Genomic DNA, 123360 nt, shown 5'->3' on the forward strand with positions numbered 1-123360 from the left:
CACGCTGTCTTCGGAGTCAGAGGAACTTGGTCGATTCGTAGAGGCCATCTTAAACGATCTCAGGAAAGATTTTTGGTATGAAGAGTTTAGTGGCATCAATTGATAGTTAGATGGTATTCTCAATGCATAATTTGCATAGATATATATAGTACCAGGATCCCTTAAATTAAGGAGAAATTTACGAGAGATATCAGGCAAGGTCTACAGTAACAGATACACTAAGATATGAATTGTCAGATACGCTAAGATATGAATTTTGTCTATACACTATTCATGCAGTCAATGCAGTAAAATGTGTCTAGACTAAGAATAATGAGTAGGTAATTTTCTAAGGATGATAAGCAGATGTTTTCCGAAAAATGATAAGCAAAACTTTTGACATGCAGACACGGTCGAAGTCCAGACTCACTAATGCATCCTAACGACTATCAGTTAGGCACGCTAATGCAAGACCTAGTTCGCTAAGACCACCGCTCTGATACCAACTGAAAGGACCCGTCCTAATCCATCCGAACGAAGTCCATATTGATTATAAACAATTCCCAACAGTTGATTACATCGCGAGGTACTTGACCTCTATATGATACATTTTACAAACATTGCATTCGTTTTTAAAAGACAAACTTTCATGTACATCGACAGTTGACAGACATGCATACCATTTCATAATATATCTAAATATAATTAACTTAATAGTAATCTTGATGAACTCGATGATTCGAATGCAACGTCTTTTGAAATATGCCATGAATGACCCCAAGTAATATCTATAAGATGAGCAAATGCACAGCAGAAGATTTCTTTCGTACCTGAGAATAAACATGCTTTCAAGTGTCAACCAAAAGGTTGGTGAGCTCATTAGTTTAACATAAATAATCATTTCATAATTTTAATAGACCACAAGATTTCATATTTCCATTTCTCATAAACATACGTCCCATGCATAGAGACAAAATATCATTCATATGGATTGAACACTTGGTAATCGACATTCACAATATGCATATAAGAATATCCCCATCATTCCGGGATCCTCCTTCGGACATGATATAAATTTCGAAGTACTAAGCATCCGGCACTTTGGATGGGGCTTGTTGGGCCCGATAGATCTATCTTTAGAGTTCGCGTCAATTAGGGTGTCTGTTCCCTAATTCTTAGATTACCAGACTTTATAGAAAGGGCATATTCGATTAGATAATCCAACCATAGAATGTAGTTTCGATTACTTGTGTCTATTTCGTAAAGCATTTATAAAAACAGCGCATGTATTCTCAGTCCCAAAAATATATATTGCGAAAGCATTTAAAAAGGGAGAAAATGAAAACTCACGCATATAAATATTGTAAAACAGTTAATAAAGCATTTTGCATGTATTCTCAGTCCCAAAAATGTAAAGAGCAAAAAAAAGGAATCAAATGAACTCACCATACTGTATTTTGTAGTAAAAATACATATGACGATTTTGAACAATACAGGGTTGGCCTCGGATTCACGAACCTATATTAATAATAGATATCAAATAATATAAAGAACTTATTTTAGTACAATCTATATTTTAATTGTTATGTATATATATACTTTCATATTCGTCTTAATATTTTAATAATTAAAAAGTTAATTAAATTTATTAGATACTTATTTCAAAATACGTTTTTATATATTTAAGGTTATATAAGTTAAATTAGTATTTAAAATAGAAATGGTTTTATATTTATTAATATTTACATAACTTATAAATATAATCTTTTAATAAGGATTACTTATAATTATATTCATGATATAGTTATCATATTTTCTATTTTTCTTATTATGTATTTAATAATATTAGTAGTAGTTGTAGTAGTAGTAGTAGTAATAATAATAATAATAATAATAATAATAATAATAATAATAATAATAATAATAATAATAATAATAATAATAATAATAATAATAATAATAATAATGATAATAATAAAAGTGTATACCCTTAGGATCTTTTTCTAAAAAGAAGTGCCCGAGATGAGGCTTGAACCCGCGACCTCTAGCTCACTAGCAAACACTCCTAAACCACTACTCCATTCTTGATTTTCTGATTAAACCATAACTTAATTCATTTAACACCGTTTCTGTTTCTTCTTTTTCTAAATCAACTCATCATCAATATCTTATTATCTCAATGGCAAATAAAATCGGACTCTCGGCCTAAAAACTCAACAGGGACACGGCCCAAGAATACCAAAAAGGAATATGGCCCAATAATCTATATTATCTAAACCCATTTGTGTGATATATTTTAAATGGCGCGATATAAAACAATACCAAACACAAACCCGTGACTTTAGTCTGATAGTTTTCTAACAGCATCACTTAATACATCATCATCATCTTTATCAAATATCATCATCGTTATCATTATACCGTACCTCAATATCATGCGTCCACCATCTCGAATCAACAGTATCATTCGTATAACATGCATTGTTCATTATCTCATCCATGGTGACACAGGAACAGAAACACTAGACCGGAAAACTAAACAGATGGGTTCGAATAGCAGCTCGTTGTGATGATTTTCATGGTTTTCTAGTGGGGTGACCTTGAACAGAAAAAGGAGAAAAAGAAAATAATAATAATAATAATAATAATAATAAATAAATAAATACAATTGCAGTCACGACCAACTAAGGTTATGGAAAGGTTTGAGTGGGTTTCGATTGGTTTTTCAGGTTGAACAATAATCTGGCCGGAACAGTAGAAGGTACAGCGGTTAGCGAGCATCATTATGGGCTGTTGGGGTGATGCTCGACAGAAAAGTGGAAACACACAGTAGCTTATGATGATGATGATGTTGGTGATGGATTTGAGTTCGTCAAGAAGAAAGAAACGAGAAAAGAAAACTTGGGTGGTGTTTTAGATGGGTTTTAGGGTGGTGGTGGCGAGTTGAGATGATTACCGGTTGTGTTGCTTGGTTGATGAATCACGAGGTGGTAGTGGTTTATTGGTGGTTAGGGGTGTCCCCGGTGGTACAAAGTGGCGGTGGAAGAGTGATGCTTGGTGGTTCACAAAGGGTGAAGGTAACCGGAATAAATAGGAAAGAAAATACAGTAGTGTTTGGCGATGGTTTATGGTGGTTCAAATGAAGAAGAATGAAGAACAGAAAATTTGCAAATGGGTGTTAGTTGTGTGGTAATTTAGTGCTAACTTTAATTGATCAACTTAAAATATGTATATCTATATGTAATATGTAAATATATAAATACCACTTGTATAAATAAAGAGGAAGAGTGCAGTACTATATTTGTGTTCATTCAAATAATATGATTCAATGGTTCCCTTTATGAAACAAGTGGGAAGTAGAAAACAACTCAGCATAGTAATAATTGTATTATAATAGAAAAATAATAACGTGTCATTTGAAATGAAATTAGCAAAGTCATCCTTAAACAGTAACATGATCGAATTATTTGGTTTATTCTACCGACAGTTTTCACGGGGTGTGTCCATTGCTAAACAGTTACGGATAAAAGTGTTCTTAAAAATTCCAAATTTTTAGATTAAACATATTTAATTATTTCACTCATTACCTGTTTGAAACCTGGTCAAAAAGGTTCGAAAATTATTTATTTTCTGTTCTGATTTATATGTACGGAGTACTAATATTTAAATTTAAAAAGGTAAAAATATTTTTAACAAATCTGAAATCTTTGTAATTGATTTACAGTTCAACTTTTATTTTAGATTTTCATAAATTCATGTTAAATCTATATGAATGCTAACGAAATGTCAACCGAGTGTTATAGACGTTTACTAATTAAGTTCAAAATCATTTATTTTTTAATATATTCTCTTTCTATATATAAACAGTTTTAAATAGCATGTTTAACTACAAAAATAAATATATTATATATTCTTAAGCAATTAGGTTTAATATAATTTATATATTTACAAGTAATATTTATACACATAATTATATATATATATATTTATATATTTATAATAATAGTTTTCATTACATTGCATATTATTTTACGTATTTATTTCCAACAATTTAATCATACAATAGTTCCAATAATATTTCAAATTATAATATATATTTATATATGTATCTATTTACAAATAGTTGTTCGTGAATCGTCGGGAACAGTCGAAAGTCAATTAAATATATGAAACTAGTTCACAACTTTTGTGACTTAACATAACAGACTTTGCTTATCGTGTCGAAATCATATAAGATTTAAGTTTAAATTTAGTCGAAAATTCCCGTGTCATCATACCATAATGCCCACCTGTCGGACCATGATGACATTGGACAAGAATGCGTTCGCATTCTTCTCTGGAAACACACCGGCGGATCATTCCATCGGAACACCGCCTAAAGAGATAAGAGTCCTCCCAAAAATAATACTTAAGGTCACTAAAGAATTTCTTACGTTTATGATGTGACCAACCTTTTTCTAAGAACCCACCAACCAAGTAATTCGCAAAATCAACGAACCAAGGGTCTTCACACTCCTCCACCTTCATGAGATATTCATCGGGAAAATCATCATGAATAGTAGTCTCATCGAGAACCTCACGGGAGGGGTTCTCAAGACGTGAAAGGTGATCTGCCGCTAAGTTCTCGGCACCCTTTTTATCCCGGATTTCAACATCGAATTCATGCAAAAGCAAGATCCATCTAAACAGTCTAGGTTTGGCATCCGGTTTGGCGAAAAGATACTTTAAAGCAGAATGGTCCGTAAAAACAATAGTCTTAGACAAGACTAAGTAGGACCGGAACTTATCAAACGAAAAGACCACCGCAAGGAGCTCTTTTTCAGTGGTAGTATAATTCAATTGCGCTCCTTGCAAGGTCTTGCTTGCATAATAAATGGGTCGAAAATGCTTCTCGACCCTTTGACCCATGATGTCGTGCGAGGTATATAGAAAATAGCTATTAATTTTTACAAGGAAATACTATTAAATACGATACATTTTTACACAAGATATTTATTTATTTAGAGAATGGATATACCTAAACCTTGCTACAACACTATAGGCAGTGTACCTTATCGTAGAGTAGTATAGTTTTTAGTAAGTCTGGTTCGTTCCACAGGGAGCGGGCTTATTGCACACTATATTTTTAAACAATTATATTTGTACAAAATGTATTATATTGATAATATATAAAAGGGGGTTTACCGTTTAATGACTGGTTTGTCGATTTTATATTTTAAGTTACAATTAAAACCTAATGCAAAATATAAATGACGATAATTAAAGTAGCGAAAAATAAATGACAATAAATAAATGACGTTAAATAAAATAGCGAGTAAATAAAAGTACGATGAAATATGAAATAAAATATATTATGCTTATTTAAACTTCCGTAACCATGATGGTTGACGTGTTGATTTTAATTTTATGCCCATGGGTTAATTGTCCTTTGTCCTGGATTATTTAATATGTCCGTCTGATTTTTGTCCATAACAGTCCATCGGTCATAAATTTAAAGTGCGAGTGTCCTCGTCAAATTATCCTTATACCCGAAGTCAAATATTCCAACTAATTGGGGACTTGAACTGTAACAAGGTTTTAATACTTTGTTTAATAATTACACCAGGATATCGACTGCGTGTAACCCAAGGTTTTAATACTTTGTTATCAATTATGCCAAGTGTCCTTGTACATAATTTCACCCCTGTTTTAATAATTCCATAGACTATTAATCCATTCCCGTGTCCGGTTAAATGAACGATTATTCGTACATATAAATATCCCGCCCATCGTGTCCGATCGAGTGTATATGGTTATTTATAGGGACGTCCAATTGTAAATCTTTATATTAAAATTAACAAACTATCCTTTAGTTAAACAAATATAAAGCCCATTAATAGCCCATAGTCTAATTCCCACAAGTGTCGTTCTTTTGTCCAAACCCCAATTAAGGTACAAAGCCCAATTACCCCTTCTTTAATATTTAGTCCAACATCATGATTACTTTGGCTCAAATAAGCATAGTAATAACTTAAGTACGAGACATTAATTTAAAAAGGAGAACATAGCTTACATTGATTATTTATCGTGTAGTGTTACACGGACAGAGCTCCGACTTTAAAACCCGTAAAATAACCTTTACATAACCCGAACTAATCTAATATAAAACTACCCTATACTATATATATATATATATATATATATATATATATATATATATATATATATATATATATATATTTATTTATTTATTTATTACAGAGTATTATTATTATTTTTTTATGGCCAAAACTCGTTGCCTTTTATAGATGTGGTCTGATCCTGAGGCCCATGCGATCGCATGGGTTCTCAGTGTTAATCTCATGCGATCGCATGGCCAGTCTGGCCATACCCAATTGCTTTGTTTTCTAGCTTGTCGACGTTATATTTAATTATATAATATAATATATATAATTTTATATAATTATATATATATTATATTATATTCTTGTGCATAGTAGACTCATAATTTTTGGTCCGTTGCGTCGGGCGTTGATAGTTGGCTCAGGTCCCGGTTTCGGATTTTTGAACGTCCTTTCGTATAATTTAATATCTTGTACTTTGCGTTCCGCAACTTGTACTTTTGTCATTTTTAGACGTTTCTCATCAATAAATTGAACCACTTGGATTGTATCTTGTACATTTGAGCTTTTTGGTCATTTGCGTCTTCAAATCGTCGTTTTCGCCTTTTGTCTTCGATCTTATTTAATATAAACGATTACAACTTAAAATAGGACAATTACAACTAAATAATTTACATATTGGGAGGATATTGCTACTAAATATATGTTCATTTGGAGCACTATCAAATATCCCCACACTTGAACGTTGCTTGTCCTCAAGCAATACAGAACTTGAAATTAAATCACACGAATCACTTCTTTATTCTTCACACTTTATACATTAGTGATTTTGATACGGCGGTATAAACAATGATAGTAACGATGTGGTTTACAGTCCCACATGACTATAAAAATTTAGATCCTTAAGGAAATTGGATCTTTATGAAAACATTTGATCTTTTGAAAATTCATTCTAGCTTTTACCCTAGATAAGTTTTCCGGAATACCCCTTCACCGATGTTTGCAAAATGTTTTTGTGGGTTTCAGATTTGAAAATTTTAGCTCAAAACTTATGGTTTTGTGTCACCTACTTGCTAACCTTGTATTGGGAAAGCAACACGTCCAGTATACTTGTCCCGTATATTACCTTTCGGCAAACTACCGTCTGGTTGTAAAGGAAAGCGATGAACAAGAAACTGTTAAGGCAATGTTTAATGACATGCATTTGTTCATGGTCTAAAACGTGTCGGATACAATTACTATCCTTTGTAGGAGCAATAGTAAAGATCACCCTATAATTTTTTTTCGGTCTGGCACAAGGTCCTTTCTTCGACCATGCTATGCAACCACCATTCTTACGGTTGACACCCGAATTGGTTCAGGTGACCTAATGAATTCTAGGTGAATTCCTAGGATTTCACGTTCAATGGTAATGAACGAATTAAAAATGGGTTTTTAGAAAACAAATCGGTTTTAATTTGATCAAAATATTTTCTCGTTCAAGCTCGAGTTTAGATATCATCGAATTCCATGAGTTTGTAATTCTCAATCTTTAAGGTCAATCTCTAGGATTGAGTAATATCAGTCTTAAAAGCTGATTTTTAATCTTTAAGGAGATTATCCTTTCTGGGGATCTGATTCATTAGTCTTATCAAGCTAATTTGCACGGCGCCCTCCCCATTTTACGAGACAGATCCTCTCATGGTTAGGATAAGTCTGACCACTTGGCGACCCTGTTTGATGCTGAGGTCCGTGGATTTCCTGCTGATTTTAGAGATGACTTTTCTAGATTTTTCGTCAACCTACAGCTGGTCTGGACGACAACTTCTTGACTAAATCAAGAAGCGCGTGTCTTTTTCGGAAGACTTTACTTCCATTTAATGATGGAATTGATTCATCGTGTAGATCCATCTTTTTTTTTATTATTATAATATTGCGGGTAAAACAGTCAATTTAGTCCAAAACAAAAGCACCTGCAATAACTTTACAGAAACATGTGATAGATAGTTTTTTTTAATTGAATAACTTGGTACATTCTCCCCACACTTAGTTTCTTTCTTTGCCTTTTTATTCTCCTTTATTCCATTTTAAATGAATTCAAGTGTTTTAGGTTGTTTCTCAATTTTATGTCCTTTCCGAGGTAACGATAATTTCGGTATTAACACCTAGTTTTCATCGTTCATAAATATGTATAAACATGATTTTGAATTCATTTAGTTGAAATTTTTTTCAAATTTTCACAAAATTTGGCCATTAAACCAAGTGTAAACCTGAGAGAATTTATAACCCTTCCCCACACTTGAGATCATGCAATGCCCTCATTTGCATGAAATCAGACTCTAATTATAAATTCATGAGGGTGATTAGTGCAGAAAAGTAGTTAAAGATACCCAGTTTTGTAATTACAAAGCTCGTCGAATGATAGATGGCGCGCCTCATCGTTCATCCCTTCTTGTTTTATCACACATGTTTTTTTTTTCTTCTTCAAAAACGGCTGATTTTCTGAGCTGTTTGTTAATATTTGAAAATGCGTCTTTTACCCTTACTTATTATGCATGTTTATTAACGAGTTATGCACTAACCCGAACCCCTAATTTAACGTTAAGTGGGGTTAGACTTCCCCACACTTAGCTGACGATATGTGAAGTCGGTAGAATAAGTTCCACGAATTAAAATAGTGAGCCAGTTATTTACATCTCGGGTGGTATAAAATATATCAATGGGTTTAAAGTTTAAACCCACCCGATCTTCACTACTTAATTCTTTTTTAAGTGTAGCTTTTAGTAAATGGATATGTCTCTTTTCTGGTTCTTGGTCAAATGGATCGATATACACCGACATACATACTATAGGGTGGAAAATTCCTAACATTTTCTTCCTTTTATTCTCGGGATCAAAGGTTTCACCTCTATTACCCAATTGGATGAAATCCAAGGTGTCATTATCTATTACAGCCCGTAGTTCATCTTCAGTAGATGACTCGTCTATTAAGAATATTGGGTTGGAAGGTTGTGGAATGGTGAATTCCGGGATCGAAGTAGATTCTTCTTCTTTAACGGTACTTATCGGTTCCACCACTTTGGTCTCGGGGGTAAAATTTTCAACGTTATCGTTTTCCCAAGAGTACAAATTTGTCACCCTTACTTCTTGTTCATTCATTGATTGATCGATGATTTCGTCGGTAGAGGCTAATGTGTCGATATGTTGTGAAATTGGTAAAGCTGAATAAAAAGTATCATCGGGATAGTTGGTGATTTCGGAGCTCTCGAATTCAACAAAATTCGATGATATGAGATTTTCTTGTACATGACTCCTCAGATCAACAGGTGTGTAGTCTAATAGAGTTTCAGCTTGCCTATTTACAAACTTTCTCATTTGTTCATTTTGAGCATCAAGTTCTTCGAGTTTGATTTTCATATAATCTAAAGAATTTTCAGACACATAATTTTCCTCGTCTTCTGGTTGTTGAGTTTGGAAATATTCTTGGGAATAATCCCAATTTGAATTGTATTCCTCATAATCATTCCATTCAGGTTCCATGGGTGCGTAATTTTCCATAGGAACATAATAATAACATTCCCATGTTGAATGATAATCTCCACAGATTTCACAACCAGTTATTGTTTCGTCATTCGTGATCCAAGATTGACCGAACGAATTGTCATCAACACCCGTTTGAGAGTATTGATTAAATTGATTTCGGATGTCATAAAGAGTTTCCAAAATATTCTCGAGATTTTCCATAATGCGCTTTTTTTACCAAATTTTAGCTACAATGTGGTGCATTTACTTAATTATCCTATTAGTTATAAAAATAAAAATTATATAAGTTATCAAATTAATAGACTTTTCTGATTTTGCCCATGTTTCGAATAGCCAATAGATGCAGCAGGGAGCTAGAACCCTTTAAATCGGAAGCTCACAACTCAGCCACTAACAAATCCAACTATTACTACGAACCAGAAAATTTGGATGTCTATCAATTTAACCGCTTAAAATAATTTTTTCGTTTTTGAAATTTTAGAGAAGAAATAGAAAATTCTATGTCCTAAAAACTAGATCGTCGAGAAATAAGAAAGAAAAAGAAGCGCGTCGAAAAACGTCGAAAAATAAAAATAAGAAAGAAAAACGTCGAAACTTAAAATGTACTAAAATTTATAAACAGCGTCGCAAAATTCTAAAGCACCTAAATCTTAATCTAAAGAAAAGGCACTTAAGTGATTTTACGGCAAAACCTAAAAATCTAGAAATATAAAATAAGCTACGGCAAAATACTAGTCTTAAAACTAATTACGAACGATAAAAATACAAATATTACGAATAAACGATAAAAATACAAATTGTAATTAAAATGATAAAAATATATATTTTATAAAAATATTATTTTTATATTATATATTTTATAAAAGTATTAATTTTTTTATAATTATAAAACTAATTAAAACTTAAATTACAAATTAAATTAAAACTAAAACTAAATATTATTATAAATAACCCTAAATAATAATAATAATAATACTAAATAATACCCCGTAATAAATGCTGAAATAGGGTTTCTGGCGTGTCAGATCAGGCCATGCGATCGCATGGCTTTACAACACCCGGCTCATGCGATCGCATGGGTCTGGGTTCTAGGTTTTTTTTTTTTTTAAATGATATATAAATATATGTATACAAATATATATTAAAAATATAGCGTTTCGCCGAGTCCCCGGCAGCGGCGCCAAAAACTTGATGTCGTGCGAGGTATATAGAAAATAGCTATTAATTTTTACAAGGAAATACTATTAAATACGATACATTTTTACACAAGATATTTATTTATTTAGAGAATGGATATACCTAAACCTTGCTACAACACTATAGGCAGTGTACCTAATCGTAGAGTAGTATAGTTTTTAGTAAGTCTGGTTCGTTCCACAGGGAGCGGGCTTATTGCACACTATATTTTTAAACAATTATATTTGTACAAAATGTATTATATTGATAATATATAAAAGGGGGTTTACCGTTTAATGACTGGTTTGTCGATTTTATATTTTAAGTTACAATTAAACCCTAATGCAAAATATAAATGACGATAATTAAAGTAGCGAAAAATAAATGACAATAAATAAATGACGTTAAATAAAATAGCGAGTAAATAAAAGTACGATGAAATATGAAATAAAATATATTATGCTTATTTAAACTTCCGTAACCATGATGGTTGACGTGTTGATTTTAATTTTATGCCCATGGGTTAATTGTCCTTTGTCCTGGATTATTTAATATGTCCGTCTGATTTTTGTCCATAACAGTCCATCAGTCATAAATTTAAAGTGCGAGTGTCCTCGTCAAATTATCCTTATACCCGAAGTCAAATATTCCAACTAATTGGGGACTTAAACTGTAACAAGGTTTTAATACTTTGTTTAATAATTACACCAGGATATCGACTGCGTGTAACCCAAGGTTTTAATACTTTGTTATCAATTATGCCAAGTGTCCTTGTACATAATTTCACCCCTGTTTTAATAATTCCATAGACTATTAATCCATTCCCGTGTCCGGTTAAATGAACGATTATTCGTACATATAAATATCCCGCCCATCGTGTCCGATCGAGTGTATATGGTTATTTATAGGGACGTCCAATTGTAAATCTTTATATTAAAATTAACAAACTATCATTTAGTTAAACAAATATAAAGCCCATTAATAGCCCATAGTCTAATTTCCACAAGTGTCGTTCTTTTATCCAAACCCCAATTAAGGTACAAAGCCCAATTACCCCTTCTTTAATATTTAGTCCAACATCATGATTACTTTGGCTCAAATAAGCATAATAATAACTTAAGTATGAGACATTAATTTAAAAAGGAGAACATAGCTTACATTGATTATTTATCGCGTAGTGTTACACAGACAGAGCTCCGACTTTAAAACCCGTAAAATAACCTTTACATAACCCGAACTAATCTAATATAAAACTACCCTATACTATATATATATATTATATATATATATATATATATATATATATATATATATATATATATATATATATATTTATTTATTTATTTATTACAGAGTATTATTATTATTTTTTTATGGCCAAAACTCGTTGCCCTTTATAGATGTGGTCTGATCCTGAGGCCCATGCGATCGCATGGGTTCTCAGTGTTAATCTCATGCGATCGCATGGCCAGTCTGGCCATACCCAATTGTTTTGTTTTCTAGCTTGTCGACGTTATATTTAATTATATAATATAATATATATAATTTTATATAATTATATATATATTATATTATATTCTTGTGCATAGTAGACTCATAATTTTTGGTCCGTTGCGTCGGGCGTTGATAGTTGGCTCAGGTCCCGGTTTCGGATTTTTGAACGTCCTTTCGTATAATTTAATATCTTGTACTTTGCGTTCCACAACTTGTACTTTTGTCATTTTTAGACGTTTCTCATCAATAAATTGAACCACTTGGATTGTATCTTGTACATTTGAGCTTTTTGGTCATTTGCGTCTTCAAATCGTCGTTTTCGCCTTTTGTCTTCGATCTTATTTAATATAAACGATTACAACTTAAAATAGGACAATTACAACTAAATAATTTACATATTGGGAGGATATTGCTACTAAATATATGTTCATTTGGAGCACTATCAACCCAAAACAGAGCCAACAGCGAAATCGGATGCATCGCACATAAGCTCAAACGGAAGGGACCAATTCGGAGCAATTATGATTGGTGCATTGATGAGTTTCTCCTTCAAATATTCGAATGCCTTTTGGCACTCTTCGGAGAAGTTCCATGGGGTGTCCTTTTCGAGGAGTTTATTCATCAAGTTGGCAATTTTTGAAAAATCTTTAATGAATCGCCGGTAAAAACCGGCGCGCCCGAGGAAACTCCTAACACCCTTAACATCGGTGGGAGGTGGAAGGTTCTTAATAGCGGTTACCTTTGCGGGATCCACCTCTATACCGTTCTTAGAAATCTTGTGCCCGAGAACTATGCCCCCTTGTACCATGAAATGGCACTTTTCCCAATTGAGCACAAGATTGGACTTCTCACACCTAACCAACATCCTTTCTAAGTTAAGAAGGCATGAATCAAAAGTGTCACCGAAGACCGAAAAGTCATCCATGAACACCTCCATGCAATCTTCTATCATATCGTGGAATATGGCCATCATGCACCTTTGAAAAGTGGCCGGAGCGTTACAAAGGCCAAAGGGCATGCGTCGGTATGAAAATGTGCCATACGGACACGTGAAAGTAGTTTTCTCCTGGTCCTCGGGCGAGATAGGAATTTGGAAATAGCCCGAGAAACCATCAAGAAAACAATAAAAGCTATTTCCCGCTAACCTCTCTAGCATTTGATCCATGAAAGGTAACGGGAAGTGGTCTTTGCGTGTGGCGTCGTTCAACTTTCGATAGTCAATACAAACACGCCACCCCGTGACAGTCCTAGTGGAAATTAACTCATTTTTATCATTGGTGGTAAGAGTCATACCACCTTTCTTAGGTACACAGTGTACCGGGATAATCCAAGGACTGTCATAGATCGGGTAAATCAGACCTGCATCGAGGAGCTTAATGATCTCTTTCTTCACGACATCTTGCATGTGCGGGTTCAACCTCCTTTGACGTTGCACCACAGGTTTGGAGTTATCCTCCATGAGGATTTTGTGGGTGCAGTAGGAGGGACTAATACCCTTAATGTCGTGAATCTTCCACACAATGGCCGGTTTATGGGCCTGCAGCATGGTTACAAGCTCAGTTTTCTGACCTGTAGTAAGAGAAGAAGAAATAATTACCGGGAGCTTAGATTCCTCCTGCAAATAAGCATATTCCAAATGATCTGGAAGTGGCTTCAATTCTAACTTGGGAGGTTCTTCAATTGAAGACTTGCTCCGGTAATCCGCATCACGCTCGAATTCTTTGAACTCCTCCTCAGTCAGCTCATAGCCGTTTTCCATCAAGGTGGTCAAAATATCCACCTCCTCAACCTGCAACTCTTCATCAATTTCAACCAATGAACATTCTCCTGAACCCTGTAACTCTGGGAATTCCTACAACAACTCAGAGTGGAAATTCACAGTGTTAAGAAAATAGCATACATCGTCGGTGTACACAGGGTATTTTAAAGTATGGTCGATTGAGAAAGTTGCATGCAAATTATCTATCCGAAGGGTCAACTGTTGGCTATAAACATCAATGATACACCTAGCAGTATTTAAAAATGGCCGACCCAAAATCAGTGGAATCCTATCATCCATTTCCATATCTAACACCACGAAATCGGCCGGGAAAACCAACGACCCGGTCTTAACTAGCATATTCTCGATAATTCCACGAGGGAATTTAATAGAGCGGTCTGCTAGCTGAATAGCCATTCGTGTGGGTTTCAACTCCCTGGGGTCTAGCTTCAAATAAATAGAGTAGGGCATTAAATTTATGCTAGCCCCCAAATCTGCCAACGCCCTCATACAATCCAAGTTACCCAATAAACAAGGAATGGTAAAACTCCCAGGATCCTCAAGCTTCTCAGGAAGCTTGTTTGCAACTACCGCTGAGCATGCGGCATTCAACCTGACTGAAGACACGTTCTCCAGCTTCTTCCTGTTAGTTAGCAAGTCCTTAAGAAACCTTGCATACTTGGGCATACCTGCAATCACATCAATAAAAGGCAAATTAATGTTAACTTTTTTAATCAAGTCCATAAACATGGACTTTTCTGCCTCCAGCTTCTCTAGTCTCTGCTTCCTCAGGAATGGGAGCGGTGGTTGATATTCTTTAACTACCGGTTTAGCAGCAACAATTTCCGGTACCCTCACAACCTTCTCAATCACCTGTTTCGGCTCCTTACCCCCCTCCGGTTCACTATCCTTAACCAACGGCACTCGTAAATCATCCTCATCGGGCTTACTCGGTGGAGCATATGCTAAACCACTGCGGGTAGTGATAGCATTAACGTGCAAATTCTTCGGGTTGTTATCGGTCTTACTCGGTAACTCCCCCGGTTTCCTCACATTATTCTGACTAGCAAGCTGACCAATTTGTTTCTCAAGATTCTGAATCGCTGCTTGTTGATTTCGAAACATTTGGTCATTCTTCTCATTGTTCTGAGTAACAGTAGTAACAAGCTGAGTTTGAGATATCACAAGCTTCTCGATCATAGCTTCAAGGTTGGACTTTTTCTCTTCGGCTTGGGGTTTCTGAAAATACCCGGGAGCTTGCTGTTGATATCCTCTACTAGAACCTGGCTGAAACCTCGAACCTTGATTACCTTGAGGATTATAGGAATTATTGAAATTCCTATTAAACTGTGCACGTCCCTGAAACTGATTGTTGTTCTGCTGACTAATATAAGCTATCTCTTCCTTCTGATTCATAGTCAAACCTGCATCACAATCTTTTGCCAGATGCAATCCCCCACAATACTCACAACCCACCTTCATACCATGAATATCCTTATTTTTCTTCTCCAAATTCCTACCAAAGGAATCCAACTTAGCACTTATAGACCCAAAATCGTCATATGCACCATGGGTTTCGGTCTTCTTAACTGAAGCTGAATGGAATGACTCATGATCTTGATGCCATTCGTGAGAGTAAGCAGCTTGCTTTTCAATTATCTCTAGCGCCTCTTCTTCGGTCTTATCCATTAACGTACCACCTGCTGCTTGATCAATAGTCTGACGAGTTGGGATATCACAACCCTTGTAGAAAATCTGAACCTTCTGTAAATCATTCAACCCGTGTTGCGGACATGAGCGTAACAAAGTAGCAAAACGATCCCAAGCATCAAATAATGTCTCACTGCTCTTTTGTCTAAATTGTGAAATTTCTGCTTGAAGTCTAGCAGCTCGAGACGCAGGAAAAAACTTCGATAAAAACTTATCCTCCAAAGTCTCCCAAGAGGTAATCATGCCCTCTGGTTGCTTATCTAACCATCTCTTGGCTTCTCCCTTAAGAGTCCAAGGAAAAAGCCTTGTCTTGACTGAAGTATCGGCAACCTCATGCAACTTAAACAAATTGCAAACATCATTAAAATTACAAAGATGCTCGTTAGCATCCTCAGTATCCTTGCCATAAAATCGGCAATCAGAAAAAATCAAATTCAGGATCGGCCCTGTAATTTGAAAAGGCTGAGTGATGTTCGGTTGAGTAATCGAATTGCCTTGGCCCCTCGTATGGCCTTCAACTTTTGTGCCATAGTCTGAGGACGAGGTGGTTGTTCTTGGTCAGCCATATCTTCAGTCACGAAAAGATCTAAGGAAATGTAAGATTCTTCTTCTTCTCTGATTTCAGGTGGTGTATCGGGCACCACAGTTTCAGAACTACTTCCCAAATTAATTATATTAGCACTTGAAGAAAAAGATGAATCCACTGTAGACTGTTGTTCGTGACTTAACGTTCTGAATAACTCTCTTTCAGGTTCTGCAAATGGCTGAAGAATCGGAGAATTAGAAGAACGCGTATGTGGCATGCACTACCTGTTACCTGCTAAATCACAACTAACAACTGATTAAACGCACCGATTCAACTGAGAATATACGAAAAGAAATAATAAACTATAACTAAACTAAGAATAATTAGATAACAATCTTAATTTTCGACACAACTTTCCCCGGCAGCGGCACCAAAAACTTGATGTGTGAAATCGCTTCTATAAATTAATTATGGGAAATACCGGTTAAAAGGATTACTACACACTAACGGGCAGTGTACCCGATCGTGCAATAGTATAAAGTTGGTAAATCCAAGCTCGTTCCAAGGACAGTTCAGACGTGAAAATTAAGATTGTAACTAATGGAATTAAACTAAGTTATTCTAGAAAATGGAAATTACGAGATATAGTTTTGTTGGCTATTTAACGATTAGCCAAAATCAAAGATAGATTTAATTAATAACAAGAAAGAACAATATTTTTGGTGTTTTCAGATTTAAGCTTTAAAGCAAACAAACAAGTAAAATAAGATAGTTGTAAACAATTAGGAAAACGAATGCTTGTCTAGACCTTTTCCACCTAGTATTGGATGCATTTAGATTAAGCCCCAGTTATTATCTAACTTATGTGAATTATCTAGTCGGTTCACCTGGAATTCCCCAGTGCAAACACTTCAATTAAGATTACACGACACGGAATTCCCCGTAGTCTAAGACCTCCTAATTGTGACTAAACAGTTCAACTGAGATGAAGACTCGAATCACAATCACACCAACTCTCGTTGCGTATAATTCACCCCTATTTCGTCTAGCCTTTTGAATTCAATTTACTCTCATCTCCGAGTAAGCAAACAATCAATTAAGACAAACCAATTGTAAATTTATGCACTAAATCAATGAACTCTCGTCCTATCAAACAAATACACAACCAATTGAATCGAAAAGTCTAGCTTTAATAAGAATCGTTCTTAAATTCAAACATTAAATCATCATAAATTAAACAATAAACTGATAAGTAGCATCCAATATAAAGGTTAATAGTCTAGACAAACATTAATGAACTTAGCCAATAATCATGGCAACAATAAAAATCAAACTGATAAATAAATAAGAAAACATTGTTTGGATAGTAAGAATCAACCTAACTCAATGAATCTTGATGAGTGTTTGGATTGATCCTTGATAACAGAATGATTAGAGCTTAAAAGTAACCTTGGAATTCCTCAAAAGTTGCAGAAAATCGCACCTAGTTGCTCCAAAAATCGGCTGACAAAAGTTATATAAAGTTTAGGGTTAATTTCCTTATTTATAGCTTGCAAAATCCGCCAGACAGGACCCGCACCGCGGCTTAACACTAGCAGCAACTCCAAATTTCTTCAATATGCTCGACCTTCAGATCTAGTTGTAACCCGCGCCGCGGGCTTCAAAGCCGCGCCGCGTATTAATGCTGGTACAGAATCTTCATCTTTTTACTACATAAAAGTGCCCAAAACCACCTCGCTTCATCATATTAAGGTACCGCTGATTGAGTAACATAAAACATACTTCAAAATGATCAAAAATTGCGTATCAAAGATCTTCTCGGCTCTCGAATCATAATCTTCCCAAATTATCACGATTAAAGACCAAAACCGTATCCAAATGGACTCAAAATGACGGATATTGCCATGATAATTATATGAGAAATGTGCAATATCATCTTCTCCCTCCATTCTGAATTTTTATTTTTTTTAGGTTTTACGAGATGAAGAATTCCTTTGATCTGAACCATGGTCTACTACTAAACGCTTTGATTACTAAACGTAATAATAACACTTTCCCGAGTGAACTGGTATCATTCATAAGAGGCAAAATGGACGAAGTAAGGAAAGAACTCAGGAAAGATCATCATAAGTTACATTTTGGTAAAGGAAAATCAAAATCTGCAACAAAAAGAAGAGCACGACACCTTGAAAGATGTCATAAATGCGGAAAATGGTCACACGAAGGTAAATGTTCGAACAATCAAACATATTCAAATACCGAATTTGTTACTCTATGCAGAGAAGGACCGTTCATATGTTTAGAAGAAAAGTTATTGAAGAATCGAGGTTACGCTTATGTAGCTATGGAAAACCAAATCACACGACTCTCCTATGAGTCAGCTAAAGCAGGTCTCTGAGAATTCTATCTCATAGGTAAGTATGTACAGTTTTATTTTTATTTTATTGCTTTTAACCTTTTGATAATAAACGCTGAATCGTTCGCTATAAAGTATTAAATTGATATTCAATAAAATTAGGTATTCGAAACCGAAATTATTGATATCATACAAAAAATTATTACATCACTGTGAAATTTACCGTTTATTCTTAAGGTATAAATATCTTTAATCAATCAATCCAAAATATTTCAGAAATTTGTTAGGAGTAAAACTAGGTAATATAGCCGAAATTACTTTACCCAAAAAGAGGGACGTATATTTTTGTTAATATTTGATTGATTAAAGTGGGATAAAAGACCAAAAAGATTTTTTTACCTTGTTTTTAAAATTAATATATAGATATTAAATTATTATTGTAAATTTTTAAAATCAATATATTTAAGTTTTTAAATATTTTTAAAAAAAATTAATATTTTTAATATAAGTTTGTAAAATTAATGTATAAAAATATTAATGATATTTATATGAATTTTTAATTTTATAAATTTTAAGTTTGGTGTGAATTTAAAAACAAAAATGTACTTTATTTCATTAAGTTAAAAATGTGATTTCTAAAAATTCATCGTGAGTTGAAGACTAGGTCGTTGAACCGAAATTGCTTTACCCAAGGGAGGGACGACAAATTTTGTTATCATTATTTTTAATTTTATTTGATTTAAAGTATGCCAAAAACATTTAAAAACCCAAAAATCTTTGCTTTTATAACAACGCTTTAAAGTGACAAATTTTAAAATTTTGTTGAGAGACGAACTAGGACAACGATCCGAAACGCCCTAATTCTTAAAAGAAACAAATTTTTAAAATTAATTTAATTATTTGTTTTATAAGTTAAAGATTTTTATAAAAAAAAATAAAAAAAATACCAGACCCCATGCGATCGCATGGGGTTTACACTGTAAAGCTATGCGATCGCATGGCCATTAAAAACTGGTCAGAATCAAAAGGCAGTCGAGCTGTTCTGCTTCTTCACGAACACACACACATACATACGAAAACTCTCCCAAACACCCTCAAATTTCACCAATTTTTCACCAAAATCAACCAAATTTCGTCCTACAATCCGCTATAAACATGTCTTTTCTCAGATGGAAAAGCAAGAAGGTAAAAATTTCACCCCTAAACTCATAAATTTCCTACTTTTTGTGATAATTTTAATTAATTGCAATAATTTGATTTTGTTAATTTCTAGTGTAATTAGAGTTAAATTGTTAGTATATTATGCATGTATAACCTAGATTGATGCTATTTAACATGATTTGAAGCCAAAAACTTCAAAATTTTTAGAAATCTAGGGTTTGTGTTCTTGAGCAATTTGGGGCTTTTTGATATAAACAGGTTATGGCCGATTTTTGTCATAAATTATTGCTAAATTAAGTAGTATAACATGTTTAGGTTGCTAAATGATCCAAACTTTGATCCTAAACATGATTTTTGAGAATTAAAGTGGACTTTTTAAGTCTAAAATTCATGAACTTGATTAATTTGATATAAATGCCATTTGAAACTTGTTTAATTACTAGTAATGATTATTTTGACATGTTATTTGAGATAAAAGCTTATGAACTTTGTAAACATTTTCATATATGCTTATTTGAAAATTTGTAGAATTGATAAAAATATGAAAATGAGTATAAGTTTAATATGGATTAAACATGTTATTGTAATTGTTTTAATTTGTTATTTTGCTAACACTAATGCATATTTGGATGCACAAATTTTGTGTTTAATGTGTTTTGCAGAGAAATACCGATACTGATGGTGCATCATCATCATCTAGGCAACCTGCTCCGGAACCACAGCGAGAGATGCAATATCACGAACCGGAGCAACAACAGGAACAACAACAACAACAACAACAACATTATGATCAACACGTACCATACTATGAACCAGACCCACAATTTTTTATTGCCTACGTTGTATTTCCTGTTCACCATATAATAGAACACCCAACAATTCATGAAGAACAGTTGCATCCCAATTTAAGGATTGATAGAAGTTGGAGAGATTACCCGACATACCAAAGTAACAAATTTAAGCTTTGGACCAAAAATGTAGAAGTACCAAGGGTTATAGATTGGGAGCCTTTGGAAAGGGTCCACCTAGCTAACCCAGTTAGGCAGCATCTAATCCAAAGGTATGGCAGCTCTTCTTTTACTGATTGGGAACGTTTATTTACCACTCGTAGGGCTGTATATAAAGAGTGGTGTGTTGAGTTAATGAGTACTATAGCTTTTAATAAAGACGTAGATAGATTAGACGATAAGAGTTTTCTTAGATTTTTACTTGGCCGTATGATGTACAGGATGTCCATGCTGGACATAGCCAGGACTTTACAAATTTACCCTCCCGCTGAATTACTATCACCTGATTGTACAAATTTGATTTATCATGGTAAGCGGGTAGATAGAAATTTTGACTCTAACGCCATCTGGAGGCGTATGTCAAATTTTAATGTGTTTACGCGGGGAGGAAGACACTCCTATTTAGATATTAATAAAGCCGAGCTTCGTATAATACATAGATTCTTAGCAAACTCGATTACACAAAGAGGTAACAATAAGGAGAAAATGACCTTACACAAGAAGCTTTGTTAATATCCCCTACTGTGTTGGTTTTTATCTGTCCAAAATGGTGGAAGGAATACAGGAAGGGGGAATAATAGGAGGAGGTATTTTTGTTACTCTCATTGGAGAGTATTTAGGTGTAGATAGGGATCAAGGGGGTCCAATGATGGTATGTAGGGAATATGACGAGACTTTAGGTGTGCAAGTCTATCAAGGTGCAAAGGTATTGGCTAGGAGACGCAATCAGGCAATACCATATCAGGGCCGCCATCCACAGGTAGAGAGGAGTTCAGATGAGGAGATGGAGGAAGCGGATGACATTAGAGATGTCATTAGGGATAGTGCTACTGACGTTTTCCAGCTTATAGATGAGGTAGAAATGACTAATGAGGATAGGCATCATCGGTATGAGCAGCGGCAAGCCGCGAATGAGTATGAGACTTCCAGGCGACGCCAACACGATAGCTGGCAAGTTCATCAGCACCAAATCATGAGCCAGCTATCATATCAGGTACCAAATAACTACATCCCGACTCGGCCTGCTTACTATCCACTGTATCAGCCCGACATGCGACCACCCTATGACCTGTACGACCCCAATCAAGCATACCAGAACACCTATCACCAACCATGGAACCCAAACGATGATATGAACTGGAACCCCTATCCAAATCAATAGTGTTCCATTGGTGATGTATTCTCTTTTATTATTTTTATTTATGCTAAACATTTAACATTTTGATACTTTAATGTAATGTTTAATATTTTTATTATTTTGTACTAATATTTCATTTTTGTAATTTGAAAGTGGGATATTTCAAATTACCATGCATGTTTATATTTGTATTGTATGTATTTTATCTCATGTACACAACAGGGTAAAACAGTGCATTTTCAAAGACTGGCATTAAGTTCAGCAAAAGCTATTAATTTTGACGACAAAACGAAAAACAAGTGTGATGTAACAACAGACGGAATGAACAAATGATGTGCACCATTTTTCATTCAACACAAACAACAATATGTTTGGAGACTTTGGTAAAATTTAATCATTTTTCTACGCTAATCACCCTCAATAATTTAAATTGTTACTGATTTCTTGCAAATGAGGGCATTGCAGGATCTTAAGTGTGGGAAGGGGTTAAATTCTTTCGGGTTTTTAATTTTTTTTTAAACACTTGGTTACCATTAAAAATACTAGTAACGCAGTAGTTGTATTAGAATCTAATGCTCTCTGATAATAAAGAACAGCCCTAGTCTTATATACCGACTACTCAATTCTAGTAAAATTTTTAAAAAAATTTCAATTAAATGAATTCAAAATCATGTTTATACATATTTATGAACGATAAAACTAGGTGTTAACACCGAAATTATTGTTACCTCGGAAAGGACAGAAATTGAGAAACAACCCAAAACACTTGAATTCGTTTAAAATAGAATAGAGGAGAACAAAAAGGCAAAGAAAGGAAAATAAAAGCCAAGTGTGGGAAAATTTTACCAAGTTATTTAGAACATATATCACATATTTTTATACAAATAATTGAAGATACTTTTGTTTTGAACGATATTAATCAGTTTTACCCAGTTTATTGTAATATAAATGGAATTTAAAAGGAAGTAAAGTCTTCCGAGAAAAAGACACGCGCTTCTTGATTTAGGTCAGGAAGTTGTTGTCCAGACCAGTTGTAGAGTCTACGAAAAACCTTGAAAAGTTTTCTCGAAAATCAGCTGGAAATCCACGAACCTCAGCATCAAACAGGGTCGCCAAGTGGTCAGACTTATCCTAACCATGAGAGGATTTGTCTGGTACAATGGGGGGCACCGTGCATATTAGCTTATAAGACTAATGAATCAGATCCCCAAAAAGGATAATCTCCTTAAAGATTAAAAATCAGCTTTTAAGCCTGATATCACTCAATCTTTGAGATTGACCTTAAAGATTGAGAATTACAAACTCATGGAATTCGATGATATCTAAATTCGATCTTGAACGAGAAAATATTTTGATCAAATTACAAACCGATTTGTTTTCTGAAAGCCCATTTTTAATGCATTCATTACCATTGAACATAAAATCCTAAGAATTCACCGGAATTCATTAGGTCACCTGAACCAAATCAGATGTCAACTGTAAGAACGGTGGTTGCATAGCATGGTCGAAGACAGGACCGTGTGCCAGACCAAAAAATTATAGGGTGATCTTTACTATTGCTCCTACAAAGGATAGTAATTGCATCTGACACGATATAGACCATAATCAAAAGAATGTCATTAGACATTGCCTTAACAATTGCTTGTTCAACGCTTTCCTTTACAACTGGACGGTAGTTTACCGAAAGGTAATATACGGAGCAAGTATACTGGACGTGTTGCTTTCCTAATACAAGGTTAGCAAGTGGGTGACACAAAACCATAAGTTTTGAGCTAAAATTTTCAAATCTGAAACCCACAAAACCGACAAAAACAATTTGCAAACACCGGTGAAGGGTTATTCCAGAAAACTTATCTAGGGTAAAAGCTAGATTGAATTTTCAAAAGATCAAATATTTTCATAAAGATCCAATTTCCTAAAGGATTTAATTATCATAGTCATGTGGGACTGTAAACCATAACGTTACTATCATTGTTCATACCGCCGTATTAAAATCACTAATGTACAAAGTGTGAAAAATAAAGAAAGTGATTCTAGTAAAGTTATATTCAAGTTCTATATTGCTTGAGGACAAGCAACGCTCAAGTGTGGGAATATTTGATAATGCTAAAAACGAACATATATTTCATAGCATTATCCTTCAAGAAAGACAAGCTTTTGGTTGCAATTATTCTATTTACAAGTGATATTCTTTTAAAAAATAAAAGGTGAAGACAAAAGACAGATTCGACGATTTGAAGACACAAACGACCAAAAAGCTAAAAAATACAAAGTACAATAAAAGTGGTTCAAATTATTGATGAGAAACGTCTAGAAATTACAAGAGTACAAGCCGCAAAATGCAAAGTACAAGATATTAAATTGTACGCAAGGACGTTCGAAAATCCAGAACCGGGACATGAACCAACTATCAACACGCGACGCAACGGAGCTAAAATTACAAGTCAACTATGCACATGAATATAATATAATATATAAATAATTCATAAAATTATATATATATTATATATATTAAATAAAAACCGTCGGTAAACAAGAAGACAAGTGAATGTGAGCTGTCCCAGGGGGCCATGCAATCGCATGGCCTGGAAGAGCAATTGCCAGGCGATCGCATGGCAGCTAAATGATGGTCAGGTCCTATAAATAGCCAACGAATTCGACGAGTAATAGACATCTTTTTCTCTCTATCTCTCTCTCAATTTATATTTATATTTATATTTTAATTATAATTTTAATTTTAAGTTAATAATAATAAGGTTATAGTGGCGAATGTTTTAAGTTTGTAAGTCGAAATTCTGTCCGTGTAACACTACGTGATTAATACTCATTGTAAGTTATGTTCAACCTTTTTAAATTAATGTCTCGTAGCTAAGTTATTGTTATGCTTATTTAAGCTGAAGTAATCATGATGTTGGGCTAAATTTTAAGATTGGGTAATTGGGTTTTGTACCATAATTGGGGTTTGGACAAAAGAGCGACACTTGTGGAAATTAGACTATGGGCTATTAATGAGTTTTATATTAACTAAACGATACCTTGTTAATTTAATATAAAGGTTACAATTTGACGTATCTATATATAACCACATACGCTTAATCGGGTACGGTGGGCGGGATATCTATAAATACAAATTATTGTTCATTTGACCGGACACGGGGATGGATTAATAGTCAATGGACTCATTAAAACAGGGGTGGATTACATACAAGGACACTTGGTGTAATTGTTAATAAAGTATTAAAACCTTGGATTGCACGCAGTCGATATCCTGGTGTAATTATTAAACAAAGTATTAAGACCTTGTTACAGTTTAAGTCCCCAATTAGTTGGAATATTTGACTTCGGGTATAAGGATAATTTGACGAGGACACTCGCACTTTATATTTATGACTGATGGACTGTTATGGACAAAACCGTATGGACATATTGAATAATCCAGGACAAAGGACAATTAACCCATGGTAATAAACTAAAATCAACACGTCGAACATCATGATTACTCCTTTATTTTATATATTATCGCATTTTTAATTATCGTACTTTTAATTATCGCAATTTTATTTATCGTCATTTTATTTATCGCAATTTTATTATTGTCATTTACTTCACGCTTTAAATTAAGTTATATTTATATTTAATATTTTACATTAGGTTTTAATTGCGACTTAAGACATAAAATCGACAAACCGGTCATTAAATGGTAAAACCCCCTTTTTAATATATATATATATATATATATATATATATATATATATATATATATATATATATATATATATATATATATATATATATATATATATATATATATATATATATATATATATATATACACACAAATATAGTTTTAAAAAATATAGCGTTAAACTTGGCTAGCTCCCTGTGGAACGAACCGGACTTACTAAAAACTACACTACTTTACGATTAGGTACACTGCCTATAGTGTTGTAGCAAGGTTTAGGTATATCCACTCTATAAATAAATAAATAACTTGTGTAAAATTGTATCGTTTTTAATAGTATTTCGTAGTAAAAATAATAACTATTTCGTATACACCTCGCATAACATCAACATATGTATCTAAATATTATAATTTGAAATATTATTTGAAATAATATATGATTTATTCGTTGGAAATAAATATGTAAAATAATATGCGATATAATAAAAAATATTATTATAAATATCTCGATATATATATATATATATATATATATATATATATATATATATATATATATATATATATATATATATCTGTGTGTGTGTGTGTGTATAAATATTACTTGTAAATATATAAATAATCTATTTGTTTAAGAATATATAATATATTTATTTTAAAAGTTAAACTTGCTATTTAAAACTATTTATATATAGAAAGAGAATATATTAAAATTAAACGATTTCGAGCTTAAATAGTAAACGATTGTAATACTCAGTTGGCATTTCACTAGTTATGAAAGATTAAGATAAAAGTTGGACTGTAAATTGATTACGAAGATTTTATATTTGTTAAAAATATTTTTACCTTTTTAAGTTTAAATATTAGTACTCCGTACATATAAATTGGAACATAAAATAACTAATTATCAAACCTTTTTGATTAGGTTTCAAACAGTTAATGAGTGAAATAAATATATATATTTAATCTAAAAATTTGGGATTTTTAGGAACACTTTTATACGTTAACTGTTTAGCAATGGACATGATATCATATCTATGATAAACTATCGGTACAATAGGACATAAGTAATGGCTGCTTTACTGTTTATTACTGTGTTAAATGATTGATTCATTTATGTATCCATTTACATATTTAAACATATGCACCACATACACACATACATAAGTATAATCACACACACTACATACACGACTCCTCTTCTCCATAACCACCATCACCACCTCTACACCACCGGCCACCATCGTACGAGCCACCATCACTAACGAACCCATTTCATCAAGATCATCGAAGTACTGCCGTATTATTTTTGTAACCGAGACCACCATTAAACACCCACTTCACAACACCATCTTCTTCACCAAACCACCACTTCACCACCACTCTACTGCCACTGTTCATGTTCTTTCTGTTTTTAAGCCGTCACTGCTGCTACAGTGTGTCAAAACAGCCGCCAACAAATGAGTTGTTACTGCTGCTCTTAGTTTCTGTCTTTCGCTAGATCACAAACTCAAATACCACCATAAACTCACCCCAAAAACCTGCTCGAACTGTTGCATACTCATGTGTTTCAATTTTGAAAACCATCAAGAACAACCACACAAAAATCGAAGACAGCTGCACTTCCTATTTCTATTTTTTGTTTCTATTTGAGTCAAGCTAAGAATCACCACAAACACAACCCGTTAACCTGTTTACTGTTTCCACAGCCAAAAACCCATATATAACAAAACCCATTTAGGAAGATGATGAACAGTAAATTATGCTGTTTTACTCGACTTTTTTTGCTGCTACTGCAATCTTTACGACACTGTTTCAATCGAAAATAAATGAATATGGAATGGTACATGAAATCATGATCTCGATATAATAATTGGAGATAATGATGTGATGATACAAACGATGATCACGATTCTAATGTTAGACAAAGATGATGATACAGTAGCGTGACTGCGTGAGATGATGAAGAAGAACGTATATGATGATGATGATGATATTGGTGATGATGAACGGAGAAGACGTCGAACAGAAAAGTTGCTTAACGATGATGAAGACTAACTCCTGCTTCTATATATTTTTTTTTACGTGATAATGATACATGATGATGTATGATATGATGATGATGATGATTACGATAAGATGATGATTATGATGATAATGATGATCTGATGATGATGATGATAATGAATGATGATGATGAGGACCTGCGTATTTTTTTATTTAATTATGTTTTCTGCCAATTGAATTTCGCATTACCAGATTCAATAAAAGCCACAAATTTTTATGTCGGGCCAAAGAATGATAATGTTTGCCGTTGGGCCGTAATAGTACTAGAGTTGATATTGGGCTTTTGCAAATTAGTTGGGCCGTGATATTTATTGGGTTATAAAAAAATTGGATTCAAGTTATAACATAAATGAATGGATGGAGGAATGGTTTAGAATGTTGCGGGTGAGCGAGAGCTCTCGGGTTCGAACCGAGGCAGTGGCGTTTTAGTTTTAAAGCTCCTTTCTTCAAAGGTTGTACTCTATTTTATTATTATTATTATTATTATTATTATTTGTATTATTATTATTATTATTATTATTATTATTATTATTATTATTATTATTATTATTATTATCATTATGATTAAAACCAATATTGTTATGATTATTATCATTATTATTATGGACATTATTATTTCTAAAACTATAATTATTAGCATTATTATGAAAAGTATCATTTTAGTAAAAGAATTATTTTAATTAAAAATTATTATTATCAATATTATTAAAAATAACACTTTTAGTATAATTATCATTTTTATTACTATTAGGATTATTATTATTATCATTATTATTAGTAGTATTATTTTTAGAGACATTATTATTATTTTTATCACTATTATTATTATTATTATTATTATTATTATTATTATTATTATTATTATTACTACTATAATTAATATTTTTAATAAGTATTATTATTATTAATGTTATCATTATAATTGAATACAACCTTTGTTACTATTATTAACATAAAAATATACTTATAGTAATATTACATATAAGTATGTACTAATCATATTAATATTTTTAACAAATTAGTTATTTTTAATATATATATATATATATATATATATATATATATATATATATATATATATATATATATATATATATATATATATATATATATATATATATATATATATATATATATTGATATAACTATATAAATATTAATCATTTTAAAAATATACACAAATTAAATATATATAGTACATAATTTAAGATATAATATATAAATCTGTTCGATTACGATTATATGTGTTAATATATATACAAATGATATAGGTTCGTGAATCCAAGGCCAACCCTGCATTGTTCAGTTCCGTCGTATGCATATTTTTACTACAAAATACCGTATAGTGAGTTTCATTACTCCCTTTTTAAATGCTTTTGCAATATATATTTTTGGGACTGAAAATACATGCGCTTTTATAAATGTTTTACGAAATAGACACAAGTAATCAAAACTACATTATATGGTTGAATGATCAAATCCGAATATGCCCCTTTTGCTTGGTAGCCTAAGAATTAGTAAACCGATCTACAAATTAACGCGAATCCTAAAAATAGATCTATTGGGCCTAACAAACCCCATCCAAAGTACCGGATGCTTTAGTACTTCGAATTCATTTTTATCATGTCCGAAGGATTTCCCAGAATGATAGGGGATATTCTTATATGCATCTTGTTAATGTCGGTTACCAAGTGTTCAATCCATATGAATGATTATTTTTGTCTCTATGCATGGGACGTATATTTATGAGAAATGAAAATGAAAATCTTGTAGTCTATTAAAATGATGAAAATGATTGATTATGATAAACTAATGAACTCACCAACCTTTTGATTGACACTTGAAAGCATGTTTATTCTCAGGTATGAAAGAAATCTTCCGCTGTGCATTTGCTCATTTTAGAGATATTACTTGGAGTCGTTCATGACATATTTCAAAAGACGTTCCATTCGAGTCATTGAGTTCATCAAGATTATTATTAAGTCAATTATAGTTGGATATATTATGAAATGGTATGCATGCCGTCAACTTTCGATGTAATGAAAGTTTGTCTTTTAAAAACGAATGCAATGTTTGTAAAATTGTATCATATAGAGGTCAAGTACCTCGCGATGTAACCAAATGTAATGTATTCATCCTGATGGATTAGGATGGGTTGTTAAATTTGGTATCAGAGTGGTGGTCTTAGCGAACCAGGTCTTGCAATAATGTGTCTAACTGATAGTTGTTTAGATGCATTAGTGGGTCTGGACTTCGACCGTGTCTGCATGTCAAAAGTTTTGCTTATCATTTAGTGTTGAAAATTATTTGCTTATCATCCTTAAAGTTTAGACACGTCTTACTGCCTCTATTGCATAGACAGTGTATAGATAAATTCATATCTTAGCGTATCTGTTATTGTTACCTTTGCCTGACAGCTTCTGTAGATTCCTCCGTAACTTATGGGATTTTAGTATTATATATGCATATGTAAATTATGTATTGAAAGGTACTAATCTACATCCTATAATCTATTTCTTATCAAAAATCCTTCATCTGATCTTCAACCAGTTCGAGTCCCTCAGATTTCGATAGCTATTCTAATAGTTATTCCGATAGCTATTCCGACATGGATATTGTAACAGACTGAAACCCGTGCTAGTTGTAAGTGGACTATTTTTGCCCTTAGGGTTTGTGCTTAGTCTTAAGTGATTTTTATTTTAATTATTTTATTAGTGTTTTATTAAAATTGTGTTGTGACCAGTTTGTGACAAGGGTCCCAGAACAGGTTTGTTTATTTTATTTGGACCTCGTTTGGGTTACCTAATCTTGTGCGAAAGATATCAGATAACTGGTAAATACCCGTGTGTTGCTCAGTGTGAGAATTAAACCCAACTAAGAGACTAGTGTACTGTATTTCCTTCCCATTTCTAGAAAATTCATTCTTCAATCCCGTACCTAACTTCCACCTCTTCAAACCCTAATTCCTAAATTGTGTTCTAGAGCTCAAATTGTTCATACCATCTTGTTTCTTACAGATTACTGAGTCTATCAAGGTAAGTAACATGTGTTTTTGTGTTCAATTCATTGTTAAATTCTTGGTTTTGTGTGAGTTTTGTAAAAAGCTTGAATTTGTGTCAAAACAAGTGATTTAAGTGTTGTTATGGTCAAATTATTGTGAGTTTTGAGTCTATAACAAGTAGTGAACAAGTTGTGGTCGATTTTGGTGTTTAAGACGAGCTCTAGATCGAGATTTGAGGATTTCATCGTGAAGTCCGTAGCCTTTGTTCAGTTTCTGAGGAAGATGAACACAGTCGGCCGACTGTCGGACGACAGTCGACCGACTGAGGGTGAACCGACCGACTGGCGAGTGAACCGACCGACTGAGATTTGCCTTCGGTCGATTGATGTATTACCCAATGAATCGACCGACTGGACAGGTCAGTCGACTGATTGTGTCGACAGTGTGTCTAATCTAAGCATGAAAATTTTAGCGGACGCATTTTTTTATGAATTTGCTATAATTCGCTGTCAGTGTGTCTAATCTTGATGGGAACACTATTCTAACTTGGTTTTTGCTGTTCTCTGGAGATAAGGACAAGGAAGAAGCTCAGAAATAATAACTGAGCAGTTGCTGGTAATTGGTGAGTGGGTCTATCTACGGATAGAGTTTAAGTAGCATATCATGCTACTGTGGTCGACTCTTTTACCATGCATAGTGTAGAAATTGCCATGTTAGAATAATAATATCGTTGCCTGATGTTGTATGTGAATTTGTGTACACTGTGTGAATGGCACCAGTCGGGCCTAGGGAGACTGGGGACTCGAGACCGTGCCTAGGAGATGTTAGAGTCCGTATGAGGTCAACCGTGCCTAGGGGAGGTTGGGTCCATAGGCTACTAATTGTGGAGTATAGTGTGAACGATGCACCCCCTGCATCTGGATAACTATACTGTGAATTGAGTAGCAGGGACTATCGGTAGACTCAGGCCCGATCAGCTGGGAGTCGTGTGCTCGTACAAGCCGCCTATCCTCGTATTGTCTTTTGTATGCTAGTTGGTAGTTAGCAGGTATTGTTGATGTATATAGCTTGTGTGTGGCTTAAGCTATATCTGTTAGATAGATTCCATTCACTTAGCGGTGCGCTAATCCCCCACATGTTTCCCCCTTTGCAGGTTTAGGTACTGCTAGTCGGAATGGGTATTGATGCAGAAGACATGTTTGACAACCCAACTCTGATGTGGACTTTTGTATAAATCATGTTTTGTAATAACGTAACACCGTTGTGTAAACTTAATTACTCAGTTTAATATAATGTCGTGACCTATAGTGTGTTTGTTAATAAGTCTTCTGCTGTGTTTTAAAAAAAAAAAAATGGCCGGTGTTACAGATATTCACCTAAGCTCCGAAAGCGGTGTCACCAGAATGAATCAATCAATCAACCATCCCCAATCCATCTGATGGGTTCGTAGTCGACTTAATCAATATAGACGCGAAGAAGGCAATCCCTTCCACCAACCGAATTCACCTCTTGACAATGAACCTGAAGCGTTTACCGGCGAACCTGTTCGAGACACCATTTTCTCTCTCATTTCCAGAGTATCTCGTCACGATCATATACTATCTCAGATTCTAAACCTCATTCATCCGCTCGTCCTAACCGACAATCATCCATTATAATAGAAGAAGTCAACGAGCTTCGCGCCCGAGTTGTAGCCTTGGAAAATATAGTGCAAAACGTACCAGCTTCAACAACATCACCGGCACCAACAGTATCACCAATATCAATACCAGTACCACCAACAACCCAAGCTTCAACATCACATGCCTCAACATCTCATTCTATACCTCGAGTATAATCATCGCTCTACATGACGTTCTACATCTTCGTTCTTCATGATGATTATGTAATCTCTAATGTTTTAGAGATTATGTATTCTAGATCTAACGATAAATCAAATGAGATTAATATCATATTGACTCATTAATTCCATGATTACATCTGAAGAAAATATATATGTATATATGTTTTCATAAAGATTGTAATTAAAAAATTCTTTTGTACAAACTGATTATGGTGAAAATATTTTAACGGGTAGGTAATACCCGAGGAATATTTAGATTTCACATTAATAAGTTACACTGTACGTTCTTCGAATCCGATTCAACAGTCATTTACTATCCTACCTACATCCACAAATATACGAATCCGTTCACCGCAGAATAACCATTTTCATTCAATTTCATATTTGGATTTTGACTTACCAAGATCCAACAAGTGGCATAATAAAGAAAACATTTGGCAAAATAAAATTTGTTAGAAACAAACAAATTAACCATGAGAAATTTTGTTAAGAATCCACGCTAACAAAATCCTAGCTAACCGTTCCTAGCTAACTGTTGATTCCTTATTACATTTATTTATCACAATTTAATTATCGCAATTTAAATTCTCGCAATTTTATTTATTGTCATTTAATTTCTGTTATTTATTTTACGCACTTTATTTATCGTCATTTAATTTCTGTATTTGTTTTACGCACTTTAAATATCGGGACACGTATACAAAGTTTGGACATATCATATCGACGCATCTATATATATTATTTGGAATAACCATAGACACTCTATATGCAGTAATGCTTGAGTTAGCTATACAGGGTTGAGGTTAATTCTACAATAATATGTATACTTTGAGTTGTGATCGAGTCTGATACATGTATATAACGGGTCACGACACATATTAATTAATTCGAATATTATAAACTATATATGAATTATTGATTTAGTAACTGTGGACTGCTAACTGTGGACTACCAACATTGGACAATTAAAATGAATTAAAATATTGATTATAACATATGAAACTAAACATTTCTTCAAGTTTGCCACTTGATTTCATCTTAAACCTCATTCGTATCTTAACGATTACAATCCGCGTTCAAACCTTTCATGATTCTTGAAAACACCTTAATCGAGAGGATGAACTAACCGTACTTCATCTACAGAAGAAAAGATTGATGCATATAGTTATGCACCTGAAAACACTCGGAACCTGAGTAAACGTTAACACGTATCTGTGCTAATTCCTTTAGTGTTATTATTACCCAAAATAACTTGGTAATTCCTTTTCAAGGTAGAAAATTTTGTCACAGCTCCAGCAAGCCAACTTCGACTTTTCATTCGAAACAACCTTATTATAACCTTGATATATATGCGTGCTCTTTTATTGTTACCGGAGAACCTTTTATATTCTGTGATATTACCAGCAGATGTACCAGCAACTCCATTGATCTCTAATTTTTTGAAAAATCATTATATTCATTAAAACCCTATCATATACTCATCCGCATCTTGTAACAATAATTGCCCTACCACTTACCGGGAATCATCAATCAGTACTTTGAAAACTCACAACATATCTACATCAACAGTTGTATGTATACATATATATATCTCTTAGAATAATGATCTTCCATTCTGAAATTCTAAAAAGCACCCAGCCTACGAATCAATACATTGAACTTTGAAAAAGCTGAAAGAAGCATCAGAAATTGTAAACAACCGTAAACGACCTTAATCATCGGAAGTTTGATAATAAAGAATGGTATGTTGGAAAAGCTCAGAAAAGTTGGAACTGGAAAACGGATTGAGCTAACCACGAAGGAGACCAAGGATAAATACAAGTACCATACCCTATATTCAAATAATCCAAGTAATTCTGGATCCGATGAAATCTTTAGAGAATATCCTGCTCCGAAGTCATGTTAAAATCTTGCGAAAAATTTTTCCTTATCAACTTTCGAACTTACAAGTTCCAAAATATCATCATAAATATCTTCGATATTTCTGAAGATATTTTCATAAATATTCTCGTCCGAAATTATATACCTCTTCGTGCTATCTGTAGTACATTATATTGGAAATTTCTGTAAAATCTAAGTATAAACTATGAATGAATTCTGAAGTAGTGTTGGAAATTGATGCATGAGTTAGTATAATATAATGACACTTGATCAACGTGATTATATTACATTAAGTCATGCTGAGTTTCTAAATGTAACATGACGATTCACAGACTATAACGTCATCATGTGTCATGTTACACGACTCGTTCAATCTGTTTAACCTCCGAACATATCAAGAAAGTATATTCTTGATAGTTCTATTCTCAGTGATTCTAGTAATTTGACAAATCAAATCGTGCTACTACGTTCCATCCTACTTAGAACATTATGGTCAATCTTAACTTCATACTTACGAATTCTGGACCATTACTTGTGTAAAGAAAACAAAAGCATGAAGCTCCGAAGTAGAAAGGGGTATAAATCGCAGCAAATAAGAGAGAACATTATCTGTGAATGACAATGATTATAGAAGATGGGATCAGGGACTCCGAAATATAAGGGAGGACATAAAGCCCGATAACAACACAAACCGTGGATATCAATGTTTATCGCAACATAAAGACACGGGAGAATTAAAAATACTATAACCACAAGGGAGAAGTAGAAGTAAACAGATTCCTCCGGTGGAAGTTGGAAATGGAGAATGATTGTGACGATAGCCAGGATAAGGACAAGGATCAGAACTGGATTAAACATATTCAAAATCTTTTGAATTTGGGAATTGAGTATAGAAATGGTGAAAATTAATGGAACGGAAAAGGTAAATTTATAATAGAAATATCAGACGTAGTAATCGGGACAGATCATCACATTTAATTAAAGAGATCCTAATTTCCTTAAATCTCGAAGAATCGGATCTTATAGATTTCTAAGATTTTCTTTTGAATCCCTTGAGTTCCGGAAATCAACCATATCTACGTCAAAAGATATGACGAAACATTATTTACTCATTTCACTCTTTTGTAATAGCTTCATTCGTACTCTTCGAATAATCAAATTGTTTTATCCATATTACTCAATGATGATAAAACTCTATTTATCAACTCATATGTGTCATGAAAACATTTTTTATTGTTAGCCATGACCACCTCACTCAAATTTCGGGACGAAATTTCTTTAACGGGTAGGTACTGTGACGACCCAGAAATTTCCGATCAAATTTAAACTTAATCTTTATATGATTTCGATACGATAAGCAAAGTATGTTGATGTTATGCGAGGTGTATATGAAATAGCTTTATTTTTACTAGGAAATACTATTAAATACGATACAATTTTACACAAGATATTTATTTATTTATAGAATGGATATACCTAAACCTTGCTACAACACTTATAGGCAGTGTACCTAATCGTACAGTAGTGTAGTTTTTAGTAAGTCCGGTTCGTTCCACAGGGAATCTTTTAAACAAAGCTTAACGCAATATTAGTTTTAATTTATAAAAATACAAATATATATAAGTAATATTATTATTATAAAAGGGGGTTTTTACCGTTTAATGACCGGTTTGTCGATTTTAAAACTTTAGTCGCAGTTAAAACCTAATGTAAAATATTAAATAAATAAAAGACTTAATTTAAAGCGTAAAGTAAATAACGATAATGAAATTGCAATAAATAAAAGTGCGATGAAATAAAATGCGATAATTAAAAGTGCAATTAAATACAATGACAATAAATAAAAGTGCGATAATTAGAAGTGCAATTAAATATGAAAATAAAGAAATTATGCTTATTTAAACTTCCGTAATCATGATGTTTGACGTGTTGATTTTAGTTTATTCCCATGGGTTAATTGTTCTTTGTCCTGGATTATTTAATATGTCCGTCTGGTTTTTGTCCATAACAGTCCATCAGTCATAAATATAAAGTGCGAGTGTCCTCGTCAAATTATCCTTATACCCGAAGTCAAATATTCCAACTAATTGGGGACTTAAACTGTAACAAGGTTTTAATACTTTGTTTAATAATTACACCAGGATATCGACTGCGTGTAACCCAAGGTTTTAATACTTTGTTATTAATTATGCCAAGTGTCCTTGTACATAATTTCACCCCTGTTTTAATAATTCCATAGACTATTAATCCATTCCGGTGTCCGGTTAAATGAACGATTATTCGTACATATAAATATCCCGCCCATCGTGTCTGATCGAGTGTATATGGTTATTTATAGGTACATCCAATTGTAAATCTTTATATTAAAATTAACAAACTATCATTTAGTTAAACAAATATAAAGCCCATTAATAGCCCATAGTCTAATTTCCACAAGTGTCGTTCTTTTGTTCAAACCCCAATTATGGTACAAAGCCCAATTACCCAATGTCCGGTTAAATGAACGATTATTCGTACATATAAATATCCCGCCCATCGTGTCTGATCGAGTGTATATGGTTATTTATAGGTACATCCAATTGTAAATCTTTATATTAAAATTAACAAACTATCATTTAGTTAAACAAATATAAAGCCCATTAATAGCCCATAGTCTAATTTCCACAAGTGTCGTTCTTTTGTTCAAACCCCAATTATGGTACAAAGCCCAATTACCCAATTTTAGTAATTAGCCCAACATCATGATTACTTCATTTTAAATAAGCATAATAATAACTTAGCTACGAGACATTAAATTAAAAAGGTTGAACATAACTTACAATGATTAAAAATAGCGTAGCGTTACACGGACAAAATTTTGACTTACACCCTTACAACATTCGCTAACAAACCCTTATTATTAGGATTAAAATTAAAATTAAAATTAAAATATAAATATATATATAAGTTTACGTATGAGTGAAGAGAAAATGATGTGTAAATTTCGGCCGAATGCTCGGCCTTTTATAGGCCCACGTTTACTGTTTGACCTCCGCGAGTGCGGTGGTTGTTGCCTTTATAAGCTCCGCGAGTGCGGAGCTGTGGATTCCAGCTCACACAAGCTTGGCTCCTAGCTTGCCGACGGTTTTATAATATAATATAATATATATATTAATTTTAAGAATTAATTATATATTATATTATTTTATGTGCATAGTTGACTTGTAATTTTTAGTCCGTTGCGTCGAGCATTGAGAGTTGACTCTGGTCCCGGTTCCGGATTTTCGAACGTCCTTGCGTATAATTTAATATCTTGTACTTTGCGTTTCGCGTCTTGTACTCTTGTAATTTTGAGACGTTTCTCATCAATAATTGGAACCACTTTGATTGTATTTTGTATTTTTGAGCTTTTTGGTCGTTTGCGTCTTCAATTCGTCGAATCTGTCTTTTGTCTTCACCTTTTATTATTTAAACGAATATCACTTGTAAATAGAACAATTGCAACTAAAAGCTTGTCTTTCTTGAGGGATAATGCTATGAAATATATGTTCGTTTTTAGCATTATCAAATATTCCCACACTTGAGTGTTGCTTGTCCTCAAGCAATATAGTCTTGAAATATACTAGAATCACTTCTTTATTCTTCACACTTTGTACATCAGTGATTTCTATACGGCGGTATGAACAATGGTAGTAACGATGTGGTTTACAGTCCCACATGACTATGAAAATTTAGTTCCTTTAAGGAAATTGGATCTTTATGAAAACATTTGAACTTTTGAAAATTAAATCTAGCTTTTACCCTGGATAAGTTTTCCGGAATAACCCTTCACCGATGTTTGCAAAATATTTTTGTGGGTTTGGTGGGTTTCAGATTTGAAAATTTTAGCTCAAAACTTGTGGTTTTGTGTCACCCACTTGCTACCTTGTATTAGGAAAGCAACACGTCCAGTATACTTGCTCCAAATATTACCTTTCGGTAAACTACCGTCCGGTTATAAAGGAAAGCGTTGAACAAGCAACTGTTAAGGCAATGTCCCCTGACATGCTTTTAATTATGGTTTATAACGTGTCGGACGCAATTACTATCCTTTGTAGGAGCAATAGTAAAGCTCACCCTTATAATTTTCTGGTCAGGCACAAGGTCCTGTCTTTGACCATGCTATGCAACCACCGTTCTTACGGTTGACACCCGATTTGGTTCAGGTGACCTAATGAATTCTAGGTGAATTCCTAGGATTTTACGTTCAATGGTAATGAATGCATTAAATATGGGTTTTCAGAAAACAAATCGGTTTGTAATTTTGATCAAAATATTTTCTCGTTCAAGCTCGAGTTTAGATATCATCGAATTCCATGAGTTTGTAATTCTCAATCTTTAAGGTCAATCTCTAGGATTGAGTAATATCAGGCTTAAAAGCTGATTTTTGATCTTTTAAGGAGATTATCCTTTCTGGGGGTCTGATTCATTAGTCTTATCAAGCTAATTTGCACGGCGTCCTCCCCATTTTACAAGACAGATCCTCTCATAGTTAGGATAAGTCTGACCACTTGGCGACTATGTTTGATGCTGAGGTCCGTGGATTTCCTGCTGATTTTAGTGATGTTTCGTCAACCTACAGCTGGTCTGGACGACAACTTAATGACCTAAATCAAGAAGCGCGTTTCTTTTTTGGAAGACTTTATTTCCTTTAAGTGATGGAATTGATTCATCGTGTAGATCCATCTTTCTTACAGTAAATTGGGTAAAACTGTTTAGTTTAGTCCAAAGCAAAAGTATCTTCAATTATTTGTTACAGAAATATGTGACATATGTTTAAGATAACTTGGTAAATTTTCTCACACTTGGCTTTTATTTTCTTTTATTTGCCTTTTTATTGTCCTCTATTCCATTTTAAATGAATTCTAACATTTTGGTTTGTTTCTCAATTTATGTCCTTTCCAAGGTAACAATAATTTCGGTGTTAACACCTAGTTTTATCGTTCATAAATATGTATAAACATGATTTTGAATTCATTTAATTGAAAATTTTGAAAAATTTTACTAGAAGTGGGTAGTCAGTATATAAGACTAGGGATGTTCTTTGTTATCAGAGAGTACTAGATTCTAATACAACTACTACGTTACTAGTATTTTTAATGGTAACCAAGTGTTTAAGCTAAAAATTTTAAAAATCCGAAAGAATTTAACCCCTTCCCACACTTAAGATCTTGCAATGCCCTCATTTGCAAGAAATCAGTAACAATTTAAATTATTGAGGGTGATTAGCGTAGAAAAATGATTAAATTTTACCAAAGTTTCCAAACATATTGGCGTTTGTTTGCTGAATGATAAATGGTGCACATCATTTGTTCATTCCGTCTGTTGGTACATCACATTTGTTTTTCGTTTTGTCGTCAAAATTAATAGCTTTTGCTGAACTTAATGCCAGTCTTTGAAAATGCGCTGTTTTACCCTGTTTTGTACATGAGATAAACTACAAACACATATATACATATTTTTGAAGTTGGGTTTTCACACCACATTCAAAAATTATTAAAATCTAATAAAGTTAGAAAATTATAAAAGCTATTATAATAATAAAATAAGAAATAAGAAATAAGAAAATTAAGAATTAGTAACATTACAATAAAATAAACAAAAATAGAAAATTACGGATGAGGAGGATGGTTCCAGTATGGGTCTCCATAGATGCTGTAAAATGCTTGGGTCGGGTCATATGTAGGATATGGTGGTCGGCTCTTTAAAGTCCAAGGAGCAAATTCGGTCTAGGACATCGATCTGAAACGCCCTCATCCTAAAAAATTTTAATTTTTATTTTTAAGCGTGGTTTTAAAAGCAAATATTGTTGGGTTTTTTAATGTTTTTGGCATACTTTAATTCAATAAGATTAAAAATAATGATAATAAAAGTTCTCGTCCCTCCCTCGGGTAAAGCAATTTCGGTTCAACGACCTAGTCTTCAACTTACGACGAATTTTAAAAATCATATTTTTAACTTAGCGAAATAAAGTAAATTTTTGTTTTTAAATTCACACCAAACTTATATTATATTTTTGTTTTTATACATACAAACTTATATTAAAAATATTAAAATTTTCAAATATTTACAAACTTAAATATATTGATTTTAAAAAAAAAATTCACAATATTAATTTAATATTTATATATTTATTTTAAAAACATGGTAAAAATAAAATTAAAAATCTTTTTGGCTTTTATCCCACTTTAATCAAGCAAATATTATCAAAAATATGCGCCCCTCTTTTCGATAAAGTAATTTCGGTTCCATGACCTAATTTAACTCATGACGAATTTTTGAAATATTTTTGGTTGATTGATTAAAGATATTTATACCTTAAGAATAAACGTTAAATTTCGCTTTGATGTAATAAATTTTTGTATGATATCAATAATTTCGGTCGCAAGACCTAATTTTATCGAATACCAATTTAATACTTTATAGCGAACAAATTAGCGTTTATTATCAAAAGGTTAAAAATAAAAATAAAAATAAAAACTGTACAAACTTACCTGTGAAATATATTTCTTAGTGATATGCTCTAGCTCATTCATAAGATAGTCGGACTAATTGATTTTCCATGGCTACATAGGCGTAACCTCGAGCATTTAACGTTTTTTCTTCTAAACATATGAACGGTCCGTCTCTGCATAAAGTAACAAATTCGGTGTTTGAATAGGTTTGATTATTTGAACATTTACCTTTGTGTGACCATTTTCCGCATTTGTGACATTTTTCAAGGTGTCGTGCTCTTCTTTTCGCTGCGGATTTTGATTTTCCTTTACTAAATTGTAACTTATTATCTTCGCATCTGGATTCTTTTCTTACTCCGTCCAATTTACCTCTGATTAATGATACTATTTCACTTGGAAGGGTGTCATTATTACGTTTAGTGATCAAAGCGTGTAGCATTAGACCATGGTTTAATTCACAGGAAGTCTTCATCTCGAAAAACCTAAAAAAAATAAAAATTCAGAATGCGGGGAGAAGACTAGTTCTTTAGGGTCTGCTACGGAAAGACCATTCAGGTTCCATTTTTGAGAACTACACGAAAACAGAAAATCTAACTCTAACAGAAATACATATTATCCTTTAAAGACTTGATTCTCCCCACACTTAGTTAGCTGTGGTGTCGAAATTGTGATTAACTTCGTTGTCGACTTTCATCGGACTATCTATGTAATGTTTAACTCTGTGACCATTAACCTTAAATTCAATTCCATTTGAATTTATTAATTCTATTGTTCCGTACGGGAAAACTCTTTTGACTATGAATGGTCCAGACCATCTTGATTTCAATTTTCCAGGAAATAGCTTGAATCGTGAATTGAAAAGAAGAACTCTGTCGCCTTCTTTAAATTCTTTTGAACTTCTGATTCTTTTATCATGCCATTTCTTCGTTCTTTCCTTATAGATTAACGAATTTTCGTATGCTTCATGTCTTAATTCTTCTAATTCATTTAGTTGACTTAACCGTAGACGTCCAGCTTCATGTAAATCAAGATTACATGTCTTCAAAGCCCAAAATGCTTTATGTTCAATTTCTACTGGAAGATGACATGCTTTTCCGTAAACGAGTCTAAAAGGTGTGGTTCCAATTGGAGTTTTGTAGGTTGTTCTAAAAGCCCAGAGTGCATCCTCCAATTTAATGGACCAGTCCTTCGGATTTGATCCTACTGTTTTTTATAGAATACGTTTTAAAGCTCGGTTGGTATTTTCAACTTGTCCACTTGTTTGTGGATGATAAGCAGTGGAGATTTTATGAGTTACTCCATATCTTTTGAGAACTTTCTCAAGTTGATTATTACAGAAATGAGTACCCCGATCACTTATTAAAGCTTTCGGTGTTCCAAACCTTGCAAAAAGACGTTTTAAAAAGTTGACTACAACTCGTGCATCGTTAGTTGGGAGAGCTTGTGCTTCCGCCCATTTAGATACATAATCAATGGCTACGAGAATGTAGAGATTATTATGAGATTTTGGAAATGGACCCATAAAGTCAATACCCCAAATGTCAAATACTTCACATACTTGAATGACATTTTGTGGCATTTCATCACGTTGACTTATTTTTCCTGCCCTTTGACAAGCATCACAGGATTTGCAAAGAAGGTGTGCGTCTTTGTAAATTGTAGGCCAATAGAATCCAGCATCGTAAACTTTTCTTGCTATTAGTGGAGGCCCATAATGCCCTTCGGTTGGTCCTGTGTGACAATGGTTTAAGATTTTACTAGCTTCATCTCCGAATACACATCGGCGTATTATTCCATCTGGACAACTTTTAAACAAATGTGAATCTTCCCAGAAATAGTATTTTATATCACTAAAGAATTTCTTTCATTTTTGGTACGATAATTCTTTTTCAAGGAATCCACATACTAAGTAGTTTGCCTAGTCTGCAAACCATGGAATTTCATTATAATCTATCTTCAATAGATATTCATCAGGAAAGTTGTCTTGTATGGCCGATTCATTTAGAACTTCTAATTCTGGATTTTCAAGACTAGAAAGATGATCAGCGGCGAGATTTTCTGCTCCTCTTTTATCTCGGATTTCAATATCAAACTCTTGTAAGAGTAAGATCCAACGGATTAATCTTGGTTTAGCATCTTGTTTTGAAAATAGGTATCTAAGAGCAGAATGGTCAGTATAGACCACCGTTTTAGCTAGAACGATATATGAATGAAATTTGTCAAAAGCAAAGACAATAGCAAGGAGTTCTTTTTCAGTAGTTGTGTAATTTGTTTGTGCTCCTTGTAACATCTTACTAGCATAATATATAGGTTGAAATTGTTTTTCAATCCTTTGTCCTAAAACGGCTCCCATTGCAAAATCACTTGCATCGCACATAAGTTCAAACGGTAAATTCCAATTTGGAGTTATCATGATCGGAGCATTAGTGAGTTTCTCTTTAAGAATATTAAAAGATTTGATGCATTCATCTGAAAAGATGAATGGAGCATCCTTTTCTAGGAGTTTATTCATAGGAGTGGCAATTTTAGAAAAATCTTTTATGAAACGTCGGTAAAAACCGGCATGCCCTTTGAAACTCCTAACTCCTCTAACATTGGTGGGATGTGGAAGTTTATCAATTACATCTACTTTAGCTCTATCCACTTCTATTCCTTCCTTTGAAATTTTATGACCAAGAACGATGCCTTCTTTAACCATAAAATGGCATTTCTCCCTATTAAGAACTAGATTTGATTGTTCACATCTAATAAGCATTCGTTCAAGATTAACTAGACATGATTCAAAAGTATCACCGAAGACTGAAAAGTCATCCATGAAAACTTCCATGCATTCTTCTATCATGTCGTGAAAAATCGCCATCATGCACCTTTGAAAGGTTGCAGGGGCGTTGCAAAGTCCAAATGGCATGCGTTTGTAAGCAAAAGTACCATAAGGGCACGTGAACGTGGTTTTTTCTTGGTCCTCGGGTGCTATTGGAATTTGAAAATATCCGGAAAAACCATCAAGAAAACAATAGTAACTGTTTCCGGCTAATCTTTCCAACATTTGATCAATGAAAGGTAAGGGAAAGTGATCTTTTCTAGTGGCGTCATTTAATTTTCTATAATCAATACAAACACGCCATCCTGTTACAATCCTAGTAGGAATAAGCTCATTTTTCTCATTTGTGATAACAGTCATGCCACCTTTCTTAGGCACGCATTGAACTGGGCTTACCCATGGACTATCAAAGATTGGATAAATTAAACCTGCATCTAGCAGTTTAATAATTTCTTTTTTAACAACATCTTGCATATTAGGATTTAGTCTTCGTTGGCGTTGCACATACGTTTTATGACCTTCTTCCATAAGGATTTTATGTGTGCAATACGAAGGACTTATTCCTTTAATATCATGAATTTTCCATGCAATAGCTGGTTTATGAGCTTTTAACACAGAAATGAGTTGAGATTTTTCATTTTTAGCAAGAGAAGACGATATTATTACAGGTAATTCAGATTCACCATGTAAATAAGCGTATTCCAAATGGATTGGAAGTGGCTTTAACTCTAATGTCGGTGGTTCTTCTATCGATGATTTATATCGATATCTGTCTTCTTCTTTTAGCATTTGAATTTCTTCTGTTGTAGCTAACATTTCAGTTTCATCAATCGGTTCAGTACCTTCTCCTAAAGAACATTCTCCTGTTCCTTGTAATTCTAGAAATTCTTCTAATAATTCTGCATGTGATTCTATAGTTTGAATATAATAACAAGTATCATCTGCAGATTGCGATTGTTGCATTGCTCTATCAACTGAAAAGGTAACACTCTCGTCCTCTATACTTAGGGTCAATTTCTTACCAAACACGTCTATCATTGCTTTAGTCGTATTTAAGAATGGTCTTCCTAATATGAGAGGAACTTGAGAATCTTCTTCCATGTCCAGAACAACAAAATCTACTGGAAATACTAAAGTACCAACTTTAACTAGCATATTCTCCATTATCCCTCTAGGATATTTTACTGATCTATCGGCTAGTTGTATGCTTATTCGTGTTGGTTTCAATTCTCCAAGGTCTAGTTTAGTGTATAGTGAATAGGGCATTAAATTTATACTAGCACCTAAGTCTGCCAATGCTTTTATTGAACTAAGACTACCCAGAAAATATGGAATTGTGAAACTTTCTGGATCTGATAATTTTTCTGGTATCTTATTCAACAGCACTGAAATCCTTAGTTATCTGATATATATATATATATATATATATATATATATATATATATATATATATATATATATATATATATATATATATATATATATATATATATTGATATAACTATATATATATATATATAATCATTTTAAATATATACACAAATTAAATTTATATAGTACATAATTTAAGATATAATATATAAATCTGTTCGATTACGATTATATGTGTTAATATATATACAAATGATATAGGTTCGTGAATCCAAGGCCAACCCTGCATTGTTCAGTTCCGTCGTATGCATATTTTTACTACAAAATATCGTATAGTGAGTTTCATTACTCCCTTTTTAAATGCTTTTGCAATATATATTTTTGGGACTGAGAATATATGCGCTTTTATAAATGTTTTACGAAATAGACACAAGTAATCGAAACTACATTATATGGTTGAATGATCGAAGCCGAATATGCCCCTTTTGCTTGGTAGCCTAAGAATTAGTAAACCGATCTACTAATTGACGCAAATCCTAAAGATAGATCTATTGGGCCTAACAAACCCCATCCAAAGTACCGGATGCTTTAGTACTTTGAGTTTGTTTTTATCATGTCCGAAGGATTTCCCGGAATGATAGGGGATATTCTTATATGCATCTTGTTAATGTCTGTTACCAGGTGTTCAATCCATATGAATGATTATTTTTGTCTCTATGCATGGGACGTATATTTATGAGAAATGAAAATGAAAATCTTGTGGTCTATTAAAATGATGAAAATGATTGATTATGATAAACTAATGAACTCACCAACCTTTTGGTTGACACTTGAAAGCATGTTTATTCTCAGGTATGAAAGAAATCTTCCACTGTGCATTTGCTCATTTTAGAGATATTACTTGGAGTCGTTCATGACATGATTCAAAAGACGTTGCATTCGAGTCATTGAGTTCATCAAGATTATTATTAAGTAAATTATAGTTGGATATATTATGAAATGGTATGCATGCCGTCAACTTTCGATGTAATGAAAGTTTGTCTTTTAAAAACGAATGCAATGTGTGATGCCCTGTACAAAACCATCGTGTACGAATCATCAACAACAAGATCATTACAAGGTCAAACACTATATGCTATTTCAAAATACGTTTGCATTCATGATAAAAGGTGATGTCTTAACCAACATCAATGTTTAACAACCAAAGTATGCTTCAATGAATAGAAGCAAGGATAATAGTATGTGACCCATAGGTCGTTACAAATCATAGTTTCAAAAGTAATAATGTTTATGAATGCAAGATAACGTTCATGCAGTGACATCTCTAAAGCAGCGGGTGTCTACCGCAAGACTAGTACACAGCGGAAGCAGCTAACCTTAAGCACCTGAGAAAAACATGCTTAAAAACATCAACACAAAGGTTGGTGAGCTATAGTTTAAGTATAACAGTATGTAAGGTAGGCCACGAGATTTCAGTGCTACAAAGAGCGTTTCAAAACAGTATGATAAAGTATAGTATGATAAAGTATATGTTTAACCGTGGGCACTTGGTAACTACCTTAACGTTTATACCCCCTGAAAGTACACTTGGAAAGTGCGTATGTATACGAAGTATTAAACACTCGTTAAATACTAGCGCGACTAGCCCGAGTGGGGATGTCAAACCCTATGGATCCATATCTAAGATTCGCGTTCACCGGTTTAAAAACCAATGACTAAACGTTACCGAGCTAAAGGGAATGTTTATGCCGTTGTATAACCCACACATATATAATTTTAAGTACTCGTGCCTAGTATGTAAAACATAAAATGCGCATGTATTCTCAGTTCCCAAAATAGTTAAAGTAAAAAGGGATGCTATAACTCACAGTGGTAAAGTAGTGGTAAAGTCGAGTCGGGAAATAAGCAAGTACGTAGGTCCGGAAAGTCCTCAACCTAAGTCAAATAGTACTAAATCAGTAAATCGTCCCAATAGGTTTAAATGTATGTAAATTAGGTCTTAAGGGTCATCATCAATCATCATTAAACAAAAGGTGTAAAGTAAGTTTCGTTCATGAAAGGAGTTTAAAATAAAGGCTGAGTTCGGTCAGTCACCACGGCCTCTACACCTACTGAAATAAGGTGAGACCAGTGGCCATGGCTCCGTATATGAGTCCTTTAGTTGTGGTAAAAATCCCAGAAGTAAACTCATCTTTGTTCGACCGTGGCGACGGTCTAAGTGCGAGTAGGTCAGAATTTTCAACACAACGTTAAAAGGACATAGGGACGATCGGAGGGCCATAAATCCTAAACCGTAACTCGTATTAAGACGAATCCTAAATGAAAAGTTATCTACTCGAACAGAAATATCTGAAAATCATAGTTACAGTAGCCCAGGTTGTACGGGTCAGACACAGAAACAGTAAAACAGTAGGTCCGGTGGGTTCTTGATGTTCGATGCTTATCACGGTTCTCATCCTTGATGCATATAGCTTCAAGTGTACAACTCGTTGATGTGTTTACATCATCTTAACCAAGGTTTCACCATCATAACACTTGTGTACGTCCAAGACATGTAGCACAACTCATTTAAGTGTTGCAAGTGTTTTGATGAACCAAAGTTACATCAAAGTCTTAGATTTAACACATACATGAACTATAAAAGTAATATTAACCAAGTTTTGACTATTATGGCACAAGTGTAAGTCTAAGACATGTAGCACAACTCACTTAAGAGTTGTATGATGTTTTATGAACCAAAGTTACATCAAGGTCTTAGATCTAACACATACATGAACTTTAAAACTAATAATAAGTTACAAACTTGAAAGTGAACTTATGAAATCAAGATCTTAAGTTGTAGAACATAGTTCCTAGTTAGATCTTGAAGATCCTAGACCCAAAAGTCTAGATCTAACATAAGTGTACAAAGTTATAGTTAAAGAAAGCTTACTTACATGTTCTTGAACTTTCAAAGTTAACTTTTAGTTCAAGAAAGTATGAGATCAAGACTAACTTGTAATACTTGACCATTTAAACTAACAATCATGAGATTAAAGTGCATAATACAAAGAAATAAACTAAATAAGCAAGTAATAAGTTCATGTGTTTCATACTTTTAAAGATTCAAACCAAAGTTTGATCTTTAAGAATGTAAATTTTAAGTTTACAAACATGAATTACAAGTATGATTTACAACACATGAACCTTAAATATTTTAAAACAATAAAGGTGGAATCATAAACTAGTAAGTTTATGTTCTTGTATGTCTTGTAAGAACAAGATGTTATGAAGAATCAAACTAATGAGTTTGATTCTTAGTAGCTAGTAAGTAACAACAACAAGTAAGTGATTAAACAACAAAGAACAAGTAAACAACAAACAAATGATGATGATATGAAGGGTTGTTGCTACGGTTTTTAGCAAGAGAAAGAAGAAGAGAAAAAGTTCAAGTCAAGAAAGAAAGAAATCCTTGAGAGAAAAATGAGAGAAAGTAATTGCAAGTAAGAATGTGTGTTTGAGAATGAGAGAAAACTAGAGATAAGTTAACAAAATTTGAAAGCCAAAAACACTCCCCAAGGAGCTAAAACCGTCAGCCATGAAAGGGATCAAGAGGGAGGAAATGGTCCACTAGTAACTAGTATGTAAGGCTTAAATGGTTGGTTAATAAGGGTGCATGCATGGGGATTATGGTGTAACTAGATTCTTCAAGTAATAAACTAACTAGTTACATCTTTAAGTAATACTTACACATGAAAGACATGGGCTAGTGAATCCATTTAAGATGTAGGGTGGACTTATAAGCCCATATTCATGAGTCCATTAACATTAACAAGGCCCAAGTTCAAGTATTTAACAAGTTAATCCAATTAAAGCCCAAGTAACTAACTAATAACCATAGTTAATTAAAATGATTAATAAAATCAATCATGAATGTAAATAATATTCTAAAAATATTATTCGTGAAAGTTTCGTGTGTCACAAAGACGTTTCGGGCATTTAAAGTCAAGTACGGGCAATCATGGTAACGAGTAAATGTAATAACATACATTCAATAAATCACAAGTATTAATAATACCAATTATTAATAAATAAATGTTGGAAAATCCAGGGTCGTTACACAATGTTTGTAAAATTGTATCATATAGAGGTCAAGTACCTCGCGATGTAACCAAATGTAATATATTCATCCTGATGGATTAGGACGGGTCGTTAGATACATGTACATTTATGAACCAAAAATTGACTAGAACACTTCCACCACCATCATCATAATCGTCCATCATCATCATCTTTACCATCATCTTCTCAAAATATCTCCAAAATATCTCCATGCAAGCTTAACCTACAAGTATCATTAGACAACCTAGCATGGACAATTAATGAAAAACATGAGTCATCTTCTTCTTTTGCTCCCCTAATGCCACGCCACTACCACCTTAGCCTATATAAACCCTTTCTTGATCATTCCTTGTCATTTGATCACTCTCTCACACACTTACACTTCCATTTCCAGATCTAAAACACTCTCTTTATCACCTTCATAAGCTTAAGAGAGCCCTTCTCATCAAGGTATAACAAACTACTTAATTCTATTCATCATTTCTAGTCATCTTCAAGAACATTCATGGTGTAATTACTTGATCTAGAGTGTATAATCACTCAATAATGACTATATATCTAACCATGATCTTGATGTTAGATCAGTAATCTTAAGTTCTCTACATGTCATATGTCTTAAAATGAAGCTAAACTAAGAACTAAAGTGATTAACTACACAAAACTGTTTTATCTTTGAAGCTGTCCAAAGTTTTACTTGAAGTTCATGACCTAAACACCAACTTATGGTTGATCTCAGGAACTCATAAATTAGTATGATGTTCATATATGTATTTGAGACTTCTAGTAAATATTTCATGATTTATCTCAAAGAAAAAGTCATTTTTAATTTTTATTTGGTAAGACAAGTCCAGATTTGAAGCAATCTGACCAAGTGTCCAGGAATCATGTATAAATCAAAATATAAGATAGATATTGAACTAAAGGCTTTTGATTTGAAAAATAGACTTAATAAGGAAACCATGGATAGTAAAAACACCAAAAACCATTAAGGAAACATTGAGATATAGACCCATCAAGTTGACATAAGATTTTGTTGTAGTCAGAATTTGGTCTCAAACCTTATCTCTAAAAACAAGGTTAATGAAGATTTGGAAGTGATTCCTTTTGAGAATAAGTACTTTATGTGTCCTAAGATCTCTGTAAAATTCTTGAGTCAAACAAATGTGTTTTACTATTTTTAAACTTGCCTAGGAACTTATAGTGTAAATCAGAACTATTTTACACACTTGTAAAAGAGTGAACTTTTGACCAACTTTTATTTTGAGTATAGAGGCTAACCTTACATGGTTGGAAACTCTACTCAAAGAGCTTTCCAGAGATGGTAATCTCACCTTAAATGGATGTCTAGATTAATAGAAACACCTAAACTAATATTATGGTAAAACTAGTCAAAACAGTCAACACTTAAAACTATGAACAATGTAACCTTTGAAACCGAGAATCAAAATGGACATGTAAGATCACTTGAGAACTGATCTTAGACCTAACCTAAATACTATATTAGATAGTATGACCTCTGACCTCATAATATTCATTAGGTCTCAAGCCGGATCACCGTAAACTATCTAAACCGCACTTTCCGAGCTTCGCACCGTGTTGCATCAATTGTGAGTCTCATAGCCCCACTTTTTACTCGTTTTTACAATTATTTTATACCTAGGGTGAGAATACATGCTCTTTTTACTAATTTACATTATGGAAACAAGTACTTAAACTTACTTATTTGCATGAGTTTCAACCACAAAGCCCTTAGCTCGATTGCTAGTAATTACTAGATTGTAAGCGCGAATCATATGGATAGATCTATCGGGTTTGACAACCCCACCCAAATAGATAACGGGTGCTTATTACTTCGTAACAATATACTTGGTTGAGTGTACACATTTATAGGGTACTGATATGTATATTTGTATACACAAGTGTTAAGCTTCGTATATCGGGTGCTCATGACTTATAAACTTTTCGTGAACTCTTTATACTTAAACTAAATCTTGTGGTCCACTTTACATTACTTTATCTTTTGTGATAAACCTATGAACTCACCAACCTTTGTGTTGACGCTTTAGCATGTTTATTCTCAGGTACTTATTGCTTTCGCTAGAACTTTGCTGTTGATTAGAGGTCAAGACCAAGCACTGGAACCAGAGTTAACATCCGCGTCAATGGCGATTTTGGCGGGGTGTTACATCTGCATAACACTCTGGCTCTCCCCCATTAGTGAGTAATACATACTCATCTGCAGAATATCTAACAGAAGGATGACGGTCTCGGGTAGACCGCCTAAGTGGGACAAATGGGGGAATATCTGGTACTGGAATCTCTACCTGCTCCGGAGCATCATTATCATCAGTACCATGTTCATTATCATGAACATCATCATCATCAACATGTGAGTCAACATGTTGTGGAATAACCAAATCCAAATCAGCAAGATCAGCATTATGTTGACGAACTGACTCTGTCTCTATCTTCTCAACATCTTTCAACATCTGATCTTCTGAAAACATAACATCTCGGCTTCGTATAAGTTTCTTCTGAACTGGATCATACAACCTGTACCCAAAATCATCTTCACCATAGTCGAGGAATACACATGGCTTAGTCTACATATCAAGCTTTGACCTCTCATCTTTAGGAACATGAACAAATGCCTTACATCCAAAACACGCAAATGATGGTAAGAAACATCTTTGCCACTCCAAACCCTATTAGGAACATCAAAACGCAAAGGAACACATAGGGTTATATCAATAATATGAACCGCCGTATTTAAAGCCTCACCCCAAAAGGAACCAGGCAACCCTGTATGTGAAAGCAAACATCTAACTCTTTCAACTAAAGTTCTGTTCATCCTCTCTGCTAAGCCATTCAACTGAGGTGTCTTTGGAGGAGTCTTCTGATGCCGGATACCATTCTCCTTACAATAAGCATCAAATCTTCCAATGTATTCGCCACCATTATAAGTACAAATACACTTAAGCTTCTTCCCCGTTTGCCTTTCAACTAGGGCATGAAATTCCTTAAACTTATCAAATACTTGATCCTTTGACTTTAAGGTGTAAACCCACACCTTCCTAGAATGATCATCAATGAATGTAACAAAGTAGGAACATCCACCAAGTGTCCTAATCTTCATAGACCCACAAACATCCGAATGCACTAGGTCAAGTACGCTCTCCATTCGAAAAGGAGAATGACTCTTAAACACAACGTCGGTCTGTTTCCTTGCCAAACAAGATAGACATCCCCTTTTCACTCATGTAGCCAAGTCTTTTATGCCACAAATCAGTAGAGTCAACATTGTCCACAACGTTAACAATGTTCTGGAGAATCTTCGGGCACGTAATGTATAATTTTGAGTCTTTCTTGCCTCTTCCAACTATCATAGAACCAAGAGTTAGTTTTCAAATACCATTATCAAAACTGCTATGATAACCATCATCATCAAGAATGCATGTTGAAATGACATTAAGTCTCATATTCGGAACATGTTTTACATTATGCAAAACCAACTCCATCCCCGTGTCAAATTTCAAACAAACATCTCCAATACCAACGATTTTTGATAACCCGACATTACCCATCCTAGCAAATCCATTGTCACCCGGAGTGTAAGATGAGTAGATGTCTCTACATGTTGCAACATGACATGTAGCACCACTATCAACAATCCAACTCGTGTCATCATGAGTAAGATTGATAATATCATAATCAATACAAACAAAGAATGTAACAACCCGTCCTAATCCACCGGAACGAAGTCATTAACATCTGGTCCCATTGCGAGATACTGACCTAAATATGCCATGAATGACTCCAAGTAATATCTTTAAAATGAGCAAATGCACAGCGGAAGGTTTCTTTCATACCTGAGAATAAACATGCTTAAAAGTGTCAACCAAAAGGTTGGTGAGTTCATAGATTTATCATAACAATCATTTCCATATCTTAATAGACCACAAGATTTCATATACACAAACGTTTTAATAAAAGTATTCTAAGTGGTTGAGCACTTGGTAACCATACTTAACATTTAATCAACGTCGCATATTCCCTTTATTATGAAATCTCACTACACTGTACCAAGTGTAGTCACAAAACGAAGTACTGTGCAACCGTTGAATACTGGTCGTCCAGTCCGGTTGGGGTTGTCAGGCTCGATAGATCTATCAACAGGATTCGCGTTTACAATACCACATGTAAATATTAGTTACCAAGCTACAGGGAAGTATGCCAGTGGTACAACTCAACGTAGAATATATTTTTAAGTACTTGTGTCTATTTCGTAAACATTTATAAAAGCAGCGCATGTATTCTCAGCCCAAAAATATATATTGCAAAAGCAATTAAAAAGGGAGCAAATGAAACTCACCATACTGTATTTTGTAGTAAAAATACATATGACGTCATTTATCAAGTGTAGGGTTGAGCTCGAATTCACGAACCTATATCATTTATATATATATTAACACCTATAATGGTAAACGAACAATTTAAATATTATTAGTGTATTAATTGTTACATAATTATGTTTTTTTATTAGTAATCTAATTAATTTCATTTATTAATATTTATTGTAAAAATATTAATATAGTTATGTGATATGTAGTAAATATGATTTCATATAGCTAATATTTATTTCATAAAATAATAAAAAAAATTTACTCATCCTATAATAATGATAATAATACAATTAATTAGATTTAATAATGATGTTAAAAATAATAATTTTGGTGATAATAATAGTAATAATAATAATAATAATAATAATAATAATAATAATAATAATAATAATAATAATAATAATAATAATAATAATAATCATAACAATAATAATAATAATAATGATAATAATAATAATAAATGATGATTTATACCTACACTTGAAGTCCACTAAATGCTCAAAATGTGCTAGTCCATTTCCAATCCTAATTAGTCACTAGCAGCCCAAATTTTTTTTTTTTCAAGTAATCAGCCCAACAACATTTACCATGGACCTAACTTAAATAATCTATTCCTACTGTAAAAAAAAATGCTTGCACGAGGTGGGAATCGAACTCAGGACCTCTTGTTCAAGATCAACACCCCTAACCATTACTCTACTTCATCTTTTCTGTAATAATATGGATTTAAATCCTTTTAACCCCTTTATACGCCTGTTCTCTTCCTCATTTTCTTATCATCTCCTATTATCATCATATATCATATCAACTATCATATTATCATCATCATTACTTTGATCATCTTCATTTTCATAATCCTCATCATCGTACGTAACCCATTATCAAAATCATCATCTAATCACCATCATAATCTTAATCATGCCATCGTCATCATCACTAAACTATTATCATCATCTTATGTTATCATTAATCTATACCATCATCATAACTATATCTAACATAAAATCATCATCGTGATCGTCCTTCATTTATCAACATCATCCTACTTGTTATTTGAATAGGAACAAAAATGGAAGTGTGCTGTAGCAGAACACTCCATGTAACCTTCAACATAATCATAATTAATTACCATGATCATTAGTCTAATTATCCAATTTCACGATCCATAAAAAAAAATAAAACAAGAATTGCAAACCCTACTATCACGGCTCAAAAGGAAAAGTTATGGTCCCATCTTGACTTCTTATACTCGATTGGTTTCCTATTTCGTAGAAAAAGAATATTAAAGGGAGTTAAAGGGGTCGGCGAAAAGAGTATATAACTGCCACGAGTTTACTTGTTTAAAACCTCCAATTGCATGATTTAATAAAAGCTCGGATATAGATTATTGGGTGGGGTTCCAATAATAAAAAAAATATGGAACGTGCAATTGTAGTGACAAGAAATGATGGAGAGATCTTTTTCATACTAATCTTCTCATTTTTTTTATCTTGTCACCATATAAGAAAATTCATTCATTAATATTTTGAACTCGAAACATGAAACAGCGAGATATATAGAGATAAGAGATGAGAGGGTGGTAGTTTAAACAAGATGATGTTCTAATGGGTTCACGATGGTGGTCCTTATGACGTTTAGACGGGTGGTGGTAGTCGAGTTGTGACCATTATAAAGAAAGGTGGTGAGATGATTTAGGGTGATTGAAGAAAAGTGACGAGATGGTGTACGGTTCTTGGTTCAAGCAACGAAACAAGAAGAGTGATGGTTGATTGAAGAAACAATGAAGGTTGTGGTGTTATGTAAATGGTTTAGGGTGGCGGTTCAAGGTTAGAGAGAGAGAGAGTATGGTGACAGATAGTGATGGTTGCAGTGGTGGTGATAACCGATGGGTTCGAGGTGGTTGTTGGGTTGGTGTTGATGGTCGAATGAAGAAGAACAAGGAGGGAGATAATCGAGTATGGAGGTGATGTTATGATGTTGTACATGGAGAAAGAGAAGTGAGATAGATCGATGATTAGGCAGAAACTAGTCGACTTTTATAAATATCCAAATATCGACCAACTTTTTCCCAATTTAACTTCTACCTAAACCAAGGTAATCAGGAACAGAAATCTTACAATCAAGAATAGGAAAACAAAAAGGCTGATTGGGATTTATAACAAATTGTATGATTGATTCGAATATAGTGTTGGCTTATTAAAATAGAAGAAATAAATGTGTCGTTGCATTCTATCACAATAATAAAAGTTAAAGAAACAAGTGGTAGTGCATAATGGGGTAGATGGTGTTTGTAGAAAATAAGATGGTGATCTTTAATTATGATAATGTATTATTGATACTAATATATATTAAACAATCAAAAGTATATAAAAAAAACGTGTAAACATAAAATAATAAAAATTAGATTAGCAGCCACACTCTTATTTTCTCTCGACAAGTTTATATTACGGATATTATAGTGTGGTCCGTTGATAATCAGGAGCGGATAAAAGTCTTCAGAATAATTCTAAATTTTTAAATTAAGTATGTTTATTTATTTTGGTCGTTATGATATGAAATTCGATCATTAATTTATTAAATAAAAATTACATCAACTATCCCTCTCATTTATGGGTAAAATATAAAAAGTGTTAAAGTTAAATAATTAGATCCTAAATATACTTTTAATAAGCCTATAACTTATATCACTCATTTTCGTATCACCTTTTATTTTAAAATTACATAAGTTCGAATTTAACTTGCTTAATATTAATCGGAACATCAAACGATTATTACAAGCATTTAATATAAATTTTTTTTATATATACTTTATTTATATATAGAGATATATTTTAAATAATTATTATTATAATATCTTATTTTTATTTTATTAATTCTTAATAACAACAACCTATAATACTTCAAATTATATTTTGAATTATTATTTATATATACATACACACATATCAATTTACAGTTAATTGTTCGTGAATCGTCGAGAGCAGTCGAAGGTCTAATGAATATATGAAAACAGTTCAAAAATTTAGAGATTCAATACTACATACTTTGCTTATCGTGTCAAAAATATTAAATCGTATCAAGAGTTTGGTTCAAAATTAGTCGAAATTTTCCGGGTCGTGACAAAGAACTCATCCGTGATAGCATTAACTTCAACCTTATCATCACCACCATCACTTTTCTTTGGTTTATTCTTATAATTTGCATTTTTCTTCTCGTGCTTCAACTTTGGACAATAATACTTTGTGTGCCCCTTTTCATGATAATTATAACACTCAACATTAGTAAATTTTACCTTTGCTTGAGCTGCTACGATGATTGTCTCTCTTACCCTGACCTCTACTTTGACTTCTCCCCCGCGTTTCTGTAACCAAGATATCTGACTGTGAAGAGGAACCTTGTGACTTTCTTCTCATCTCTTCATTCAACAAACTACCCTTAGCCAATTCCATGGTGATAGTACCATTAGGTGCAGAGTTGGACAATGATGTCCTAAAAGTCTCCCAAGAGTCCGGTAATGTACCAAGTAACCAAAGGCATTGAACCTCATCCTCAAACTTGATACTCATTCCTGCAAGCTGATTTATAATACCCTGAAATGCATTTAAGTGATCTATAATAGGAGTCTCATCGTGATACTTCAAAGCCATCATTTGCTTAATTAAGAACAACTTGTTATTCCCAGTCTTTCGTTCATATAACTGCTCAAGCTTTTTCCATAAGGCTTTAGCATCATTCTCCCCACTGATATGGTTCACAACATTATCATCAACCCACTGCCGAATATACCCACATACCTGTCTATGCAATATCTTTCATTCAGCATCAGACTTACTCTCAGGTTTATTCTCAGTAAAAACAGGCAAATAATAATCCTTCACATAAAGAAGATCCTCCACCTTGCCTTTCCAAACATGATAGTTTGAACCATTTAAACTAATCATCTTACTTGTATTAGCTTCCATCTTTCACACAAGTCAAATCAAATAACCTAGCTCTTGATACCAATTTGATGGGAAAATAAATCACAACGGGCAATCTACAAAGCGGAAACAAACATCCGTTTGACAAATACTTTTCCGACCCGTATGAAACCGTGAGGATGCTAACAAATAAATTATACCAAATGCAATTCAAATCAGCCCCAAATCAACAAACTAAAGGATAATTGAGCAAACACAAAGACACGAGCTTTTTACGTCGAAAAACCTCTCAAAATCGAGAGTAAAAAACCTCGGGAACCGTAGGCCACTTAAATTCCACTATCACCAACAAGAGAGCAATACAATAATCTTTCTCTAGATCAACTAGAGGCATACAACATCATCATACTCTTGAACAAGAATAATCAACAAGTATATGAAATAATTAAAGACAAAAAAGGAAGAACTTCACCCAAAGAAACTGCTGCTGTTCCAGCAGCTCTAAATCGAGCTACAGAGTTCCGTAGACAAATTCAACGGTTGAAAACCTTGAACCAGATGTCAGGAACACGCTGTCCAAAAATGGTGAATATTCAACGGTCGGATCTCCGGGGATCGTCGCTTTTTTGGGCTGCTGTAGGTGTAGACGGGAATTAGGGTTCTCACTCTTTTTCTTAAACTCACCACTCTCTTGATATGTTAAATGGCTGCATACTTGAGGTATATAAATGCCCTAATGATACAAGGTCAAGCTAACCTTGTATGGGCCTAATTGTTGAACTTTGGGCTATCCTCATAAGTGGAAACCCAAATAAAACCCTAACATGTGACTCTTTACTACTTTTTTTTGCATTCAATAAGCACTCGTTTAAAAAGTGACCACGATGAGCCGTGTTGGGCTCGAGATGAAGATAAGTATTTTGTTTGAAAATTCACATTTTATAAAACTGGATTTTTTTTTCTAACATCAACTTTTAAAATCGTCGTTAAAGTGAATAATAGTTTTATACAATTCAATAACTTTCATTATAAATTAATATATAACCATATTTACAAGACACTTAAATATTTTTATTTTGACTTATGTATTCTCGATATTTATTTAGGATGAAAATGAGAGGAGATTGATAGATTAAAAAACAACAGCGATTCTCGAGTTTTAAATTTTAGCAGAAATGAGAGGAGAGGAGATGATTAGAAAGGATGGTACCTTTAGATTTTGTCACCAAAACTCTCCGCCCTTTGACGGATTGAAAATGATACTAAAACACTCTCATCCCCCCTCTCTCTCTCTCTCTCTCTCTCTCTCTCTCTCTCTCTCTCTCTCTCTCTCTCTCTCTCTCTCTCTCTCTCTCTCTCTCTCTCTCTCTCTCTCTCTCTCTCTCTCTCTCTCTCTCTCTCTCTCAGTTAGGCTTTCTTTGTGGCTCTCATCTTCTTTACATATATATAGATTTTTAAAATCTCATGTAGTTCTGTTGAATGAATTTATAACAACTCGCTCATGGCCCTACAAGGGCAACCTAATCAAAACTTGTATTCAAGTTAATAATACTTGATTGATAGAATCATAATGCATAGAAGTCGATAGCTAACCATGAACTCGTATTAACATATTTAAATCGAAGTTTCCAAATAACAAATATATCATACCTGTTGAATTTGGTACTTATAATCCTGCTTCTTGACTTAGTTGCATCATCTTGAAGATGATGAAGAGGATATTTGTTGCAATCTTTTAAAGACTTCAGGGACCAATAGTATATTTTTGACTAATGAAGAGTTTGACAAAAGGTAAGACAGAGACTAATTTGGGATAATATTTGACATTTAAGTATGATTTATGCAGTTTTGTTAACACGGGACGATTTGGGCAAAAATCATAAACACATAAACGATTCGGTCAATTTTGTCTTTTTTTAAATATATATATATATATTCGACCATAACTCATACATAAAAGGACTATTCTGTAAAATTTACTTTTACTAAGAAAACCATTTTATCTTAACTTCCCAATAACTACCCAAACTCCAAATTCATCTCACTTTCCCTCCACCGACAATAAATTCCGACGATGGATTCCGGTTCTCCGGCCGACGTAGACAGCGGTAACGACAGCAGTAGATCCGGTGGCAAAGTCTCCAAACGGAGACGAATTGGCGCCAAAAAAACTCCGTATGACCGTCACATTCCGCCGAATGAACCGCAAAACCCTAATTGGATCAACGGACTTGTTTTTCCTGCTAAATTTGTTGTTTCTGGTGCAAGTAAACTTTTTTCCTCTTTTTGGAACCCTAATAGTTGGGCCTCTCGTTCTCCTTCTTCAGACACTGATTCTGATTCAGGTATATATATTTTAATTTATTTTATTATATTGTATCTCGCTATTGGCATTTATTAAAATTAAAATTGTGTTTAGTGATTTTTGTTGATATAATACAAAATATACTCCCTAGTACATGTGTTTTTGGTTGATAGAATGCAAGTATGACTGTTTGCTATATCTATTGAAAATTGATTAATTAGTTTGACTATGGAAATATTTAAGTAAAATGTTGAAATATTTTGTCACATAGATGTATTGATACAAACATATAAAATAATGTTGACTTTTTGTTCACTTGTTTATTGACTTGACTTGGTTACTCTGTATATACTGTAACATTTTGTTGTCTCTTGTTTTCTAGAAGATGATTATGAAGGTGATGAAAATGTGGCTCAGTTGAACAAGGTAAGTATGAAGTTTTTATTTTTTTAGTTATCAGTTATATTTTATGACCAAAAGCTAACATTTTTTTGAGCTAAATTGTTTGTAAGGAGGGATGATACTTTTTGTAATAATTGATTAATAGTTGTTAGATATATACATTGGTTCTTCAAATGAAATTCGTTAAATATGTTTGTGTACTTCAACAGGATAAAGGGTGTTCATCAGGGAAGAGTGAAATTCTGTATTTGGTTGAACAATTACTAATGCTCGAAAGCTATTCAAGGTAAAAAAAAAAAAAAAAAGTCTATATCTTGATCTCTTATTGGTATACAAGTAGTTTATAACCTGCCATATCGCGGTTTATGTCGTGGTTTAATACTAATAATTAATAATTAATAAGTAATTAGTATTTAATATATAGTCATATATAATATGGAGTAATTATTAATTAATTAGGAGACAAATAAATTAGTAGGGATATCTCACTAATTTGGAGACAAATAATGTTTGGTTGGAATCCTAATTAATGATTAATGATTGAAACTCTAATCAGTGGTTGAAATCCAAATCAATGGTTTAAAAGTAGTAGAGACAAATATGACATTATCATCCAAATCAATGGTGAGATTATAATTAAATATAATCATCTAACGATCGCAACTGAATACGTTTCCCCAATTACCACTTTCTTCTTATATATAGTTAGATTGGATTATATATTAAATTTATAGTTATACTAGATTAGATTAGATGATCTTTTTTTTTATTCTCGTCTATTTGTCCTTTTTACTTACTAATATATATTATATTATATTATATTGTAATATTGTAATTATTATTATTATCAGGGAAGAGTGTGATAGACTAATAGAGATTATCAATTCAAGAGCTGTTGATTATACCACGAGAATGGGAGTTGATGCTGGACCAAGTAAGATTCTGAATCTATCTAATACACGACTGCCCCCCGTTTTTTTTTTGGTTGAATATTTATAGATGATGTTGCATGTTTTTAAACACAAACAGAGGATCCAGATATTCACAACCAAGTCATTACGGAAGCAAGAAAACTGGTTACAAAACACATGGTTGGATCCAGTTCAAAGTCAGACTTGGAAAATAGCGTTCGTGGCTCCAAATCTCATATTACACCAAACGTAACCATCTTACCACTGACATCTATCTTATTTGAGATTGTGCTAATTTACTCATCATATATTTACATTCTTGTTTGTATTTGTATTTATACTCTATAGTATTCTCTGCTGAATCTTGTACCTCCTGTAAAGTATATTTCTAAAAGTTGCTAGTACATATCGATAGATTTTGCATTTTCCATATAATACTTTGTTGTTAGTGGTCTTATTCTAGTGTATTGTTTATACTGATGGTATGCTTTGATGTTACAGAGAGAATATGCTTTGCGTTCTAAGGCCATAGAGAAAAAGCCAAGCGAACCAATTCCTTTGTTAGAAGTACCAAAACCGGTTGACGAAACTGTCGACCTGGCTTCAGAAGGTTGGTTTCTGTATCTCATTCTCCTGATACGATTTGACTTTATCTATATCATTTTTACCAAAATAAATCCAGCTTTTGACTGCATACATAGTTTAGTGAGTTATCTGCTATTAGTCAATGCTTTCAAGAAAAAATGGTAATTATAAACCACCCTTGCAAAATTACACATCAATCAATTATCAAATATCAATAATTATTGTGTAATGATAAATTTCTGAAAAATATTACATATTTTTTCTAACTATCTATATTCTCACTTTTTCGTTCGGTATGTTTTCTTTTGGCATTCAGATGTGAAGACAACTATAGATGATGTACCAACTGAATCCTTGTTGTCCCTTCCAACTATCGAGGAGCAAAATCAGGTACCCATTGGAATAAAAATCGTCATTCCTAAAATATATTTAAAAGAAAAATGACAAATAGGCCGAACGGATCAAAATACAACCAAAATGTATTGCTAACTCATATCCTACTTAATCACATCATTAAACGACAATATATTATTATTGTTGTATTATAGGTTTGTTCATCATATTGTATACCATAAAAGTTTGAGAATCTTTCCGGGGCAACCCGATCTTACACGTTTGGACAGTTACAAAATATACTTGATTTGCTACCTCCTGTATCGATCATTAAACATAATAATGGCTGTCCCTGCCTAAAATTTGTGCATGAAGTTCTTGATAACTTGAACGTGCTTGTTGGATGGTCCCTTGCATTTTATGACTCATCATTAGGATGACTATTTGATCAAGTTGTGTGCATTTACTGCAAACTGCTAGCCTACACCATATGAACTGAAAACTCTTTATTATTAGTTAGTAACGGATGATTATTCACCCAAAAACCTTTCGTTGTATTTTTTGCAGATGGCAGAAGAAAAAGACGCTGAAGATGAATTTACAGAGGTGCCTGATGTCAATGCTTCTCAGGGCAGCTCCAACTTTAATGAGCCCATTACTGCTAAAAAGCCCGATAGCCCACCTGCAAAACGTGCAGTGATAAGAACCAGGAGGTACACCAAACGAGGAAGGGGCCGGGCCAAATGATTTGTGGGATTGGTTAGTAGTATTATAAGCATTGCTTGTAAGTTGTAACCATCTAATTAACGAAAAGTCTTTAATCTTTTTAGTGTTTATTCAGAGTCAGCCAGTGTAAACTTTAGGGTTTACTTTGTTGTATTGTTGGTTAAGTTTATTTCTTTTAGACTAGGGGTTATGTACTTGTATTTAACCTAATTTACCATCTGATGATATGTAATTTAGTAGCCTGTTGCAAAGAGTTGTAATATGTATTGTAACTGTAATAATTTGATTCAACTCTTGTGTTGTAGCTTCCTTAATATTTTATCATTTTGTGTTAACAACAAATGGCGTAGATGAATTTTATAAAAATTATTTAGATTTTTTTTATGTAATATTTACTTATTTTTTGTATTACTTTACCTGATTGTAATGGAACAAGGAATATCAACGTGTAAAAGCTAAATTTGTGATCATGCCCTTTGTCACTCTCAACGTATAAATTATTACGTGTCGTTGAGGTGAAATCAATACATTCAGTTTCAGTAAGAAAAGCGATTCGCAACATAATTAAAAGGTTTTAATTTTTTATTACAAAATTATAAACAAAAAAGTAAAGAGATTCTTATAAAAACAAAAATGGATGGTTATTAAAAGAATTTAACAGATTACATCTAATAATAATAGACTTCAAGTATAATTGTCACGATTTCAAAAGTTTGTCTCCAAATCTTAATTGATGGTACATGATGAAAATAAGGATTTTTCTAACGAAACTTGTACATAGCGGTTATGTTGTTTTAGATGATGGGCATTGAAAATTTACAAATAATTTAAGCATCTTAACTAGTGGCGGATCTAGCATTGGTGGTCACCGGTTAAAACCCCAAAAAGTTTTCTACTATATGGCTTTTTAATAATGTCACACAAAAAATTGTACACTATCCACAGGTATCACTAGTTAAAAATCCCAAAAAAAATTAACTACATCGTGTATTTCAGTGATGTCCCGTGCAACCACTGCATAAACATTACATCCGCCCCTGATCTTAACGACAGTCTTAGTGTCTTACTGGGTGTCGTTAGAAAAATCTTAAACATAATTGTTACTTGCATATAACCACGACTTAATGATTAACCATTCTTATATACTCACAAGATGTCTTAATTAGTTCAAACTTTACTAGAAATACATCTTGGGTGGGAGTTAGGGAAACGGTCAAAAACGCGGTAACTCGATTAGACTCCATATGTCAGTTACTCCAAGTAACCTAAATAGCCACCCGAACATATATATTTGGAGAGGAGATTATGTTCACACAAAAATCATGACTCATATAAAAGTAAAGAAATTATGGTTACTGAAGGTTTATGACTGATAGATTCATCCTATAAATACTTCAACAATTAATCCATTTTTCTCATCACTTAGTTTTTGATCTTTGGATCTCATTGAAATTTTGTTCTTAAAATTGTAATTACCAGCAATGGAGTTCCATCTTTTTCAAAGTGCAACACTTCTTTTTGTAAGTATAACATTTATCATACTGTTCTAGTACATCTAGCAAACTAACAAATCTACAAGTTACATATATGAACCATAGTTAATTTTACCTTATTTTCTTAACTAACTCTCCTATATTACTTTACACATGGTTTTAGCTCGGATTCATTATAAGCCACGCAGCGATAGACCCAGAAGTTTACTTCAAATCCATGTTACCAAACACTCCAATGCCGAAATCCATAAAGGATTCTCTTTCAAATGGTTAGTAACGAATAACGACACTAGTCATTCTTGATAAATTTATGCAACTTATAATTAATAAATGACATTGTAAGTTTAAATTTGGCAAAGCAGATGTAACCACTTCATTGGTCTTGGGGAAGCCAAAAACACCATTTACCGAATATGATTCTCCGGTCTCAAACGAACAAATTAGAGTTTTGCAAGCGTCATCGCGTTTCTTCTTGGAAAAGAACTTGAAAGAGGGTAAAACTGTCAAATTACATGTTAGTAAAGAGCTAAGCACAACACCTCCATTCGTACCTCGCCAAGTTGCAGATTCATGGCCCATTACATCAAACAACATACAAGATATCTACGAGGCATTCAAAGTCACCCCTGGTTCGATTGAAGCAGATTTAATCAAGAAAACAGTCAACGTTTGTGAAAAAGCTTCTAATCATGAAGAAGATCAATACTGCGCAACTTCTTTGGAGTCGATGGTGGATTTTGCTGCATCAAAGTTAGGGAAAAACGTTAAGGTGATATCGACACAAGTGAATGGTGTAGAGAACACACCATTACATGGCTACAAAGTTGAAGATGTAATGAAATTGAATGGAGATACTGGTGTTGTTTGCCACCAGGAATATTATGCATACGCTGTTAATTATTGCCATAAAGCGCCTAAGATTAATGCGTATATGGTTTCTTTGGTCGGAGAAGACAATGTAAGAACCGATGCATTATCAATTTGTCACCAAGATACGTCATCATGGAACCCAAAACATTTAGCTTTCCAAGTTCTTGATGTAAAACGAGGAACGGATGCTGTTTGTCATTTTCTTGTCGAAGATGAGGTTGTTTGGGTTCCTTACTAGGTTGTAGTTTGCATCGTTCTAGTAGCACTGGCTAAAATAAAAGCAATTATGTTTCAATAACATGACATCTGTTTCAACTATGTTTTACGTCTTGTTTGCGTCTGAGATCAACACTCGCTTTATGTTGGTAAATACCCACACGTAGTGCTTAGAGTAAACTATGTTTTGTTTGACAACGCATAATGATTAATTGTTGAAAGGTTCAAATGATTCAAATGTTCCGAAATGACAATAACCTGTTTAATAATTTCTAAATGGATACTATGAATAAAAGATGCACAAAGATACATAAGGATTCTGAATATAATTTAAAGAGAGCATTATTATAGAAAAACGAAGGTACTGAATAGTTAAAAGAATCTTTGAACTATGAATGATTCAACATACATATTTATATCATTCTAACATTATTTGTCATTCAGGTTACAAACAAACGTGTTGAATGTTTAATAGTTCAACATTAAGCTATAATCAAACATCATGTCCAGTGTATGAATTAACATTAATCTGTTCAATAAAAAGTACTGCATTCATAATATGCCAATGAGTATCATCCTTCGTGTTAGAAAGGCATAAAATCGAGGACAAACATAAGTTGATAGCTATTTGCATAAAGCTCGACCATTGTTATTACTGTGTTGTATACATAGCCTATAACATCAGATTCAAAAGATGTGTAAACTGGTATATTCTATATAGCCAGTGGAAGTCTCATATACACTAATTATCTTACATCAATTTACCGATGGCTTCTTTGTATACATCTGTAATAACATTTGTTTTGACCTGAGTAATCCGATGGCTTCATTGTATACATCTATAGGTACGTCTTTTGTTATCAACGCACGACGGGCCCTTCCTCGGGCAGCTGAAGGTAAGTCTGCATTTAGATCAAAATGTTCATTAAATCCGCAAACCATACAAAACGATATTACTTCAGTAAGAGAATAAACATTACTAAGATGAATAACCATATATTAATGGTGTCTGTTAGATCCAGTTTCCTTTGCACCTGCAGCCCTTCAGAACTTTGCTTGAGGAAAAAACATCAAAAAGAAAATTCAGTTCAGGTTTGTTATCCATTCAGAAATAGAGAAAGACGCAGTTGAGTGTTTATGCATAAATAAGAGAGAAATATTAGTTCTTTGATGGAAAAATAACGCACAGTTGGAATGCACGGCTCATCTTTGTCACATTCTCCTTTGCAAGCACAATTAAGTTTTCGAGTCGCTTCCACTGCAAAAGACTGTATTTAAACAGAACCTATAACAAAAGAGTAACATCACTAAAGACTGAAAAACATGAACTTATGACAACTCAACAGGCTCATTCACATCTATACTTGGAGAAAGATATAAGCTACTACAAAACTAGGCAAGTTGGGTGATTATTTTGAAAAAGTAACTGTTTTTGTATGGGTGAAAATGGAGAAATACCACATTTCAGTGGTACTAAACGTTTCTATAAGACCTAAACATTTCCACCAACTATAAGCTCTGCATTACAACTCAGCTTCTGCAGACTGATTCCGTTCAGAAACGAAGCAAGTGTTCGGAAAAGGAAAAGATTCCTGTATATTATAGGCTCTATTTCAGGCCTTTGAGCCGACAAAAAATAACGCAAATATATTTGAACTTTTGACATCAGAGAGTCCCAAATTAGTATTTTTAACCTTGATAGCAACATCCACTTCGGATGCACACAGGGTAGCCCTATATACTTGACCCAAATTTGCAGCGGCTATAGTCTCGGATGATGTTTTGCTGAAAAGAGCTTCTAGAGGTTGACCCAATTCATCTTCTATAATGTTGAAAGCAACCTAAATCACCGTTAACCACACGCAACTTAAATGATGAATAAAACAATATGGTATACATGAAATGTTTGTTGCACAGATCAGGAATATATCAGGTCAATACCTGATCAGGTCAATACCTGATCAGGAATATATCGCTTTTGTTGTTTTGTCAAAATGCGTCGTAATTACCACTTGTGTCACTTGTGAGTAATGGGTCGATTGAAACTTAGAGGATGTATGCGAAAGATTAAACATGTTTAAAATGTTGGTTCAATGTAATATTTGAAGTAGATAAAAGTTGCAAATCTGGCCTGCTTTGATGAAAGAAGGGCCTAAGTCAACTAATAATTCCTGAGCTGCCGAGCAGGAAACAGAACAACTTCTTCATCACGGCCAAGTAACATAACATGGTGATTGGGAGTTAACTACCCCACCCAAAAGCACTCAAATTGTATTGGACATCACTAAATTTAGACCCTTGTGAGATGCTTTTGGGTGGGTTAGCGAACTCCCAATCACAATGCTATGTTACTAGTGTCGCTTTTTTTGTTTTGTCAAAATGGGTCGTAATTACCAGTTGTTGTGTCACTTCTGAGTAATGGGTCGATTGAAACTTAAAGGATGTATGCGAAAGATTAAACATACTTAAAATGCTGGTTTAATGTAATATTTGAAGTTAAAACTGCTAGTGAATGAGTTGTGAGTGTTAGTGTCGATTTGGGTCATCGGATTTTGGTCAAGATAGTCAAAATGACTGAAACTGGACAGCAAGGTTCAGATGCGCGGCATCTCTAAAAAAATGTTGTCATTTTTCGGTTATGAGTCGAGGTCGTTTCTAGATAAAAAACGTGTGAACGTTTTTGTATGAAATGTGAGTGGTACTGTCATTATTGAAGAATGTAAATTGTCCGTAAGATTAGTAAAAACAGTGATATTGACATGTCTAAATGATGGATATCAAACATAATTATGCTGAATCCAATTTAAGTGTCACAAAAACTTAAATGAAACATATCACTTAACATACACTTCCAAAACGTACTCACGGCCATGTATAACTCAAAATATGGTTTTTAATATATTGGTCGAAACTCGAGACCAGATACAATAAGGCCAGATATGGTACATTCATAACTTATCAAATTCATGTTTACATGAATACAATCATTCTTGAATTCTTGATTGGAGTTAAACTTCCACACAATAACCTCCATCCATCCATCTTGCCTTTGTTCTGGAACACGAGTAATATCATGTATATTCCATGTGCTTGGCGATATAAAATAAATTATTTCAGCCTCTTTCTTCTCTCGTTGGAGTAGATTTCGTACTTCTGTAGGACAATGCAACCCTTCACATTTTTCCGAGAGCTTGAAAATAATGTAGCAAACATATTCTGTATCTTGTGACAACATTTGGCTTTTAATCGTGCAGTTGATACGAAATACTTTCTGGGGTAAAAGCTCAATCACCTCCCGAAATCTGCATATGTGATATATCAACTCATTACATACTTATTCGATACAAAAAATCATTTTTTTTGGCAAAATAACGTAATAACATATAACAGATCCGAAGATCAACAAGTACAACAGATACAATAAGACATCCAAACAAGGCAAAAACAAGCCACAACTTCAACTATATTCATATTTTGTCACAAGTGATAAAGAGTAAGTTCCAATTTTGGTAAGCATATACTCCGTATAACTCAGCACATTGTGAACTGTACACGTACTAACTAACGCAAAGGTTTATTAAGAAGAGAACCTTGATTCGGCTGTTGAAATCGAATTGAAAATCCTCGAATCAGAAGAGTTGTAGAGAGCCACTTTTGCCGAAACCATGAGATGTTTCATTCCGTTTACTTCATTTACCGCGAAAAACTGTTCATCACAAACAAACAGAATTCATTATGGGAACCAAAAAGAGTAATAAAGTTCCCTTGTAGAAGTTTTTTTGTTTGAAGTAATATATCTACCTTTTTACCTTCGTCGGAGTATGACTTCGAGACTTGTTGGACTTCCTCTAACTTTCCGATTTCTTCACGCTTCCCCTGTACAGAAAAATTAAGACAGTGTTATGAAGGTATAACTAAGAAAATGTAAAAAGTTTCAATTAATAGACAATCGCTTTTAAAATACAAATAATAAAATCTTGAACTGGCAAAAATACAAGAGTTTATAACTAACTTGCCTTGTCAATGGCTCGGAACTCAATGCCTTCAACGTAGATCGCATGATCTTCATAGTAATACGGTGAAAGGCTCTCTAGTAGAAACTTGAAGACAACATTGTTGTTTTGATCGTTTAAAAAACGATACAATTCAACCATCATCCAATGCTCATCTCTCCATGTTGCAAAATGTGCATGTAAACTTTCATTCCCCTTTTTATTCTTTAGGTTAACATGCATTGGTCTAGTTGAATGTTTTTTTGAATTTCTAAATTTGAAGACTAAGTAAACCCCATAAAATGCATCTTGGGATAAATAGTGAGATGTAGTCATCTTGATTTTGATCATCATATTAGAAATATCTAACATCTCTGCTACTTTTTTAAACCTGCACATGTTAAAAGATATGTATGTCTAAATTAGTCGTTGATTCTTAGATGAAATGATCAAATAATTCTTGCTTTTCAAAAAAAAAAGAAAAGAAAAAATATCGAATGATTCTTAGAGGCCTTAGAGGTGTTCGATGAAATGTCTAGGCATACCCATTTGACCAAATCCGTGAAATTGTATGGCATTTATTGTGCAAGTGTGCAACTACCGATAACTAAGCAGATGTATATTTGAAATTTAACTTAATATAACATTCTAAAAGCGAGGTAGATATATAAATGTCTACATTTTATACGTATACACGTGCGTACAACAACATGACAAGAGAAAGAAGAGGAACCTTGATTCGGAAAGAGACTGCCACTTATGTGGACTACGGTTCCTGTAAGAGAACTTTGATGCTGATATCATTTCATTCCTTTCGCCGTTGATTCCTATTGAAAACCACTGCAATAACAGAATGAATCAAATCCTTATGCTTTGAAAGTTATTAATACGGAGATTAGTTGCATATTTATGGCTCAAGATACTTTGAAACGGAACTACTTACCATCTTGTCATCTTGAAGGAGGATTCCTTTGATGAACATGTTGTAAATATCCTTTTTGCTTTCATGATTAGCATCAACACCTGAGGATTTTGACCTTTTGATGATTTCGTTATAGCCTTTAGGCAATTTAGGCTCCCATATCTCATAATCCTCCTGCATATCAGTTAGTGCTAGACATTTAGATTTTTCCTTTCATGATTATTTATTAGATTTATTAATCATTAATTACTAATATGTAATATCGAAACTGTTCCAAAAAAGGCTTATCATTGATTCTGGTCTAGTAATCATACTAGTTAAAGAATATGACTACTTACATCTAGATTTTAATAAAATTTTCTTTTTCACTGGATATGGATGAAAACTTACTTGAAATTCCAACGCCTTTTTTAGTTGCTGCAACACCTTTTCTGCTGTTGGTCGTATTTTTCTATCAACATCCAAGCATTCACCAACAACCATTTGAAATGTAGACAGAGATCGGGGGTCCATTTTTTCTTTTATTTCCTTAAACACGAGTGTATCAACTATTCCTTCTTCATGTATGCGTTTAAGGATCCCAGTTACCCTTTCTTGGTTATAATCTAGTGTATTGGGCACTAACAATTTCCCATACATGATCTCAAACAAAACAACACCAAATGAGTAAATATCTGATTTTTCTGTGCAAAAACCTGTAACCTCATAGAGTGGGTCAACGAGCCCTCTGTGCCTACAAGTTTGCTGATGACTTCCTGATTTATTGGGGTTATCGCAGATAACCCAAAATCAGAAATTTTAGCTTTCCAATCACCGGTTAATAGAATGTTGGCACTTTTGATGTCCCTGTGTATCACCACCTCTTTAGTTAGAGCACCTCCATGTAGAAAAGACAATCCGTTAGCAATATTAATACATATGTTTAGTCGTTTTGTCCATGTAAGACACTTGTCTTCCAAATGCATATCGAGACTTCTTTTAGATGCATGTTCATAAATGATGATTTTTTCTATCTTTTCATTACAATAGCCCTTTAGACCGATGATATTATCGTGTCTATAATCAAAAAGAATTTCGAGCTCTGTCAAAAAATGATGGTTTCCCTGACCTTGGCTTCTATCCAAACGCTTTGCGACAATGATTTCACATCCATTAGAATTTTCAACTTTTCCTTTGTATGTCTTCCCAAATCCTCCTTCTCCAATAAGATTCTTATGACTGAAATTCTCCGTAGCCGATTTAATTTGTTCAAATGACATTTGGAAATTGTCTTTGTTGTTTTCCTGCAAATCGTGAACCACTCGTTTGTATCATTATTCATTTTCTTCAATCTATTGTCTTAATTCAAAACTCAAAACGATTTGATATCAAATAAAGAGTTAATTACAATAAAATGTATGATGGTGTTTGGAAGTAGCTTTAAAATAAAACCCCCATCCGTCCGTACTTACTCCAGCTCCAACTCTAGCCCTTACGAAAGCTACACCTATGAGACCCAACCACTAACTCCATCTTAAGTTCCAACTCTAACCTACTCTTACGAAACACACCCTTAAACTATGTAAAGGTAAACTGATAAGATTTTTTGTTTAAAGTATGGCGAAGACAAATATTTTTACTTAAATGTACACGATTTAATGTGGAAAATAAGTAGTTAAGTCAATCCTTATTTATTGCTATTTTGAATTATTAGATAAGTCCTGGAGGAAGACTACGTCAGTTATATTTGATTTGTTATTCTTCTTAGAATAAAGGTCAGTTAGTTGTGAACTCTGGCTATATATTGTATTCAACTGTGTACTGATTTTATTGAAGTGAATAAACGTGAAAACTTCCCCACTCTATATTTTTTCAGATGGTATCAGAAGCTTGATCCATTCTCTCTGTTATCCAACAACCAATGACCAAATATATCAATTCATCAGCTTTTGTTAGTGAGGCAGAAAGTGGCACCTCTGACCGCACTCAACCAGATATGTCTGATATTGCACCAACACTTGCAGGAAGTGGGATCATAATCACATGCCATAAACTCAATGGCCAAAACTACAACCAATGGTCACATTCAGTAATGATTTTCGTGACCAGGAAAGGAAAAGATGAATATTTGACAGGGGATGCCTTGCCACCAGCGCAGGATGACCCGAGGTACCATACTTGGAAGACAGAAAACAACATGGTGATGTCTTGGTTGTTAAATTCAATGACTAACGAAACCGGGGAAAATTTCATGTATTATAAAACAGCCAAAGAGATTTGGGATGCAGCCCGAGACACATACTCCAACAAATATAATGCTTCAGCAATCTTTGAAATAAAAGGGATGTTGCATGACCTTCATCAAGAAGAAAGAACCGTCACAGAATATTTCAACATGTTGACGCGTTATTGGTAACAGTTGGATGTTCTGGATGGTATATCTTGGAGTTGTGCTACTGATGCGAAGCAATACAAAGATATTCAAGAAAAAGAGCAAATCTACAAATTTTTACTTGGCTTAAACAAGAATCTTGATGATGTTCATGGAAGGGTACTAAGCATGAAACCATTGCCAAGTGTACGCGAAGTTTTTTCAGAAGTACGCCGCGAAGAAACTCGAAGGAAGGTTATGTTGGGATCATCAAACTCCTAACAAAATACAGAAACTTCTGCATTAGCTGCTAGAAGGCAGCCCTCTAGTGGATATTGGGGAAACCAATACAATACAAATTCTCACAACAATGGTCAACGACCAGGTAACCGTCCTTGGTGTGAGCATTGCAAGTATCCAGGGCACACAAAGGAGACATGTAGAAAATTACCTAATAAAGTTCAAACAGGAGAATCATACAAGTCAGGTGTCCATGTTGCTGCAACAGATAGAGGCCCGCTTAACCAAGAACAAATGGAAGCCTTTCAAAAAATGATACAAACCACGATCCAATCGGCAATTGGGGTAACTAGCACGGCAGCTGTGGCTTAGAGTAGTCACTCGCCTACTGCCTTAACCGCAAAATGTAATGCAGGAGAGTGGATTTGTGATTCGGGAGCAACAAATCATATGACCCCTGATATTAATGCTTTTAAAGGCCTCCAACCTTGCAAAACAGGAACCAAAGTTCAAACAGGTGACGAGATACTAGATGTAATGGGTATAGGTTCGGTGGCTATCTCTAAAGAGATTACCCTTACCTCTGTTCTTTATGTACCTAAGCTTACATATAATCTATTATCCACCATGCAGCTCATGATTGATCTCAATTGCGTCACTAAGATGTCCCCTACTTTGCTTGAATTTCAGGACTCGGACTCGGGGAGGACGATTGGCAGTGCTAGGGCACGTGGAAGGCTTTTAATCATGGAGGCAGAAGCAAGAATAAAGGAACCAAGAATGTCAACTAGTGCAGTTGGTATCCGGTCTCCAAACCCAAATAATGAAATCATTCGTCTTTGGCATTATAGATTAGGACATCCAAATTTATTGTACTTAAAAAGGTTGTTTCCAAGTTTGATTAATAAGAATTCAGTTCCATTTGAATGTGAAGTGTGTCAATATTCAAAGCATTCTCGAAATTCATACCCTATTCAACCATATAAGAAATCTCACCCATTCTATCTAATCCATAGTGACGTATGGGGGCCATCTCGAGTTAAAAATATTTCTGGCTCAAGATGGTTTGTCACATTTATTGATGACCACACCCGTGTCACTTGGACCTTTCTTATGAAAGAAAAATCTGAGGTGAAACATATTTTAGGAACGCTCCATAAAATGATTGATGTTCAATTTGGCACCAAAATTCAAATTTAAAAACAGATAATGGAACTGAATTCTTCGATTCAAATCTGGGATCATATCTCAATGAAAATGGAATCATCCACCTTAGTTCATGTGTCGGCACTCCACAACAAAATAGAGTTGCTGAAAGAAAAAATCGACATATCTTAGAATTTGCACGATCACTTATGTTTACAACCCATGTTCCTTCTATTTTTTGGGAAGATGCCATATTATCAGCAACCTATCTCATCAACCGTATGCCATCCCGGGTTTTAAGCTTTCAAACACCTCTTCAAACACTCATGATCACGTATCCTCATATAAGATTTTTCTCTGAAGTTCCTCTTAAGGTCTTTGGGTGTACATCATTCGTCCATATTCCATCTCATAATCGAAGCAAGTTGGACCAAAAGTCACTCAAATGTATCTTCTTAGGTTACTCATGTAATTAGAGGGGATATAAGTGTTATTCTCCTGTTACAAAAAAAATCTATAACTCCATGTATGTCACATTTTTTGAAAATAAAGCTTTTTACTCAAAACCCGATATTCAGGGGGAGACTCCTTCACATGAATATCAGGTTTGGTCCAAATGTGCCATATTTCATTCCAATCGATAATGTAACAGATTCAAACACCTATACCACAAAAAGTAAGCATGACAAGGAACCTTCACAACAACCTGATGTCCGTACTACTGCCAACCAAGAAAAACAAAAGGAGACCTTGGTGTATTCCAGGAGGTCTAAACCAACAAAAGGAGCTGAGGTTAACACGCCACACTGCCAAGATGCCAATCCGAGTCACGAGTCAAATACTAGTTCATGCAAAGGTACACATCCTGAATCTGAAAATATTTTTACGAATGAAATCCCATCTGATGATCTTGATGTTCCAATTGCTTTAAGGAAAAGAAAAAGGTCATGTACAGCTCATCCCATTAGTAATGTTATGACTCACAAAGGGTTGTCATCGAGTTATAGAGCATTTATAGCATCTCTTGATTCAATACAGGTTCCAAAAAATGTGCACGATGCCCTCCAACATCCTGATTGGAAAGCTGCAGTTGAAGAGGAAATAAACGCTCTAAAAAAGAATGACACCTGGGAATTCATAAAATTACCTGCTCGAAAAAGAACGGTAGGTTGTAAATGGGTTTTTTCGGTGAAGTACAATGCTGATGGAACTGTTAATCGCTTCAAGGCAAGGCTCGTGGCTAAAGGTTTCACGCAATCATATGGAGTTGATTATGGGGAGACATTTGCACCCGTTGCAAAGTTAAACTCTATTAGGGTATTACTTTCTCTTGCAGCGAACTTGGACTGGTCTTTACATCAACTTGATATCAAGAATGCATTTCTAAATGGGGATCTGGACAAAGAGGTTTACATGGATGTGCCACCGGGACTAGAGACAACAGCTACCTTCGGAAAGGTGTGTAAATTGAAGAAGTCACTTTATGGACTTAAGCAATCACCTCGAGCATGGTTTGAGAGGTTAACCCGTGTGGTGAATAATCATGGTTTTACTCAATGCCAAACAGATCACACCATGTTTATTAAAAGCAGTTCAACAGGTAAAAGGGCTATCATGATTGTATACGTTGACAATATAATCCTAACAGGTGATTATGTAGAAGAACTCGAACATCTAAAGAATGTACTAGCCAAGGAATTTGAGGTCAAAGACCTAGGAAAACTTAAATATTTCCTAGGAATGGAAGTAGCTCGATCACATAAAGGGATTTTTGTAACACAGCAGAAGTATACAATCGACTTGTTAAAGGAAACTGGAATGTTGGGTTGCAAGCTGGCTTTAACGCCTATGGACTCACAAGGAAAACAACAGATGGAAGGTGGCACACTAACTGATAAAGGAAGTCATCAAAGGCTAGTTGGGAAACTGATCTACTTATTGCACACCAGACCTGATATAAGCTTTGCGGTAGGAATGGTCAGTAGGTACATGAATCAGCCAACTGAAAATCATCGAAAAGCAGTGTTACGAATTCTTCAATATCTAAAACAAAGCCCAGGAAAAGGACTTTTCTTTGGAAAGACAACCAAAAGGCAGGTAGAAATTTACACTGATGCTGATTACGGTGGATCACAACTGGACGGACGATCCACCACAGGTTACTGTTCATACATTTAGGGAAATTTAGTAACTTGGAGAAGCAAAAACAATCTGTTGTTGCTCGAAGTAGTGCAGAGTCCGAGTTTCGCGCTGTGTCATGGAATTTGTGAAGGGATCTGGCTGAGAAGAATGTTAACCGAACTAAAGGTAATCAAAGAGGGACCTACAATCCTCTACAGCGATAATAAATCTGCCATTGAAATTGCAAGAAACCCCGTGCATCATGAACGCACCAAACATGTTGAAATTGACAGGCACTTCATAAAGGAAAAATTAGAAGCTGGAGAGGTACACCTGAAATATGTTCCATCAAAGCAACAAACAGCTGATATTCTTACTAAGGCGTTGCCAAGACAAAGCTTCGAAGAACTACGTTACAAGCTGGGTATGATCGACATTCATAATCCAGCTTGAGGGGGAGTGTAGAAAATAAGTAGTTAAGTCAATCCTTATTTATAGCTATTTTGAATTATTAGATAAGTCCTGGAGGAAGTCTAAGTCAGTTATATTTGATTTGTTATTCTTCCTAGAATAAAGGCCAGTTAGTTGTGAACGTTGGCTATATATTGTATTCCGCTGTGTACTGATTTTATTAAAGTGAATAAACGTGAAAACTTCCCCACTATATATTTTTTCAGATTTAATTAGGTTGTTATCACATGACTGTTTTCGACCTTTTCCTCCTTGTCAACCCAATATATGCTCAATACAAGAAATCCCAAAACTATGTGTTAGTATCTATTTGTTAAGTCCCCAAAATAATTAAGGATTTAATTATGACAAAACAGCAAATATGTGCACTAAAATGTTATGTGCAGCCAGCATAGGTTTAGTTATGTATAGACATCAATTGTTGTTGTGTCGAGTGTTTCAGTATGTTGCCTAGTCTACCAGCACAAGGTAGACAATATTCTTCATTTAGCACAGGATGAGTGCCCATCAAATCATGAAGATCAAGTGACTCAGCATAGAAGAACCAGCATAGCTGGTAAGCAGCATACTACACGAAGATAGCTATGCTCCGTTACAAGCATATTGGTTTCCTGAGTGGTCTACATCAATTGTACTATTCAACAGAAGTCAAAGACAAAGTTGAACAGAAAAGGACACGCGTCGGCGGCTGACAAGTGACCTTACAAGATCACGTGGGAATGCAGAAGTTTAACGCATATGCATACATGTGTAATTCTTTGTCAATGCCTAGGGAACACAACATTCTATTTGTTTATTCAAATAGTAGTGTCAAACCGAATTGGGGTGTTCCTGCAAATAGCTACCAAAGAGGAAAGAGGAGAGCACACTCTCTGATGCAGTTGTCTCCACAAGTACAGATATCATATGTACCAGTGGACAATAGATCAATTACGTGGTTTATAGGACTACTATAAATAGAAGTATTCACTAATGTAACAAGTAGTGGTGTGAGTTTATTTATTTAGAGTCCAAACTTGTAATAACTTAAGATATCCTCAATAGCTATAACTTAGGTATAATCTATATCAACCAACTGTCATTCTGCCAAGGACAGTTGTAATTCTTTGTGATTCATATCAATAAAGAATAAACAGTTGAAAAATTACCTCTGACTCTTATTTAAATTACTTGCTTGAATACTAAACTTCTATAATTGTTAAGTTAATTAAAAGAGTTGTATTCACCCCCCCTCTACAATACTCCTGTTGTTAATCAAGAGACCAACACTATTATCTATTAATCTATTACGAAGAATATTTTATGTATAACCAACTAGAATAACTTCTATCGGGTGTAATTAACTTTAAACACTTTTAGTTGTATGAATTCAATGACTCATCCATTATTATCTAATATGTTTAGGCTACGTGACAGCTAGATACGTTATCGCGTCATCTTACCACTTCAAAAGTGATGTCAATCGCCACTCTTACAATTTATAAGAGCATAAGAAGTGATGACGGCTTAAAAGCAAAATTCAGGAGAGAGAAAAGTGAAACTGATTTTTTTTCAACGTCAATTTTATTAAAAGCTACCACCTCACTAGCGAGAAACTAGAGAGGGGCACAACCAACAAATTACAAAGGCTATACAAGCCAATCAATCCAACTAATAATTTCATTGCCTTTATTTGTTATCCCATTTAAAGAGTACATACGAATTAAATCAAACAACTCTTGTTTCTTCAATCTCTTCGAAGAAAAAAGAGAATCATTTTAATACCTCCAAAGAGTCCAAGTTGCAGCTACAAAAATGATGTATAACTGCGACTTTATACCCGAATTTGTATTCCATCCTTGATTCCAAGCAAGATAATCGGCCCTTCCATCAAACATAGGCAAGATGATGTCCACCCAAATCCTTACTTTTCTCCATCCAAAGCAACCTCACACGAATTTAAAGTGTGCGAAAGAGATTCTACACGATACGTGCACCAAAGGCAACCAATGTCGTTGATTTCCATGCCGCGAGCTGCAAAATTAAGACGAGTAGGCAACCTATCCAACGTAACTCTCCAAATAAAAATATTAACTTTACGAGGCAAAGACTTCACCCATGACGTACCCACCAAACCACCATGAAAAAATTGACTGTCTATAAATTGTCTAGTACATCCAACCTGAAAAACCCCATCAATAGCAATAGACCACATCCAAGAATCCATCGAAACTGTTAACACCACATTACCCAAATCTGAAAGCATATCATTGAACTGGGATGCTGTACGTGAAGCAAGAAACTCCCTTGACCAATTCCAATCCACACACCCTCCACTAAACGATCGGATAATTTGCACTTTATATCCACCTCAAGATGAATTTTTTTGGATATTTATCTTTCAAAATCATCCCATCACATCATTTATCCTTCTAAAAACTTATGGTTTTCCCATCACCAGACTGCAACCGAAGTACGTCACTAGGGATCAAATTTTTCGATAGCCGATTTGTGTGAACATTATGTCCGAGCACACCTGTGATGACCTGAATTTTTCTGACTACTTGATTATACTATTTATATGATTTAATAATTTCGACATGATAAGCAATGAATTTTAATAAGTCTTGAACCTCCGGAAAGAAGTTTATATAAGCAGTTGACTACCCTTTTATTCCTACGATTCACGAACGTCATAACTTGTATTAATTATATATATGTGTATATATACATATATTTAATTTGAAAATATGATAATTAAATATCTCATTAAGTATATTAACAAAGTATTATATGTATATTTTCATACTACTAATTTAAAGAGTTTTTGAACAAGATATATGTTACTATTTAAACGACGTAATTAACTTAAATTAAAATGTATGTACATACAATGTATTACGAGTGTAAATACATCCTTACAAGTAATAAATACACTTTATAATATATCAATACATAAAAAGGAAAGCTATACTCGTATTTCCGTTCAATGTCCTCAAGAATTCTACTCGCATTCATACGGTATTTTTACCCGTATTATACACAGCTTCTAGAAGTATTTACTATTGATATATACTAATAGAAATCTGCAATTATTTGTGTAATATGTCGTCCATGACCTAATAAATTTAATATGTCATCCATGACTTAATACATTTTAACTTATCTTAGATATTTTCACTAAAAACCAAATTTTCAAGCCTATAAATAAGCACTATTTCTAACTCATTTTTTACACACACTTGCAAGAACTCTCTCAAGTTTTATTCTACTACTTCTTTCCAGCAACTTTACATTCTAAACTTGAGGTAAAAACTCTACTTCAACTCTTGTTCAATTCATATGTTTATAGCTATCTATATAAGAGTTTATAAACTAGAACATAGTTTAGTTGATTCTAAACTTGTTTGAAAAACTAATCTAATCTTTCTAACTGAATTCTAATAACACTTATTTATATGTATTATGATGTTATATTAAGTTAATATAAGAACTTATAACTTGTACATATTAAGAACGCCTTGAAACTTAACATATATCCTTTAATCTCCATTCGGTAAAAAGCGGGCTGTTTTGGGTTGGGAATTAAAAACCTATCTTAGACTTTGAGTTCGAGGCTAAGACTTTGGAAATATGTTAATATATGTAAATAAGACTTCCAGTATTTTTTTCATGATTTTAGACAAAGTGGAAGTATTTTATCAAAAATCATATATTGGGTGGATGCCGGGATTTTTCCAAATCTGTCCACCGACACAAAAAGTGGGTAAAGCTCTAAAAATTACTACTTGGGCTGATCTTTTCGATTTGTTTTTTTTTTAAATTTACTTATTAAGGAATCCATAGCAATTTGATTCACTTTAAATGGAGTTGTAATGAATATTTAGCGAGTAAAACAAAATCTGCTAAAATTAACGTTGTATGGACGAAATTTATATTATAAAAACTATATTAACCATATCCTTGCTAACTTTTCCTATATCCTATATATATTTAGACATGTTATCATTAGTATAACAAAATATTATAATCTTGATTAATTCCGAGATTGTATATATATATATATATATATATATATATATATATATATATATATATATATATATATATATATATATATATATATATATATATATATATATATATATAATAATCTTGGTACGTTCCATGACAATACGTGCACAATACGTTTTGATAAATCCTAAGACAATACGTACACAATACGTCTTAGTTAATTCTAAGACAATACGTATACAATACGTCTCTAGATTGATGCAAGACAATACGTACACAATACGCCATAGGGTGATTCTAAGATTATATATATATATACCGATTAATGAACTTTTTGAACTATTTTGGACTACCAACATAAAATGTTAAAAATTATTATATAAGTATTCTATGAAATTGCTTTATTTTATATGTCGTATTATTATCTGAATCGTTATTATTGTTATAGGTTCGTGAATCCAAGGACGGCGATCATATTTTTAATAAGTTGAAAAATTATTATTAATATACTTTTACTACTGTGAGTATATAGTCCCATTTTTAAACTCTACAAATATTTTGGGATGAGAATACATGCATTTTATATTTTACGCCATAGACACAAGTACTTAAAATATATTCTACGTTGAGTTGTACCACTTTGCATATCTTCCCTAATAGCTTGGTAACTAATATTTACATGTTGTAAGAACATGTATACGCGAATCCTATTGATAGATCTATCGGGTTTGACAACCCCAACCGGGCTAGTCACTCTAGTATCGTAAACGGTTGCATAGTACTTCGTTTTTACTACACTTGGTACATGTAGGGAGATTTCATAATAAAGGGAATATGCCACATTAATGGTTAAGTATGGTTACCGAATCGCTCAACAACTTATAGAATATCTTTATTGAAATGTTTGTAACTATGAAATCTTGTGGTCTATATTTATATCGATGCTAGCTTTAAACCTATATATCTCACCAACCTTTGTGTTGACTGTTTAAGCATGTTTATTCTCAGGTCCTTAAGAAAGTCTTCCGCTGTCGCATTATCTGAGTAAGCTTTGCATGGAGTCTCACGCTTTTGTTTAAAAGAGGGTTGCATTCAATAAAACTTTGGTCATGTATTATATTCGACTGTTATGTCACCTTTGTAATATTTGAAAATCGATGTATCATGGGGATTATTTTGTAAATAATCACCTATATGTTTAAAACTCGTATTATGTATAATAATGGTGTGCTTTTTATGAAACGAATGCAATATTTTCTAAAACGTATCATATATAGGTTAATTACCTCGCTATGGGACTAATGAATAATGTACTGCATTTATTGTAATATGGACGGGTCGTTTCAGTTGGTATCAGAGCAGAGGTCTTAGCGAACCAGAAATTGCATTAGTGTGTCTGACCGGTATTTGTTAGGATGCATTAGTGAGTCTGGACTTTGACCAAACTTGTTTTTGAAAACCATTGCTTATCATTTTTGGTCAGAAATTAAATACTATAACATGTAAATATTATGTGGTATATTACTAATGTGGTAGTTAATGTATGATAGATGTCTACTTCTAGCACCAACCTCATTATCACATTCAGCGACTCTGAAGAGGAATCTCTAGCAAAAGTACCAATCATTGACTTATCTAATAACCACGATGACTCGAAGAAAGATGTATCAATCATCTATATAACTGATGACGATAATGACCTAGAGTGGGATGCATTTTGGGAAGATTCACAAATTCCAGAAGAACCAAAAGTGAAAGAACCTGAAAACGATCCTGAGGCGGAGGAGGAAGTCAAAGAAATTTCTAAACAAGATTGGAATAACGCAATAAGGGATGTTAAACTTCCTATTGTAGTAGGGCTTGAGAACCGACACCTTTTACCACCAAACCACCCTTACCATATAAATCTCCCTGATAATCCCACCAAGATACCAAGTACCTCCAACCCACGACCAACAACAAAATACACTGTGCGTCTATCCCTCATTCCACCTAAACAAATTGATTCACCAACAAGTAAAAGGCCCCGTCATTTTTGAATCACCTCCCGCTATGATAACATTTCACGCCATGTATAATATTATGTAGTGTGCTTTATTTTATCCTACATATGTATTATGTAAAATAAACCTATGTGAAATACTGGTATTGTATTGTTATATCATGAATAAGCGTGAAATGATTATGTGATTTTACTTTAAATTTTTCATAATAGAATATTATCTAGATTGTAGTAGTTAATTTTTGTACTAAGCTATTAAGTATGAACTTTAACGGGTAGGTAATACCCTAGAAATAATTATAAATGTTAATAAGAAGAAAATGATTTTATAATAATTGGTTCATATTATTAATATGCCATGATGTACCATTAATTACTCACTACATCTATAATATTCTATGTGATTAATTATCTTATATGTTTATTGAAGAAACATGGCTCGATTAAACCAAATGACGGAACAAGAAATTGAGGAGCTTATCAACCAACGCGTAAACGACCGTATGCTTTGGGTCGAAGCGGCAAGAGCATCAGCAAATAACACCAACCCTCGTGTTGGATGCACATATAAAGCATTTTAAGGTTGCAAACCTTCATCATTCAGTGGAACAGAAGGACCAGTCGGTTTAACCCGATGGTTCGAAAAGCTCGAGGCCGTATTCAAAATCAGTGGTTGTGCTGAAGGGGATAGGACAAAGTATGCTTCATGCACATTACAGGATGGTGCACTTACATGGTGGAAAAACTATGTAAAAGCTGTAGGGGGCGATGAAGCATATGATACTCCTTGGGAGGAGTTGAAAAATATGCTAATCAATGAATACTGCCCAAGGAACGAGGTTAGAAAAATGGAAGCCGAGTTACGAAATCTGAAAGTTGTCGGAACCGAACTTACCAACTATAACAGGCGATTCATGGAATTAGCCTTGTTATGTCCTGAATTGGTACCAACGGAAGAGCGAAAGATTGAATTGTACAAAGATGGTCTGCCAAAGAACATCAAGGCCAATGTTACATCATCCAAACCCAAGACAATTCATGAAGCTATAACCATGGCAAACGAGCTAATGGATCAGATCATCCTGGATTAGAATGCATCAAATACCGATGCCAAGGTATCGGATAACAAAAGAAAGTGGGATGGAAACCGTGATCGAGGTCACCAGCAACAATCTCTTAAGAAACAGGAAACCACGCAAGGTGCGGGTAGTGGTTCAAGCTCGGGTTACAAAGGGCATAATCCCTCATGTAACAAATGCCACAAATATCACACTGGTTTTTGTAATGTGGTGTGCAACAAATGTAATCGAAGGGGTCATCTTGCTGAAGATTGTTGGGTTCCCGTTACAAATACAAATGGCACCAAGACTCCTGCCACCAATGCAAATAGAACTGCCTTGGCTACTGTTACTTGTTACGGGTGTAGGAAACAGGGTCATATTAAGAGCCAGTGCCCGAATCTAGAGAAGAATAACGGACCTGCACGGGGAAGAGCATTTGTTATTAATGTTAGAGAGGCGTGTGAAGACCCAGAGCTTGTTACGGGTACGTTTACCATTAATGACTTATCTGCATCTATTATATTTGATACTGGTGCCGATAGAAGTTACATGTGTAGAGACTTTTACGCTAAATTGAATTGTTCATCATTACCTCTAGATGCTAAGTACATGATTGAGTTAGCTAATGGTAAACTAATTAAAGCCGATAAAATTTGACGTGATTGTAAAATAAATTTAGCCGGAGAAACGTTTAAAATTGATTTGATACCCGTAGAATTAGGAAGTTTTGATGTAATAGTCGGTATGGACTGGATGTCCAAAATAGGAGCTGAAGTTGTGTGTGCCAAGAAGGCAATTCGCATTCCCCGTAAGGATAAAACGGAAGTAATGATTTATGCAGAGAAGGGTAACTCAAAGCTAAAACTCATTAGCTGCTTGAAAGTCCAAAAGTGCTTGAAGAAAGGGAGCTATGCTATCCTAGCACATGTTAATAAAGTCAAAACGAAGGAGAAAGAGAAGAGCATCAACGACGTGCCTGTGGCAAGAGAATTTCCTGAAGTCTTTCAGGAAGAGTTGCCGAGATTACTGATAATGCTAAAAACGAACATATATTTCATAGCATTATCCCTCAAGAAAGACAAGCTTTTAGTTGCAATTGTTCTATTTACAAGTGATATTCGTTTAAATAATAAAAGGTGAAGACAAAAGATAGATTCGACGAATTGAAGACGCAAACGACCAGAAAGCTAAAAAGTACAAAGTACAATCAAAGTGGTTCAAATTATTGATGAGAAACGTCTCAAAATTACAAGAGTACAAGACACAAAACGCAAAGTACAAGATATTAAATTGTACGAAAGGACGTTCAAAAATCCGGAACCGGGACCAGAGTCAACTCTCAACGCTCGACGCAACGGACTAAAAATTACAAGTCAACTATGCACATGAATATAATATAATATATAAATAATTCTTAAAATTATATATATATTATATTATATATATAAACCGTCGGCAAACAAGAAAACAAATCTGTGTGAGCTGAAAAAGCAGGCCATGCGATCGCATGGCCTGGAAGTGCAATTTCCATGCGATCGCATGGCCCCAAATTTTGGGTCAGGTCCTATAAATTTCGCAGTTTTGGTCGAACTTAAACACATCTTTATCTATCTCTCTCTCAACGTATAAATATATATATATATATATATATATATATATATATATATATATATATATATATATATATATATATATATATATATATATATATATATATATATTATAATTTTAAATTTAATTTTAATTTTAATAATAAGGGTATGTTAGCGAATGTTGTAAGGGTGTAAGTCGAAATTCTGTCCGTGTAACGCTACGCTATTATTAATCATTGTAAGTTATGTTCAACCTTTTTAAATTAATGTCTTGTAGCTAAGTTATTATTATGCTTATTTAAGCCGAAGTAATCGTGATGTTGGGCTAAATATTAAGACAGGGTAATTGGGCTTTGTACCATAATTGGGGTTTGGACAAAAGAACGACACTTGTGGAAATTAGACTATGGACTATTAATGGGCTTTATTTTTGTTTAATTAAATGATAGTTTGTTAATTTAATATAAAGATTTACAATTGGACGTACCTATAAATAACCATATACACTCGATCTGACACGATGGGCTGGGATATTTATAAGTACTAATAATCGTTCATTTAACCGGACACGGGAATGGATTAATAGTCAATGGACTTATTAAAACAGGGGTGAATTGTAGTGACCCGAACTTTTCCATGTTTATATATATTAATTGAGATTGATATTTACATGATTAAATGTTTCCAACATGTTAAGCAATCAAACTTGTTAAGACTTGATTAATTGAAATATGTTTCATATAGACAATTGACCACCCAAGTTGACCGGTGATTCACGAACGTTAAAACTTGTAAAAACTATATGATGACATATATATGGATATATATATAGTTAACATGATACTATGATAAGTAAACATATCATTAAGTATATTAACAATGAACTACATATGTAAAAACAAGACTACTAACTTAATGATTTTTAAACGAGACATATATGTAACGATTATCGTTGTAAAGACATTTAATGTATATATATCATATTAAGAGATATTCATACATGATAATATCATGATAATATAATAATTTAAAATCTCATTTGATATTATAAACATTGGGTTAACAACATTTAACAAGATCGTTAACCTAAAGGTTTCAAAACAACACTTACATGTAACGACTAACGATGACTTAACGACTCAGTTAAAATGTATATACATGTAGTGTTTTAATATGTATTTATAAACTTTTGAAAGAATTCAATACACTTATCAAAATACTTCTACTTAACAAAAATGCTTACAATTACATCCTCGTTCAGTTTCATCAACAATTCTACTCGTATGCACCCGTATTCGTACTCGTACAATACACAGCTTTTAGATGTATGTACTATTGGTATATACACTCCAATGATCAGCTCTTAGCAGCCCATGTGAGTCACCTAACACATGTGGGAACCATCATTTGGCAACTAACATGAAATATCTCATAAAATTACAAAAATATGAGTAATCATTCATGACTTATTTACATGAAAACAAAATTACATATCCTTTATATATAATCCATACACCAACGACCAAAAACACCTACAAACACTTTAATTCTTCAATTTTCTTCATCTAATTGATCTCCCTCAAGTTCTATCTTCAAGTTCTAAGTGTTCTTCATATATTCTACAAGTTCTAGTTACATAAAATCAAGAATACTTTCAAGTTTGCTAGCTCACTTCCAATCTTGTAAGGTGATCATCCAACCTCAAGAAATCTTTGTTTCTTACAGTAGGTTATCATTCTAATACAAGGTAATAATCATATTCAAACTTTGGTTCAATTTCTATAACTATAACAATCTTATTTCAAGTGATGATCTTACTTGAACTTGTTTTCGTGTCATGATTCTGCTTCAAGAACTTCGAGCCATCCAAGGATCCATTGAAGCTAGATCTATTTTTCTCTTTTCCAGTAGGTTTATCCAAGAAACTTAAGGTAGTAATGATGTTCATAACATCATTCGATTCATACATATAAAGCTATCTTATTCGAAGGTTTAAACTTGTAATCACTAGAACATAGTTTAGTTAATTCTAAACTTGTTCGCAAACAAAAGTTAATCCTTCTAACTTGACTTTTAAAATCAACTAAACACATGTTCTATATCTATATGATATGCTAACTTAATGATTTAAAACCTGGAAACACGAAAAACACCGTAAAACCGAATTTACGCCGTCGTAGTAACACCGCGGGCTGTTTTGGGTTAGTTAATTAAAAACTATGATAAACTTTGATTTAAAAGTTGTTATTCTGCGAAAATGATTTTTATTATGAACATGAAACTATATCCAAAAATTATGGTTAAACTCAAAGTGGAAGTATGTTTTCTAAAATGGTCATCTAGACGTCGTTCTTTCGACTGAAATGACTACCTTTACAAAAACGACCTGTAACTTATTTTTTCGACCATAAACCTATACTTTTTCTATTTTGATTCATAAAATAGAATTCAATATGAAACCATAGCAATTTGATTCACTCAAAAAGGATTTAAAATGAAGAAGTTATGGGTAAAACAAGATTGGATAATTTTTCTCATTTTAGCTACGTGAAAATTGGTAACAAATCTATTCCAACCATAACTTAATCAACTTATATTGTATATTATGTAATCTTGAGATACCATAGACACGTATACAATGTTTCGACCTATCATGTCGACACATCTATATATATTTCGGAACAACCATAGACACTCTATATGTGAATGCTGGAGTTAGCTATACAGGGTTGAGGTTGATTCCAAAATATATATAGTTTGAGTTGTGATCAATACTGAGATACGTATACACTGGGTCGTGGATTGATTCAAGATAATATTTATCGATTTATTTCTGTACATCTAACTGTGGACAACTAGTTGTAGGTTACTAACGAGGACAGCTGACTTAATAAACTTAAAAAATCAAAATATATTAAAAGTGTTGTAAATATATTTTGAACATACTTTGATATATATGTATATATTGTTATAGGTTTGTGAATCAACCTGTAACGACCCGACCAAAACCGTTATTGACGGCGTCGTTAACTTAGGTCCCGTTGCGTGGTCGTAGTCCCTATATGAGACTCGTTTGACCAAAATTATGTCGCGTTCATTTGAAAGGTACAAAGTTTAGTTTAACAAACGGATCGACAATAAGTTTAAGTTTACAAAGTTATAAAGTATGAATGAAATAACTTGCGACATAATTAGTTTGAAACCACAGTTGCTATAAATAGCGTAAGTAAGTGGACAAAAGTTTGATTCCAAAAATGCTATCCCTAGCGTATGCATGCATGGTAGACTCCAATCAAGTAATCAAAGAGTGCGGAAGCATGTAACAAATAGCCATGTGAAAACCTGAGAAAACATAGAAGAATCTGTCAACGCAAAAACGTTGGTGAAATCATAGGTTTAAGTAAGTGAGTAAAAGTAAAGTAAGTCGAACCACAAGATTTGCAAAGTTGAAATAATAGTAGTACATTCTAAAAGTTAATATTCACGAGCACCCAATTATCAAAGCTTAACGTTCCGTCCGTTGAATACCCCATCAATTAGTGCTAGAACAACACTGTTCCCGAAAATATATTTCATCCGTAGACGGTAGCGAACCGTCAAGGATGAGGGTTGTCAACCCAATATGGCCATATAACATAAGTTCTCGCTTACACCATCTGATGTAACTAATGATAATCGGATTGAGGATTTTTGTTCTAAACTCGTATGTAGAATGTTTGTTTTCCCGTTCTTGTGTTCACTTAGTTCAAAAGAATCGTTTATGTTTTCTCATCCCAAAAGTAAGTTCAAAAGAGTAAAAAGTGGGACTATGATCTCACCTCGAGTGCACGAGTATAAAGGTACTTCAACAAGTAAACGTGTGCATGAAAGTTGCTTAGCCTTGACCTAAACAAGTAAGTTATATCAATTAACCGGTTACGACACAAGGTCGGGTGAAATGTGTTCAATTAGTCCTATGGCTCGTTACGACTCGATTAAGTATAGCATGTGAATCACGTTGTCAAGTTTCATACGAGAAATAAGTATAAAAGCATGTTAGAATGATTGTATAAAAGTTTGGTTAAGTTTGACTAAAAGTCAAACTTGGTCAAAGTCAACGAAAAAGTCAACGCGCTCGGGTCGGGTCCCGAACTATTTTTCTATGCTAAATATTCATATACAAGTATATTAAAACAAGTTTCATGTGAATCGGAGGTCGGTAGCTAGTCAAACATTTCACGTGAAATGGGACAAAGAGGTCAGAATCTGACCAGGCCAATCCGCGCGCCGCGCGGGGATGGGGCGCGCCGCGCCACCATCTGGGCAGAGAATTCTGGTCAGTTTTCAAAGTATGCACGAACCAAAACACAAACAATCACATTTTATGATCCGCAAACAATTAGAACATGTATTTTATATCATCGGAAAGCTATTTCGACAAGGAATACAACTAACCACATATCATCAATCAAAAACATCATTTACAATAACCGAAAACTCGTCAATTGATCAAGAAGGGTTTATTTTCAAAGTTTCAAGTTCGTAAAACGTATTTTATGATTCGGGAATCCAATTTACACATACGATATGCCGTTTTGAAGGTAATGCAGCATACATTACTACTAAACACTAACAATTAACACTCCATGGCATTTAAGCATCCAAAAGTTCATGTCAAGAACTATCAAACCCTAGTCAAACATCACAAAATCATTAATCGGGTTTTTGAAGTTTTCTTAATCAACCTACACATCCAAATGTGGCTAATGATACTAGTAACACAATTAAAACATGCACTTTAACAATCTAACAACATTAACTCATCCAAAATCAAGGATTAAGCAAACCCATTTCAAAAACTCAAACTAGTTACTCCAAACCACAAATCGAGCAAACAAAACATATATTCATGTTACACACGAGCCATAGACACTAACTAACACAATTTCAAGTATATAAAACGAATTTAGAGAAATTTAGTGTTTTAGAAATGTTACCCAAAATGGATGAAATTGGTACCAAATCGAAGAGGATGATGAGAGGATCACGAATATGTAATTTGTTTTGAAGTTTGCTTCCCGATCCGAATTTAGATGATGAATTATGTTTGTGTTCTTGAGAGAAAAAAGAAAGAAAGAGAGAGAGAGAGAGGGATTGAATGGTGGTGATTGGGGTGGACTAGTTGACCTAGTCAACTAGTTTGCCCCGTGTCAATTTTAGTCCCTCGAGTTTAGAAGCGGGTGCGGGATTTAACCGATCGAATATTTTTAAAACGCAAGTTAACGAGAGATGTTGTAATCGAGTAACGGGATTATCAAGAACACTAGTTAATGAAGTGTACAAATATAGGTGACGAGAGATGTCATTAAAAAAAAGAGACGGTGTTAAAATAAATTTAACGGAAAAACGCGGGATGTTACATTATCCACGCCTCAAAAGAAATTTCGTCCCGAAATTTAGTTGGAAGTAGTAGTTGTTGAATCTTACTCGAGATCTTGCGTTGACAATTCTACGGATGAGGGAAGGTACGTCCTTGGTATTTCAACGAACTTTGACGGTCGGGATCATGTGTTGTTTTAAGGTTTGGCTTCCATGATTCATGGTTTCAACCGGTCCTCCTAGGAATGAAGTTTATCGTCGATAGTAAGCTTATCGAAAAGGAATGACAAGTTCTTGTTTCGCAAAACACGTCTCTGAGTTGATACCTCGAATGTAGGATAAACGGAGACCCAAAATGAGTCGGAAAAGTCTAAACGGCTAGCGACGGGTCCAAAACACCCCAAGAATTTAAAGGATCAAAATATCGCGGATTTAGCTTCCTACGTTTTACTGAAACGGATTGCACCTTCCCAAGGTGCGACTCTTAACATGACGTGGTTTCCCACGTGGAATTTGAAATGTTTACGTCTAACATCGGCGTAGCTCTTGGTGATTACGAGTCGCGTAGGGTTTTACCTGAATATGAATAAATTTTCTCGGTTGCTCATGAATAACCTCGGCCCCGGTGAATTGATCATCGTTTACTTGGTTCGACAAAGGAGAATGACGTTTCCGGTCACATGTGGTTTCAAAAGGAGTGACGTTAAAAACTCGAATGAAAATCATTGTAGTACGAGGATTCGGTCAAAGGAAAATACTTTTCTCAAGTAAATTTGAAGTTGGTAATACAAACTTGTATTATGGTTTCCAAGGTTTAAATCGCATGTTTGTTCGGTCCGTCGGGTTGTGGATGGTACGCGGTACTCATGTCTAAACGCGGTCCCGAGGCTTTTTGTAAGGTACTCCGAAATCTAGAAATGAAACGAGGATCTCGATCCGAAACGGGGTATATTTCCCTAAGGCATATTGAACAAGTTTGTTAGGACAAGTTTCTCAAGAAAATTCGCGTCGCGGAAGATTTATCGGTTTCCAAAAACGTTCGTCGGGGCAAGTTCTCATCGGTTTCTGAAAGAAAAACGTTCGTTGGAACTATTCACCCTCGAGGTGAATACTAGTATAACGTGGAGAGTCTCTCCCCCCATTGAGAGTTTAGAGTAAAGATTTCCTGAACCGGAAGTACGAGTGTGATGAGAGAGAAATTTCCGCCTCGGTGCGAGCATAACGAGTAAATCGTAATTAGTCAATAAGACCGTGCGAGGACGAGATAGTATACACGTGTAACATACGGTTGAAGTCGAGAGGAATCGGTAATTCATTCGGAAGCATAAGTATAGTTCGACAAAAGTCGAAGGGGTGTCCCCGGTATGGTTGTTATCAATATTCTCGGAGTTTTCGGATGTCCAAACATGAAAGGATGAAGTCATGTACATGGCACATGGTGGTGTTTAGGTTGATCGAGTCTAACCACCATCACGCGTCACTAGAACTTTGGTATGTCTTACCGTAATATAACCACGTTGATCGAGTGTCGTTATATTACGCTAACTCATACCTCCATTCCCATATCACTCTATAGATTCAAGTTCGTGTAATCGCGAAAATCTAAAATGAACAAAATGTAACGACGTCTCAAACGTGACTCGTATTAAATCGAAAGAATTGGTGCAACTCTGAAGATGCGTTCCCCGAGGGAAGTGTATAGTTGATTGTTCACGTCAATGCGGTTCGAGTCAGACAAAAATGTATTCAGGTATGAAAAGAGTAACGAGTCATGATAACAAGTAGCACGCAACCGTAGTGATAAATGTTGATGACGATACTCACCTAGAGTAGTGATGGTAGTAACACCAAAAAGTAGATAGTAAGAAACACCAGTGGGAAATCGATAGTAAGTTGAAACGGTGGCAAATAACAATCCGGGAGACAGAGTTCCCGAACAAGTGTGACTAATGAAGTCGTCGTCTTCCATACGTGTATGAATCATGAATTTACGTGTGTTACCAAAAAGTGGCGGAATACGAGTTCGTATGATGAAGGTTGGGTACCATTAAAAAGTTTGCCTAAGAATGATTCAAGTATAATGCACAAGTAGTCAAGTAAGTGCTATCTATAGCAAATGTATGTCAGAATGCAAATGCTAACTATCCGGTTGTAGTCTAGACTCACTAATGCGTCCTAACGACTCTGTTAGACACACTAATGCACATCCTAGTTCCCTACAACCAACGCTCTGATACCACTTGTAACGACCCGACCAAAACCGTTATTGACGGCGTCGTTAACTTAGGTCCCGTTGCGTGGTCGTAGTCCCTATATGAGACTCGTTTGACCAAAATTATGTCGCGTTCATTTGAAAGGTACAAAGTTTAGTTTAACAAACGGATCGACAATAAGTTTAAGTTTACAAAGTTATAAAGTATGAATGAAATAACTTGCGACATAATTAGTTTGAAACCACAGTTGCTATAAATAGCGTAAGTAAGTGGACAAAAGTTTGATTCCAAAAATGCTATCCCTAGCGTATGCATGCATGGTAGACTCCAATCAAGTAATCAAAGAGTGCGGAAGCATGTAACAAATAGCCATGTGAAAACCTGAGAAAACATAGAAGAATCTGTCAACGCAAAAACGTTGGTGAAATCATAGGTTTAAGTAAGTGAGTAAAAGTAAAGTAAGTCGAACCACAAGATTTGCAAAGTTGAAATAATAGTAGTACATTCTAAAAGTTAATATTCACGAGCACCCAATTATCAAAGCTTAACGTTCCGTCCGTTGAATACCCCATCAATTAGTGCTAGAACAACACTGTTCCCGAAAATATATTTCATCCGTAGACGGTAGCGAACCGTCAAGGATGAGGGTTGTCAACCCAATATGGCCATATAACATAAGTTCTCGCTTACACCATCTGATGTAACTAATGATAATCGGATTGAGGATTTTTGTTCTAAACTCGTATGTAGAATGTTTGTTTTCCCGTTCTTGTGTTCACTTAGTTCAAAAGAATCGTTTATGTTTTCTCATCCCAAAAGTAAGTTCAAAAGAGTAAAAAGTGGGACTATGATCTCACCTCGAGTGCACGAGTATAAAGGTACTTCAACAAGTAAACGTGTGCATGAAAGTTGCTTAGCCTTGACCTAAACAAGTAAGTTATATCAATTAACCGGTTACGACACAAGGTCGGGTGAAATGTGTTCAATTAGTCCTATGGCTCGTTACGACTCGATTAAGTATAGCATGTGAATCACGTTGTCAAGTTTCATACGAGAAATAAGTATAAAAGCATGTTAGAATGATTGTATAAAAGTTTGGTTAAGTTTGACTAAAAGTCAAACTTGGTCAAAGTCAACGAAAAAGTCAACGCGCTCGGGTCGGGTCCCGAACTATTTTTCTATGCTAAATATTCATATACAAGTATATTAAAACAAGTTTCATGTGAATCGGAGGTCGGTAGCTAGTCAAACATTTCACGTGAAATGGGACAAAGAGGTCAGAATCTGACCAGGCCAATCCGCGCGCCGCGCGGGGATGGGGCGCGCCGCACCACCATCTGGGCAGAGAATTCTGGTCAGTTTTCAAAGTATGCACGAACCAAAACACAAACAATCACATTTTATGATCCGCAAACAATTAGAACATGTATTTTATATCATCGGAAAGCTATTTCGACAAGGAATACAACTAACCACATATCATCAATCAAAAACATCATTTACAATAACCGAAAACTCGTCAATTGATCAAGAAGGGTTTATTTTCAAAGTTTCAAGTTCGTAAAACGTATTTTATGATTCGGGAATCCAATTTACACATACGATATGCCGTTTTGAAGGTAATGCAGCATACATTACTACTAAACACTAACAATTAACACTCCATGGCATTTAAGCATCCAAAAGTTCATGTCAAGAACTATCAAACCCTAGTCAAACATCACAAAATCATTAATCGGGTTTTTGAAGTTTTCTTAATCAACCTACACATCCAAATGTGGCTAATGATACTAGTAACACAATTAAAACATGCACTTTAACAATCTAACAACATTAACTCATCCAAAATCAAGGATTAAGCAAACCCATTTCAAAAACTCAAACTAGTTACTCCAAACCACAAATCGAGCAAACAAAACATATATTCATGTTACACACGAGCCATAGACACTAACTAACACAATTTCAAGTATATAAAACGAATTTAGAGAAATTTAGTGTTTTAGAAATGTTACCCAAAATGGATGAAATTGGTACCAAATCGAAGAGGATGATGAGAGGATCACGAATATGTAATTTGTTTTGAAGTTTGCTTCCCGATCCGAATTTAGATGATGAATTATGTTTGTGTTCTTGAGAGAAAAAAGAAAGAAAGAGAGAGAGAGAGAGAGGGATTGAATGGTGGTGATTGGGGTGGACTAGTTGACCTAGTCAACTAGTTTGCCCCGTGTCAATTTTAGTCCCTCGAGTTTAGAAGCGGGTGCGGGATTTAACCGATCGAATATTTTTAAAACGCAAGTTAACGAGAGATGTTGTAATCGAGTAACGGGATTATCAAGAACACTAGTTAATGAAGTGTACAAATATAGGTGACGAGAGATGTCATTAAAAAAAAGAGACGGTGTTAAAATAAATTTAACGGAAAAACGCGGGATGTTACACAACCAGTGGCCAAGTCTTACTTCCCGACGAAGTAAAAAATCTGTGAAAGTGAGTTATAGTCCCACTTTTAAAATCTAATATTTTTGGGTTGAGAATACATGCAGGTTTTATAAATGATTTACAAAATAGACACAAGTACGTGAAACTACATTCTATGGTTGAATTATCGAAATCGAATATGCCCCTTTTTATTAAGTCTGGTAATCTAAGAATTAGGGAACAGACACCCTAATTGACGCGAATCCTAAAGATAGATCTATTGGGCCTAACAAACCCCATCCAAAGTACCGGATGCTTTAGTACTTCGAAATTTATATCATATCCGAAGGGTGTCCCGGAATGATGGGGATATTCTTATATATGCATCTTGTTAATGTCGGTTACCAGGTGTTCACCATATGAATGATTTTTATCTCTATGTATGGGATGTGTATTGAAATATGAAATCTTGTGGTCTATTATTATGATTTGATATATATAGGTTAAACCTATAACTCACCAACATTTTTGTTGACGTTTTAAGCATGTTTATTCTCAGGTGATTATTAAGAGCTTCCGCTGTCGCATACTTAAATAAGGACGAGATTTGGAGTCCATGCTTGCATGATATTGTGTAAAAACTGCATTCAAGAAACTTATTTGTATTGTAAACCATTATGTAATGGTCGTGTGTAAACAGGATATTTTAGATTATCATTATTTGATAATCTACGTAAAGCTTTTTAAAACCTTTATCTATGAAATAAAGGTTATGGTTTGTTTTAAAAATGAATGCAGTCTTTGAAAAACGTCTCATATAGAGGTCAAAACCTCGCAACGAAATCAATTAATATGGAACGATTTTAATCAATAAGAACGGGACATTTCAGTTGGTATCCGAGCGTTGGTCTTAGAGAACCAGAATTTTACATTAGTGTGTCTTATCGAGTTTGTTAGGATGCATTAGTGAGTCTGGACTTCGACCGTGTTTACTTGAAAAATAATTGCTTAACAAATTTTGTTGGAAACTATATATTTTTAACATGTGAATATTATGTGATATATTAATCTCTTAACGCGTTTGATATTATGTGATAGATGTCTACCTCTAGAACAAGTCCCATTGACTCACCTAATAATAATGAAGAGTCAAATGTAAATTGGAATGATTCGTGGACTGATTCACAAGTTCCTGAAGAGGAACCGGAAGAAGAGTCGGAACCGGAAGAAGAATCGGAACCGGAAGAAGAATCGGAACCGGATGAAGAAATAGAACCGGTGGGGGAAATAATAAAACGGTTAAGTAAAAGAAAATCCTCAACCAACCGACCAAGGTTAATTATGGTCAATGGTGTTTCCGCCAAGGAAGCAAAATATTGGGAGGATTACCAATTCTCCGATGAATCGAATTCCGACGAGAATTCCGATGATGTTATAGAAATTACCCCAACTGAATTTAAAAAGACAAAAGAAAATAATAAGGGAAAGGGCATAAAAATAGAGAAATCTAATTCCAACCCCGATGAACTTTATATGTATCGTCAACCCCCGAAGTCCTTAAGTTGTAACAATGACCCGGGAACCTCTAAACCACCAGGTTTTTTTAAACCAATGTGGAAAACGACGGCTCGTATTAGGGGAACATCATATATCCCTAGAAACTTGGCAAAACGAACCAAAACCGAAGAAGAAGAAACAAGCGAGTCGGAATAAGATAGTTGTATTCGTGTGGTGTAATATATGTAATATAGTGTGCTTATGCTTTAAGATATATGTAAAAATTGCTTGTATTAATAAGTATTTTTTTATGAATCTAACTCTTGTCTATTTTACAGTATAAAAACACAAAATGGATAGACAACCCAATATTTTAAGAGACCTACCCGGAGACATGATTGATGAAATCTTGTCTAGAGTCGGTCAGAATTCTTCGGCACAACTATTTAAGGCGAGATCAGTTTGTAAGACATTCGAAGAACGTTCCAAGAATGCCTTGGTTTATAAAAGGCTTTTGTTCGAAAGATGGGGGATATCACATTGGGAAATCCATAAGTTACGATGTGTTTACTTTGACGCATATATTGCGGGGAACCCAAATGCTATTTTACGCAATGGGTTAAGAAATTATTTTGACTCAATATATTCGAATATTGGACTTCGTGATTTAGAAAAAGCGGCTAACATGCAATATAAAGAAGCATGTTATGCTTACGGATTAGTAATGTTCGCTTCTCACCAAAGTGAGAACAAGAACATCGGGCTACAACTATTAAACAAAACGTTTCCACAAGTGACGGAGTCGGTAATTGGGGTAAGAAATGAGGTTTTTAGATTGTTACGGGACTGTTGGACATTACGTAACCCTCGCCCCTTTGACGACGTTACAACACGCTGTCTTATCAATGGCCATAACGGTTATGTTCCACAAGACCAAGGATGGGAAGTAATCCTAGTAAAACCAGAATGCATGACTTGTTTCTGGACGTATGAATTACGTGTCTTTATTGCCTTTGCTGAACGACTTGTGTACTAGCTAGAATTATCTTCACAACCATCTTGTATCAAATTTATTGTGTGCTATATTTCATGCTATATGTAAAATAAGCGGTATTGTAAGTTTGTAAAATATTATGTAAAAGTTTGAACACGAAATATTATTATAATCAGTTTTTCATATAGAATTGTAGTAGTTGAATTGTATATTAGCTACTAAGTATGAACTTAACGGGTATGTACTACCCGAATTTAAATTTATAAAACGCTAATATGAAGAAAAAGCTTTTATAAATGAGTTCATATTATGCTACGAAATACTATTAACTACTCTTAATATTCTGTATGATTAACTTGTTCCATTTGACTATTTTGAAGGAAATGGCACCGACTACTCGACACACCGTGAATATGAATGAAGAGGAATTCCGTACTTTTCTAGCTTCAAACATAGCCGCAGTACAGGCTGCGCTACATACCAACAATAACCTTGGATCTAGCAGTACAGGAAATCGTGTAGGATGCACCTACAAAGAATTCACTGCCTGCAAACCTTTGGAATTTGATGGAACCGAAGGACCGATCGGATTGAAACGATGGACCGAGAAGGTTGAATCGGTGTTTGCCATACGTAAGTGTACTGAAGAGGACAAAGTGAAGTACGCTACGCATACCTTCACAGGTTCTGCGTTAACATGGTGGAATACCTATCTAGAGCAAGTGGGACAAGACGATGCGTACGCACTACCGTGGTCAGCATTCAAGCACTTGATGAACGAGAAGTACCGTCCCAGAACCGAGGTCAATAAGCTCAAGACAGAACTTAGAGGGCTATGAACCCAAGGATTTGATATTACCACGTATGAAAGACGATTCACAGAATTGTGCCTATTGTGTCCGGGAGCATTCGAAGATGAGGAAGAGAAGATCGACGCGTTTGTGAAAGGATTACCGGAAAGAATCCAAGAAGATATAAGTTCACACGAGCCCGCCTCCATACAACAGGCATGTAGAATGGCTCACAAACTAGTGAACCAGATTGAAGAAAGAATTAAAGAACAGACTGCTGAAGAGGCCAATGTGAAGAAAGTCAAAAGAAAGTGGGAGGAAAACGGTGATAAGAATCACCAATACAACAACAACAGCAATTACAACAATAATCGCAACAATTATCCCAACAATCGCAACATCAATCGCAACTACAACAAACGGCCCAACAACAACAACAACAACAACAACAACAACAGCAACTACAACAATCATCCCAATAACAATAATAACCGCAACAACAACAATAATCAGAATCAGCTATGCCAAAGGTGTGAAAAGTATCACTCGGGGTTCTGCACCAAATTTTGCAACAAGTGTAAAAGAAATGGTCATAGCGCGGCGAAGTGTGAGGTCTACGGACCAGGGCTTAATAGAACGAAAGGAACAAATGGTGTCGGAACGAGTAATGGCGGAGCAAGTAGTGTCGGAGCAAGTTATGCCAATGTAGTTTGTTATAAATGTGGAAAACCGGGCCACATTATTAGAAATTGCCCGAACCAGGAGAACACGAATGGACAAGGCCGCGGAAGAGTTTTTAATATTAATGTGGCAGAGGCACAGGAAGACCCGGAGCTTGTTACGGGTACGTTTCTTATTGACAATAAATCTGCTTACGTTTTATTTGATTCGGGTGCGGATAGAAGCTATATGAGTAGAGATTTTTGTGCTAAATTAAGTTGTCCATTGACGCCTTTGGATAGTAAATTTTTACTCGAATTAGCAAATGGTAAATTAATTTCAGCAGATAATATATGTCGGAATCGAGAAATTAAACTGGTTAGCGAAACATTTAAGATTGATTTGATACCAGTAGAGTTAGGGAGTTTTGATGTGATAATCGGTATGGACTGGTTGAAAGAAGTGAAATCAGAGATCGTTTGTTACAAAAATGCAATTCGCATTATACGAGAAAAAGGAAAACCCTTAATGGTGTACGGAGAAAAGGGCAACACGAAGCTACATCTTATTAGTAATTTGAAGGCACAAAAACTAATAAGAAAAGGTTGCCATGCTGTTCTAGCACACGTCGAGAAAGTACAAACTGAAGAAAAGAGCATCAATGATGTTCCCATTGCAAAAGAATTTCCCGATGTATTTCCGAAAGAATTACCGGGATTACCCCCACATCGATCCGTTGAATTTCAAATAGATCTTGTACCAGGAGCTGCACCAATAGCTCGTGCTCCTTACAGACTAGCACCCAGCGAGATGAAAGAACTGCAAAGCCAATTACAAGAACTTTTAGAGTGTGGTTTCATTCGACCAAGCACATCACCGTGGGGAGCTCCTGTTTTGTTTGTCAAGAAGAAAGATGGTACATTCAGGTTGTGTATCGACTACCGAGAGTTGAACAAACTTACCATCAAGAACCGATACCCACTACCGAGAATCGACGACTTATTTGATCAACTACAAGGCTCGTCTGTTTATTCAAAGATTGACTTATGTTCCGGGTATCATCAAATGCGGGTGAAAGAAGATGATATTCCAAAGACTGCTTTCAGAACACGTTACGGTCATTACGAGTTTATGGTCATGCCGTTTGTTTAACTAATGCACCAGCTGTGTTCATGGACCTTATGAACCGAGTGTATGGACCATACCTTGACAAGTTTGTCATTGTTTTCATTGATGACATACTTATTTACTCAAAGAATGACCAAGAACACGGTGAACATTTGAGAAAGGTGTTAGAAGTATTGAGGAAGGAAGAATTGTACGCTAAGTTTTCAAAGTGTGCATTTTGGTTGGAAGAAGTTCAATTCCTCGGTCACATAGTGAACAAAGAAGGTATTAAGGTGGATCCGGCAAAGATAGAAACTGTTGAAAAGTGGAAAACCCCGAAAACTCCGAAACACATACGCCAGTTTTTAGGACTAGCTGGTTACTACAGAAGGTTCATCCAAGACTTTTCTAGAATAGCAAAACCCTTGACTACATTAACGCATAAAGGGAAGAAATTTGAATGGAAGGATGAACAAGAGAAAGCGTTTCAGTTATTGAAGAAAAAGCTAACTACGGCACCTATATTGTCATTGCCTGAAGGGAATGATGATTTTGTGATTTATTGTGATGCATCAAAGCAAGGTCTCGGTTGTGTATTAATGCAACGAATGAAGGTGATTGCTTATGCGTCTAGACAATTGAAGATTCACGAAAAAAATTATACGACGCATGATTTGGAATTAGGCGCGGTTGTTTTTGCATTAAAAACCTGGAGGCACTACTTATATGGGGTCAAAAGTATTATATATACCGACCACAAAAGTCTTCAACACATATTTAATCAGAAACAACTGAATATGAGGCAGCGTAGGTGGATTGAATTATTGAATGATTACGACTTTGAGATTCGTTACCACCCGGGGAAGGCAAATGTGGTAGCCGATGCCTTGAGCAGGAAGGACAGAGAACCCATTCGAGTAAAATCTATGAATATAATGATTCATAATAACCTTACTACTCAAATAAAGGAGGCGCAACAAGGAGTTTTAAAAGAGGGAAATTTAAAGGATGAAATACCCAAAGGATCGGTGAAGCATCTTAATATTCGAGAAGACGGAACCCGGTATAGGGCTGAAAGGATTTGGGTACCAAAATTTGGAGATATGAGAGAAATGGTACTTAGAGAAGCTCATAAAACCAGATACTCAATACATCCTGGAACGGGGAAGATGTACAAGGATCTCAAGAAACATTTTTGGTGGCCGGGTATGAAAGCCGATGTTGCTAAATACGTAGGAGAATGTTTGACGTGTTCTAAGGTCAAAGCTGAGCATCAGAAACCATCAGGTCTACTTCAACAACCCGAAATCCCGGAATGGAAATGGGAAAACATTACCATGGATTTCATCACTAAATTGCCAAGGACTGCAAGTGGTTTTGATACTATTTGGGTAATAGTTGATCGTCTCACCAAATCAGCACACTTCCTGCCAATAAGAGAAGATGACAAGATGGAGAAGTTAGCACGGCTGTATTTGAAGGAAGTCGTCTCCAGACATGGAATACCAATCTCTATTATCTCTGATAGGAATGGCAGATTTATTTCAAGATTCTGGCGGACATTACAGCAAGCATTAGGAACTCGTCTAGACATGAGTACTGCCTATCATCCACAAACTGATGGGCAGAGCGAAAGGACGATACAAACGCTTGAAGACATGCTACGAGCATGTGTTATTGATTTCGGAAACAGTTGGGATCGACATCTACCGTTAGCAGAATTTTCCTACAACAACAGCTACCATTCAAGCATTGAGATGGCGCGGTTTGAAGCACTTTATGGTAGAAAGTGCAGGTCTCCAATTTGTTGGAGTGAAGTGGGGGATAGACAGATTACGGGTCCGGAGATTATACAAGAAACTACCGAGAAGATCATCCAAATTCAACAACGGTTGAAAATCGCCCAAAGTCGACAAAAGAGCTACGCTGAAATTAAAAGAAAAGATATAGAATTTGAAATTGGAGAGATGGTCATGCTTAAAGTTTCACCTTGGAAAGGCGTTGTTCGATTTGGTAAACGAGGGAAATTAAATCCAAGGTATATTGGACCATTCAAGATTATTGATCGTGTCGGACCAGTAGCTTACCGACTTGAGTTACCTCAACAACTCGCGGCTGTACATAACACTTTCCACGTCTCGAATTTGAAGAAATGTTTTGCTAAAGAAGATCTCACTATTCCATTAGATGAAATCCAAATCAACGAAAAACTTCAATTCATCGAAGAACCCGTCGAAATAATGGATCGTGAGGTTAAAAGACTTAAGCAAAACAAGATACCAATTGTTAAGGTTCGATGGAATGCTCGTAGAGGACCCGAGTTCACCTGGGAGCGTGAAGATCAGATGAAGAAGAAATACCCGCATCTATTTCCAGAAGATTCGTCAACACCTTCAACAGCTTAAAATTTTGGGACGAAATTTATTTAACGGGTAGGTACTGTAGTGACCCGAACTTTTCCATGTTTATATATATTAATTGAGATTGATATTTACATGATTAAATGTTTCCAACATGTTAAGCAATCAAACTTGTTAAGACTTGATTAATTGAAATATGTTTCATATAGACAATTGACCACCCAATTTGACCGGTGATTCACGAACGTTAAAACTTGTAAAAACTATATGATGACATATATATGGATATATATATAGTTAACATGATACTATGATAAGTAAACATATCATTAAGTATATTAACAATGAACTACATATGTAAAAACAAGACTACTAACTTAATGATTTTTAAACGAGACATATATGTAACGATTATCGTTGTAAAGACATTTAATGTATATATATCATATTAAGAGATATTCATACATGATAATATCATGATAATATAATAATTTAAAATCTCATTTGATATTATAAACATTGGGTTAACAACATTTAACAAGATCGTTAACCTAAAGGTTTCAAAACAACACTTACATGTAACGACTAACGATGACTTAACGACTCAGTTAAAATGTATATACATGTAGTGTTTTAATATGTATTTATAAACTTTTGAAAGACTTCAATACACTTATCAAAATACTTCTACTTAACAAAAATGCTTACAATTACATCCTCGTTCAGTTTCATCAACAATTCTACTCGTATGCACCCGTATTCGTACTCGTACAATACACAGCTTTTAGATGTATGTACTATTGGTATATACACTCCAATGATCAGCTCTTAGCAGCCCATGTGAGTCACCTAACACATGTGGGAACCATCATTTGGAAACTAGCATGAAATATCTCATAAAATTACAAAAATATGAGTAATCATTCATGACTTATTTACATGAAAACAAAATTACATATCCTTTATATCTAATCCATACACCAACGACCAAAAACACCTACAAACACTTTCATTCTTCAATTTTCTTCATCTAATTGATCTCTCTCAAGTTCTATCTTCAAGTTCTAAGTGTTCTTCATATATTCTACAAGTTCTAGTTACATAAAATCAAGAATACTTTCGAGTTTGCTAGCTCACTTCCAATCTTGTAAGGTGATCATCCAACCTCAAGAAATATTTGTTTCTTACAGTAGGTTATCATTCTAATACAAGGTAATAATCATATTCAAGCTTTGGTTCAATTTCTATAACTATAACAATCTTATTTCAAGTGATGATCTTACTTGAACTTGTTTTCGTGTCATGATTCTGCTTCAAGAACTTCGAGCCATCCAAGGATCCGTTGAAGCTAGATCCATTTTTCTCTTTTCCAGTAGGTTTATCCAAGGAACTTAAGGTAGTAATGATATTCATAACATCATTCGATTCATACATATAAAGCTATCTTATTCGAAGGTTTAAACTTGTAATCACTAGAACATAGTTTAGTTAATTCTAAACTTGTTCGCAAACAAAAGTTAATCCTTCTAACTTGACTTTTAAAATCAACTAAACACATGTTCTATATCTATATGATATGCTAACTTAATGATTTAAAACCTGGAAACACGAAAAACACCGTAAAACCGGATTTACGCCGTCGTAGTAACACCGCGGGCTGTTTTGGGTTAGTTAATTAAAAACTATGATAAACTTTGATTTAAAAGTTGTTATTCTGCGAAAATGATTTTTATTATGAACATGAAACTATATCGAAAAATTATGGTTAAACTCAAAGTGGAAGTATGTTTTCTAAAATGGTCATCTAGACGTCGTTCTTTCGACTGAAATGACTACCTTTACAAAAACGACTTGTAACTTATTTTTTCGACTATAAACCTATACTTTTTCTATTTAGATTCATAAAATAGAGTTCAATATGAAACCATAGCAATTTGATTCACTCAAAAAGGATTTAAAATGAAGAAGTTATGGGTAAAACAAGATTGGATAATTTTTCTCATTTTAGCTACGTGAAAATTGGTAACAAATCTATTCCAACCATAACTTAATCAACTTATATTGTATATTATGTAATCTTGAGATACCATAGACACATATACAATGTTTCGACCTATCATGTCGACACATCTATATATATTTCGGAACAACCATAGACACTCTATATGTGAATGTTGGAGTTAGCTATACAGGATTGAGGTTGATTCCAAAATATATATAGTTTGAGTTGTGATCAATACTGAGATACGTATACACTGGGTCGTGGATTGATTCAAGATAATATTTATCGATTTATTTCTGTACATCTAACTGTGGACAACTAGTTGTAGGTTACTAACGAGGACAGCTGACTTAATAAACTTAAAACATCAAAATATATTAAAAGTGTTGTAAATATATTTTGAACATACTTTGATATATATGTATATATTGTTATAGGTTCGTGAATCAACCAGTGGCCAAGTCTTACTTCCTGACGAAGTAAAAAATCTGTGAAAGTGAGTTATAGTCCCACTTTTAAAATCTAATATTTTTGGGATGAGAATACATGCAGGTTTTATAAATGATTTACAAAATAGACACAAGTACGTGAAACTACATTCTATGGTTGAATTATCGAAATCGAATATGCCCCTTTTTATTAAGTCTGGTAATCTAAGAATTAGGGAACAGACACCCTAATTGACGCGAATCCTAAAGATAGATCTATTGGGCCTAACAAACCCCATCCAAAGTACCGGATGCTTTATTACTTCGAAATTTATATCATATCCGAAGGGTGTCCCGGAATGATGGGGATATTCTTATATATGCATCTTGTTAATGTCGGTTACCAGGTGTTCACCATATGAATGATTTTTATCTCTATGTATGGGATGTGTATTGAAATATGAAATCTTGTGGTCTATTATTATGATTTGATATATATAGGTTAAACCTATAACTCACCAACATTTTTGTTGACGTTTTAAGCATGTTTATTCTCAGGTGATTATTAAGAGCTTCCGCTGTCGCATACTTAAATAAGGACGAGATTTGGAGTCCATGCTTGCATGATATTGTGTAAAAACTGCATTCAAGAAACTTATTTTGTTGTAACATATTTGTATTGTAAACCATTATGTAATGGTCGTGTGTAAACAGGATATTTTAGATTTTCATTATTTGATAATCTACGTAAAGCTTTTTAAAACCTTTATCTATGAAATAAAGGTTATGGTTTGTTTTAAAAATGAATGCAGTCTTTGAAAAACGTCTCATATAGAGGTCAAAACCTCGCAACGAAATCAATTAATATGGAACGTTTTTAATCAATAAGAACGGGACATTTCATGAATTATATACAAGGACACTTGGTGTAATTATAGTTTAAGTCCCCAATTAGTTGGAATATTTGACTTCGGATATAAGGATAATTTGACGAGGACACTCGCACTTTATATTTATGACTGATGGACTGTTATGGACAAAAACCAGACGGACATATTGAATAATCCAGGACAAAGGACAATTAACCCATGGTAATAAAACTAAAATCAACATGTCAAACATCATGATTACGGAAGTTTAAATAAGCATAATTCTTTTATTTCATATTTAATTGCACTTTTAATTATCGCACTTTAATTTATTGTCATTTTAATTATCGTACTTTATATTTATCGCAATTTTTTTATCGTCATTTTATTTATCGCATTTTTATTTATCACAATTTCATTATCGTTATTTACTTTACACTTAAAATTAAGTTATATTTATTTTTAATATTTTACATTAGGTTTTAACTGCGACTTAAGTTTTAAAATCGACAAACCGGTCATTAAACGGTAAAAACCCCCTTTTTATAATAATAATACTACTTATATATATATATTTATATTTTTACAAATATATTTTTTAAAAATATAGCGTTAAACTTGGCTAAGATCCCTGTGGAACGAACCGGACTTACTAAAAATTACACTACTGTACGATTAGGTACACTGCCTATAAGTGTTGTAGCAAGGTTTTGGTATATCCACTCTATAAATAAATAAATAACTTGTGTAAAATTGTATCGTATTTAATAGTATTTCCTAGTAAAAATATAAGCTATTTCGTATACACCTCGCATAACATCAATTACCTCCATTTAGATCTGTAGAATTTCAAATAGATCTAGTACCAGGAGCTGCACCAGTGGCTCGTGCTTCATACAGACTTGCACCGTCTGAGATGAAAGAGTTACAAAGCCAGTTACAAGAATTACTGGACCGTGGATTCATTCGACCGAGTACTTCACCATGGGGAGCTCCGATTTTATTCGTCAAGAAGAAAGATGGATCCTTTCGAATGTGTATAGATTATCGCGAATTAAACAAGTTAACTATCAAGAATCGGTACTCATTACCGAGAATTGATGACTTGTTTGATCAGCTGCAAGGATCACGTGTTTACTCCAAAATTGATCTAAGATCGGGTTATCATCAGTTGCGTGTCAAAGAAGAAGATATTCCAAAAACCGCATTTCAGACACGCTACGGTCATTATGAATTTTTAGTCATGCCGTTCGGGCTGACAAATATACCAGCTGTATTCATGGACCTCATGAATCGGGTATGCAGTCCGTATTTGGATAAGTTTGTTATTGTCTTTATTGATGACATTCTTATTTATTCTAAGAATGAAGCAGAACATGAACAACATTTAAGGTTGGTGCTGGAACTGTTAAAGAAAGAACAGTTATACGCAAAGTTTTCCAAGTGCGCCTTTTGGCTGAAGGAAGTACAGTTCCTTGGTCACATTGTCAGCAGTGAAGGAATTCAGGTTGATCCAGCCAAGATTGAAGCCATTGAAAAGTGGGAGACCCCAAAGACTCCAACGCAAATACGCTAATTTTTGGGTCTTGCTGGCTATTACAGAAGGTTTATTCAAGATTTTTCCCGGATAGCCAAACCATTAACAGCATTAACACACAAAGGGAAGAAGTATGAATGGACTTCTGAGCAGGAAGCCGCATTTCAATTATTGAAGAAGAAGTTGACTACATCGCCTATTCTATCGTTACCTGAAGGGAACGATGATTTTGTAATTTATTGTGACGCTTCGCGACAAGGTTTTGGTTGTGTCCTCATGCAACGAAAGAAGGTTATTGCATATGCATCTCGACAACTGAAGATTCATGAACAAAATTATACGACTCATGATCTAGAATTAGGAGCAGTGGTGTTTGCATTAAAGATTTGGAGACACTACTTGTACGGGGTTAAATGTACTGTGTATACCGATCATAAAAGCCTTCAACATATCTTCAACCAAAAACAACTGAATATGAGGCAATGTAGGTGGGTCGAGCTGATAAACGACTATGATTGTGAAATTCGATATCATCCTGGGAAAGCAAATGTAGTAGCAGATGCTTTAAGCAAGAAGGAAAGAGAGCCGATTCGAGTACGAGCAATGAATATGAAGATTCGTACGAACCTCACTACCCAAATTAAGGAGGCTCAACAAGGAGCTCTTTCTGAAGAAAACTTTGGAAATGAGATGCTTAAAAGGTTAGATAAACAGCTTGTTACACGGGAGGACGGAACCCGATATTTCGTTGGACGCATTTGGGTACCGAAGTTTAAAGGGTTAAGAAAATTGGTTTTGGATGAGGCACATAAGACGAGATACTCGATACATCCCGGAGCTGGAAAGATGTATCAAGATCTTAAAGCACACTTTTGGTGGCCAAATTTGAAAGCTGATATTGCAACGTACATCGGAGAATGTTTGACTTGCTCCAAAGTCAAGGCAGAACATCAGAAACCGTCAGGTCTGCTTCAACAACCAGAAATCCCGGAATGGAAATGGGAATGTATTACTATGGATTTCATCACGAAGCTACCAAAGACTGCATGGGGTTACGACACCATTTGGGTAATTGTCGATCGTCTCACCAAATCTACACATTTCCTACCTATGAAGGAAATGGATAAGATGGAGAAATTGGTACGATTATACATGAAGGAAGTTGTTTCAAGACATGGAGTACCTATCTCCATTATATCCGATCGCGACAGTCGGTTTACGTCAAGGTTTTGGCAATCACTACATGAAGCTCTAGGGACTCGTCTGGATATGAGCACTGCATATCATCCTCAGACCGATGGGCAAAGTGAAAGGACCATTCAGACTCTTGAAGACATGCTTAGAGCATGTGTGATCGATTTCGGAAACGGATGGGATAAATATTTACCATTGGCAGAATTCTCGTATAACAACAGTTATCATACGAGTATTAATGCTGCACCATTCGAAGCACTTTATGGAAGAAAGTGTAGATCCTCTATCTTTTGGAACGAAGTAGGTGACAGACAACTGACTGGTCCCGAGATCATACAGGAGACTACTGATAAGATTGTGCAAATCAAGGAGAGATTGAAGACCGCTCAAAGTCGTCAAAAGAGCTATGCTGATGTTTGAAGGAAGCCGTTAGAATTTTAGGTTGATGACATGGTTATGTTAAAGGTGTCACCTTGGAAAGGTGTGATACGCTTTGGTAAGAGGGGTAAATTGAACCCAAGATACGTAGGACCATTCAAGATCATCAAACGTATTGGACCGGTGGCTTATCGACTTAAGCTACCACAACAACTTGCTGGAGTACACAATACCTTTCACGTCTCGAACCTAAGGAAATGCCTTGCAAAATAAGACCTCACTATTTCTCTTGAAGAAATCCAAATCGACGAGAAACTGCATTTTATAGAAGAGCCTGTCGAAATCATGGACCGTGAAGTCAAACAGCTCAAGCAAAGTAACATACCTATATTTAGGGTTCGTTGGAATGCTCGAAGAGGTCCCGAGTTCACTTGGGAAAGAGAGGACCAGATGAAACAGAAGTATCCACATCTGTTTACAAACACCGCCCATTAAATAGGTACTACTTCAAATTTCGGGAAGAAATTTCTTTAACGGGTAGGTACTGTGATGACCCGGATTTTTATGACTACTTGATTATACTATTTATATGATTTAATAATTTTGACATGATAAGCAATGAATTTTAATAAGTCTTGAACCTCCGGAAAGAATTTTATATAAGCAGTTGACCACCCTTTTATTCCTACGATTCACGAACGTCATAACTTGTATTAATTATATATATGTGTATATATACATATATTTAATTTGAAAATATGATAATTAAATATCTCATTAAGTATATTAACAAAGAATTATATATATATTTTCATACTACTAATTTAATGAGTTTTTGAACAATATATATGTTACTATTTAAACGACGTAATTAACTTAAATTAAAATGTATGTACATACAATGTATTACGAGTGTAAATACATCCTTACAAGTATTAAATACACTTTATAATATACCAATACATATAAAGGATAGCTATACTCATATTTCCGTTCAATTTCCTCAAGAATTCTACTCGCATTCATACGGTATTTTTACCCGTATTATACACAGCTTCTAGAAGTATTTACTATTGGTATATACTAATAGAAATCTGCAATTATTTGTGTAATATGTCATCCATGACCTAATAAATTTAATATGTCATTCATGACTTAATACATTTTAACTTATCTTAGATATTTTCACTAAAAACCAAATTTTCAAGCCTATAAATAAGCACCATTTTTAACTCATTTTTTACACACACTTGCAAGAACTCTCTCAAATTTTGTTCTATTACTTCTTTTCAGCAACTTTACATTCTAAACTTGAGGTAAAAACTCTACTTCAACTCTTGTTCAATTCATATGTTTATAGCTATATATATAAGAGTTTATAAACTAGAACATAGTTTAGTTGATTCTAAACTTGTTTGAAAAACTAATCTAATCTTTCTAAATTAACTCTAATAACACTTATGTATATGTATTATGATGTTATATTAAGTTAATATAAGAACTTATAACTTGTACATATGAAGAACACCTTGAAACTTAACATATATCCTTTAATCTCCATTCGGTAAAAAGCGGGCTGTTTTGGGTTGGGAATTAAAAACCTATCTTAGACTTTGAGTTCGAGGCTAAGACGTTGGAAATATGCTAATATATGTAAATAAGACTTCCAGTATTTTTTTAATGATTTTAAACAAAGTGGAAGTATTTTATCAAAAATCATATATTGGGTGGATGCCGGGATTTTCCCAAATCTGTCCACCTACACAAAAAGAGGGTAAAGCTCTAAAAATTACTACTTGGGCTGATCTTTTCGAATTGTTTTTGTTAAATTTACTTCTTAAGGAATCCATAGCAATTTGATTCACTTTAAACGGAGTTGTAATGAATATTTGGCGAGTAAAACAAAATCTGCTAAAATTAACGTTGTATGAACGAAATTTATATTATAAAAACTATATTAACCATATCCTTGCTAACTTTTCCTATATCCTATATATATTTGGACATGTTATCATTAGTATAACAAAATATTATAATCTTGGTTAATTTCGAGATTGTATATATATATAATAATCTTGGTACGTTCCATGACAATACGTGCACAATACGTTTTGATAAATCCTAAGACAATACGTACACAATACGTCTTAGTTAATTCTAAGACAATACGTATACAATACGTCTCTGGATTGATGCAAGACAATACGTACACAATATGCCGTGGGGTAATTCTAAGATTATATATATATATATATATATACCGATTAATGGACTTTTCGAACTATTTTGGACTACCAACATAAAATGTTAAAAATTATTATATAAGTATTCTATAAACTTGCTTTATTTTATATGTCGTATTACTATCTGAATCGTTATTATTGTTATAGGTTCGTGAATCCAAGGACGACGATCATATTTTTAATAAGTTGAAAACTTATTATTAATATACTTTTACTACTGTGAGTATATAGTCCCATTTTTAAACTCTACAAATATTTTGGGATGAGAATACATGCATTTTATATTTTACGCTATAGACACAAGTACTTAAAATATATTCTACGCTGAGTTGTAACACTTTGCATATCTTCCCTAATAGCTTGGTAACTAATATTTACATGTTGTAAGAACATGTATACGCGAATCCTATTGATAGATCTATCGGGTTTGACAACCCCAACCGGGCTAGTCGCTCTAGTATCGTAAACGGTTGCATAGTACTTCATTTTTACTACACTTGGTACAGTGTAGGGAGATTTCATAATAAAGGGAATATGCCACATTAATGGTTAAGTATGGTTACCGAAGCGCTCAACAACTTATAGAATATCTTTATTGAAATGTTTGTAACTATGAAATCTTGTGGTCTATATTTATATCGATGCTAGCTTTAAACCTATATATCTCACCAACCTTTGTGTTGACTGTTTAAGCATGTTTATTCTCAGGTCCTTAAGAAAGTCTTCCGCTGTCGCATTATCTGAGCAAGTTTTGCATGGAGTCTCATGCTTTTGTTTAAAAGAGGGTTACATTCAATAAAATTTTGGTCATCTATTATATTCGACTGTTATGTCACCTTTGTAATATTTGAAAATCGATGTATCATGGGGATTATTTTGTAAATAATTGCCCATATGTTTAAAACTCGTATTATGTATAATAATGGTGTGCTTTTTATGAAACGAATGCAATATTTTCTAAAACGTATCATATAGAGGTCAATTACCTCGCTATGGGACTAATGAATAACGTACTGTTTTTTATGTAATATGGACGGGTCATTTCAGCAGCCCTCAAAATTTCTGCTACAGATCCATGTATGACACAAATAAATTTTGACCATAATGCATCTGGATTCTTACACAAGCGCCAACTTCTAACATTTAGACCACCTTTATCGAAAGAAGCCGTGGTTTGTTCCAAACTTACCCAATGCATCTCCTGGTTATTATCTGCGCTACCCCAAAACAATGAGGCTCTAACACCCTCTAACTCATTAACCACCAATTCTGGACATTCAAAACGGATAGGTAATAGATTCCAAGACTACCAACACCGCTTTTACCAAAGCTACCCTCCCGCCAATGGAAAACTTGTTAGATTTCGAACCCGCTAGTCTCTTCTTGAAACGATCAACTAGAGGCTTCCAACTCCCAATTCGGTTCATGTTGATCCCAATAGGAAGTTCCAAATAACTAAATGGAAACTCACCAAGGGGACATCCCGAAAACGTAAGAAATTTGTTTTGTACGCCAACACCATACATATGAGATTTCTCCACGTCGATTTTAACCAAGCTCTCCTTGTTCCACTCAAAAATAATCATCGCGTCATCTGCATAGAAAAGATGTGAAATATTAATCACCAGATTGCCCACACGTGCACTAATAATCGGACCATTGGCAACACAATAACGAATCATTAACGTAGCCCCTCCATACCAATAAGAAATAGAAACGGTTCATCGAGTCACCTTGTCTCAACCCTTTTTGTAGTTTAAACTCATCCATCGAGCTACCATTTGTTGAAATCAATGTACGAACATTTTTTAGGCACATAGAAATCCACTTCTTCCATTTAATCCCGAATCCCAAAACCTAAAGCTTATAATCTAGAAAACGTCATGACACTGTATCGTAAGCCTTTTCCAAAGTCCACTTTCAAAATGAGAAATTTTTTCTTCATCTTCTTAAACCAACTCAGCGTCTTAGAGAAAATCAATGGACCATCCTGAAATTTCCGACTCACCACAAATGTTGATTGCTCCTTACTTATAACCGAATCAATAACCTTAGCCAAACGATTTGCCAAGATTTTTGTGACTATCTTATACTGTACACCAACTAATGAAGTCTGAATTTGTAGCTTTGTCTGCAGCAGGTAAGGAAGATGAATGGTTAAGGAATTTGATATATGAAATTTCTTTGTGGCCAAAGCCGATATCGCCTATGTCATCTGTTGTGACAGTGAAACTACTTTGGCTAAGGCCTATAGCCAAATGTACAATGGAAAGTCTAGACACTTAGGTGTTAGACACAGTCTGGTTCGCGAACTGATTACAAATGGAGTGGTATCCGTAAGTTTTGTTAAATCGCAACAAAATTTGACGTATCACTTGACGAAAGCATTAGCCCGGGACTTAGTGCAAAATTCGAATATTTGAGTAGGATTGGAGTCCAACTAGATCTTCCAAAGTAAGATACCCAATTCCCTTCTAATACGATGTTAAAAGTTGAATTCAATGTGGAAAGCTTACTTTTTGAAGATTGAAACACATCTATGTTATGATCCTAAACTATGTTTTTAGATATGCAAGTAAAGTTAGGTTGAAGTTTAACTTCTTAATAGTTCTTTTGAAAAATTGTATATGCAGGTGAAGATGGAAAATAACTACCTTTGTGGGCATGAAGTTTTGCCGCTTCAAGGAATCTTTGAACTTAGCTTCCTATATGTTCACTAAGGGATTGAAGACACATGGCATATTAGTGTCAAGGTTATATTAGAAATGTATGAAACTGAAGTGTATATTATCTTCTTGATTTCATATGTATTGAAGTGTAACGACCCGGATTTTTCTGATCGTTTATTGCATATAAGATTAATATTTACATAAATTAAACCTTACCAACATGATAAGCAATCTAAATTGTTGAGATTTATGTTTTTGAAAAGAGTTTTACACAACGTTTGACCGTCCAATTTGACCGATGATATCACGAACTATATAACATACGATAATTATACGTCTGGGTATATATATGTATCTATATATATTTAACATGATCTAAGGATGTTTAACATCTCATTGTGTACTAATAACAATGAGTTGTAGGTATATTTTGAAACTACTAACTTAAGTTTTCAAAACGATAACTATACGTAACGTTCTTTGACATAAATACTTATAATCTATAATACTTATACATGCATCGTATAGATATGTATTTAATCACTTTTAAAGGGCTTACATACATAAAACAATATAAGTATATTTACAAAAGATAGCTATATTTGAATCCTCGTTCCGTTTTCTCAAAGATTTCTATACGTATACCTAGGGTATATGTACCGGTATCATACCCATCTTCTAGATGTATTTACTATTGGTATATACATGTCAAATCAACATCTATTCAGCTCTTGTTCATGCCCTTAAGGCTAGGTAATTAGAATTGGAAGTATGCATGACTAATTTTACAAAATAACAAAATGAAAATTTGTCCATGTTCCCCATTTTCACATTTTTAAGACCTCCCCCCATTCCATTTCTAATTCAATCTTTTACCTTCATTTCCTAGCTAAACACACACATATTCATGAGCCTTAAACACCTTAAACATCTCAGCAAATAACCATGAAGATCTAGCTTCCAAAACAACACTTAAACATCATAAGAAAATCTTTCCAAGAACACTTCAAAAATCCTTCCAAATTTACAAGTTTACTTCTAACCTTTTGATCCAACTCCACCACTCTTTTGGTTCTAGGATTTTACTCATCTTTTACAGCAATATTGTCTAAGTAACTTGAGGTAGTAACCTTGTTCATAATTTTATTCGATTCATATTTATATAGCTATCTTATTTTGTGATATAAAATTTTAACAACAAGAACATAGTTTGAATGATTTCAAATTTGTTCGCAAACTAAATAGATCCTTCTAACTTAACTTTTAAAATACTTCAAGACTTGTAATATATCATAATGATATGCTAATTTAACAAGATACAACTTGTTTTTACAAAGAACACCTTAAAACTGAATCTATGTCGTCGAAGTGTAACCGGAGGCTGTTTTGGGTTGGATAATTAAAAACCATCTTGAACTTTGAATTAGAAGTTCATGTTCTGGAAAAATGATATTTCTTATGAATATGTTAACACATAAAAATTTCATGGTTTAATTCAAAGTATAAGTATTTTTAGAAAAATGACCATTAAATGTTGTTTTTATGACAAAAATGATTACTTTCATAAGATTCACCTAGAGTTTGGACTATAACCTGTGATTCCGAATGTAAACCAAGGTATTTACAGTTCATATTCATAAAATTTGACTCGGTCCAAGGAAGTGGCAAGTTGAATCAACAAAAACGGAGTTGTAACGAAGAAACTACGACTAAAATAAGATCGGGTATCCAAAGCTTGTTTAACAACGAAAATAATTGGAGAAAAATTAAATAAATCATATCTTTCCTAATTAATATGATATTTCATATATATTTACTCATGATTTAATTTTATATATTTCAGGACCACCCGTAAACAACACGAGAAGATTAATCATAAGACCTCATGTACGTACGCAACACGTCATTTGACAACACGGTACTTTATGTACGCAACACGTCATTTGACAACACGGTACCGTGGGTCAAGATTAATTCCGATCAACATGAATACGATGGGGTCTTTATTTTTTTTAGCAACTAATTGTGGACTACTAACATCGGACTGCTAACTACGGACTAAGAAATTATTAAAAGTATTAAAAGTATATATATGAAACGTTTATTTCTTAAAAAGAATATATGTTGATATATCATATATATGGTTAGGTTTGTGATATCTATCGGAGACCAAGTCGAGTTAAATACCTTCAATGAAAAGGTGAGTATATAGTCTCACTTTTAAACTCTAAATATTTCGGGATGAGAATACATGCATTTTATGATTTACGTTATAGACACAAGTACTTAAAAATATATTCTACGTTGAGTTGTACCACTGGCATATCTCCCTGTAACTTGGTAACTACTATTTACATGCGGTATTGTAAACGCGAATCCTGTTGATAGATCTATCGGGCCTGACAACCCCAACCGGACTGGACGACCAGTATTCAACGGTTGCACAGTACTTCGTTTCGGTGACTACACTTGGTACGGTGTAGTAAGATTTCATAATAAAGGGAATATGCGACGTTGATTAAATGTTAAGTATGGTTATCAAGTGCTCAACAACTTAGAATATTTTTATTGAAACGTTTATATATGAAATCTTGTGGTCTATATTTATAACGCTGCCGGCATTAAACCTATATCTCACCAACTTTATGTTGACCTTTTAAGCATGTTTATTCTCAGGTGATAACTAAAAGCTTCCGCTGCAACATGTTGAATTTAAGCAAGATCTTGAGTATGCATATTTGTGTCAAAAATAAAACTGCATATCGGAGGATTTGTAATGTAAAATATGTTGGAGGTCGTATTGTTATTATCACATGTAAAGTTTGTAAGTCTAAGATTATCGCTAAACGATAATCATTATTAAGTTGTTTAAACCTTGTATTTGTAATAAAAGCTATGGTTTGTATTGTAAAAACGAATGCAGTTTTTGAAAAATGTCGCATATAGAGGTCAATACGTCGCGATGAAATCATATGTTATTGTATTTGTCCTTATGGTTAAGGTTGGGTTATGACATGTGGTATCAGAACGTTGGTCTTAGAGAACCAGAGAATTTGCATTAGTGTGTCTTATCGAGTTTGTTAGGATGCATTAGTGAGTCTGGACTTTGACCGTGTTTGATTTCGAAAACTATTGCTTATCCTTGTTGGTTAAAAATTAATATGTAAATATTATGTGGTATTAACGTGCTAGTTGTTATGTGATAGATGTCTGGCTTAGAACTTATTATCACATTCAGCGACTCCGAACCAGACTCTTCAGATGGTGTTCCAGTCATTAATCTATCTGATGATGAAAACGACACCTTTGGGGAAGACTCACAAGTTCCGGATGAATCAATTGAAGAGGAACCGGAAAGTGATCCTGAGGAGGAAGAAATACAGGAAATTACGAAAGACAAGTTCGAACGAGGAAAGAAACGAAAGACTACTGAAATGGAAAATCTAAATCCCGAGTCTAGAGAGGATGTTGTGGCACCAACTCCACCAGATACTTCCACACCTATTCCCGCTATTTCTATTAGTTCTATCCCGATATCCAGTTCTTCGGTTCCTCAGCCAAAACGCAGGGAGACAACCAGGATAACCTTTAAGCGATTTCTTTGAACACAAACGCTTTGGGTTAAATGATGCGCTGTTGTTTTAAACCATGGGATTATATAATGCTTTGTATAATATTACTAGTGTGGTTTGCTTAATGTTTGATGTAAGATAAGCATATGTAAAATAGTGAAGTGTGAAATGCAATAATTTTCCATGGTTAAGTATTATTTGGGTGGTAGTAATTGATTTTCATACTAAGCTATTAAGTATGAACTTTAACGGGTAGGTACTACCCTAGATATAATTATAAAACGCTAATAAGAAGAAAAGGCTTTTATAATAATAACTGGTTCATATTATTAATAAGCTACGATGTACTGTAAATACATACTACATCTATAATATTCCATGTGAATAATTATTTTTTCATTCTTATTGAAGATTATGGCGCGATTGAACCGAATGACGGAACAAGAAATCCAGGAACTCATCAATCAGCTAGTGAACGACAGAATGTTATGGGTCGAGGCTGCAAGAGGTGCTGCAGTTAACCCAAATCCTCGTGTGGGGTGCACTTACAAAACTTTTCAAGGTTGCAAGCCCTCATCATTCAGTGGAACAGAAGGACCGGTCGGTTTAACCCGGTGGATCGAAAAGATTGAGTATGTGTTTAAAATCAGTGGTTGTATTGAGAAGGACATGACCAAGTATGCATCGTGCACCCTACAAGATAGTGCACTCACGTGGTGGAAAAACTATGTGAAGGCCGTAGGAGGAGATGTAGCTTATGATACTCCTTGGGAAGAATTCAAAACAATGCTAATCAACGAATATTGTCCAAGGAACGAGGTTAGGAAGTTGGAAGCTGAATTACGAAGCCTGAAAGCTGTTGGTACTGAACTCACCAACTACAATCAGCGATTCATGGAATTAGCTTTGCTATGTCCCGAATTGGTACCAACTGAAGAACGGAAGATTGAACTGTACAAAGACGGTTTGCCTAAAAAGGTCAAGGCAAATGTTACAGCATCCAAACCCAAGACTATTCATGAAGCTATCACCATGGCGAACGAATTGATGGACCAGGTTATTCTGGATAAGAACACCGATGTCAAGACATCGGGAAACAAAAGAAAGTGGGAAGGTAATCATCAACAATCCAATAAGAAACAAGAAACCACGCAAGGTGCGGGTAGCAGTTCAAACTCAGGTTACAAAGGACGAAATCCTTTATGTAACAGATGCCACAAACATCACTCTGGTTATTGTAATGTGGTGTGCAACAATTGTAATCGAAAAGGTCATCTTGCTGAAGATTGTAGGGTTCCGGCTACAAATACAAACGGTACCAAGACTCCTGCCACCAATTCAAATAGAACTGCCTTGGCCACTGTTACTTGTTATGGGTGTGGGAAACAGGGTCAATATAATAGCCAGTGTCCGAATCCAGAGAAGAATAATGGATCTGCACGTGGAAGAGCATTTGTTATTAATGCTAGAGAGGCGTGTGAAGACCCGGAGCTTGTTACGGGTACGTTTACCATTAATAACTTATCCGCATCTATTATATTTGATACTGGTGCTGATAGAAGTTACGTGAGTAGAGACTTTTACGCTAAATTGAATTGTTCATCATTACCTCTAGATGCTAAGTACATGATTGAGTTAGCTAATGGTAAACTAATTAAAGCCAATAAAATTTTCCGTGATTGTAAAATAAATTTAGCCGGAGAAACATTTAAGATTGATTTGATACCCGTAGAATTAGGAAGTTTTGATGTAATAGTCGGAATGGACTGGATGTCCAAAATAGGAGCTGAAGTTGTGTGCGCCAAGAAGGCAATTCGCATTCCTCGTAAGGATAAAACGCCAGTAATGATTTATGGAGAGAAGGGTAACTCAAAGCTAAAACTCATTAGTTATTTGAAAGCTCAAAAGTGCTTGAAGAAAGGGTGCTATGCTATCTTAGCACATGTTAATAAAGTCGAAACGAAGGAGAAAGTGAAGAGCATCAATGACGTGCCTGTGACAAGAGATTTTCCTGAAGTCTTTCCGGAAGAGTTGCCGGGATTACCTCCATTTAGATCTGTAGAATTTCAAATAGATCTAGTACCAGGAGCTGCACCAGTGGCTCGTGCTCCATATAGACTTGCACCATCTGAGATGAAAGAGTTACAAAGCCAGTTACAAGAATTACTGGACCGTGGTTTCATTCGACCGAGCACTTCACCGTGGGGAGCTCCAATTTTATTCGTCAAGAAGAAAGACGGATCTTTCCGAATGTGTATAGATTATCGTGAATTAAATAAGTTAACTATCAAGAATCGGTATCCACTACCGAGAATTGATGACTTATTTGATCAATTGCAAGGATCATGTGTTTACTCAAAAATCGACCTAAGGTCGGGCTATCATCAACTACGCGTCAAAGAAGAAGATATTCCGAAAACTGCTTTTTGGACACGCTACGGTCATTATGAATTTTTGGTCATGCCGTTTGGATTAACGAATGCGCCAGCTGTATTCATGGACCTCATGAATCGAGTTTGTAGTCCGTATTTAGATAAGTTTGTTATCGTTTTCATTGACGATATTCTTATCTATTCCAAGAGTGAGCAAGAGCATGAGCAGCATTTAAGATTGGTATTAGAATTGTTAAGAAAAGAACAATTATACGCCAAATTTTCTAAGTGTGCGTTTTGGTTGAAAGAAGTGCAATTTCTTGGACATGTTGTTAGTAGCAAAGGAATTCAGGTTGACCCAGCTAAAATTGAGGCCATTGAAAAATGGGAGACTCCTAAGACACCAACGCAGATACGCCAATTTTTGGATTTAGCTGGTTATTATAGAAGGTTTATTCAAGATTTTTCCCGAATAGCTAAACCATTAACAGCGTTAACACAAAAAGGGAAGAAGTACGAATGGACTTCTGAGCAGGAGAGTGCATTTCAATTACTGAAGAAGAAGTTGACTACAGCACCTATTTTATCGTTACCTGAAGGGAACGATGATTTTGAGATATATTGTGACGCTTCGCGACAAGGTTTTGGTTGCGTCCTTATGCAACGGAAGAAAGTTATAGCATACGCATCCCGACAATTGAAGATTCATGAGCGGAATTATACGACGCATGATTTAGAACTGGGAGCAGTAGTCTTTGCATTGAAGATATGGAGACACTACTTATATGGGGTTAAATGCACTGTGTTTACCGATCATAAAAGCCTTCAACATATCTTCGATCAGAAACAGCTGAACATGAGGCAACGTAGGTGGGTCGAGTTGATAAACGACTACGATTGTGAGATTCGCTATCATCCTGGGAAAGCGAATGTAGTGGCCGATGCTTTAAGCAGAAAGGAACGAGAACCAATTCGAGTACGAGCAATGAACATAAAAATTCGCATGAATCTCAACTCACAAATCAAAGAGGCTCAACAAGAAGCTCTTACTAAAGAAAACATAGGAAATGAAATAATGAAGAAGTATGGGAAACAACTCATTATGCGGGAAGATGGAATTCGATATTTTGCAAACCGTATTTGGGTACCAAAGTTGGGTGGATTAAGGAAGTTAATATTGAATGAGGCACATAAGACAAGATATTCGATACATCCTGGAGTTGGAAAGATGTATCAAGATCTTAAGACGCATTATTGGTGGCCTAATTTGAAGACAGACGTTGCAACATATGTTGGGGAATGTTTAACTTGTTCCAAAGTCAAAGCAGAACACCAGAAGCCGTCAGGGTTACTTCAATAACCAGAAATCCCAGAATGGAAATGGGACGGTATTACCATGGATTTCATCACAAAATTACCTAAGACTGCCTGGGGTTATGACACCATTTGGGTAATAGTTGATCGTCTCACCAAATCTGCACATTTCTTGCCTATAAAGGAAACGGATAGAATGGAGAAACTATTACGATTATACATAAAGGAAATTGTTTCAAGGCATGGAATACCTATTTCCATTATATCCAATCGTGATAGTAGATTTACATCAAAGTTTTGGCAATCACTACAGGAGGCCCTGGGAACTCGTTTGGATATGAGCACCGCATATCATCCACAAACTGACGGGCAAAGAACAATTCAGACTCTTGAAGACATGCTCAGGGCATGTGTGATCGATTTTGGAAACGGATGGGATAAATATCTACCATTAGCAGAATTCTCGTATAATAACAGTTATCATGCGAGCATTAAAGCTGCACCATTCGAAGCACTGTATGGAAGGAAGTGTAGATCCCCTATCTGTTGGAATGAAGTAGGAGATCGACAATTAACTGGTCCCGAGATCAGACACGAAACGACTGAGAAGATAGTACAAATCAAGGAGAGATTGAAAACAGCCCGTAGTCGCCAAAAGAGCTACGCCGATGTCCGAAGGAAACCATTAGAGTTTCAGATCGGTGACATGGTTATGTTAAAGGTGTCACCTTGGAAAGGTGTAATACATTTTGGAAAAAGAGGTAAACTGAACCCAAGGTATGTAGGCCCGTTCAAGATCATCGAACGCATTGGACCGGTAGCTTATCGACTCGAATTACCACAACAACTCGCCGGAGTACATAATACATTTCACGTTTCAAACCTTAAGAAGTGTCTTGCAAAGGAAGACCTCACCATTCCTCTTGAAGAAATCCAAGTCGACGAGAAACTACAATTCATAGAAGAACCAGTCGAAATCATGGACCGTGAAGTTAAACAACTCAAGCAGAGCAACATACCAATCGTTAAGGTTCGTTGGAATGCTCGAAGGGGTCCTGAGTTTACTTGGGAACGAGAGGATCAGATGAAACAAAAGTACCCACATTTGTTTCCCGAGAAGGCAAAATAGGTACAATTTTAAAATTTTGGGACGAAATTTATTTAACGGGTAGGTAATGTAACGACCCAGATTTTTCCGATCGTTTATTGCATATAAGATTAATATTTACATAAATTAAACCTTACCAACATGATAAGCAATCTAAATTGTTGAGATTTATGTTTTTGAAAAGAGTTTTACACAACGTTTGACCGTCCAATTTGACCGATGATATCACGAACTATATAACATACGATAATTATACGTCTGGGTATATATATGTATCTATATATATTTAACATGATCTAAGGATGTTTAACATCTCATTGTGTACTAATAACAATGAGTTGTAGGTATATTTTGAAACTACTAACTTAAGTTTTCAAAACGATAACTATACGTAACGTTCTTTGACATAAATACTTATAATCTATAATACTTATACATGCATCGTATAGATATGTATTTAATCACTTTTAAAGGGCTTACATACATAAAACAATATAAGTATATTTACAAAAGATAGCTATATTTGAATCCTCGTTCCGTTTTCTCAAAGATTTCTATACGTATACCTAGGGTATATGTACCGGTATCATACCCATCTTCTAGATGTATTTACTATTGGTATATACATGTCAAATCAACATCTATTCAGCTCTTGTTCATGCCCTTAAGGCTAGGTAATTAGAATTGGAAGTATGCATGACTAATTTTACAAAATAACAAAATGAAAATTTGTCCATGTTCCCCATTTTCACATTTTTAAGACCTCCCCCCATTCCATTTCTAATTCAATCTTTTACCTTCATTTCCTAGCTAAACACACACATATTCATGAGCCTTAAACACCTTAAACATCTCAGCAAATAACCATGAAGATCTAGCTTCAAAAACAACACTTAAACATCATAAGAAAATCTTTCCAAGAACACTTCAAAAATCCTTCCAAATTTACAAGTTTACTTCCAACCTTTTGATCCAACTCCACCACTCTTTTGGTTCTAGGATTTTACTCATCTTTTACAGCAATCTTGTCTAAGTAACTTGAGGTAGTAA

The 123360-nt window shown here is 34.3% G+C and overlaps 4 protein-coding genes and 1 non-coding gene across 5 annotated transcripts; 4 read left to right on the forward strand and 1 right to left on the reverse strand.

The window, feature by feature from the left end:
* The first annotated feature begins 15808 nt into the window (after positions 1-15808).
* On the forward strand, positions 15809-15915 carry LOC139895123 (small nucleolar RNA R71). Its single transcript, XR_011775589.1, has one exon. It is a non-coding gene; the product is annotated as a small nucleolar RNA R71 (small nucleolar RNA).
* Positions 15916-61231: 45316 nt separating this feature from the next.
* Positions 61232-63021, forward strand: LOC139891451 (uncharacterized). Its single transcript, XM_071874419.1, has 4 exons — positions 61232-61359; positions 61612-61720; positions 62012-62085; positions 62596-63021. The coding sequence occupies exons 1-4, from the start codon at positions 61288-61290 to the stop codon at positions 62773-62775; spliced, it is 435 nt and encodes a 144-aa protein (XP_071730520.1). The 5' UTR covers positions 61232-61287; the 3' UTR covers positions 62776-63021.
* Positions 63022-64235: 1214 nt separating this feature from the next.
* On the forward strand, positions 64236-65355 carry LOC139888305 (BURP domain-containing protein 5-like). Its single transcript, XM_071871321.1, has 3 exons — positions 64236-64274; positions 64411-64516; positions 64610-65355. Exons 1-3 carry the CDS (start codon positions 64236-64238, stop codon positions 65353-65355), a joined length of 891 nt encoding a protein of 296 aa, XP_071727422.1.
* A 6792-nt stretch (positions 65356-72147) lies between these two features.
* On the forward strand, positions 72148-73209 carry LOC139888306 (uncharacterized). The gene is made up of 3 exons (XM_071871322.1): positions 72148-72603; positions 72646-72802; positions 72890-73209. Exons 1-3 carry the CDS (start codon positions 72148-72150, stop codon positions 73207-73209), a joined length of 933 nt encoding a protein of 310 aa, XP_071727423.1.
* Positions 73210-78478: 5269 nt separating this feature from the next.
* Positions 78479-112957, reverse strand: LOC139888308 (uncharacterized). The gene is made up of 3 exons (XM_071871323.1): positions 112645-112957; positions 112376-112544; positions 78479-78890 (listed from the first exon to the last, which is right to left on the reverse strand). The coding sequence occupies exons 1-3, from the start codon at positions 112955-112957 to the stop codon at positions 78479-78481; spliced, it is 894 nt and encodes a 297-aa protein (XP_071727424.1).
* Positions 112958-123360: the final 10403 nt, after the last annotated feature.

Source organism: Rutidosis leptorrhynchoides, chromosome 2 (genome assembly GCF_046630445.1).
Source record: "Rutidosis leptorrhynchoides isolate AG116_Rl617_1_P2 chromosome 2, CSIRO_AGI_Rlap_v1, whole genome shotgun sequence".
In the NCBI taxonomy this organism is placed as follows: Eukaryota; Viridiplantae; Streptophyta; class Magnoliopsida; order Asterales; family Asteraceae; genus Rutidosis; species Rutidosis leptorrhynchoides.

What these genes read in the sequence shown, in the direction of transcription:
- LOC139891451 (XM_071874419.1), top strand. Translation starts at nt 61,288, where the DNA reads ATGGTTGGATCCAGTTCAAAGTCAGACTTGGAAAATAGCGTTCGTGGC. An exon ending in AATCTCATATTACACCAAAC is followed by an intron (nt 61,360 to 61,611) that starts GTAACCATCTTA and finishes TTGATGTTACAG; the next exon opens with AGAGAATATGCTTTGCGTTC. An exon ending in TGTCGACCTGGCTTCAGAAG is followed by an intron (nt 61,721 to 62,011) that starts GTTGGTTTCTGT and finishes TTTGGCATTCAG; the next exon opens with ATGTGAAGACAACTATAGAT.
- LOC139888305 (XM_071871321.1), top strand. Translation starts at nt 64,236, where the DNA reads ATGGAGTTCCATCTTTTTCAAAGTGCAACACTTCTTTTT. An exon ending in AAAGTGCAACACTTCTTTTT is followed by an intron (nt 64,275 to 64,410) that starts GTAAGTATAACA and finishes ACATGGTTTTAG; the next exon opens with CTCGGATTCATTATAAGCCA. An exon ending in AAAGGATTCTCTTTCAAATG is followed by an intron (nt 64,517 to 64,609) that starts GTTAGTAACGAA and finishes TTGGCAAAGCAG; the next exon opens with ATGTAACCACTTCATTGGTC.
- LOC139888306 (XM_071871322.1), top strand. Translation starts at nt 72,148, where the DNA reads ATGACCAAATATATCAATTCATCAGCTTTTGTTAGTGAGGCAGAAAGT. An exon ending in TTCATCAAGAAGAAAGAACC is followed by an intron (nt 72,604 to 72,645) that starts GTCACAGAATAT and finishes TATTGGTAACAG; the next exon opens with TTGGATGTTCTGGATGGTAT. An exon ending in AAGCATGAAACCATTGCCAA is followed by an intron (nt 72,803 to 72,889) that starts GTGTACGCGAAG and finishes AACAAAATACAG; the next exon opens with AAACTTCTGCATTAGCTGCT.
- LOC139888308 (XM_071871323.1), bottom strand. Translation starts at nt 112,957, where the DNA reads ATGATTCGTTATTGTGTTGCCAATGGTCCGATTATTAGTGCACGTGTG. An exon ending in TTTCAAGAAGAGACTAGCGG is followed by an intron (nt 112,545 to 112,644) that starts GTTCGAAATCTA and finishes TTGAATGTCCAG; the next exon opens with AATTGGTGGTTAATGAGTTA. An exon ending in AAGAATCCAGATGCATTATG is followed by an intron (nt 78,891 to 112,375) that starts GTCAAAATTTAT and finishes CCGATCGTTTAG; the next exon opens with TGGAGGGTGTGTGGATTGGA.